The 138207-nt window shown below is 41.9% G+C and overlaps 3 protein-coding genes across 6 annotated transcripts in view; 1 reads left to right on the top strand and 2 right to left on the bottom strand.

Moving 5' to 3' along the window:
• The window catches only part of LOC145411314 (ionotropic receptor 93a-like), an 83105-nt gene extending 33565 nt beyond the window's left edge, over positions 1–49540 (bottom strand). The window contains exons 1-11 of the mRNA XM_080281338.1: positions 49377–49540; positions 25647–25954; positions 14995–15110; positions 13985–14117; positions 11997–12146; positions 11083–11188; positions 8831–8936; positions 8297–8464; positions 5956–6048; positions 3968–4042; positions 12–212 (exon numbers count right to left, since the gene is read on the bottom strand). Coding sequence (XP_080137464.1) covers positions 12–212; positions 3968–4042; positions 5956–6048; positions 8297–8464; positions 8831–8936; positions 11083–11188; positions 11997–12146; positions 13985–14117; positions 14995–15110; positions 25647–25761 — 1263 coding nt within the window. The 5' untranslated portion in view covers positions 25762–25954; positions 49377–49540. The remainder of the gene's footprint in view (positions 1–11; positions 213–3967; positions 4043–5955; positions 6049–8296; positions 8465–8830; positions 8937–11082; positions 11189–11996; positions 12147–13984; positions 14118–14994; positions 15111–25646; positions 25955–49376) is intronic.
• Positions 49541–63186: 13646 nt separating this feature from the next.
• On the bottom strand, positions 63187–96405 carry dgt1 (KAT8 regulatory NSL complex subunit dim gamma-tubulin 1). 4 transcript variants are annotated; one of them, XM_080281388.1, is made up of 11 exons: positions 96374–96396; positions 93291–93400; positions 90949–91071; positions 86621–86760; positions 80940–81082; positions 79767–79999; positions 77878–77974; positions 72862–72998; positions 68556–68687; positions 67116–67244; positions 63187–65731 (listed from the first exon to the last, which is right to left on the bottom strand). In XM_080281388.1, exons 3-11 carry the CDS (start codon positions 91045–91047, stop codon positions 65492–65494), a joined length of 1350 nt encoding a protein of 449 aa, XP_080137514.1. In that variant the 5' UTR covers positions 91048–91071; positions 93291–93400; positions 96374–96396; the 3' UTR covers positions 63187–65491. The 4 variants fall into 4 exon arrangements, with proteins under 4 accessions (XP_080137514.1, XP_080137512.1, XP_080137515.1 ...); XM_080281386.1 differs by lacking the exon at positions 93291–93400 and having other exon boundaries at positions 96374–96405; XM_080281389.1 differs by lacking the exon at positions 93291–93400 and having other exon boundaries at positions 80940–81079; positions 96374–96405.
• A 475-nt stretch (positions 96406–96880) lies between these two features.
• Positions 96881–122978, top strand: CycT (Cyclin T). Its single transcript, XM_080281485.1, has 8 exons — positions 96881–97042; positions 100895–101105; positions 101680–101803; positions 107050–107095; positions 109510–109600; positions 115103–115406; positions 118395–120544; positions 122786–122978. The coding sequence occupies exons 1-8, from the start codon at positions 96897–96899 to the stop codon at positions 122834–122836; spliced, it is 3123 nt and encodes a 1040-aa protein (XP_080137611.1). The 5' UTR covers positions 96881–96896; the 3' UTR covers positions 122837–122978.
• The last annotated feature ends 15229 nt before the right edge of the window (positions 122979–138207 follow it).

Below are 138207 nucleotides of genomic sequence, written 5' to 3'. Positions count from 1 at the left end.
CTACGACTCACATGGACGGAGGTAACGGCGATGGTACGACCCCTGAACCCTCCAGTGACGTGGGGGAAGAGGTCGTCCAAGAGAGTGAGGCCGGGCAAGGGCAGCCACTCCGCCACCTGTATGAGCTCGAAGCGGTTCACGTCTTTCGTTTCCACCGCCTGGACGCCCCACCTGGTGCACCGGTAGCAGGTCTCCTTGTTGGCTAGGGCTTCCTAGAGGAAGGAGGGACGGGGGAATGGTTAAAGACAGACAGAGCAGCGTGTGACAGTGGCCAGAATGAGAGGAAGAGAAGGGAAAGGGAAAATGAGGGACGAGTTGGTGGAAAAGGAAAGGAGTGACTGAAGTTTGAAAAAAAAAAATGCCTTCAAATCCCCACACAAGTCACCTCAAAAACATTATAATCCCCAAGTATGTCTCCTGTCCCCCCAAAAAAAAGTCTCTCTCTCAATCCCCACGAAGCCAAACAACCCCCCCAGGCGAATCAGGTACAAAGTAAAACACAAATCCCAACTAAATCACTCTACACCAAAATCTCCGTCTAATTTCTCACGAGGTCTGGCAAATTAATTAGACAGTTCAGAAAGTTTCTCCTCCCAAGTCGCTCGTAAGTCACAACGATTACCCTGGCCGTCCCCTCAGAGTCAGGCAGATCCCCAAGATGAGTCAGCCTGAGTCACAGAGAATTGCTATATGAGTCACCCCAACTAAGCTAACTCTCCACGGCTTAAGTAAATAAATCGATAAATAAATAGATAAATAAAATAGATAAATACGAAACACCCAAGTCACCTCAGAGTTATACCTTTAAATAAAAAAAAAAGTCGCTTAAATCCCACCCAACCCATCCTGAGTTACAAAATTAAAAAAAAAAAAAGTTTGAAACACCTAAATTCACAAAACAATCCCTATAAATCCTACAAAGTAAAAAAAATCCCCACGAAGTCACCACAGAGTCACCAAAAATCCCCAAGAAATCACCACAGAGTCACCCAAATCCTCTCGAAGTCACCCTGAGTCACAAACTAATCCCTCACTGACTCCCCACGAACGGAAACCCTCTCCTAAGCCACCCCTGAGTCAGGCACAAATATCCAGCTTAGGCGTCATTCCAGGTCGCGCCAAAACGCAATCGGGACGTCCATCAGAGGAGAAAGAGGACCTTGGAGGGGGTGAGGGGACGAATATTTTGGCAAGCAAGGGACTCCAGGGGTCCTCGAATGACAAAGGGGCGTGAATATTTAAGGCTAAGTCGATAATGGCACGCGTGAGGATTGGCTGGGCTGGTTGGCGCTCAAAAATATTATTAAGCGGAGTGATGGACAAAGTTGTACACACATTATACTTATTTCAGTCTGGGCTCCGAAAATATTAAGCATAAGTGATAGGTAGAGCTGCACGTGTATTATATTTAGCATAGTTTGCCCCTCGAAATTACCGTGCAAAATGAGAGACAAAGTTGCATTTTATTATTATCATTATTATCTGAGTTTTGGATATATGTACAGTGATGTATGAAGTTCCCGGCATATTATGTTTATTTTACGCACGGGTAAGGTCAATAGTTAATTTACAAAGGCTCGAAACTGTGTCAAAACCTAAGGAAATCTTGCTACAAATTAATATTCGAGTGGAAATTTTGAATCCATATTTCGAAACCCCAGATTTTTTTTTTTTTTTTCTTAATGATGGCAGCTGTACATACATATATTTACAGCGCACACACACACACACACACACACACACACACACACACACACACACACACACACACACACACACACACACACACACACACACACACATCCCACCGTTCACTTCATTTCACTTACTTCTCTTTCCTTCGCTCCTGTTCCTCTCTGCACTGGACATCACTCTGTCAGTCAGTCACTCAATTAGTCAAGCAGTTACTTAGTCGATAACTCACTCACTAATCTAATCTCTCTCTCTCTCTCTCTCTCTCTCTCTCTCTCTCTCTCTCACACACACACACACACACACACACACACACACAAACGAAAGAATGATAAAAACAATTATTTAATCCTCGGTCTTCCGCCTGGGTAGGAGCGCAAAATCATGGGACGGCGACCTCTTCTCATTACTCCCTTCAGGTCCTTCTTACGGCGAATAAAACCGTCTGAAGGTAGCAAGAAAAAAACAAAGTAAAAAATGTTGTACTGTGGGTTTTGTGATGCGATGAGATGTAATTGAATGTGATATGTAATTATGGTAGGTTCTTAGTTGTAGTGATATATATAGTGTAATATCATGTGTTGTAATGCGTATAGTGCAATGTACCGTAATACAATGTGAAGTGTGTGATGCAACCTGATGTTACCCTATGAACTATGCTGTGGTTTAATGTTATACGATATAGTGTGCGAAAGTGTAATGTGATGAGCCATAAAAGATTAGGATGGCTAGAAATGTGATGAGACGAGCAATTTAACACTATAGTATGATGTGGGTGATATGGTGTAGTATAGCTTGTTATAATGTGCTATGGTGTAATGTAGTATGCTTCCATGGTATACTAAAACCTCACATAATGCTTCATGGTATAATGTGCTAGACAAATGGGTTCTAGTAAGTGATAGCGTGAAGTATAATGTGTTTAGAGTGGATTTTATGCCCAAACATCATACGCCATTACATCATCTGCTAATATGGTGTGTTAAAGTGAAATGTGATGTCTGTTTGTGAATCTGTTACCTACCATTGTATATTATGAAGGGTGGCCTACACAGGAAGACCTTTAGGCATCTTCATCCCCACTCAGTAATGATCCTTCTTCCCACAACACATCACCCTCCCTCATATACTTTCCTACCCTCCTCCTTCCTTCCTTCCTTCCCTTCCTCCTCCTTTTCTTTCCTTCCACAACAGACCCCCCTCCCTCATATACTTTCTTGCCTTGCTCTTTCCTTCCCCCCACAGCACACCAAACTCCCTCATATTTTACTTTCCTGCCCTCTTCTTTCTTTCCTTCCTCCTACTCTTCCTCATAAACTGGTACTCTCCCATAGTGCGTTTATTCTAACTTGACAAAGATCCCTAACCCCTTTCAGCGTGGTTGATGGTCAGATATATTCAGACTGGAAGGTAGATTTGACTAGTAACCAAGGAGATTCATTCCTACTTCATAGCTAAGGTTCATCGAAGTTCATGCAACCGCGATATAGTATTCATGTTAAAGGATTGATCCAGTTCCGTCAGATGAAAAATTATCTCTGTAGCTTACCTCTCCACCTCGTTTCTGGTTTCTCTCCTCTTCCATCTATCCCATTCTCACACTTTCCTAGTCAGTCTCCTATACTTGTTTTTGGTTTCTCTGTTCTTCCAGCTATCCCTGTCTCAACACTGTCCTTGTCAGTCGCCTACCCCACTGGCTGTACTGTACTGTGCCACTGTATTATGCAGTGTACTGATATGGTGTGCTATTACAGTGATGTGGACTGGAATGTGCAATACTTCATTCACCTTGACTTGGACTAGGTTGTTCGTCCTATTGCTGCTTATTTCACGTACTCCAGTGACAGGTCAACGCTACGAATCTACATCTTTGATTCTTTTCCACAGCACTTCTTCGTGACCAGCATTGTAATATTGTAGTGATAATCTACTGCTACAAATCAGCATTCAAGATCTTTCTTCACAACACTCCTTCGTGATTAGCATTACTGTATATTCTAGTATTTTTCTGTTGCTACAACTCAGCATTCTGTCTTTTTTCCACAACGCTTCCTCGTGACTAGCGTTATATTCTAGCGTTAACTTATTGCTACAACCCAGCATTCCAGATGACCCAATGGCAATTTTAGGTCAAGTTAAAGTGAAAAGAAAATCACCACCGCACACGACTACACAACGTCACACACCACACCACACCACACCACACCACACCACACCACACCACACCACACCACACCACACCACACCACACCACACCACATCTCATAACACTCACCATTATCATATTGACAGCAGTGGAAGAGCGACCACCTCTGGAAGGTTTCATCTCCTCCCATTCTTCCTCTGATACCTGCGAGGGAGAGAGAGAGAGGAAGAGAGTGAAGGTGAGGTGGATCGATGAAGGAGGGAACGAGACGGAGAGGAGAATGTGATGAGAGGGAGAGAGAGAGAGAGAGAGAGGAGGGAAAGGGAAGACTTAGCGAGATGGAGGAGGGAGATGAAAAGGGAGAGAAGCGGAAGGGGAAGAAAGATGGAGAAGAAGGGAGAAGGAGAGGGGAAGTAGAGGGTGATGAGAGAGGGAGAAAGGGGGAATGGGAGACAGGAAGAGGAGGGGAACGGGACCATAAGAGGGAGAGGAAGGAGAGGGAGACGAAAGTTTGGATTAAAGGGAGAGGGAAGCATATAAAGAAAGGGAGTAGAAGGGGAAGTAAAAGGAAAGGTAAGAGAGAGAGAGAGAGAGAGAGAGAGAGAGACGGAAGGAATGAAGTAGGTGAATGTAAGATACAGGAGCAGAGCTGAGTAAAGAGAATGACTGATGAGCAGAAGTAAAGTGGAGGGTGATAGCTGAATTAAGTATGTGATATATGCGTGGGTATCTGGTAGGAAATGACGGTAGATGGATAGATAGAGAGATAAGTAGACTGGGTGGTCGATAGGTAGATAAGTGGATGGAAGGATGGATTGATGGATGGATGGATGGGTGGATAGAAGCATGAGTGGAGTGTGAGTGAGGTGAATACGTAATAAGATATATGCGTGAGTATTAGGAGGGGAATAAGGGTAGATAGGGAACAGATAGATACATGGATAAACAGCTGGATAGATAGGGAAGACCTCTAACCAGTTGATGGACAGATAGTTGGATAGATGGACACATGGATGAATGGAAGGAGGGATGGAAGCAGAGGTGAGATACAATCACGAGTATTAAGAAGCAAGTGAAAGCAATATGTAGGTAGGTGTGAATTATAAGTAAGGAGAATGTCAGAAACAGGTGAATTATAGGTAAGGAGAGTGTCAGAAGCCGGTGAATTATAGGTAAGGAGAGTGTCAGAAACCAGGGAATTATAGGTAAGGAGAGTGTCAGAAACCAGGGAATTATAGGTAAGGAGAGTGTCAGAAACCAGGGAATTATAGGTAAGGAGAATGTCGGAAGCCGGTGAATTATAAGTAAGAGGAGTGTCAGAAAATCAGGGAATTATAGGTAAGGAGAGTGTCAAAATCCAGGGAATTATAGGTAAGGAGAGTGTCAGAAACCAGGGAATTATAGGTAAGGGGAGTGTCAGAAACCCTTGAATTATTGACAAGGAGAGTGTCAGAACTGAATTATTGGTAAAGGAGAGTGTCAGAAACCAGGGAATTATAGGCAAGGAGAGTGTCAGAACTGAATAATTTTAAAGGAGAATGTCAGAAACCAGTGAATTACAGGCAAGGATAATTATAGAAATGGGTAAATGAAGAGTGAAACAAATATTGCGTAAGAAGTAAGCAAGGAGATTACCAAAAGAGATAATTAGAGAGCGTCAGTAAGTGAGTGGGTGAAAAAGAGCGGTAATAAAGAGTAATTAAGAAGAAAGAGAGGAGAATACCAAGAGGAGGTGATTAAAGAGTGCCAGTAAAGTGTAAATAAGGACAGCTGTTAGAGTGAGCATTGACTAAGTAGCTGTAGTTTGTTTATCTTAACTTGGCCCAGATTTTCGTCCTTTTGCAGCTTATTTCACGTAACTCAGTGGCGGAGAGAGAACACTATAGCTCTACTTCCTTTCTATAGCACTTATTCGTGACTAGCACCATATTCTGGTTTTAATCCCTTGTTACAGGTGAGCATTCAAGGTGGAAAGAAGGCAATTTTGGGCCAAGTTAAAGTGAAAAGAGCATCGTATTCAGGGTGAAGAGAAGGCAATTTTAGAGCAAATTAGGGTGAAAAGAGTAAAAAGAGAGTGAAAAGAGTAAAAAGGGAGTGAAAAGAGTACACAGACTGACCTGGTAGTACAATTCGAGTTCCTTTTCAAGTGCGGCTGACATTTCCGTAGCGTACTGACTGAGCAGCGTTGTAGCGTAGCACTCAAACCCACTCTGAAAAGGGAGAAGGAGATCGGGTGTGTGGGGGATTAAAATACTGGAGAGAGGGGAGGGGAGGGATACTGGTGAGAGAGAGAGAGAGAGAGAGAGAGAGACGAGTAGCTGATTGAAATATGGAGTGTTTCTTTTTTCAACCTTTCAGCACGCAGACGTCTTTTTAACATTTAATTTTCGTCCACACACACACACACACACACACACACACACACACACACACACACACACACACACACACACACACACACACACACACACACACACACACACACACACACACACACACACACACACACACACACACACACACACACACACACACACACACACACTATCACTCCCCGTCCACAGGTGTTAGTTGGCAGGGATGTGTTATTCAGAAGTGGTGTCATGTTTTACCGATCGGTGTCAAGACAAGGTCGGTTCAAGCCTGACTGAGACGGCTACTGATAAATGGTAAATGGAAGAGGTGGAGGCAGACACAATGAGGCGATTAACTACGGTGCACATCTCCGTAACTTCAAGCTTATATTTATCGGGGACTATCCACGAAACAGACATTTTCTCCGTTATAAACCCCGCCACAACCAGGGATGCCTTCAAAGATGTATAAAGATAGTCTGTTGGGTAGTGAGACTGTCCTAACACCATTCTCTCTCTCTCTCTCTCTCTCTCTCTCTCTCTCTCTCTCTCTCTCTCTCTCTCTCTCTCTCTCTTTCTCAGCCCATCTGTCTATCTATCTATCCCCCAGACCCCCACAAGCTTGGTAGTGAGAGGTGGGGTAGGATAGGGTAGGGTGGGGTGGGGGTGGGGTTGAGGGTGGTGAAATGTGGTGGGGTGGGGTGGGTGAGTTTGGGGTGTGGTATGGCCTAGTGTGGGGGGTTATGTGGGGACAGAGGTGGGTGTGGTGGGGGTGTGGGGGAGGGTGTGGTGGGGTGGTTCAATACAGGTGGTCAACGTGATCACTACAGGTCATTCGTATATCTGTCATTGCCGCATAGATTACACGGCCACTTTATTATTTAACCTCATTATTCTTTCTCTCTCTCTCTCTCTCTCTCTCTCTCTCTCTCTCTCTCTCTCTCTCTCTCTCTCTCTCTCTCTCTCTCTCTCTCATGCCTAATACAAAACGAACTACTGACCGCGATTTTATAATTTTCTCTTTTTTTGCTTTACCACATTTTCCTGCTAATTTTCCACATTTTTCTTCTCAACATTCACACATTTTTTTTTTCTTTTCATGTAGTCTCTCATGATTTTTTTATCACATTCATAAAAACTGTACCTCCTTTTTTTTTTTTACATTTTTATTTATTCATTTTCTCCACTCAGATTCGTAACACATATTTTTTTTTCTGTAGGAGGCTCTTTTTTTTTGTATTTTTCATGCATGGATTTATATTTTTGTTTATTTTTCTTCTCACAATCGTAAAAAAAAAATACATTACTTTATTTCCTCCTCTTTTGTTCTTCACCTGATTTTTTTCCACAAATTCGCGAAAACTTTGAAAATTAGTGGTTGATTTATGAGCCCACCAGTATATCAGAGTTAAAGGAGGTATAATGACGGCGGGGACAGGGTGATGAATAGGTGGAGGTAGTATAATGGTGTTGGTTGAGAGAGAGAGAGAGAGAGAGAGAGAATCAATTTCCGTCAGTCAAGGCTCAAAAAATTAATCATCATCCAGATTCGTAGAGGCCTTAAGTCCATGCATTTAAATCCAAAAAACTAGTCACTCTACCCTGAGCAGCATTATGTAAACAGAACACAGCACCCATCCCTTGGACATGAACCTTTTCGGGCCACATCTAGTAGGAAGGCCGTAACCCACTAAACCACCAGGTGTCCATTTGTTGACTATATGGTTACCACCCAGCTTAGTAAATGGTTTCAGTGAAAGGAAGAGTCACATTACAGTAGGGAAGAGTCACATTACAATAATTAATAATAATAATAATGAGTAATAATAACACAGTAATAATAATAATAATAATAATAATAATAATGATAATAAATAACACCAATAAAAGAAACAGTGACCTTAATACCCACATGCACGTAACTCCATTACTCACATATAAATAACTCCAATACCCCAACACAAAAAGAACAACCCGCATATTACAACACCACATGAACAACACTACTACATTTCTATCTGTCTATCTAACTAGGCTATCCATCCATCTGTCCATCTATCTATCTATCTAGACACAGGATATGGAAAACAGATAGCATACTCACATCACAAGGAGAGGATGGGTTCATTATGGACATGTTATAGGCGAAGGCAACGTTGTCCCCGTCCTGCATGTTAGCCAAGTGAGAGTACATGTCATATTTAAGGGAGTGAGTGTCAGGCGCTACGAACAGCCACTGGTTCTTGGGGCCCATTAGATGCATAGAACGAGCCTGTAGGGGAGAAAATGAGAGAGAGAAAGTGAGAGAGGGGGGAAGAGAGTGAGAAGGGAAAGAAAGTGAGGGAGAGGGGAAGGGTGTATGTAATAATGTCAGTGGTTCTTAGGCCCCATTAAATCCTTTGAGCGAGCCTGTAGGAAAGAGAAAGTGAGAAAATGAGAGAGAGAGAGAGAGAGAGAGAGGTGAGCTGTACAAGAGAAGGAAGATGGAGAGAGAGTAGGAGAGGGAGAAAGTGGGTACTTATCATAGTATACATAGATAGACTGATGATATAAATAGATTGATAGGTGGATATAGAGACAGAAGCAAATCGAGTATATTTTGCATTGAGAGAGAGAGAGAGAGAATCCCACCACTCACCAGGTCCTGAATGGCGTTAATCTCGTCCTTGAAGGTGATGACGACGAATTGACGAGTTTTAGGCTGACCGGGTTGAGGGCCCAGGGCAGAAAACAGCTTCTGGCGTCTGTGGGGGGGAGAGAGAGAATGAAAAGGAGGGTGGGTAGGATGTGTAGTGGGAGGGAGTAGCTGGAGTAGGAGGGAGTTTAAGAACAGAAGGGGAGTAGGAGAGTAGGTGGCTGGGAGAGGGTGGTAGGGGGAAGGAGGGAATTAAGGGGAGTACGAAGGGAAATAAAAGGAAGTGGAGGAAAGTAAGAGGAAGCAGGATAAAGTTAAGAGGCACTGGACGAAAGGCTCGCAAGTAGGAAGCCGATTCACAGAGGAGGATATTGAAACTCTACGACATTTACACGTAATATTTCACTACCACGTTTCGGGCGCATAATTATTACATGCTCTACAGGATTTGCACATCATATTTCAGTACCACGTCTCGGGGTCATAGTATAAATTCTACAGCATTTACACATAATATTTTACTACCACGATCCGGGCCCTGAATTTCGTCTTTTTTAGCTTATTTCTCGTAGTTTCGTGTTAGAAAAAGGAACAGTGAGACTCTACATCTTTCCACAGCACATCTTCGTGATTAGCATCGTATTTTAGGGTTAGTCTCTTTACAATTCAGAATCCAAGATAGATGGTAATTTTAGACCAAGTTAGAGTAAAAACAATAGATCACTATTTCAATTCTGTAAATCAATCGTAGTTGCATATGGGGGAATGAGGGGCGTCTCTCTCTCTCTCTCTCTCTCTCTCTCTCTCTCTCTCTCTCTCTCTCTGACGTACCGAGTTAGTCCTCTTTTTCGGCTGACATGTTGGGTGTTTGCTTGTAGGACTGTCAGGTTGGTTAGATCAGTAATGTATATATTCAATTCTGATTTTCTGTCTTCTTTCGAGTTCCGTGGATATGAATGTCTGAACATAGAATTGTGTATTCATTGCCGCCTACGATTGTTTATTTATTTATTTGCATTTTATTTTATTTAGTTATTTTTTAGCTTTCTGTGGGACAAGTTTGTACAGTAACTGGCATAACTTGTTCACGTACAGAAAACGGCGAGAAAAAAATTAGGTAGGATTATTTTAGTAACTTACCAATGAGTTTTTTTTTTTTTTTTTTTCAGCAGTTTATATAGACAAGCTACATGCCGTAATTGAAGGAAATCGGTTTATTGGTACCTGAGATCATAGACATTATATAATTGGTTATAATATCACAAGTTTTGAATAATTTGGCTGAAATTTTTTCGTAAACTTATAATAATACATTGTGTGCCTGTGTGTGTGTGTGTGTGTGTGTGTGTGTGTGTGTGTGTGTGAAGGTCTGGGTGTGTTTGTATCACACTCATTCATTGATTCCTTATGTGGCCATAGACACGAAGAAAAATCCTATAAATCCCCCAAATTTCATCACAGTAACTCCCGGCGAATCGTCCCTCAAGTCTCAGTCGAGCGGTCATGACGGAACACCGGGAACGATCCGCGAAACTACAGCGAAACCCCTCGTAACACTGCGCAACGGAGCCATGAAACGGCACCCGGGAACTTGTCCTGAGCAACCGCTGAATATTTTACAAGACTTCCGCTCACTGCCGACCATTCCAGCAATGTAGATTCTCTTTTATTTCATGCTGTACTTTGGAAGTCGCCTCGGCAATGACTGGGACCCGCTTGTTACTGGGAAATACACTGTATACTTGACTTAGTGGATAATGAGTGAGTAAAACAGTGACTACTTGTAATACGGTAGCAGGGGGACGCATTCACGTGGTACGGTAGCTCCGATACAACCAAGTGGCTTCGTTGCCCGTACATACCAACGTTCAACTCTCCGTTCCCCAAAAGGAGGATAGTGGACTGCAAGAGCAAAATAACTTTAGCCTGTAAATCACTGGGTTCACATTTCAGATCAGCCTGGGGCCACGGCAACAACAGTACGATAGCAGATAACAAACAGTTTCAGTGTTGTCCTCGTGGTAATGCAATCGTTATCTCGAACATGTAGCCCTGGTGCCATTATATTATCAAAAAGTCTCCAGCCTTTTCGTAAGGATTCGAATCGATGTGTACCCGGCACATGACCTTAACCTAGATTGTTGTCTCAGGCTATTAAACGACTGAGGGACGTCATTCCAAGAAAAAAAAAAATAGCATTCAAAGGAAGATTTCTTTTTTTTCATCAACTGGGACAAAAGAAGCGAATGGCCTACTTCTGTGAAGACTCCAGGGTGAGGTCGACGACAGTGATGGCGGTCTCGGGCGACTTTTTGGTGCCCTCTGCCAGCAGGGTCACGATGTCCTGCACGTCAAGGTTATCTGTGCACACCAACACGGGAAACTGGGGGTTAAAATTCGAGAAAAATAAGAGATATCCTAAGATTAAAAGGGAAAAAAGCTATCGTAATTTCCTGTCTTAACTACAAGCTAAAATTTGTTACAATTCCTAAGAAATAAGACAGAGACCCCTAAGAATCGTTTCCCAGTTTTCTCTTCCCCTCCATTCCTACCTAGCCATCTCTCCCTTCTCTTCCCAGCATTCCTCCCTCCCTTCTCTTCCTCTCCAGCCTTATCCAACCCATTCTTCCTGCCTTCCCCTACAGCCGAAACAATAAGCTCTCAAAAACGGCCATCATCCACCCTCCCCCACCAAGCAAAGTAGTTATGTTTGTCGTCGTGAATATGCGTGTTTTTTCTTACCTACAGCTCCTTAAGCACCTTGAGTTTCTACTATAAATATGGCGTGAATCCGATGCAGTTCTTCTTATATCTGTGTCCTACAAAACTTTCTAGAACAAGCATCACGAAGAGACCTGTCTATTCTGTTGTCGTGGATGAAGGTGATGTCGCTGCTAGTTCTTATCTACAGTTACAAGAAGCTCTCAAGAACGACTCCCTTACCTGCTGCTCTCACTTTGACCCAATACACTGACAAGAACGACCACCCTCAAGCGGTTTACTTTACGTTGTCGTCGTGGGTGAGGGTGATATTGCTAACTGCCAGAAAAATCTCTCAAACACGACTCTCTTTGCTATCAGTCATATCCACAGTCACAGTAACGACCTCTTTTGCTACAGCTCTTACCTACAGTCCCATAAGCCCACCATCACGACCATCACGACCCACCTACGCTGTCGTCGTGGATGAGGGTGATGTCGTTCCAGGTGAGGGTGTCCCTGGTCCTTAAATCCCTAAAGAGCTGCACCATGTCCCTTGAGCCGTCCGTGAGTGGCGCTGTTATGGCAGTGGACGCGGGGATCCGTTTGCACCCGGCCTCTGTAGGGGGTAGGGGGGGTTGAGGAAAGAGAGAGAGAGAGGGGAGGAAGGGGTGATAGGTAAGCAGCGAGAGAATGGAAGGAAAATATAGAAGGGTGAGGGGAAAGAAGAGGGATTAGAGAAAGGAAAGAGAGAGGGTGGGGGGTGATAGGTTAATAGAGAGAATGGAAGGAAGATACAAAAGGAGGGTGAGAGGAGGGAAGAGGGATTAGAGAAAGAAAGGAGGAGGAGGAATACAAAGGAAAGCAAACAGCAACAGACCTTATGGTCCTTTCGAGGCTGCTTGTTACAAAGTAGACTATGACTACAAGATCTAATTCTACATGCTGAGGGAGAAGTATTGTAAAACAAAAAGGCTCCCCCCACCTCCAAACCCTCCAGGAGGAAAGTAAGAAAGACCACCATGCAGCATGGAAATTTCATAGGAAAGACTGAAAAGGAAAAGTTACATTCCATAATACTTTATCTATAAGCTACCTGTAAGAGAAAGTAATTAAGTAAAATGAGTAATCAGATAAATAAATATATAAGGCATGACATAAAGCACGAGTACGGTGAGTTAACGGGGCGTCTGAAGACATAGCTTGGAAACTGCACAGTGCACAGTGTGGATGTTCAGGGGTGGTGCGGCAGCCTTGCCTGGCGCTTTTAAGGTAGGCAGCAGTCAATCAAGCCCCAGCTCCGTTCACTCCACTGTGACAAGAAACTTTCCCATGCGGAACAAGTACACATGTTACCTCCTGAAGCAATGACCCCTGGTACATCAAGAAAATCCCGATGGTGATCACTTGACTAACAGGGACCCTCAGTGATCCACGGCCCCTCTCAAAAGTAAAAGTAGTGACCATTAACTCAGGGCTATCTGTGTAGATCCTAGTCTGTGCTTATACTACTGTATTTGTATTTAATACATTGATTAAATATATAATGCCCTGACGCAAAGCTATGTACGGGTACGCTAAGTTTACCGAATGTCATGTAGACAGGAGGGGACTGAACTAATGCGTAGCTGGTAAAAGTAAGTTATTCGGACAGAAACAGTCAGCTGAGGATTCACAAGCAAGTGCTTGTCTATTTTGTTTTTAAATGTCTTAACGGAGATACTGTTCACGGTATCTGGGGGTAACCTGTTCCAGATATTTACTACCCTGTTGAAGAAATATTTTGCTTTATGGGATTGGAACGCTTTCCCATAATTTTGCAGCCATTACTCCTTGTTTGACTCGACCGGAGGAGGAGGAGGAGAAAGGAGAGAGAGAGAGAAAGAGACAGACAGACAGACAGAGAGAAGGGGGGAGTGATAGACAAGTAGAGAGAATGGAAGGAAGATATATAAGGAGGGTGAGGGTAGGGAAGAAAGTTTAGAGAGAGGTAGGAGGAGAATGAAGAGGGTTCAAAGGAGAGGGAGAGGAAGAGTGTTTAGAGAAGGGAAGGAGAAGAAGGAAGAGGGTCCTGGGGAGAGGGAAGAAAAGGGGTTTAGGGAAAGGAAGGAGAAGGAAGAGGGTCCAGAGGAGAGGGGAGGGAAAAGGCTTTGGAGGAGGGAGGGAGCAGGAAGGAGGTTCAGAGGAGGGAAGGGAAAAAAGTTAGGGAAGGAGGAAGAAATCAGAATAAAAACGAAGGAAGTGAAGTTATAAGATAAAGAGTGAGAGAGGAGCTAGGAGGGTTGAAGTGGGAGAAAGGAGAGAATAGGAAAGGGAAAGAGAACAAGATCCATTGCTCATAGCAGTAGGTAGATAAAGATAATAACAACAACAGCAACAATTATCATCACTGTCATCATCAACTCGAAACACAATCCAAATTTCCCGCCGCTCCCTCCACCTTTTCACAAGCCTCACCGGTAATGGCCATGTGCAGGACGCCCATCTCCTTCAGCCAATGGGCGTACTCGTGGGTGGCGCCGCAGGAGGCCAGGGTCAGAACCGCCGACATGTCCTCCGTCACGGTCTCGTTGTTCACCGTCTCGAGGAACTGGGGAAGGGATTATAAAAGATCCTAACTTATTTACAGGAAAAACAAGTCTTCATAACAGTTAACTGTATTCGCAGAACGTATTGTGTGTGTGTGTGTGTGTGTGTGTGTGTGTGTGTGTGTGTGTGTGTGTGTGTGTGTGTGTGTGTGTTTTATTCCCTTTCATATTTATTCTTATTTCATTAAGGTGTTAAGAGTGTTATATGTTTGGCAGCTGTATGAGTGACCATGGTGCTGGGGAGGGACGCCTTCATGTGGTGGCACCGAAATAACCAAGCTATTCCGCTGCCAGATTATACAAGTGTCCCTCAGCTCCCTACCTGTCCCTCAAAAGAGGATAGAGAACTGCAGGATAACATCTGCCTGAAGTCCACCGGGTTCACATTCAGATGAATTCATTGCATCAACTACTACTACTACTACTACTACTACTACTATTACTACATGTGAAGCTAAAATTATAAATATGTATAAAAATGGAATCTTATACGAAAATAATGGTCGTATGCTCAAACAGAATTGGAGGGTGTGATTTGTACGTTACTTCACACAAATTGCTATGCTTAAACAAATTGCGGAATCCATATTAGGAGGATACCACATTTGTGCTGTCTTTAAATGCCAAAATTACTGAAGAAAATGTGCAGTGTATGAGGGGTCTTCACAGTTGCTCTCAGATATAAACAATGTAAAGATATATTACAAACCCACTCCTCTTGTACCGCCACGCTTACCGATTTCACTTATGCCACAATTATGACTATGAGTGCGGATAGGTTGTGGAATCCGCTTACGGACCACCCCGAAAGTGCAGATGTGGATGCTAAAATTTTTGTTTAAGCATGCGACCACTAAGCTTGTGATATAAGTACGACACCTGGACCGTGAGGGAGCCGCGTTTCATATTGGAGGAGCCCTCGGCCACGGCGGTGCTGATGGCGTCCTGGGTCTCGATGCGGCGTTCCCTCACCATCCCTGACTCGAGAAACACACCTGGGAGAGAGAGAGAGGAGAGGGACAACTATTAGATCAGTGGTTCCCAAACTTTTTCTGGTCGTTACCCACTTTTCATACATGATCCTTGTCCATGGCCCCCCTTCCCCAGCCATAACCCATGACTACAGTGACTGTCTGCACTACAGTCCTACACTCATCATGTCCATATAAAAATCACTTTAACAAATCCTGTAATTTTATTGATTCCATTTGTTATTTTCTCTTTTGTTAAGTATTAATAAAGAAATGTGTATTTTGTCTTAGCTGAATCTTATATAATTATTGAAATGGTACTAAAGGAATAATAAAATGCACATTAAAAAAAACCATACTTAGAGTAATTAAAAATTGCATTATTGCGAAAAGCTGATTCAGCAATTAAAAAAAAATCACTGGATTGAAAAAGTGTATTAATCCCACGCAATTTGATCTGATCTTTGAATCTTACAAATCTGATAACTTTATAATTCTGAAATGATATGCTATCATAGTGAGTCATAATTATCAGCCACAACCATGGCCTTCAATTGCAACACACCCACCTCCTCCCAGACCATTTGCTTCTGAACATTCATACCAGGTTCATTTTTCCTTCATTTGAATCCCCATTCCACTCAGTGTGAAGGGTGTTGTTGCAGATTATCAACAAGCTTCTTGATTCTTGGTTTTGTTTCACTTAAAGCACACCGTAAGTCATGCTTCACTTCAAGTCTGTTACGATGTTTCGTTTTAATGTGGAGTAGTTGAGAGAATGCAGCCTCACATGAATAAGTTAATGAAAATGGTAGGAGGTGGCGAAAATCAAGTCACATAAGTTTGGGTATGAAGCTGCCATTGATGACCAAAATACTGTGAGAGATACAGTTTCAAACTTCATCTTGGCTCCTGAATCCTCCTGAAGTGTCAACAGCTCAGTTTGGGCATCATCATTGTCATCAGGCATGCCTGTCACTGGAGCAGTGAAGGGGAACCTCACTAGCCGGGAAGTTAGGCTTTGGATATCTGGGAAGTATCTTTTAAATTCCTCTCCACTGACTACCTACTCGCTAAACTCCTTCGGTTCAGGCTATGGCCCCCTACATTCTGATATATGGCCCCCAGTTTGGGAACCACTGTATTAGATACTTAAAGATAATAGATACTTAACCTTTTCATTCCGGTGACATGTCTTTCCCTTTATTCTTGTTACCTCCAGACGATTTTGTTCATGGGGATACTTTTCGCACAAGAGGTTCTTATATGAAGTCTTTAATGAACCCCTTCACTACCCTGGGACGCCTACTAAGCTGGTCGAAATCGTCTGAAGGTAACAAAAATAGAGTAGAAAATATACTATCGAACTGAAAGGGTTAAGTATGGTAGAGAGAATGGAGAATAAGTGACTGACTAGGAGTGTGTGTGTGAGTGGGAGGTTAAAGGAGGGGAGAGGTGGGTGAGGATCACGTCAGGTGATGTGTATGTATGTATAGCCTATAGATGAGAGAGAGAGAGAGAGAGAATATGCTGTCGAGTAGGAGAAACTGCAGACACTTGCCTGGCAATAAAAATTACCGCTCTTCCATCATTAAAGAAAAAGAGAAATTTGAGGTTCAGCTTATGCGTGGGCTGTTTTGTTACTATACATCATTCACCTTAACTTGGCCCAGATTTTCATTCTTTTGCAGCTTATTTCACATTTCACATACTTTAGTGGCGTAATACAACGGTGCTACGGCTCTACGTCCTTTTCATGGCACTTTTTTTGTGACTAGTATTTAATGTTAATCAAGATGGAGGGATGGTAATTATAGGCCAAGTTAGAGTAGAAGGGTATAATTTCGATTGCATTAGCGCAGAGGTGTCAGACTGGTAGCCCGCGGGCCATAAGTCGCCCTCGAAGAGAAAAAGAGTGGCCCGTGATGACTTAAGAAAAAAGTAAGAAATAAAAAATGGAAAATGCCATAAACTTTGTCGTATGATCAAGTGAATAAATATTACAGCACTGTTAGGAAATATTTGTTGATAACTTGATTGATAAAAATATTATTTGAATAAGCTACTGATGAACAGATATGTTACGAAACTTTTATTACCAATAACTTGAAGCAGAAGCCAATGCCACTGCAAGGGTTAGAATGCATACCGAACTTCTACGAACGTTTGAATAGGCTGCGGCTTTGCCGTATTACATATTATACAAATTTCCAATTTTATATTGCAGATTTAAAAGATGCGTGCACTGTAAAGTAATAATGTACAGTACAGTGTGCAAACATAATTCACTAATCCGATGGAAATCTGGAAACAGTATTTCCTATTTTGAATTCAGACGAGTGCAAACTGCAAAACGTAAACACGCTGATCTAGGATTCCAGAGACACACGTACCACAATTTGGGGTGAGTTGATGCTTGCTTAACCGGTATTATCCTATAGTTCCTACGTGTATTTGAGGTAAATGGTTAGTCTAGCTTATGGTGAATGGGAATAAAAGTTGTTAGAGAGGGTAGTCACCAGATGAAATTGATGATAAGGGGTGTTGATAGTCTCACAAAATTACATCTAACAAATTAACTGCACTTTTCATTACAAAACCTAAGCTATCCCAACCTAACCTAGCCCTGCCTAACCTAAATAATACTTATCTAACCTAATGTTTTCAGAGTAGCCTACGTACATTTTGTTTTCATGAAATTTATTATTTTTCCATGTTCTTTTATGCTAGTCTTGCAGTGTTAGCATTAATTTCTATCTCATGTTACTTAACTACCCTAACTTAATCTACTGACCCAAACCTAACCAAATCTATACAGCCTAACGGTCCTCACCAAACCTAGCATGGACTGTACAGTGTAGCAACCTAATCTACCCAAATTTAACCATACCTAACTGAACCAAGTCTTACCTGACCATAGCCTATTATGCTTTAGCCTACGCTGCTATTCGATAAGGTTAGGTAGACTTGGCCCTCAAACGATCAACAGAACCGAAGTGTGGCCCTTGGGAAGGATTGAGTTTGACACCACTGCATTAGCGGGTTAATTTTACGATGTTAGTACTTGGATGGGTGACCGCCTGGGAACACCAGATGCTGTTGGCATCCCTACGTGTCAAGTGGGGTTGGTGGAGGATTAGTGCCCCTCCCTGTAAAACAATTAACTCTAAGCCCTTGGCCACCCCGTTTGGGATACATGGCGTCTGGCAATGAATGAATGAATGAATTTATTTATTTATTTTTATTTATTTATTTTTTTTAGTTGCGATAGGTCTGGTTATCAAATTCACGAGATATGATAGTTTTCATGTTTAATTTTTTACCCAGGACGTCACACACACACACACACACACACACACACACACACACACACACACACACACACATTATAAGAGCTACGAGTGGGTTTCGTGGTGAGTTAAGTAATTTGAATCGGAAATGGTGGTTATGTTTTGTCTTAGTGTTTGTACTCGGAGTAAATGACAGCATAGGAGCCAGAATGGTTACTAATAGTTACTCAGGGTAACTGTAACATGGTGATGATCATCATCATCGTCATCATTATCTTTATTATCATTAACATCATCAACACTGTCATCAGACTAATAATGATAATAATAATAATAATAATAAAATGAAATGCCGAGAACTCAGGCCCCGAGCTGTCAACACAAAGCGTTGCCCGGTATGCGTCGGCCAAGTCTTTAGCACAGACTCACCAGACAACCCCCATGACCTTGCTGACCTACCCAGTTCACCATCTCTTCATACTGTATCATTGACAAAAATTCAGTCGAAATCCCTCGAGGGGCTCAGGAGATATTACACCTACAAGGATAAACTAAGTCGACCCCATATGACCTTGACCTTTGACCCCTTGACCTAGCTGACCTAATCAGTTCATCATTTCCTCATACTGCATCACTGACTAAAGAGTGGTGGAAATCCGTCGATGGGTTTGTATCCACGCACGCACGCACGCACGGACAGACCACCCACTTGATGCCTCCTCCACCATAGGTAGGCAGAGTCATAATCATAATAATGACGACGATGATGATGATGATGATGATGTCGATAGTGATAATGATGATAAAACCTACCATTTATTCTATTTTTACGAGTTTACTGAAGGTCTGCCAGGAAAAATGAAGATAAGAGTTTGTTGGTTACGAGTTAGCAAGGGAGTTATGGTAGGTATATTACGAGTTATTGCCCCACATAACTTCAGAGGGAAGGAACTGGGGTGGGGAAGGGAAGGACAAGGGGAAGGGAGACGAGGGAGGAGAAGGAATGGGATATTGGGGAGGAGGAAAGAGAGGCAAAGAGGGGATGAAAGGGAAGTGCAGAGGCAGTGAAGGGAGGATGGGAAGAGGATAGGGGAGTGAGAAGTGCTGGAAGGAAAGGGAGGTGAAGAGGGGATGAGGGAAGAATGGGAAGCAAATGAGGAAGTGAGAAAGGAAGTGAAGATGGGTGAAGGGAAAAAGGAAGAAGGGTAGGGGAGAAGAGAAGTGACGAGATAATGAGGAAAGAGTAATCAAGGGGTGAGGGGAGAGGGGAAAGAAGTGGCTGGGTAGGGAAAAGGGTAAGAGGGGACGAGAAGATGGAAAGGGGAGGAGGGGTGAATGGAGGAACGGGGGGGGAGGGGAAGAGGAGAAAGGGAAGGGTGGGGGAGAACATAGGGGTACGGGAGAAAAGTGTGATAAAGGATAACAAAGTAGCATATAATACTGTATATGCGTACAGTAAGATTGGGTTAATATGCGACGTGTGTTCGCTTGTATTCTCTGATGTATTCTTATGTTCTTTATTGTGTGCTCTTGGGTCTGTGTTTGTCTTAGTTTTGTGTGTGTGTGTGTCTTAGTTTTGTGTGTGTGTGTGTGTGTGTTGTCTGTCATGTGCTCGTCCTGTCTTCTCTCTGTCACATGGTCTCTGTCGTGTTTTTTTCGTGTGCTCTCCGTTCTCTATCTTGCATTCAGTCGTGTGTTTTCGTGTGTTTTCTGTGCTCAATGTATGTTCTCCGTCGTGTGTTCCATCACCTATTCCATCATAAATTCCTTGCCATGGTGTCTGCCGTTTGTTTCGTCGGGTTCTTTGTGACTCCGTGTTTCATTAAAAAACCATGGGGCGACAAGGTTTACAGTTCGCATAAAGTGTGAGATTTGCATTGCTTTGGGTGGCATGGAAATGTAATTGATTACTCTCTTCACTGCGATGACTTTTTTTTTTTAATCACCACCACAACCCGTAAGTCACTGTCATGCCTCCTTAGCGCATAATATTCAGAAACAGGGGACCAAAGTATTCGAGATGTCCTGGTCATGAGAGGGTTAATGATGACAACAAACAAATCAGCCTACATCTTAGAGTCATTTGCATAGCGTCGTACAGTAAGTTCCTCATGGTAGTCACTTCCCTTGTCTTGTATTCCAGCTATCATGACACTCGATGAGCTCTAGTATGACATATAAATAAGTTTCTTTGGTTACTGTACTCTCTTCACCTAAACTTGACCCATATACGGGTGGCAGAATATACTATGGCTCAATATCCGAATACTTCTTCGTGACTAGCATCATATTCAAGGGTTAATCTATTGCTCTAGCTCGGCATACAAGGAGGAGAGATGGCAATTTTAGACCAAGTTTGAGTGAAAAGAGTATAGCCAAATGCCCTCTTTGGTCCGATTACACATTGCCATTAGGCCAAACGGAGGTTAGGGGTCTGTGTCATGCTAAAACGAATGCGATCATATTCTAGTGTTATTCTTTTGTTACATCTCAGCATTCAAGGTGGAAGCCAAATTAAAGTAAAAGGAGTATAGCACCATATTTTAATGTCAGTCTTGTGTTACAGCTCAGCACTCAAGGCGGAGAGACGGCAATTTTAGGCCAAGTTAAAGTAAAAAGAGTATAGCATCTTATTTCAATGTTAATATCTTGTTACAGCCAAGCATTCAGGATGGAGAGATGGCAATTTTAGGCCATGTTAAGGTGGAAGGAGTACAGAAATCCCGCTACGCTTTCGAGACTAGGACACAATGAGTGGCTTGGGCTTGCGTGTAAAATAGGGATTGACTTGGAGTGACTGTAAATTATGGTGAAGGCTGACACGGCAGGTGGGTGTGTGCGAGTGCGTGATTGTGCTGGGGGTGTTCATTCATTCATACCCTCGTGTGTGTGTGTGTGTGTGTGTGTGTGTGTGTGTGTGTGTGTGTGTGTGTGTGTGTGTGTGTGTGTGTGTGTGCGTGTGTACAATACATGTACGTGTGTATGTACAGTAATTATGTGCTAGTGGGGGTTGAACAAGTGAACTTCCTTTCTCATCGCCTTTATTATATTCGTCGTTGTCATCCTTATCGTCATGATCATCCGTTTCATCTTCCGCATCATCATCATCATCATCATCATCATCATCATCATCATCATCATCATCATCATCATCATCATCATCATCATCATCAATCCTACGACTACTTCCACAATAAGCAAAGAAACGCCCCTCATAATTTTCTGCATGATTATTACCATCACACCATCACCACCACCACCACCATCACAATCACCACCACCACCACCACCACCATCACAATCACCATCCCCACCACCACTTCACCATCACCACCACCGCTACCATCCCCACCATCACCACCACCATCACAATCACCATCACCACCACCACCACCATCCCCACCACCCTGTCACCATCACCACCACCGTCACAATCACCATCACCACCACCACCATCACTACCATGACCACTCATCTTGTTCTTCCCCATCCCAGCAGATGTTGCAGTCGATGATGGTAAATAAATTCCTACGGGAGAAGTATCAGCCACCTCTCTCTCTCTCTCTCTCTCTCTCTCTCTCACAATACTCTGTAGTTTATTAGCTGGGAAGACTGCATCACTGAGTTCCTGAAGTCCAAACTCACCATCCCTTTATTAATCGTTATGAGGTGGATGACAATTTATGTCCACGGCTGCACTCTAAAGCTAGGCTATGCATGTTGGAGATGAGTTCAAGATTAGACGAGGCTACTTTGTGGAGAACTTTTAAATTGAGAGAGAGAGACGAATGGAAAGTAAGTGTGTGTGTGTGTGTGTGTGTGTGTGTGTGTGTGTGTGTGTGTGTGTGAGAGAGAGAGAGAGAGAGAGTTGCTGCATGTATTTTTGAGAGCATAGCTACTGGAGAGCTTTTTATGCCTACACACACACAACTCAGCAGAGGAGAATTGCAAGCTTCACCAACATCAGTAATCGCTTTTATAAACATTCCCAAGCTTCATTTATGAGTAAACTTACTATTCTCTCTTCACTGTATCCAGGCGAAAAATAACAATCTCTCATTTTTATTTCCTCTGTAACAATAGCAGTTGAATATGATGCTAGTCACGAAGAACTATGGAAGGATGTATCGCCTCATTATACCTTCATTCTGTTACTGAGCTATGAAAAAAATGATGCCATAGGTCGAAAATCTCCACCTACACCCTCTTTACTCTAACTTGGCCTAAAATTCCCATCTCCCCATCTTGAATGTTGAGTTGTAACAATAGATTAACACTGAAATATAATGCTAGTCACGCGGAAGTGCTGTGACCAGAGTGTTGAACAGTACCGTAGCTTTGTCTTATTCTGACACTGATCGACGTGAAATAAGCGGCAAAGGAACGAAAATCAGGGCCAGGTTAAGGTGAAAGGAGTATAGTTAAAGTGAATGAACCGTATTTTCATTTCACCCATACAGCCAACCCAATACGTCACGCTCAAATTGGAGTGAATAATAAGCTGGAAATAATACGAGAAGCAAAAATATCATAAATAATTAGATAACTTAGGGACATTTATTTAGGGTAAAAAATTCTAAAATTTTAACTCTAACTTGGCCTAAGATTGCCACCTCTTCGTCTTCAGTGCTGAGTTATGGTAATAGATTAACACTAGGAAACGATGCTAGTAAAGAAGTGCTGAGGAAGGGATACAGAGCCATAGCATTATCTCTTCCTCCACTGAGCTATGTGAAATAAACTGCAATAGGACGAAAATCTGAGCCAGGTTAAAGTAAAAGGACTGCAGTTACACGGCCTATTGCGTGGGATTCTGTTACGTTCGATTCCCTGTCATAACTCAGATTTATTTTTGCAGGAAGAACTAGATATATGGGGGGAAGATTCTACACTCTGCTCTTATTGCACTTCCTGCAGAAAAAAAAATAGTTATAACCTAAGCAATTTTTCCTCTTGCAACTTTTTTTTTTTTGTAAGAGGAACAGGAGACATTGTAAATCCGGGCACTCTCCCTTTTTTGTCCTTCCTACGTAAAATAAATCAGGAGGGAAGGACTTATGGACGCTTTCTGTCACATACTCTCCATCTTATAGAAAAGTGCTGTCCTTTTTTGGCTGGTGAGTGCTATACCTTCAGTGCATTTCCGAGATTGATTTCCTAGATTGGATTTATTGATGTGAGGATTGTCAGTAATATCATCATCATTATCATCATCACTACCACCATCACCATCATCGTCATCATCATCACCACCATCATCATCGTTATCATCATCACCACTGCCACTACCACCACCACCAACATCATCAAAATCCTTATCAGAATCAGAATCCAAATGAAGACAGAAATAATGCAGAATAACTGGAAAAAATCAGACATAAAAATCCAGCCAGGTGCAAACATCGCCACGGCTGTATCAACGACCACATTTATTTTACAATGGCCAGCAAACGTGTTCATTTATTCATTAGGTAAATTCCTTTGAGTTGGCAGAAAATAAGCACGCAGTCAGCAAACAAACAGTGTCCAGTCTTTGAGTTCATGCACACTTGAAGAAATACCAGCAAAAAAATAAATAAATCAACACACACACACACACACACACACACAATTTATATATCTTTATCTTTATATTATCTAGTTCTCTCTCTCTCTCTCTCTCTCTCTCTCTCTCTCTCTCTCTCTCTCTCCCCTGCGCACTGATAAGGTGAAAATTACTCCACCCCACAGTATTATCCACACCTCCCGTACCCATACCCACCTAACCTTCCCACCTATCCCATCTACCCACTAACCCCCCACCCCTCCCCCTCACCTAATTAACCCACCTGTAGTCACCTTCCCATCTAACCCACCTGGCCAACACATTCTACCTATCCTACCTATTATACAGCTGGCCAAAACACACACCTACCCACTTCCTCGATATATAAAAGTCACTTAGCCCACCTATACCCAAACCACCCAATATATATGCATCTACCCACCTAACCCATTTATCTACCTTATTAAATCCATCTACAGTGCCTTCATCTGCCCACCTAACCCACCTAATCAACCCATTCACTTAGCCCACCTAGTAGTCCACCTTGCCCGTGATTGCTTGCCTGAAAGAAAGTGGGCGGGAGGAGGCTGTGGGTGTTGTATTCAAAGTGGCTCTGGAGATTTCATAAAACCTCTTTCTTAGCGATTTATTCTGCATATTACACCTCAGCAACCTCCTTTGTGCTCGTGATACAAACTATGTCGATATTAAAACTCCTATAAATATCTTGCAAGAGAATATTGATGTGTAGCATGCAAAAAAAAATCGCTTATGAGGAAGTCTTGCGAAGCCTCCCACGTCACCCAGAATGAGACTCAAGAGCATGTCTCACAGCAAGGCAAAGAGAACAGGTAAATAGCGCTCATCTTTGTTGTAGGGGCGGCTCAGTCTGCCGGTGTGGGCATGGGTGTGACCGTGGGAGCAAGAAATGAAAAAGAAAACTATGCAGGAAAGATACTGATAACGCTGACTTCGCTGCGATAGATAGCGGGACAGTGAGCGATGACTTCTGAAACCTAGCGATGCAGTCTTCAGAATCCAGCAAACGTTTCCGGGATATTGATTTGGAGTTTCATAAGTATTCGACTAAAGAGTAGAGCGATATAACTGTCCCCGTCTGTCTTCTTAACTACTAATTCCCCTCCAAACGAGCCCAATTAAACCACTTAACTACCTTTCCGTAATCAGCGTCTCTGCGTAAATATCTCGGGCTTCTGTGATTCACTCTCAGCTGAATAAAATCGTCTGACGTTGGATGGAATAAAGTACTAGAGTTGTCCCGACCCGGAGAGAGAGAGAGAGAGAGAGAGAGAGTGAGAGAGAGAGAGAGAGAGAGTACATGTATAAAGTAAAGCCTTGTCGGTGTAAGAAAGGCTTTTTAATTGTCGAACGCGATATAATAATGAATAACAGTAAATGACTTCACTGACTTTAACCGAGACCAACAGACAGGCTGGCAGGTAGGCAGGCAAACAGACAGACACATAGGCAGACTAATAGACACACACACACAAACAGACAGACTGATGTATAGACAGGCAGGTATGCAGATAGATACACAGAGAGACAGGCAAGCGGGTAGACAGACACACCGTACATACATGCATGCATACACATACATACACAAACAGATAAACACACAGATTGACAGACAAGCAAAGAGACAGACAAAGAAGGCAAAAAGAGGTACCGAAAAAAAAAAATAATAATAATAAAGAAACTCACCTATCACCGAATTTTCGTTCTCCAGCTGTGCGGACGCTGATGCCACTAGGAGAGTGAGCCCCCACACACATCTCCACGCCCACACGCCACCCCAGCCCAGCCCCTGCCTCGCCATGGGTCTGGTGGGTCTTAGGGGTTACAGGGAGGGTGATGGTAGTGGTTGCTGGAAGGGGGAACCACGCTAGGTGAAGGGGCGACGGCGCTAAGAGAAAGGACGGCGCTGGGAGAGTGTGTGACGACCGGCGATAAAACGACCAAGGGTTCAGTTGCTGCCCCCTCTCTCACCATCACCCGCTGGCACGACCTGGCTGTAAGGAAGAAGGAGAACACGACGAGGTTAGTTTTTCATCATTATCATTATGAGATGGGATGAGCGGGCTCTAACACTGTCGTGGTGGAGCTGCTGCAGCCCACTCATCCAATCTCATCCAAGATTTTCTGGCCAAACACAACAGGTTCCCTACCTTCCTGACATGGCTTCCTGTGACTTTTGGCTATTTCCTAAACTGAAGATGCCGCTGAAGGGTTTCAGATTTTAGGACATAAATGAGATAAAGACAAATGCGACGAAGATATTGTTGGCGATCCCAAAAACTGACTTTACAAAATGTTTCCAGCAATGGAAGGATCGCTAGTTAAGTGTGTTGAGTCCCAGGGAGCATGCCTTGAAGGATATTAAGTCTGAACTCAGTACGTAAGCTCTTTTTTCACCAGCTAAAGATCGGATACTTTTCGATCAGACCTCCTACATCATAATTATTGTGTATCCATCTCGCTGCTGTGGTCTGTTTGTCACCCATCTCACTTTGTTTCCGTGGTGATGGATGATTTTACTCCGTCGCTGCGATTTTGTTGTCATCCTACCCGCTTTGTTGGCCGGACTGATGAATAAACTTACGAACCGTCAATACTGAGTCATATTTCAAGTGTGTCCTTATTCACAGCTGCCTCTTTTCGTGAATAATCATACTCATCGCCACGGTTTGTTCGTTATTCATATTACTCACGGCCTTCCCTTTTCGTGAGTAATGTTATGGTCGGTATTAGTTTGTTTTTTATCTTAGTTTCCTCTTTTCGTGAATAATCTTACCCATCGTCGGTGTTAGTTCGTTATTCATCTTACTCACGGCCTTTTTAAATAAATGAGGTGATCGCATTTACCATCCAATCATAAATCCAATATGTCCGTATTCCCAAACCCTTCTTCTCTTGTTAATGCTCCTCCATACTCATAATCATGTCTTTGTTTATTGTCATTCGTTCTCCTCAAAATTTATCGTCATTCGTACTCCGGCGCTGTTTATTTTGTTCAGTCACCGTGGCTAATAGTTACCCAGATCCATACCCTTTCCACAAATTAACCATCTCATCATCACTGCCATCTCTCATTGTTTATATCTATGTGTATCTCCAGTCTCCTCACTAAATTTATAAACAGGTCAAGTCCTTTTTAAATAGGTTCGTATTTTCTGTTCCTCGTGTGATTTTCTTTTTTTCTCCCTTTTTTCATTTTTTTTTCTTTAATTAGGAGAGACGTCCCATGCACTGAAGAAGTATAGTCTGTCAAACTCCTTCACTCTGAAAATTTTATCCCAGGCTGCATAAAAATCGTTAGGAGTTAGTAAGAAAACAAATAAATATGACTCTGTAGGTGGTAAAGAAGACACCGAAACGTCTCTTCCTTAACGACCTATATATTTGCCTATTGCACCTCAGCGCCCTCTTGTATGTAAGTTGTATCGTTTTTAATACCGACGTTGTTTTTATCAGTGGGATGTAAGATGGTCGTATTTTCTTGGGGTTATGGGGCTTTCTTGTGCACCTTTGTCAGTTATTAATCTTGCTTTTACACCTTTATAACCTCTTATGATAATTTTGACAATACTTCCTCATGAATTTGAGTGTAAAGTGGAGGGACTGTAAGAAAATGTTCTGGAAAGAGGTGAAAAGAGTAAGACAGGGTGGAAGTGAAGTTAGCAGGGGAGTGAAAGATAAAAATGGTAGATTACTAGTGGAGAAGGGAGAAAAAGTGAGCAGATGGCGAGAACACTTTAAAGAATTGTTGAACGTAGAGGATGGAAGTAATGCGAGTATAAGTGGTTGGGGAATGGCTGGGAGAAGGAGGGAGGTGAGAAGACAGGAAGAAATCAGTAGGATAGAAGTTGTGGAAGCAATGAAGAAAGTTAAATCGGGGAAAGCCCCAGGAATTGATGGAGTGTGTGGTGAAATGCTGAAGCATGGGGAAGAGATAGTAGTAGAATGGATGTGGAAGATGTGCAGATTGGCCTGGGAGGAAGGTAGAGTCCCGGAGGATTGGAAGTCAGGTATAATTATTCCCTTGTACAAAGGAAAAGGGGAAAAAGAAGTGTGTGGTAATCATAGGGGCATTTGTCTTCTTAGTATAATAGGAAAAGTGTATGGTAGGATACTTATTGACAGAGTTAGAGAAAGAACAGAGGAATTAGTTGGAGAAGAACAGGGAGGCTTTAGGAAGGGAAGAGGTTGTGAAGATCAGATATTCATTCTTAGATCTTTAGTGGAAAAGTTTCTAGAGAAGGGAAAGAAGTTGTATGCGGCTTTCATGGATTTGGAGAAAGCATATGACAGGGTGGATAGACAAGGATTGTGGAAAGTGTTAAGAATATATGGAGTAGATGGGAAGTTGTTGAATGCTGTGAAGAGTATGTACGATGGTGCGAAGGCTGCAGTGCGTGTGGATGGTGAACTAAGTGAATTTTTCTCTTTGAAAGTTGGGTTGAAACAGGGATGTGTCATGTCTCCTTGGTTGTTCAATCTGTACATGGATGGGGTAATAAAAGAGGTACAAGGTAGGGTAGTGGATGTTGGAGTGGCCCTGGTGAGAGAGGATAGTGTTTGGAAACTCCCTGTACTGTTGTTTGCAGATGATACTGTGTTGTTGAGTGAAGACGAAGGGGAACTGCAAGGCTTGGTGGATGAGTTTGGAAGAGTGTGTAAGAAACGGAATCTAAAGGTGAATGTAGGGAAGAGTAAAGTGATGGTCTTTGAGAGAGGTGAAGTCAGTGAATGTACAGCGTGGTTGAATGGTGAGGAATTGGAAAATGTGAGTACGTTTAAGTACTTGGGTAGTGTGATGAGTAAGGATGGAGGTTTGGAGGGTGAAGTGCTTGAAAGGGTACAGCAGGGAAGAAAGGTTGCTGGTTCTTTGAAAGCAGTGATAAGAAACAGGGAAGTGAGCATGGAAGTGAAAAGGTTACTACATGACAGTATTGTGATACCAACTCTAACGTACGGAAGTGAAGCTTGGACGTTGTTTGAAGGACACAAGTCAAGAGTGAGAGCATTGGAAATGAGTTATTTAAGAGGAGCCTGTGGAGTCACATGGAGAGACTGGCTGACGAATGAGGATATAAAAGAGCGTTGTGGTGTTGATGTGGATGTGATAGGAAACGTTATGAGGAACACACTGAGGTGGTTTGGCCATGTGGAGAGGATGGAGGGTGAAAGACTGACGAAGAGAATGTATGTGAGTGAGGTGGAGGGGGGAAGAGGGAGGGGGAGGCCGAGGATGCGATGGAGGGATGGGGTGGAGAGGTATATGAGAGAGGGGTGTGTGAGTTGGGAGCAGGGCAGTGAAATGGCGGGGGACTGGGCGACTTGGAGGCGATTTGTTTGTGGCCACCCCAAACGGGATTGAGGCGTCTGGCAATAGATAGATAGATAGATGTCATTATAATTTTGACATATTATGAATCAATACATCTTGCTTTTGCAGTTTAATAGGCTTGATAATTTTGACACAGTTTAAATCATTACACCTTGATATCCTCTCATGATAATTTTTAGTCTGAATAATTATGCTTTCTTATTACACCTTAATATCCTCCTATTATCATTTTTTTTTAAGTTTGAATAAATATAACTTACTTCTTATACCAGAATATTCTCCCATGCTAATTCTGACACAGCTTTAGAACATTCCATACGCAGGAACATACTAGTCACGAAGAAGTGCACGAAGCCTCCCAAAGAAACGAAACTAGGTCCCCAGAATGTGTCAGGATGCGTGTTGTCGCCTTGGCAGTAATTATTAAAGAACAACTCAGGACATGGAGTATTCATGGAGGGGGAGGGGGGAGAGTGCAAGGATTCGATGGGGCAGTGTTAGGTGGGGGGAAGGGAATCTACGACAACGGAATTATAAGTGAAATTAGGGGAAACAGGAGGACCTTTCGCCATCGTTATTATTATCGTCACCATCATTATCATTAGTATCATTATTATTAGTATCATCATTATTATCACAATCATCATCACTTTTATTATCATCATCATTTTTGACCCATCGTGAACATAAGGGGACAAGGCTAGGCTACTCAGTCCAGACATTTAAGTCATGAATGACCTGCCTCGCTCTTCCCTGGGTGGCATTATGAGAGCAGTAAACCCCAAATACCTCTCAGATGGAAACCCTTATGAGTACCCTTCCTTTTAGGGCATCTTAACCCACATGACCACCAGGCGTCACACCCACGGGAAGCCTTCAAGATATACCTGTACTTCCACTTCTCAAGCCCCTTCAGTACGTCATTATTATTTTGTTGATGCTGCTACCAGACGATTATATTCAGCTTCGGAGAATCTTGAAACTAGAGGGGTTAGATATAGCCTTCATTAACTCCTTCACAACTAGAGATATATCCAGTGGTATAAGGCATTTGTTCTATATATTAAAAAAAAAAAAAAAGTCCCAAGCCCATTTCAGTTGAGTTGATGGCCAAGTGTAGTCAGGCTGGAATGCTAGTTTGACAGTACTCATTTTACGGTAACTTGGCCTAGAATTGGCATCCCCCATCCTGAATGCTAAGTTATAACAATTCAGTAACACTAGAAACTGATGCTAGTCACGAAGATGTGGCAAGAAAAGAAGTAGAGCCTTAGCATTGACTTTTCCGTGCCCCTGAGCTACGAGAAAACAAGGTAAACTGTCGGAAATCAGGGCCAAGTTAAGGTGAAAGAGGTATAGAAACCATGGACTCTCATTCTATAACTAAAACTAGCCTAATCGAATTTCACCATTACAAAGCATTCAAGTTGTGGGAGCGGCCTAGTTCCGTTAGATGAAAACAAATCGACTATAGTTACAATAAGCGAAAAGCATAATCTTGAATAATAACATAGCTCCATTTTTTAGTCAAACAATAATGAAAATCTCACAGTATTTTGAAACGCTCGTTGGGCTGCGAAGATCGCATCAGTGAATTTCGAAACTCATCGCTCGTTATGATGTGTTATTCGTCTTTTACCTAAACTTGGCCCAGATTTTCATCCTTTTGCAGTTTATTTCACGTACAGTACCTCAGTGGCAGAAAAAGACAATGCCATGCCTCTACATCCTCTCCATAGCACTCCATCGAGACTAGGACCATATTCTAGTATTAATCTATCACCATAACCGAACGTTCAAAGTGGAGAAATGGCAATTTTAGGCCAAGTTAAAGAGACAAGAGTACAGTATTTATGTTCGCAACTGTACGTCAGCGAGGGGAAGCGGTTAACCTAAAACAAACAAACACATACACTAAAGGAGAGAGAGAGAGAGAGACGGGGGAGGCTTCTTCGTTACGGGGCAATTTGTCACTCTAGTAGGCCAAATATTGTCCGTCGTGAGAATAAAGACGTCGATATACGATGTGTTGTGTATGAGAGCCAATCAGCACTGACGAAGACCTTTAAGGGACAAGACGGTTCCTTATGAGCGGCGGGGATGAGTATGGCTAGTCTAGGAGGAATACATACTTCTCTCTCTCTCTCTCTCTCTCTCTCTCTCTCTCTCTCTCTTTGAGTTCATCCATGTGTGTGTGTTTTTTTTACGATATACCTCCAGTGGCAGATCCAGAACATTTATTTTATTTTATTTTATTTATTTTTTATTTTATTCTTATTTATTTTTGCTGGAGAAGGGAAGGGGGACTGTCCAACTGAGATCCTGTGACTATGTGGAGGAGGGTGTGAGTGGAGATGACTTCTGGCCAGAGATTTTTAACAATACCTTAGTCAGACGTAAATCCTGGGAGTACCGTGTTAAATATGTCCATAATCACTTGGCTGATGATATACATATTTATCATTTTCTAGTCTTGAACGAGAGCCGATGAAGGGGACGCTCCAGCCCACTTAACTCCCCCCTCCTCCCCTTTGGATCCGCCGAAGTATGTCCACGCATTTTTTTTTTTTTTCTAGGGAAGTGCCATGAAATCTCAGACGCCAACAAGAATGCGGCCGATAATAGGAACTTACTTTCTTGAGGGTAACACTATGAATACTAGATGGCCGTACCCCCTCAACCGCACTCATCACGCAATAATCCCTTCTTGTATGGCCAGGCTGCACGGAACGGTAATCAGGAAGCGTTAGGGTCTGGCCTATTATTGTCTGTCAGTCGTAATTTGTGCCTATTTGTCCCTTGAGTTATAGGCCCACTTTACCTGGTATGTCGCTCATGAGGCCCGTATTCTCGTCACCTAACCCATCTCACGGTCGGAACAACTCTGGTATTTTGTTCCAGCTAAAGTCAAGCGATTTTATTCAGCTGAGAGTAAGAGAGGTAGGGTGAGAATTCATATTGTCACCACTAACCCTCTTGCGGTCGAGACAACTCTGGTATTCTGTTCCAGCTAATGCCAGACGCTTCCATTAAGTTAGGAGTAAGTCTTGGGAGCCTGAGAGTAGACTTATTTTGATTTAGTACCTTATAATAAACGTACCCTATGCAGAGGTATATTATGGACGCGGAATCAAGGCGCCTCCTACACCGAGAATGCGACTCACCGTCATTTATTTTCGGCGTTTTTCCTGCAAGAAAATAACCTACTATTTTTCCCCATCGTACTCTACACCTGTATGCCCATCAAGACATAAATCTACCTTCGTTGGTGTACGGAAATTTAACCCTTAACTCCTTCACTATACCCGTTTTCCTCCAGCTTGGCCTAAAACTGACATCTCTCCACATTGAATACTGAGTTGTAAAAAGAATTTAAGAGAGAAGATGATGCAAGTCATGAAGAAGTGCTGTGGAAGGATGTAGACCCACAGTACTGTATTTTTTTTTTCCTGCCTCAGCTACGTGAAATAAGCTGCAAAGGGACAAAAGTGTTGGCCAAGTAAATATAAAACAACTATAGCAGAATTTTGGGATGGGCTTGTGGCGGACGTAAGCTTCGAGAATAGTTACACTTTTTTCTTTTTTCGTTTTCCCTCCAGAGTGTCCATTGCTCACTAACTATACTATTTGTACTCTAGCTTAGCCTAAAATTATACTCTCTCCCTCTTGAATGCTGAGTTGTAACGAGAGATCAACAGTAAGATTTGATGCTAGGGACGAAAAAAATGCTTTGAAGATTACATAGAGCTGTAGTATTCTTTTTCTCCCACTGAACTACGAGAAATAAGCCGCTAAAGGACGAAAATTTAGGCTAAGTTTGAGCAACAAGGGTTTAGTACAATACACTGTGAAATTAACTTAGTACATATCGTTAAGTGTAAAAAGAAAAAGTCAGTCCTAAAGATGATCTAAATATATAACTGTGTATACAAGAGAAAGCTAAGTGGATGATAACGCAATGAATATAAAGTAATGAGAAAATTTACGCCCTCGGCTCAGTGGTAATTTTCGCCACTAGGAGCGAATGAAAGGATTAAGAAGCTTTTTGATTACTTCCCCTGCTTTCCGATGTAATGTGCAAAATAAATCGCTAAGGAAGGGGTATCCGAAAGCCTCCAGCCTCTGCCATATACTGTAGTCTACTGTGGATTAAAATTACAACTCATCCACGACTCGCATCCTCACACAGCTGCCCATACTCCACCAGTCCACCTATAACTCCACCCACACCCTTCCACACCTGCCCATACTCCACCACTCCACCTGTAACTCCACCCACACCCTTTCACACCTGCCCATACTCCACCACTCCACCTGTACCTCTATCCACACCCTTCCTCACCTGCCCATACTCCACCACTCCACCTGTACCTCCACCCAAACCCTTCCACACCAGCCCATACTCCACCACTCCACCTGTAACTCCACCCACATCTTTCCACACCTGCCCATACTCCACCACTTCAGTTCCACCACCTGTAACTTTAGCCCATTCAAAATTAGAGTGGTTTTGGATATTTCATAACACCTCTTCCCTAGCGATTTAATTTGCACATTACACTTCAATATCCTCCTGTGTGTTACTGAGGCAAGTTACACTAAACCGATAAAAATAACGCAAGGGAATATCAAGCTGTAATACGCAAAATAAGTCGCTGAGGAAGAGGCGCTGCGAATCCTCCTGTGTCACTTAGAATACAACCCATACTTTGGAAAAACTAACCCTTCCGTCTTTCGTGTCAGCGCCATCTTGAGGGTAACAGATGAGGCTAGTTTTACCTGTGCCCTGTTATCGCCATCCTCCCTTACAAACCAGGCCAAATCTACTATGGTCTGTTTGCTTTCACCTGTGCCACTCCCCAAACACTACGTCGTGCCACGTCGTGGTGACGGGAATTTGATGAGTCTTAGTTATGAGGCAGGGATGAGTCGTCGTGGTTGCTGTTCTCTTTTCACCTGAACTTGACTCAGATTTTCGTCATTTTGCTGATTATTTCACGTAGCTTAGTGGCATAAAAAGACACTGCTACGGGTTTACATCCTCTCCATAGCACTTCTTTGTGACTAGCATTATATTCTAGTAATAACCTATTACTGCAACTCAGCATTCGAGATGGAGAAATAACAGTTTTTGGCCAAGTTAGAGTAAAAAGAATATATATTTATCTTGCTTTAAGCTGCCCCAGATTTCCTTCCTTTTTTAAACTTCTTTCACGTAGCTCAGTGGAAAAAGAAGACAGTGTTGCGGCTCTACACTTCCTCTCTACAGCACTTCCTCTTGACTATCACCATATGTTAGCGTAAATGTATTGCTACAACCCAACATTTAAGATGGAGAGATGGCAGTTCTAGGTCATGTTAGAGTCAAATCAATATAATCAAAACGACCCTTCAGTCTCACTACACCTGGCCATAAATTGAACTGAAAGGTGTTGCGGATATTTGTCTGGTTAGAAGAGACGCGCTGTAGTGTGTTATTCTTATCGGTCCAGCATTCCTAGAGATAATCCAAGCTTCGGTATCATTTTCGTGCCTGCTTTGCTACCTACCACAGATAACAGTGCGAATCCTTAAGTTTTCTTCCCAGTGGTTTTACATTATCACTTGTTGTCTGACTCTTCATTATCTTGGTTTACTACCATCTCACCAGGAACAGATTAAATTACACGTTGTCCTTACGACCGAGTGTTTTTTTTTTTTTATCTTCATCCTCCCATAGAGATAAAAGGAGCAATTCTTCTACCCATACCAGTCCTTTCTCTTATTATCTCTCTTGTCACTACCATTATGCTGTACTAAGGAGAGATAAAATACGCTAAGCTTATCTTTACCAGTTTATATTGTTGTCTCTCATCCCATTAGATATACCAGAGGCTGTTCCTAATCCTGTGTCAGATCTCTCTCTCTCTCTCTCTCTCTCTCTCTCTCTCTCTCTCTCTCTCTCTCTCTCTCTCTCTCTCTCTCTCTCTCTCTCTCTCTCTCTCTCAACTTGCATCCGTTACATACAAGAAGATATAAAGGTGAAATAGGCAAAATAAACCACTAAAGAGGAGGAGCCTGACATCTTAACCAGGAAGACCACGGCCGCCTATGACAGGTCAATCCCATAACACATCCAGTCATTCTTAACCCCCAGCTTGCTAAGATTTCCTTCGACTGGAGAAAATCGTCTGGAGTTACCTTAAATATAATTCCGAAGCTCATCAATAACAGAAAAAGTTAGGCGTGATCATTTTTTTATGAAGAAGATGACTATACTCATTTTAAACAAACTTGGCCTAAAATTGACATCTCCCCATCATAAATGCTGGGTTTAAGAAATGGATTAACACTAGAAATTTACGCTAGTCACGAAGAAGCGCAATGGAAAGGACGCAGGGCCATCGTGTTATCTTATCCTTCCAAGATGTGAAATAAGCTACCAAGGGTGCAAATGTAGGCCAGGTTAGAGTAAAAACAGTATACCAGAATTTCTCAGTAAAAAAAATAATCATAATAAATCAGGTGTTTGCCCGTATATAATATCCAGATTCATTAACTTCAGCGACAATCAACCTTCCCTTCACCGCTTACCACACACAGACAAATGTGCGCAAATTTCGCCGCCAAATCTCTGCCAGCATTTTGCCCCGTCCTCCATATTTCTCAGTCCTCCTCAGGCGAAAGAGAGTTAACTTTTCTTCTCAAACTCTTTTCTTGTGTGCTTCATATAACTGCTTCATAAGATAATGATAATAATAATAATAATAATAATAATAATAATAATAAAAATAATAATAATAAAAATAATAATAATAACAAAGCTAAATAAACATGCCTGGATTTGGCAAGACTAAGACAAAATACGTCATCCGATGAAGTCCCATTTTAAATGCTTATGGATATTTCGTAACACCTCTTGTTTTGCGATTAATTCTGCATTACTACACTTCTGCATCCTCTTGTACTCTTTTTCTGCAAAATATGTCTTTTCAAAAAAAAATATAAATAATACACGAGAGAATAAGTCGTTAAGTAAGAGGTGCTACGAAGCCTCCCAAAAGGTGTTAAAAGCAGTCAGGAAATATCCCATCAGATTTGTACCTGGTGGTGATGGAGGCGCCATGATAGCAGCGAAGATAGCGTCACATGAGCGAGGGCCGAGCGTCACATGTCCTTTCACACACCTAGGCACTCACACACTCACTCTGGCACTCTCCGCCACACTCTCACAGGTAGGGGTACCGTAGTGCGCGCCGCCGCTAACAGATGGCACCGCTACTCTGCCTCATTGTTTAGGCTCATCTTGTCATAAATTAAACATCTTCACGATAAACGGACAGTACAGCTAAAGTGTCATGTTTCTTATGTCATTTCCACACAAAAAAGGACTCATCATGTCATAATTAAACGAACAGCACAACAACGTCAAACTTCTGATATTATTACTCCACTGCAATGCTTAGGGTCCTCATGACAAATTAAACATCTCACGACAAACGGACAATCCAGCAATAGTGTCAAGCTTATACTGACATTACTCCATCGTAAAACTTAGATTCATCATTTCAATAACAAAAAAATAAATAAATAAAAAAGGACATTGCAATAGATTATGGCATATACTTTAGCTGGCACTCCCAGGGGAAAAATTAGTATCCCTTTTTGTTCGATGATGTCTTTTAAGCTTCGTGCTATCTCTTGGCAGACTGTTTTCTTCAGCTTTTCTAGCAAACAGGTTAATATTATGTTTCATCTAGTATCGTTTATCTTCTGTATATGATTCATTTCATGTACACTAAACTGAAATAACAATCTTACTGATGCATCTGTTTCTTATAATTATGTCATTCAATATTTTTCGTCTCCTCCATATGACCTTTTCCATTTATGGTGGCCTCACAATAACACTGGAAATGGTGCATAGAGAACACAGCGCCCAAACTTTGACCTTGACCCTTGGCCTTTCATCTTGACCCGTGACCTTTAACCTTGGCCCGTGACCTTTGACCTCTACCTATGATCAATGTGCGTCAAAATGGAAGCACCTCTTCCCATCCCCACACATAATGTCCTTGCCAAGTTTTATTCGAATACCCGGTAAGATTAGGTCTGAAGATAACGTCGAATCCTTAGATTTGACCTTTGACCCGTAACCTTGGCCCTCGATCTATCTGCATCAAAATCGAAACACTTAATCCCACATCTACGCATAATGTACAGGTATGTGCCAGTTTTTTAATGCAAATCGGATTGGGCATTCATGAGACATTTTATTGCATACATTATACATACATAGAATCGACTTGATGACAGTTGCTATGCCTTCGATAAATAAAATAGAAAGAAAGAAAAAAAGAAAAGATAAGTTAAAGAATATCTCAGTGAAGCCTCCTTACATACACCCACGCAGGATATCACCAACAACAGCCACGACAACATCACATCGACCGAGGGAGGTAAGGCCCGGGTAGAGAGATATTCGTGACAATAGGAGGACTGCCACAATCAAATCATCTTCTCCGGGCTTATTACAGAACACCCGCGACGAAGACTACACTTTTGCTTGAGTCATGGGGTGTAGCATCGATCTCCCTGCCGGCGGTGATGGTGCGAGGGTGTGAGGACGAGGTGGAGAAGACAACCCGCGCCATTCAGTGAGAAGGCGCAAGATGTAAATTTGTCCTGGATGGAGGGTATGTCACACTCCGCGCAGCTGTAACTTCCCCGCGTTTGATTTGTTGGGGGAAAAAGCTGTGGTGGGAAAACAGTGTTCGTGCATCGTTTTCCAACTGACTTGATATAGGAAAGAAGTTTGATATAGAAAAGATGTTTGATATAAAAAACATGTTTGATACGGAAACAATGTCTGAGTAGGGATGCTGCAAGAGGACTACATACTGCCGACAGTAAAATGTAGGTGCGATCATTATAAATCAAGAGGTAGAACACTCAAACTATGACTGTAATGGAATGTATGGTGGGTTGCGTAAGGTGGATAAGAAAAGAAATGTAGGAGTACGTGCTGGATATGGAGTAAGGAAAACTGTTGATCAAAGGTCAGAAACGTGCATATAGGCTATGGCGTGGTCATACATAATGGATGCCAATAGGGTGAAGTTAGAGAGAGAGAGAGAGAATCTGTTGATATACAAATGGGCTCATACTCCAAGGTGTAAATATGCAGCAAGTCTTGTCTTTCATATCCAGTGGTTAGATATGGTGGTAAATGACGGGAAACCGAGATTCGTGGAGATTTACGCGTCGTAAAAAAAAAAAAAAAAAAAAAAAAGTCTAATGGCTTATACGATTCACTCATAATAAAAACTGGCAAACAAAACAAAAGCCAATAAGGTAAATTAATACAATGTGTTCCTTATTTAACTGGAGGCGGGACGAACTCCTTCGATCGGATTACGCATTCTTCCTTCTAATTCTTGCTTCCACCAGACGATTTTACTCATCTCGTAATGAAAAGGCTAATGAAAGCTATACTGAATCCCTCTAGTTCGGAGAAAGTGTCTCCTGTGTCACATAACATCGTTTGGAAACACCAAAAAAAAAATGAATAAATAAATAAATAAAAAACAACACGATTTCGGATTCAAGGGGCTTAACAGAATACAAGCCAGTACATAGCTGCATTAGAGACTGCTCTGTTATATTTCATTCATGTGGTAACCAAAATATGCCCATTATATTTGTATCTCGATATACAGTACGTAATAAATTTTCAGTGAGGTATAATGAATGGTGTAAGATTATAAGTACAAAGTGAAAAAAAAAAAAAAGAGGTATAATTTCCCCGTTACCTGTAAATGAAGGGAATTATGAGGGTGAGGTATGTAATGTGATAGCGCCACACATTTAGGCTACTGTGAGTCATGGATCTGGACTAGGATTCACAAATACGAGTAGACTTACAATTAGTTGCGTTTCGTTACTAAGACAAGATTTGGCGGGGAATAAAGACTTTTAAAAAGACATACAGTATAATGAAAGCTTGTTCACTTTCCTTTCCCTAACCATTTTAGTTACTATATGAAATTTATCGCGATTTTTTTTCCTGGAATCCTTCCGTTCCTCCCCATCAATGGAGGTAACATACAGTATTTATCTTTTCACGGCTAATACTCATAATCATTGTATATTTATTTATTTATTTTATTTATTTATTTATCCAACCCTGTAATCCCAGATATTCCATGTCCAGGATGTTTGCCTTGTGATACCCCTCCTCCAGCAATCCTGGAAACACCCTTCAGTACATTTTTTTTTTTTTTTGGTGTGTGTATGCTTATATGTTTGTTAATTCCAACTATAAGCTTGGAATACTACAACCTTGAATAATACTTCAAATCTTCAGTCTTTTCACGAAATAAAGAAGGGCAGAGTCTATAAAATATTCAAGAATCAAAAATAGGATCGAGATTATATATACATATTAAAAAGGCAAATAATGGAGCCAAACTTTACATTTGTACAAAGCAAATAAAGGACGGAGATTGTATGTTTTCACGAAGCAAATTTAGAGACGAGCTTCTACATTTTCCACGGTGTGTGCGTCCGTGCGTGCTTGAATGTGTAAGCGTGTCTAAACCCCTGAAGGAATAAAAATGAAAAAAAGAAAATCAGCAGCAGTCATATGTATGGACCAATCGACGTCAGGGGAGACCATGAAGAAAACGTAATAGGCTGGTGTATTTTGCAGGGTGTGTGCGTGAGTGAATGCCTCAGCGTATTCAGACTTCCGATAGCGTATTCAAACTCCCCCACCACCACCACCACCACCACCAAAAAAAAAAAAAAAAAAAGAGTTAGGTCAGCGTTTGGCCTTGTCCTGTAATCTTAAAAACAATACCTGGTACCACGTAGTTTACCTCATGAGATATAGCTAATCCCTTCCACCATGTGTGTATGTGTGTAGCCTATGCCTTTATGTATGTACGGTATGTATTTATGTATGTATATGTGTATGTATAAAGTGACATCTTGAGACTAAAAATTGAAATATATGTGAAAAGTGACATACAGCCTATTATGAAGGTTGTGTCTTGGGAGTCTTCACCAGGCTTGAGAGGGATCCATACCACTGAATATATTACACTCTCTTGCCCACTGTCTCCCACCATACTGATTATATTGATGGAGGAGGGGAGAGGTATGCCACGTGAAAGGGAGAGAGAGAGAGGGAGAGAGGGGGGTGAGGCAGAGGGAGGGAAGGAGAGAGGAGGGGAGAGATATAGACTGAACAGTACGTGGGGAGGAGAAAGGACTACGACTGTGTGTGTGTGTGTGTGTGTGTAAGACAGACAAACAGACACAGACACAGAAAGACAAACAGACGGACTGACAGACAGCTACTGAATAAATTATTATGATACGGCGAAGGTTTGCAGGAGTAAAATGTGCAGAGGAATGAAGGAAGATTTGAGAGAGAAGTCGAATGTCAGCCGGTGGAATACATGTCGGAAGCAAGAGAGAAGAAAGTGGAAGACAAGACAGTGACAGGAGAGGAGAAGAAAGTGGAAGACAACACAGAGGCAGAAAATGGGAAAGTGGAAGACAAGACAGAAGCAGACAGTGGGAATGTGGAAGACAAGACAAAAGCAAGAGAGGAGAAGAAAGAGGAAGAAAAGACAGAAGCATGAGAGTAGAAGAAACTGGAAGACAAAAGCGGTGAAGAAGTGGAAAACAAGACAAGCAAGAGAAGAGAAGAAAGTGGAAGACAAGAGAGGAGAAAATAGTGGAAGACAACAGGAATGAACAGAGTAGAAGGCAAACGAGGAGCAGGAGAGAGAAGAAAAAAAAATGAAAGACAAGAAGGAGGCAGGACAGGGGAAGAAATATCTTGTACGCAGATAGACAGACAGACACGGGCGAATAAACTCCGATAGACTTCTTTGGCAATAGTAATGAACTCCTCCAGTAACAGGATTTTTTATTTAACATTTTACTGCCACACGATTTTATTCAGCTTTGGTGAGTCGTCTGGTAAACAAGATCAATAACAAGAACAACAGTAGCATCAACAATAACAATTACAAAACCACCATCACAACCACCACAACCAACAACAACAACAGCAACAATAACAATCATCTATCTCGTAAATAATTCCCGCGCAGTTTCACCTACCTCATTGACCTTTTCATTACGAGTTTTAAGTTGTCATTAGTTTCGTCTATATATAGCAAAAGCACATAACTAAATCGACCACAGTGTCTTCACCTTAACTTGGCCCAGATTTTCGTCCTTTTGTAGCTTATTTCACGTAGGCAGAATGCGAGGTTACTCTGGCTCTTACGTCATTTCCATAACACTTCTTCGTGGCTAGCAATATGTTCTAGTTTTTATCTATTTTTACAACTCAGCCTTTACGAAATCGGGCTACGGCAATTTTAGGCCAAGTTACAGTGAAAAGCACGGGAAAAAAAAAAAAAGGGGGGGGTGGGGGATGAGAGTGGTGTGGGCGGAGACGAAGAGGTAGTCTAAGAACGAGGTGGAAGAACGTGCGTGTGTATGTGTATGTATGTATGATGTATGTGTGTGTACATAAGTGTGTGTGTGTGTGTGTGTGTGTGTGTGTGAAGGGCGGTCCTTTATTCACCTTTTCCCACGCTTACTCGCAACTACCCATTGTTATTACCAAAAAATCTTTCACTTAGCTCTGTATAAGCTCCCACCGCCATTTTTTCCGAAATATTAAGAAACTGATGACCTTTAGAACTGGTACTGCTCAAGCGTTATTTGAATTAGGAGTTGATATTGGAGATGCATTTGGACGAACTTGCGATTTTTTCTTATTTTCCCTTGTTTTGTTCGTCTGTAAAAAAAAGAAAAAAAAGAAAAAGTAAATCCCAGCCATATTCTTAATTGTTTTGGAGACGTAACACCTCTTCCTTGGCGACTTATTCCTCAAATTTTGCTTCAATATCCTCTTCTATCCTCGTCTTCATTTTTCCCACTCAGGTTTCAGTCTCCTTCTGTGGTGCAGGTTAACGCAATTTTGATGTGCTTGTTATTTTTTTTTTTTTCATTTTCATTTTATTCTATTCTATTTTACTGTCAGCTGACTTTATCCAGCTTAGGACAGGCCTCTCGTGATGAAGGATTTCTTTCTTTTTCAGACCAAAGATAAAAAATAAAGGTGAACTTATTTTAAGCAAGCACACATGTACGCAGATCTACTCTTTGTATTAAACAGTCGTATGCTTTATAGAAATTTAGCCATAGTAATAATAATAATGATGATAATTTTGTCGCCTTTTTTCAACATATCCAGCAAAGTCGAGTTTGAATAAAGCAGTGATATGACTCGGATGACTGGAGTGACCGGAGAGGCAGCGGGCGTGAAGGAAAATGACGCGGAACAAAGGAAAAAGTCAATGTGCACGAACATAGCGCAAGAAAGATTTTAAATGTTTGGCATTAGTTTGAAACTTTGGCGCCACATCTCAAGAATTAGTAGAGAAAAGAGGCATAAATACAGAGCAAGGGATGAGCTCTGACCTCGTAAAATAAATTCAGGCCGAGACATGAAAGCGTCGACATCTCCGTCAGCGCTACTCAACAAACGATTTACAAAACGTCTGTTCATGAAGCCAAGCCAAATAATTGAAGCAAGCCATTCTTTTTTTTTTTTCGTTGTCGTCTTTCGTGATTGGATTATGTAATATCAATAGACCGACCACCTACTTTCATCCGTTCACAGCATTGACCCTTTTTCATATTCTGTTCTTGCTGTTTCCAGATGGTTTTATTCAGCTCAGACTGGATGGACTGTTGATGCAGTGGCCCCAGGTTTATCTGAACGTGAACCCAGTAGACTGCAGGCTGAATTTGCCCTCGCACAGTCTTTGGGGGGATAGAGAGAGATTACAGCCTTCATGGCTACCAGGGGGACTAATTCTGAACCTTTACAAAAATCGTCTGGTAGCATATCAACACGAAAATTTAAACAGCGTCATCGGTCTGGAGAAACTTAAACATTCTGAAGCCTTGAGTCTGATCCCAATACTCTACACGTCAAGGAGGGTAATCTGTGAGGAGCTGTTGTCGTTCTACAATACGTGTAAAGAAAATTGACGGAGAGTAAACAACACCTTAAACCCGAAGCAAAAGGCAGGCACGAAAACGACATTGACCGAACAAAACCCGACAGTTACTGGGGCCGAATCCATAAAAGGGTCTTGGTCAGTTTTTGCGGTTATATGTTAGTCTATACTTTTTTCACTTTAACTCGACCTAAAATGCAATCTCATAATCTTGAATGTTGAGCTGTAACAAAAAATTAACACTACAGTGTTACTAGTCACGAAAAAAGGGTATGGAAAAGGTGGACAGACGTAGCACTTTTTCCGTCATTGAGCCGCGTGAAATAAACTGCAAGAGCTAATATCTGCACCAAGATAAGGTGAAGCAACTATAGTCTCCATATCAGGAATCTCTCTCTCTCTCTCTCTCTCTCTCTCTGTCGTATATTTTAGTTTGGCATTCACAATAGTTTTAATTTTGAAGTGTTTGATAGAGGAATGAATGAAGACGAAAGTAAAAACAGGCAATATTTCATACAACTTAGTCCCGTCACCCCCAGTACTTTTTTTTTTTTTTTTTTTTTTTTTGCTGTATCCTGACGATTTTATTCAACTTAGCGTAGTTTTTCGAAAGGGCCAGGTTACATGTAGTCTTCATTAACCCCTTCAGTACTTCAGGACTTCCCAAGATTTAAAAGAAATATGGAGATACGAGAATAAACAAAACTAATACACCATTGCAGTGAAAAATATATTCTCGGGAAAAAAAAAATAATAGATACGACTTTTGGTGGCGCTCAAAGGCCGAAAATGGCGGGAAAGTGAGGCCAATGCATTTGTGGGTTGGCGCTGCATAAAGCAACGTGTGATTTGACGCCATTAAGACTCTGGAGCAGTTATCCATTCACTCGCGATGTTTGCCCAGTGCCGATACTACCTGCAACCGATACTACCTACAACCGATATTACCTGCAACCGATACTACCTGCAACCGATATTACCTGCAGTCGTCATTACAAGCAACCGATATTACATGCAACCGATATTACCCGCATCTGATATTGACCAGATCTGATATTACCCTCATCCGATATTACCCGCATCTGATATTATCCCCATCCGATATTACCCACGTCTTATATTACCCGTATCCGGTATTACCCTGATTTGATACTATCCTGATCCAATATTACCCTCATCCGATATTACCTGCTGTATAATATCCTTTTGTACGTTCATTTATGCTGAGTATGGCGATATTGGAAGGATTTGGGTAACACGGATGAGGATGGTAAGCTGCAATAATCAAAATAAATCGCTTAGGAGAAGGTGTTCGGAGTTATGAGGGGGGAATGGATCTGCACAGGCACAAGCTACGGTAATCATTTTTTTTTTGTTTTTTCGCCCGACGGAACTGTCACTCCTAATTTTGATATGCTAGGTCGCGGTTGCATAAAATTTTTTCGATGATCCGTAATGATGAGGCAGAAATGAGTCTCCTTGGTTACTAGTCAAAAATCGGCCGTCTAATATGATTACGTTTGGCCATCAACGAGCTAGAAAGGGTTAGAGATTTTCATTAGGCAAGAGTAAACGCGCCGCAGTACCGTTTCCTCTCTCTCTCTCTCTCTCTCTCTCTCTCTCTCTCTCTCTTATCTACCATGGTCGGGATATCTCAAGCATTCAAATCAAGCTAACGCCAAACTATTTCAGGCGCCTTGAGAGGAAAATAAATCAGTTTCTTAAGTTTTCCCCGAGGCAGTGCAGAAGGAGGGAGATGCTGGCGTTGAAAGGGCGGGAATCCTCTCAAAATGTCATCATTCATTTTACTTCTCGGAATGGGTCGATTTTGTTGTGAAGGCTGTGAAAGAATTATGTTTTCTGTGTTAAACTACGCAGTATTCCTCTCTCTCTCTCTCTCTCTCTCTCTCTCTCTCTCTCTCTCTCTCTCTCTCTCTATCACCCGACCAGTGTAATGTCACATCCACCGCTAGGCATTTGTCTCATAACTTTATTTCTCATTCAGTGTCCATTTCATATTTTGCATCTTTTACGTCAGTATTTAGTTGTTTAGTTTATTTCTGTGTACTATCCAATTTTTCTTATTTCTTTTTCTAGAAGGTTTCAGATTTACAGATCCAGATTCATTCGTCATTATAAGTTTATTAATCACAATTCCCTGCCAGCATTGCGTCCAGCCATCCATATTTCTCCCGCATTGTGTCCTGCCATCCGTATTTCTCCTCCTTCAGCATCAGAGAGCATCCTTCCTTCTCATATTCCTCTGTTGTGTGCTTCATATTGCCTTCACATAAAATAATATTCGTGTGCCGCCCCCATCGCCACAGCCGCCAGGGATACGTCGGCGAGCTTATGATGGTAAATAGGTTTGTATTCTAAGTGGCTTTGGGGATTTCGTAACATCTCTCTTTTAGCGATTTTATTCAACACATTATACCTCAGTATCGTCTGGTATGCTACTGATGCAAACCACGTCGATGTTAAAACAATATATATAAATAATGTGCAAGACAATGCTAAGGTGTGATACGTAAAACAACCCGCTAAGGAAGATGTTTTATGAAGTCTTGAAATTGGCTCTCTTTTGTATTGTTTTTTGTTTTTCTTGGAAGGAACGGTTTGCGGTCTCCTGGCCTTTGGTTCCTTCTTCCTTGAATTAAAAAAAAATAGTAAATCACATCCATGGAGGGACATTCATCTGGGTTCTCATAATATAACTACAAATTTGCTCTATAAAAATTGGGAGATTGGTATATCGCTAAAACCTCTGTCATTTCGCTCCTAGATCCCAACCTGGCGATGCTGTGTTTCTAAGGGGAACCATGAGGTAATCCTAAGTGTGTTTCTAATGAGGGCCTCTTCGTAATTTGAAGTATCTGGAGCCACAGTAGCCGGGAATTCTTCAGCATTTTCATGAGTCAGTATTTGTGAGAACTTCTTTACCAATTAAACTCCACATGAATTAATATTCCTGGTGCCAATGCCAGATGAATTCGTTCTGATCTGAAACGACAACTTTGAGAAGGATACATTTGGAGAAAGGACCTTGACGAATTCTGGGTGAGAGGGGGTTGCTACTCTGTTATCCGGAAATTGGTTATCCGCTTGCTTTTGCTATTCTTATGTGTCTGTGCGAATATTTTTCCTTTGAGCAACAAATGGAGTCAGGGTAATCGGGTTTCGGTTCCACGTGGAAGATGACTTCTGCTGTGCCTTTACTATGGCTCAACCACGTATACCCACATTAGATGTACGGTAACAAGAAGCGGTACCAAGGCACAGCAACCCCGTCCCTGGCAGTCATTTTAGTGCTGACGTATAAACACAACAGCATATCTAGTCAAAGATGTTACATCAAATTTGGAGAAAATCTGGTGCAAATTTACGATTTTATGCCCATTTGAAATTTTAGGTCCGACCCACCTGACACTGACCCCCCAACCGCTAACTGGGGAGTGATCCCTCTGATGTCATGAGGCATGTTATAGGATGCATATTTGAAAGACGCATCTTTAAGTTTTGGCTTTATGTCGATATGACGAATTTGAAAGGAGTTATGGCGAAAAAATATTATATATATATATATATATATATTTTTTTTTTACGTGTTCTGGGCCTACAGCCTGAGCCTTGGCCCAATTTGGCCCAAAATTTAATCAGGTGATCAGAAGGTTGTAATTTTAATCAAAATCTCTGACAGAGACAAACAAACAGACAAACCGAGTGAAAACAATACCGGTCCCCGAGCCCCTCCGGGACGGGGACGGGTAAAAATACAATATCAGCCTTACCACAAAACTTTCATTTAAAAACTGTAGTCGTTATCTAGCGCATGCTGTGTGTTCTTTGCTTAAACTGCTTGAGTGGATTCAATGCCATATCCACCGTGATCATCAGAATAGCGATACGTTGTTTATTTCTTTGGAAGGAAAATGTGGACGGGGCCACTGAGATTGTCTTATCTTACCTTGGGGACACAAAATGGAGAAGGTTGGGGATCACTGTTCTAGGTAATCCAACACGAACTTAAGTACGGTATTCTATTCTGTCTAACACCGGACGATTTTAATTGCCTGAGAGAAGCCTTTGACCTTCAGGGGGTTAAGGTGAAGCCGGGCGAAGCACCACACGTTTGCATACCACACTTACAATACATGTACACACATCAAACACACACACGCACAACACACATTCACACCACACCACACACCCACACTTCCTCACACAGCCATTCACTGAACCTAAATAAACTTGCCACAAACGTTTTCACAACCAGTGCAAACTACATCAGTCTGTAGAAAGTGAACTGAACTAACCCAGCGACAACAGCATTCGTGATTGTCTGATATCCATACCTTCTGGGGGTAAGAAAGCGCTAATAATCACAATATTTATTCGAATATCTGGATTTCACACGATACCGCGCAGACGAGAAGAATGTTTTTTTTTTTTCTTACTTTTTCACCAGGTAATATTATTCTTAGTTGATTATATTAGATTTTTGTCTGTCAGCCCCACGAGGGTCGCTTAAACAAGATAATCACTCCCGTCATGGGCTGAAGAAATGGAGGTGACAGCTTCCTCGAACCCCTCTTCCCCTCCCCATAGTACATTATTGCTTGGAAGAAAGATTTGCACACTGTCTCGCACAGCACTGGAGTTAATACATATTATGGAACTGAAAAAGGAAAATAAAGTGATGCTCTTCATTGCGTCTAAGGGACTCAAATCCCCAATCTCCCACCCCCCCTTCGGATTTCAAACAATTGTGTAAAGTATTTATAAAAAAAAAAAAAGAAAAAAAAAGCAACATTCAATTCAACAAGATGGTTTAATATGGAAAATTTATCCCTGAAGAAGAGGTGCTACGAACTAGAGGCCATGTAGGTAGGGTATATAGAGTCTCTGCAACGAAGAATCCAACGGCACACACGACTCCCTAACATCGCAATGTATACACGTTATCTAACAAAAGAAAAAAAGAAAAAGCTAGCAGAATGGTAACTGATTTCGCAAGAAACGAAATAGTTCTTCATATCCTAGCAATATACTTTATCTACCTATCAGTCTATCTTTATACCTATACCTATCATCTCTATCAGTCTGTCTTCATTTATCTATCTGTCCATCTCTGTTAGTCTGTATACCTATAGTCAGACACTTAATTCTGGAGACGGCCACAAACACCTCGCCTCCATGTCACCCTGTCCTTCGCCATCAGGCTTCCCTTTCTCCAGCCCAAACCGCCCTCATTCAACATTCATAATAACTCTCCTTCCCATCCCTTCACTTCTCCCTCGTCCCCCCCCCCCCCAGCCAAAAGCTACTCTTAACAGCAGCGATATTTGTATGAAATTTTTTAGCATTATGTAAAGCACCTTGAAGTACGGTAATGTATATAACTGTGCATGGCTCATTCAGTTCAACTATATAAGCAGAGATTTTCTCCCCTTTGCAGCCCATTTCCCTCAGTGCAGTGTCAGAATAAGACATTAGTACAGCCCTGGTGTCCTTTCCATGGCACCCGCTCGTGACGAGGGCCACATTGCAGTTATATATATATATATATATATATATATATATATATATATATATACACACACACACGAGTATATATAGTTCCGCATTCAAGATGGAGTAATATCGCCTTTACGCCTTATTTAAGTAAGCATAATATGGTTCTTTGGTTTTCAAAATGGTGTAGAAATTAATTTTTAGGTTAGTATATATCGCAGTTGTTCTTTTAAGTCTGTTCACCGAAAGTAAAATGACAGTCTCCGAAGTAGCCCAATTGCTGACAAGACATAGAATTACGAGAAATTCTTCGACTAAACAAATTCATTCACTTTTCTAGGTTTAGACATTCTATATTAAATTTAGTTGAGATTATATATTAAAAGTACAGTAGATATTGACACTCATCAGTAATTATGCATATTATCGAATATTCATGAACCTGAAAATCTATATGTATAACTATTCATCTGTCGCCTTTGGTTTCAAATTATACGTCTCCGCCGAAAACGAAAACATTCAGTAATATCTTACCTAGCTGGCGTCGAGTTACTCTTCAAGGAGCTCCCAGTAGATTGATAATTAGCCAGAAATCGACGAAAAGACGAAGAAACGTTGAGTGATGGAGAGAGAGGGAGAGACAGAGAGGGAGGGAGGGAGGAGAAAACAGTGCCGCGCTTGAGACGTCGCTGGTACAGTCTCGCGGGACGCACTGACCGCCCCACCCACCCGGCATCCTCCTCCGTCTAAAGTTCACCTGCACATTGCCAATTACATCCATCTCCCCTTTGGATGCTTTAGGTAACAGGGACAACAATATGGCTTTCAGATTCAATAAACATCATACTATCCACTTGCTAATGAGATTCATCTGTCACAGACCTGAAAATATAGTTTTGCTCTAAAGGGAGGCTGCCATAGTGATCACTCTTAAAGATTAAGTGACGCTGTCTGGTCTCATCAACTCTCAGTAGATTAAATGAACTCCCAGACACCCTCTACTTCCTAACATACATTATGAACTAAAAGGGTTATCTGTTCCATTCATATAACAATCAACCTTTATCAGTTTATCAGATTCTTGATGTCACTAAAATGAAGAGTGGTCACAGTTCGGCAGTTTCGAGCATGCGCGTAACAGACTGAAGTGGTCATCAGCGATGGAATAACAGTATGAGAGAACGTAGACAAGGATTACACAATCTTTAAAAATCTTCACATGGAAAATATTGCCTTCAAGAGATGCTATATATTATTACACTGCAGTGCACAGTGAAGAATATTTGAATGGTCTCCCTAAGCTGGCAAAGAAAAAGTCTGTGGTAGAAGTAATAAAAAGTACGGTATCGTACAGAAAGACTGAAGCAACTTTTTTTTTTTTTTTTCACTCCACCATTACAACAAATCTTCTTTAGTGTGATGACATGAATTTCTCTTTAATAAACTTGACAGATCATCCACAAGACCCACCGACATAATCTAATGCCCCTGCAGTCACATCACACAAGTCCTGAGTGAAACAACCTTAACGTGTATTCAGTATGGACAGAATATTATCCACCCATCCATCATCCAATCCTATGTTGCCCCATGAGGAGCCTAGGAGCCCGGAGCTAGGCAAGTTGATCCTGACATTTAAGATGAGAGTGACTAGCCTCACTCATCCCTGAGTGGCATTACGTGAGCAGTAAACCCCGACCACCCCTTGGATATAAACTTACACAGGCTTAATCTCGAGGTAATGCTATGTGAAGGTGTATACGTACGAGGATGGCTGGACTTCAGGGAATGGGTTGTCAAGCTAGTGCCCAAAGTCAGTCACATTATAAAATAAATATATGAATAAAAGAGTGAATTGCTTGGCGGTAGCAGTAAACAATAAGATGAAGATGTCATCGTACTGTAAAATGGTATTAATAAAAAAAAATCGGATTACAAAGCTGGGTGAATTACAACACATGAGACGTTTATATGAAACTGAAAGAAAAGTACACACACACACACACACACACACACACACACACACACACACACACACACACACACACACACACACACACACAGCTATTTCGCAAAGCGTTTAAAGTCATAATACAAGTAGGCATAATTACGTGTTAAACTGTGGAACATATGGAGTGATGGATGGAAGAGAAACTAAGAACAGATAATAAGACTTCTCTCTCTCTCTCTCTCTCTCTCTCTCTCTCTCTCTCTCTCTCTCTCTCTCTCTCTCTCTCTCTCTCTCTCTCTCTCTCTCTCTCTCTCTCTCTCTCTCTCTCTCTCTCTCTCTCTCTCTCTCTCTCTCTCTCTTTGCCCACAAATAGCCTAAACATCGAATTACAATAATGATAAATATGTAAACTTGCAAGATAGTCCTTTTAGCCTTTGCAGCACAATGATTTTTTTTTCCACTAAAGCAACCAGCAGATATTTAGGAGGACGTCTATAAATAAGCAGATAGATAGAAAGATAGACTGGTGGATTGATTGATTCAGTGAGTGAGTGACTAACTGATTGAGGTGTTTTAATTTTAAGACCATATACACTCAGTAATCTTGCCTACATTTAGAGTTAACGGCAAGAACTTTATTAATTACAACCAAGCAAAAAAAACGCTGAAGGAGTTGGTAGAGATTTTCCTGGTGCCTTTGGTTTCTTCGACCAGTTAAGAATTCTTCCGCTCAGAGTGCATTTCCTGTGGTTTCCCCTTCCTGTGTGCCATAAATCAGCCCTGAATTTCCGCGTTTATTCTTTGCTTTCTCCGTCTCGCATTAGGGTAAACATTTCCTAGTTGATTCTGTGTGTTTCGGTCCTGAAATGAAAATATAACGTGAGAGCAGTTTCTACATCCTTCTTTCTGTTAAATAGTAAGAATAACAGTAGGCTGGTAGTAGTAATAGTAGTAGTAGTAGTAGTAGTAGTTGTTGTTGTTGTTGTAATAATAGTCATCCTCATCATCATCATCATCATTATCATCATCATCATCATAATCATCATCCGGACCTCCCTTCCCACCCCAGGGCAGGGTGAGGAGTAGCAATGTCCAGACAGCCCAACTTTGCCCAGTCCAATGGGCCATGCTTCCATTCACTCATCTTTCAAGCTTCCGGAATCCTGGCTGTATCGTATACGCCAAAAACATTCACCACGTTCTGTAGCTTCACATGAACGTATCCGATAGAGTCAGTCCGGACGCTGCCACGTTAAAAGGGAGTGCCAAATCCCTGATCATGCACTTCTTCTCACAAGATTCATCCAGCCAGCTCGATCTCTTGCCAGTTCCATAGCTTCACCGACTTCCAAACCTCTCTTCCTCACACATTCATCCACCATATCTCTCAACCTTCTTCTTGGTCTACCTCGCCTCCTCCCTCCTTCAGATTCGCTCAGATATGCCTTTTTCACCGCCCTATTGTTATCCATTCTCTCCATATGACCATACCACCTCAGTACACTTTCTTCGATTCCGGTGTCCACAGACTTCCTCATTCCACATCTTTCACGAATCACATTATTTCGTATCCTATCCACCCTCTGTACTCCACATACATTCCTCAGCAGTCCCATCTCCACTGTTCATACTCCTTACTTTTCCTTTTCATGCCACACCATAGTCACACATCCATATATTAAAGTTGGCACTAACACTCCTTCATGTAAGCCTCGTGCAGCTGCAACACTCAAGCCTCTGTTTCTTATCAAGGCCTTCATTGCACCAGCTAATTTTCTTCCTTGTGTCACTCTGCTTTCCACTTCTTTTGTACATTTTCCTCTCTTTTCTGTCACTGTACCCAGGTATTTGAACTCTCTCACCAATTCCAGTCTCTCTCCATAATAATAATAATAATAATAATAGTAATAAATACTGACCGCGGGTGTACAGGTGCGGACAAAAATGATACACTTCATTGAGAAAGTAAGCAGTGATTTTCGAAAACAAGTACTGCGATCTTCGAAGTCCAATAAACTCTTCAGAATATTATATACGAGTTTCTTAATGAGCGAAGCGATATTTTTGTCGAAACTGTATTTATCTGAAGTACTGTACGTAATCTGAGCCATGTACAGTATGTATTGACAGACTTCGCGTCCAGTAAGGGGTGGCAACAGCAAAATTAATATTTATCCACACATTTCCCTCCCCACTCAGAAACGACCCCTCCTTCCTGGGCATGTCACCCTCCCTCTTGATTCCTCCACCTAGCCTCGTTCTGAGCCTCTTTCCTTCTTCTTCGCAACCCTTCTCTCCTTTTCCCTCCTCATTCCATTTCCATCTTCAACTTCCTCTTCTTTTCCCTTTCCCTCTTGCTTCTGCCTCTTCTTCCTCCTACTCTCCTTTCCCCCCTCCTTCTGCCATTTTCTCTTCCTTTTCCTCCTTCTTTCCCTTTCTCTCTCTTCCATCACCCTTATTCTGTTTTTCCATTTCCCTCTCCCCTTTCTTCGCCCTCCTTTCTCACTCCCTCTCCTTCCCCTTTCCTTCTCTCCTTTTCCCTTTCCCTCTCTCACCCAGTCTCTCCCATTCCTCTCTCCCTCTGCATCCTTTTCTCTATTTCCATCTACATCCTTTCCCTCCTTCTCTAGCTTTTTCCCTCCTTCTCCCTATCCCTCCCTCCCCTTCTCCCTACTAACGCTTTAATGCGAGTAACACGACAAACCACGTTACACTCTCTATTGATCCAAGTAGGCGTCACTATTGGTATTTAAAGATCAGAAAGGATGGAGCTCTGTGATACATAACGCTGCCTAACCAAGTCATGTTACCTTTTCACTTCAATAGGTCTTTTTCATGAGCTGAATTTAATCGACTGGTGTTAGCAAGAAAAATGTAAACGAGAGATCAGTAGCCTAAGCAGTTAATGAAGATTAATGGAGACGCCTTCACTATGAAAAATCCTCCCCAGTTGAATAATATAGTCTGGTGACAGGAAACATCATTATACAGCCATATTTAACATATTTAACAATTTACTAACGTCATACCTCTCGCATTATATGTATACTGTGCGTAGTTTTCATAAAGGTGCTGAGTAGGATCCTTTCGCAGTCTGCAAAAATGACAAGAAGAATATCCAGAATAATCATTACTTGTCTTTTATTTCTTCAAAATATACTTTTAGCCCTAGAAAAAAAAATGGGGAGGGGGATAAGAAAAGACGAAAACAGAAACTTCACTTGTCTTATTCTCCCTGTAAACCAAAATCTGAGAGAAAACTTATTTATTTATTTTTATCCTGGCCACTCTCGTTGCCGTGATAAAGATGTGGCTATCTCAGCTCCTTCATTGGTCATATTCTAAGTAGCACAGGCTTCATAGCATCTCTTCTTTACCCATTTATTTTCCACATTACACCTTGATATCCTCTGCAGTGTTATTCATATGATTTTAATACCGGCATAGTTTACATCAATGACATACGTGAGACTGAAGTGTAGTGTGCAGAAAGAATCGCCGAAGAGGCATTACTGAATATGCAAGCCACTTAGCATACGTGTCCATATGCTACAAATTATGGCTTTATAACTGTCTTCACCACTCCATTCAGCATAGTAACTTTTATCGTTTTCATTTCTTTCTTTTTAGCTTATTCTTCCAATTATTTCTCTCCATCTATCCACCCAAGTTTTACCCTCTGGAAAGAAAGTCGTCAAGATGAATAATGAATAATTCCCCCTGCCCTCAAAATGCCACCTGGCCCTCATACTCCCTGCCTCCCACTAATAAGAACATAAGAAGAGAGGATAACTGCAGTAGGCCGGTTGGCCCATGCTAGGCAGCTCCTAAAAGAGTAACTGAACTGCTAGAATGAGATAAGGATAGCAAAGAAGAAGGCTCTCCCCCGCCCTCCAAACCCTCCAGCGGAAGCTGGAAGGAAAAAGTCAGAAAGAACACCACGCAGTATAGAAAAACTGGCGTGGACTTTTTACAGGAAAGTGTGAAAGGAGTATAGAGACTATCATAGTGTAACCTGAAAAGGAAAAATTATGAATTAGTATTGGTTATAAGATTTTCTTTTTTTTATATCCACCCCTTATTTGTCATATGCTTATCTAGCCTATGCTTGAAACTCTCTATGGAAGAGGCAGCAACTGCTTTACTTGGTAGCTTATTCCATTCGTCTACTACTCTATTACCAAACCAATTTCTACCTTGTTCCTTATTGAAACGGAATTTTTCTAGTTTGAAACCATTATTTCTAGTTCTATCCTGTATGTTCACTTTAAGTACCTTGCTAATATCTCCCATATTTATACCCTTCATCCACTTAAACACCTCAATTAAGTCTCCCCTTACTCTACGCCTCTCTAGCGAGTGTTCCGGAGGTCATGTATCATTTTTGTCATTCTTCACTGTACATTTTCTAACGATTTAATATCTATTCTATAGTAAGGACACCAAAATTGTACTGCGTAGTCTAAATGTGGCCTTACTAATGCTAGATAAAATTTCAGTATTACTTTTGATGATCTATTGCTCACGCTTCTCGAAATAAATCCTAGGACCCTATTTGCTTTATTTCTCGCATTAATACACTGTTGCCTTGGTTTAAGGTCGTTACTAACCATAACTCCTAGATCCCTCTCGCATTCCGATTTGCTAATTTCTTTGTTATCTAAGCTGTATTTAGTGTCTCCAATGGTCTTGCCTACGTTTAGTACATTACATTTTTCAACGTTAAATTCCATTATTTTGCCAAGTTTTAGACCATTTGGACAATGTATCGAGGTCTTTTTGTAAGTTATGGCAATCGTCAGTCGAGTTAATGATACGCCCTATTTTTGTATCGTCGGCAAATTTGCTGATGCTGCTATTGACTCCTAAGTCTAGATCATTTATATATATATATATGTTATGCTGAGTGTTTTTAGGCCGACTCCTCGTACTAAAGACACTAGCTACTGAACGGGGTCCTTTTTCCGGACCGGAAGTAATGCACTAACAAGGGAACAGGACATAAAAACTAGGCAGTCCACCTTTAACACATCTATTACCTTAATTACAACACCTTAACAATATCACATAGGATGGTATTATAAACAGAGGATACAGACATACAGAGTTACGTTAATGTAATATGGGATATTCACACACTCCTTAATTATGCTTTATAATAGGTTAAGAGTCCGTAAGTGGATGGGATTCACTTGTATCAAAGTCCAAAAGGTCTTAGCGTGTCGGGGCAATGGAGATGTCTGGGCTTGATGAGCCGAGGAGGGATTATTACTATAAGTTAGCAAGGGAGGTAGAGCACTAGAGTTCACTGTTTAGGCTCGGCGCGGCAACTCTCGCCCGTGCGTACACTGACAATGGGGGGGGGACTACTCTAGATTGGACTTTGGGATAGCACTGTTCGGGTGAACCCAGAACTTACAGTCTTTGTTAGGGGAAGGTATTTACGGACACTTTTTGGTGTATTCCCGCTGGTTTACTCTGTCACTGGATCAGTACAGGGAAGGGGAAGTCACTATTCTTGCCCGAGTTTCTGGGGCGATATCACTTTGTCACTGTAAGGTGTAGGTCCCCACTCTGGTCACGGTGCAGGGAGACCCTCTTGCCTGGGGTCTCGACCTGTTGTAGGTCCTCCTCTGGTCACGGTGCAGGGAGACCCTCTTGCCTGGGGTCTCGACCTGTTGTAGGCCCTCCTCTGGTCACTGTGAAGGGAGGCCTGTCTGTGTTGGCCCTAGGGACTGGGGCCAAACAGGTGTAGCAGACGGGCCTGACGTCGTAGGGTCTGCGGCAGGGGGAGGTCGGCGTTGACGGGTTGCCGGGCTCGCCTAGGGGTCCGAGGACTGCGGAAGTCTACCGGGGAACGCGCCGTCAGGTGTGGGCTGCGGCCTCGTCTCCCGCTGGTACCTGGGGAAGACAAGAATTTCCCGGGGGTAGGAGGTAGGTCCCGACTGGGACCAGGCCTCTGTTCAGGTGACACTTTAGGGGTAACTCCCCCGGGTGGTGTCCGGCTACTCCTGCAGGAGTTAGCTGGCTCTAGAGGACACACGGAGGCCGTGGTCTGTCTTACACTTATGGAGGGTAGCACAGAGGCGACTCTCTCTCTTGTCTTTATAATTGACGTGGCACCAGGTTGATCGGTACTGGGACCCACTTGTGGCGGTGTGTGAGGGTCTCTTACCCTTAGAGTGGCTAGGGGCGTGAGCCCCGTACAATCCACTATTGGGCCTCCTGCCCTATTTGTTATAGAGGGCTCTCTTCCCTCGTCAAAGGACCTCCTGTCCTGATAGTGGCAGAGGGTATTACGCCCTCGTGGCTCACTGTGGCAGAGGAGACAAGCCCCTCGTGGCTCACGTGGGTTACTGCGGCAGAGGAAGGGACTCCCTCGTGGCTCGCGGTGGCAGTAGGTGGAAACACCCCGTGGCTCACCTAGGGACCTCCTGTCCCGTTGGGGTGAAGTTGTGGTCGTCACCACACGACTACGAGGGACTGACGTATCAGTCCCACCCCACTGCTGTCGAGGGTTAACCCGCCGTATAACTTGTTGCGGGTCTGGGCTCACCTGGTGTTGAGGTAGTTGCGGGGAGAAGGGGCCCAGGTCAGAGGTGGTCGGATGACCCTCTTGTCCCGGGTCACTAATCTGACCGTTATCTCCTCCTCGGGTGGTGGGGTGGTGGTGGCCCGGTGGTGGTGTGGGGGGTGGCGGGGCGGAAGGTCCGGTCGCGGGCATTTTAATATATATATATATATATATATATATATATATATATATATATATATATATATATATATATATATATATATATATTATATAAATAATAATAAGGGACCGAGTACTGAACCCTGTGGTACTCCAGTCCTCAATCCGACTTAGTTCCATTTATTAATACTCTCTGCTTTCGTCCTTTCAGCCAGGATTCTATCCATTTTAAGATATCGCCGTCTATACCGTGTGCTCGAACCTTTCTAACTAACCTTTCTTGTGGGACCCTGTCAAAACCTTTACTAAAGTCCAGATAAATAACATCGTAAGCTTTATCGCTAGCTTCTGCCTCATAGACCTCCGAGTAGAATGACAATAAGTTTGTGAGGCCTGAATCCGTGCTGACTTTCGTTTATAAGATTAAATCTTTCTAAGTGTTCTCTAATCTTATTTGCCAAAATTGAATCTAACATTCTCCCTTTCGCCCAACGCGTTCATCCTACTACATTTTATTTACTTTTTTCGACCTTTCCTTGTCTTCCATCCAACGTTTTCCCTCTCCACAAATCTCCCCCCACTTCCTCCAGTGGCATGCACAGACAATTTGGGGGGCACCGGTTCTAGCTGTTAAAAAAAGGTGGGGGGAGGGGGGGCCTTGCCGGGCGCCAATGGGAATACTTGGCGGTCACAAAAAGTACAGTACAATATCTGTTCGAACACTACACTCCTGAAACGCACAAGCACATTCTCTTCATCTACTGAAGAAAACATTGATATGACACAGTAAATGTAGAAAAAAGTAAAGTGATGATTATTGAGAGAGAAGATGACTGTCAGTGGGATGTTTCAGTGATTGGAGAGACTGGAATTGGTGAGACAGTTCAAATACCTGGTGAATACTGCACTACCAGCTTGTCTTGATGTTGCATCTTTATTAACAGTATGTTGGAGTGTTAAATCTATGGCAGTGCGACAAAAACTCGAGTGTGTGACGAAGAGAGCCCCACCTTCAAATGTAACCTGCATACAGGTTAGGTGAAACTTCAAAGCAATACATAAGTCTTTAGCCGTTTAAGGTTGTCCCAATAACATTACGTGGTTGCTTGTTGCCAGAAAAGAAAAAAGTACGAAATAGAAATGTAGAGAGAGAGATCAGGGCACTTTGAAGCCTAGGGAAAAGGAACTGGGGCTGTAGACCCTTTGAGCCTCACCTGGGCATACCCCTGCCGTCCTCCTGTCTCTCCTACATCCTGCCATCCTCTACTGTACATCTCCCCCACCATATTCTTCCCTTCAGCCAGTCAACCTTGATTAACTTTCTTGACTCCTTCTCCTCCTCCAGTCAGCCCTCTTACTAGATCTTTCTGACCTCCCTTCTTCCCCTCCTCCTCCCCACTCTCTTCGTTCCCAACCATACTAACCTTCCCTTCCATCCTGCCTATCTCTTTTATGCTTTCATAGATTCCTCCTCCCCATCCATTCTGCCTTTTCTCTCTCTGCTTATCTTTTGTCCATCTGCTTACTTCCCCTTCCCACCCTTTGTAAAAAATTTTTTTATACCAACTACCATTGAATTGGGAACAGACTGACAGAAAACTATGATGCTTACAGGGAATCTCTGGTTGTTGTAGGTAGTTTTGAAAATAATGAGGACTATTTTCATAACAGTACAGTACTTCCCATTTCCCATGGCAATGGCAGCCATCCTTTTACTAGCTATGGAAGTGAAAATCATATTCATCATCATTATCCAGACCTCTTTTTCCACCAAAGGATGGGGTGAGGTAGGGTTGAAAGAGAAGAAAACTAACTACAGTAGTTCATCCATCCATGCATCATCCAATCCTATGTTGCTCCATGAGGAGCGTAGGAGCCCGGGGCTAGGCAGTTGGTCCCGACATTTAAGATGAGAGTGACCAGCCTCACTCATCCCCGAGTGGCATTACATGAGCAATAAACCCCAACCATCCCTTGGATATAGACCTTCATCCGCTGAAATCGATTGGAGCACAATAATTACCCACTTAATCACCAGGCGCCAAAATTTGGTTATATGGTTACCACCCAGCATAGTAAATGGTTTCCTAGTGTACAGGAAACCATTTGGCTTGTCACTCAGTGTAGAGTTTCCCACAGGTAGAAGGAAGAGGAAAGAATGAAGGAACGTAAGACAGAAGAGGGAGTGTAAAGTCACCTGTAGGCAGGATGAGGAAAGACTGAAGGAAAGAAAGAAGAGGATGGAAGGAAAGAAGGATGGAGGAGAGGAAAGGGCAGACACCCAAGAGCAGTTCTACATCAAGTGAGTGGATGGTGGGTGCCCCCACCTACCACAGACTACAGTAGTTTATCCAGTTAAACAGGCTAGATTCTTATTCACTCACCTCTCAAGCCCAAGGAATACTGGTTCCATCCCACAGCCACACCTTCCACACATATTCACTTAACTGTCTCTAAGAGTCAGTGTGATTGCTATCACCTAATCATTCATTAACCACTTGGAGGAGTGGAGGACCTTCGAGACTAGGTAACTGTTGTCCACATCAGTAAGACACCCTGTGTCTCTGGCAGCAGCATTTTATATTGTAGAAAATCTCTAGCCATCTCTTGTATTTAACCTATGGCAGATCAGGGCAAGGGGAAAAATATGAATGAAACTTTACTCTTTAAGCCACACTAAAACATACTTTGCTGCTGCTTCTTCTCTCTCGCCATATCTAAGTTATTATCTATCTTCCATAGTACTGCTTGGTGCCGTATTCAGGAAACCTGAGGACGCACCTGGGCTGGCAGATTATATTCATTATAAATAAATGCCACCAGGCCACACTAGAACATTCCCACATCAAAGGTCATCACACCAATGGCACTGGCACGAGACCCTACATCCTGCTCTATGGTGCAGGGGTATCAGTGACATGCAGGAATATAGATCAGTAATTCATACACCAAGTGACTACCACCAGTAATTTGGTAACCAGGTTAGAAATCTGGTAATTATCCTAGGAACTTGATGGGGTCAGCACTTGGGAGATAGTATCTATCCATCCACCCATCATCCAATCCTACGTTGCCCCATGAGGAGCACAGGAGCCCGGGGCTAGGCAGTTGGTTCTGACATTTAAGATGAGAGTGACCAACCTCACTCATCCCTGAGTGGCATTACATGAGCAGTAAACCCCAACCACCCCTTGGATATAAACCTTCACCGGCTCAGTCCGATCAGAGCACAATAATTACCCATTAAAAACCACCAGGTGCCAAAATTTGGTTATATGGTTACCACCCAGCATAGTAAATATTTTCCTGGTGTACAGGAAACCATTTGGCTTGTCACTCAGTGTAGAGTCACCCATAGGCAGAAGAAAGAGGAAAGAATGAAGGACTGAAAAACAGAAGAGGGAGTGTAAAGTCACCCGTAGGCAGAAGAACGAGGAAAGAATGAAGGAAAGAAAGATAGAAGAAGATGGAAAGAAAGAAGGATGGAGGAGAGGACAGGGCAGACACCCGAGACCAGCACTACATTGAGTGAGTCGATGATGAGCGCCCCCACCTACCACTATGGGAGATAGTACCAGAGATTAAATTAGGATTGAGATCATTATCATCATCATCCATCCATACGTCTTTCATCATCATTCATCTATACATCTTTCACCATCATTAATCTATACCTCTTCTTTCACCTTAGGATGGTGTGAGGTAGTGTCCAGAGAGCTAGAAAAAAAAGAGGTACTAGGTAGGGGTGCTCACCATCCACTCACTTGAGGTAATGTTATTTACTAGTAAATCTACACTGAGTGACAAGGCAAAGGGTTTCCTGGTATCCAGGAAACCATTTACTGCACTGGGTGGTGACAACAAAACCCTGTATTCCCTGTGAACCTACGTAAAAGGAAGCAGGTTTGGCAGGGGTTAGTGTTGCTCAAAACTCAATTTTTTCTTGCTGGCAAAACTTCGGAAAGGTCACCAATCAGTTTCAGTGAAAATTTAATAAATGAACAAATGAATGTATTGCAGTGGCAAGCTTAGAACCTCCTGATATAAGCAGGCAGCTCAACTAGGCTACACATGTTCAGTCTGTGTTTTAAGGGCCCGAAAGGGGCAGGTCTGTCACTGAACAAGCAACCTGCCCCATCAAATACTTCATGTATTACTACATGCATGAGTAAAGGTGTTAAAGAATTTGAACTGTAAGTTAAGATGTGCATCTGGATATATGTGTGTTGGAATGGCAGTGTTTCTGGGATGAGAGTTTCTCTTTTTATAAAAGACTCTGACAGGGTATATATATAAGGACCTACTGCTGTAACATGAACATCCACCACTTGAGAGGGTTAAACCAATTAGGAAAATCACAAACACAATTTGTATGTAACCAATAGAGGCTCCTTATGGCGTGAGAAGGAGAGCATTGTTTTACCCACAGGCTGGATGAATTTTGTGAGGGTGTGTATGACCAGGGTTTGGCACCCATTTTTAACTTAACAGTTGTTGGGTTGACTGTCAGTGTAGAACCACCTGAAGTGGCAAGAGAAGTTATAAAAATGGCAAAAAAAAGATGAAAGAAATACGAAGAGAGGGAAGTAGATGCAGAAAAAGAACAATAAAGATGAAGAAAGGAGTAGGCAGCACTACATCAAGTGGATGATGATCACCACCAACTTCTACTGTCTGGTTATCCAAACATCCCTAAGCTCACTCTCTATCTCCTAAAAGAAGGATGATGGTCTGCAGGAGGAAGGTAAGAAATATTGTTGAGGAATATTATTTGAAAGTTTTAAGAGTCTCAGGTTCCATATCAGGAAGTACTGAACATTATGAAGCACGCTGTTGAAGCTGTATTAATTCCAGGCTCATCTGAACTTCATCCTGCAGTCCACCACACTGAAGTTCAGCCTGGGGTTACTACAGCTACAACAGCTTGCTTCATAGTGTTCAGTACTTCCTGATATGGAACCTGAGACTCTAAAACTTTCAAATACTCCTTAACAATATTAGAAGATATTATGTTCTTAATCTCATACTCGGTGACAGCTTGCATATGAACATTAACTCTTTTAATCCAACAATGAATGTATTACAGTACTGTTTCTAGTTTTGCTAGTCAGACATTGATTTTAGGGGATACTTGTACTAAATAAGTTAATTAATGCTCTATTTAATGTTTCATTGCCAAAAAATCACTCCTGTACTAAATAAAATAATCTGAAGGTATCAAGAACAAAATGAAAAACATCACTGGAGTGAACAGGTTATCTATACCATGTTAGCGACATAGATCTATGTCCCCATCTAAAATGCCAGTGACGTAGATCTACGTCCTCCAGCATTGAGAAGTCACTGCAAGCAACGGAAGTTTAATGGAAGGTAATAACGTATCTCGCTAGCATCAGACATTTCTCTGCTACGCTTGCAACACTGATTTAGGAGCACGGGAGGAGAGTGACAGTCTTCACAGGCTCAACCGCTCTGCTGTCTCAGTTACCTTGAAGATTTCAGAGGTTCAGCGGCAGCAACCCGACTCGGTTCAGCCAACTTTCTGGCTTTGGTGGTTACGTTTTTTAGTGGTAGGGATCTTATTTTTATGTATTAAGCCCATTTAGGACTTAAAAAAAAAAAAAAAAAAAGCTCTCAGTATCCTTGAAGATTTCAGAATTTCAAAGGTGACTCAATTCAACCAACTTTCTGGCTTGGTGATTACTTTTATTAGTGCCAGGGATCTTATATTGATGTATTAAGCCCATTTAGCCAGAAAAAACTATCAAAAATTGGTTCACAAGCTTACAGCCACTCTGCTCTCTCAGTAACCTCTGAAATTTCAGAGGTAGAGTGGCATCAACCCGACTTGATGTAACGTACTTTTTGGCTTTTGTGCTTACTTTTATTAGTGACAGGGATGTTATATTGATGTATTAATCCCATTTAGCCAGGAAAAAAATAGTCCAAAATCAGCCAGTGTCGATCCCCCCCCCCCCCAACACGGTATGGGTTAAAGCAATCATGATTATTATATTAACACCAATTAATTCAGTCATTCATCATCTAATCCTGTGTTGCCCCACGAGAAGTGTAGGTGCCTGGGGCTAGGCAAGTTGGTCCTAACGTTTAAGGTGAAAGAGTGGCCAGCCTCACTCATCCCCGAGTGGCATTACATGAGCAGTAAACCCCAACCATCCCTTGGATATAAACCTGCACTGGCACAATCCAGCTGATGACTTGGCACCTAAGTCATCAGAATTTATTCAGTATTGCCAGGCCATTCACAAACACGTAAACCCTGTAGTGTTAGTACATTTTTGTCCATGACTGTAATTTCTAAAGAAAATGGGCATCAGCATACAGTATGGTCATGGCACGCTTTTTCTTGCAACAAAGTACTCAAGCGGAACAATCTTACATGAATAGAAGCAAATCCAATGAACAGTACAGTTCTGTATACAAGAGTGTAACTTCATCACAGCAAATATCGTAAGCAGCAAGAACACTTCATATTACAATAACAGCCAATCAAGGGACATGAAACATGGCACTTACGACTCCTGAAAATATATTATACATAAATATTTATATACAACATAATTCTTCAATGTGACTTTACACCAAAATTTGAAAAATGGTGGACTAGATAATGAATCCAATAAAATTTCCCAAACTCATACTTATCTGCCACTTTCTCCTCCTCACTGGAATGAACATGCACTTACAGCCATTGTTCTTAAGCTCTTCATAAAATAAAGGCTTTATTATTACAAACTACGCATTTGAAGATGTAGGCAAACCCCTGTATCATGACAGTAAACCCTCTAAATAACAAACTAACTGTGGGAACAGTGGGATGTTAAATGTGATATTCGACAGTCAACTTAATCTATGAACCAGGTACATTACTATATATAAATACCCTAACTTGTTAGTTACATTACAGTACCAAGTTTACTTATGTACTGTGTTATTCATCACTATTTTTTTTTTTTTTTTAACAACATAAAATTACAGTACAGTAAGAAAACAAACTTTACTTTTGTCATGTGATTAGATGATCAGTTGACCGCACCACCATTATACAGTATACCTATCTTAGTACGGTTTATGTGGCGACTGTTTGGTTGGCTCAAAGAGTTCATCAAAGCTGAAATTTGGTAAGCAGAAATTTGTTACAAAGGGGGTTTACAGCTTTTAAAATGCATTATTCTTTATGGACAAAAATTTGTAATGAGGTAGAAAAGTCAAATATTTTTGTTCTCATCATGATTTTTGATAATGATGTCAAAACCTAGGAGCTTGTCTTCCCTTTCACACTCTTGGGTCTGATGATCACAGTATTCTATAATTATATTTTTCTATGTTCAAGAATTAATTTCAAATACTGCAACAACTACAGAGGGAAATTTATTAACATTATTATTGCAATTTAATGATAAGCAAAGTGTGCACATCAAAAACCAAAGCACTGGTGTAGAACATGTAAGACCCATCATCGTAGGCACTGATTTCTTGGACTCAGACACACAAACAGACTTAGAATCAACTGCCTCACATAACTAAGATGTGAAGGGAAGGACACTTTAGAAACTCCCAAAGCCTTTAATTTGCTCTGCAAAAAACAAACGAGGCACTCAGACAGAAAAGGGATGTAAGTGCCACATTTAAAATCATCACCATCTTGACTCCTTTTCCCACTTACAGATGGGGTGAGATTGGGTACAGAATGCCTTTCCCTGGCTTTCTGTACCAACTTCACCCAACCTGCAGGTGAGAATAACAACCAGGATGATGATCAATGAATACAGCACTGTTTAAATCTGGCACTTATAACCCTTCTCTGACTGTCATAGAAAAATTATCATGAGCTAGTTTTTGTCTTTGCAGGAAGGACAAAAATTGTGCAGAAATTTCCTATGACTCTTGCTCTTCCTACAAAAATAAATTGAAGTTATGAAAGGAAACAGATCACAAGTCTGTCAGTGAATCCAACCACTGGTGTCCTGAGAAGGCTCTGTCCTACGTGTTTAGTTTCTGGTCTTCCGAAAGGGCATCATCCGTTTCCTCGCCTTCACCCTCCATTACATTCTCTGGAGGCACCTCAGTCACAATGAAACTGTGAGATTCGGGGAGGTCAATAATCTCCCTTGGCGTAGCCAAGGGACCACTGGGACACTCTCCTCCATATATTTGCTCCTCCCCTCCAACACCCCCGCTGCTACTGCTCTCTATGTCCTCCTGGGGAGCCGAGCTGACAGGCTGCAAGAGATGGGCAAGATGTAGCATATATCATAATCCTCCAGACCTCTTTTTCCAACTGATGATGGGGTGAGATATAACAAAGTAAATCGAAATACATCTGTAGCACTTCTACAGAGATAGAAAAAAAAAAAGGGCTGATAATTAGGTCCAAGAGGTGCTGCCAGGATTCCAGGGGACTGAATAGTGTGAAAATGAGTGTGGCAACCATTTTACTGGGCATGGTGCTGATAGCTCTCCATCTAACATGATTTCTCTTTCTTTGTCTTCTAGAACCCACCTAACTCCACAAAACAAGGACAGTGAACTGCAGATGAAAAAGAGCAACTTCAGCCTGCAGCCCACTAGTTCATGTCCATATGAGCCTACAGTAGTGCACCAACTTTCGCTACAGCAGGATTCGCGGAATCCACTTTCGCGGCATGCACCAAATATTCCCTAACTTCCACTTTCGCTTGAAAAAAATCGATTTTCGCGCACAAATTTTGGGTTTGGGACAATATTTTGAACTTTGAATTTCCTGCACCGCCCGCCCGCAACCCACTGCCATCTTGAATGACGTCATGTCAACACTCTGTCCACCCATTCCCGCCATTGTGTACGAGCGTGCTAGCTCCATTGTGTTGGATTCTCACGGTTCAATGGCCTCTACTATACCCGGTAGTGTGGGGAAAGGGCCTGGTGGTGTGGGGGGAGAGCCTGGTGGTGTGGGGGGAGGGCCGGGAGGCAGTGGTGGTGATAAAAAGAGGCTATCCCTACTGACAGTGCCATAGAGGAGCTTAACCTGGATGAAGATTTCGATGGATTTGTTCAAGAGAACCTAGCACAAAGGGAAATTCAGCACAGAGTGGAAGTGTTGCATCAAGTTGCATCTGAGGAGGCAGAGAGAGAGCGTGGTAGCGAGGCAGCAAGAGGTGGCGCCAATACGTATGGCGTGGCTAAATAAGCCCGCCACACGCCTCGGATACTTACCCCCAACATCCATTAAACACCTCAACCTGGTCTCTGTGGTATGTTTCTCCTCATATAATGTGTACTGTACAGTTTTTATTGTTTGTATCTCACAATGCGATGTACAATAGTGATTTGATGTACTGTATTGCAAGTGAAAATGAAAATCTGATGTTACTTTAGGATAACCGGGAACCAATTAGCCTTTTTGCCATAAAGACAATGCCCCAACTTTCGCGCATTATTTTTGGACCCAATTAGGCGCGAAAATTGGTGCCCCACTGTAGGTCACAACAACAACATTGAGGCTATATCTAACCTGTCTAGATCATTCTCTCCTATGCTAAGTAAAACTACAGTACTGGAAGGTGGTAAATTTGAGGGGGGGGGGGGAATTACTTCCTTGGGCTCAACGGGCTAAATAGTAACTCACCAGCAGGTCAGGTATGGGGGTGTGATAGACACAAGTAGTGGCGTAAGGGAGACATACTACTGGCATGGAACACTGGTCATCCCCACAACGGCTCACTCCACATGCACCAAACAGCACCTGATTTGGGTCCTGACCAAAACAAGAATAAATTTACTCAAGATGTAGTTCAAAGTGCACATCCACCAATAAATACATCTTTTCATCATCTACAGCCTACCAAAACTTTTCTAATGCTTCACATTTCAGGAAATGCAATATGACTGCCAGTAGAAATATGATAATATGGTTAAGATTACTGGTAAGGTAATTCCCACATGGAATATATTTCTAAATTAGCCAAAATCCAACTAAGTAATCCCTACTTCTAGATGGGTCTCAGTTGCATACAGATTTACTTATGCAATAAGACAATAGTAAAACAGCCATTATAAAAGGTCAACCATACAATGGCCATATATAACAAGTCAACTGTAAAACAGCCATATATAACAAGTCAACTGTAAATTGGTTATACAGTATATAACATGGTCAAAATTTTTCAGTGCAGTAGTGAATGATGCACAGAGCATAATAATGGCTTTTGAGAGAAATGAAGTCACAGAATGTAGTGAGACTGAAAGGTCAGGAAATAGGGAATGTAAATATTTCAAATACATGAATACTGTATGCATTTTAATGGCATTTGGTTAACTGAATAATTCAGAAAACCTGCTATTTTGACAGAGATTGACCTGCAAGCATGAGACAAACAAATGACATATGACTATTATCAGCATTGCTGGTGTACAGTACTTATGTGGTATTTATTGCATTATTATTGTTGTGGTTGGTGGGGGTGCTCACAATCCACTCGCTCAATGTAGTGCCACTCTCGGGTGCCTGCCCTTTCTTCTCTTCCTTCCTTCTTTCCATCCTTCCTTTTCGGTCTTTCTTTCCTTCATTCTTTCCTCTTCCTTCTGTATACGGGTGACTCTACACTTAGTGACATGCCAAATGGTTTCCTGTACACCAGGACACCGTTTACTACACTGGGTGGTAACCATATAACCAGATTATAGCGCCTGGTGATTTAGTGGGCAATTAAGGTGCTCCAATCGGATTGAGCCTGTGCATGTTTATATCCAAGGGGTGATTGGGGTTTACTGCTCACATAATGACACTCAGGGATGAGTGAGGCTGGTCACTCTCATCTTAGAGGTCAGGACCACCTTGCCTAGCCCCGGGCCCCTACGCTCCTCATGGGGCAACACAGGATTAAATAATGGATGGATGGATGGATTAACCTGAGGAAAACACACCCTTCATCTAGCATCAGTGGCTGAAGTATTCAGATCAATTAAAATCAGCAGCTGAGAAATTAAAAGGCACAGGTGTATATTAAAAAATATATCTGAAAGAAAGGTTTACCAGTCAAGATCAATTACAATTACTGGCACTTACATGTAATATGTGTTTTGAGCAGTATTTGGAGAGAGGAATAGATTTTTCCCCACACTTCCAAGAACCTTCACTGTATACACACTTGACACAGCCTATACTCTGCCCTGGTTTGTAGTTCACACCCTCTGTTACCTGGAAAAAAAAAATAAAATAAAAAAATAAAAAAAATAATAAATGATTTCTGGCAAAGCTGACAATTCATTTGCATTTTTATATTTTACTGAAACAGCATACATCATATACCACATCAGTATTTTTCTGAAATCACATACATCAGTGACTGAAAAAGACAGCTAGACTAATTATATGCTACTACCCACTTCAGCGCACTGGAACTTGAGGAGATGCCATCTATATTTATAAAAGAGCCACGTCGTTTGTTTGTTTGTCCTTCAGTCATGCCCAATCTAAGGGCCAGAGACCCCTAAACCTATATATATATATATATATTCTGAATCAGGGTGACTAAGGATAATTTTAGGGTGGTCAAAATTTATATCTGGGTCATATGAGGTCACCGGCAGTGTTCACCTTTTTTGGCCTGGGCAATGCTGGGTACCCCTGCAACCCAATTTTTGGCATGGAGACTCACATGACCTCCAGTTCAGACACAGGCTACGCGAAGTTGACCTACGAAGTCACCAGTAATCTATCTATCTATAGCCCGACGCCCTAATCCCGCAAAGGGTGGCCGCAGACAAAACGCCTCCAAGTCACTCTGTCACCCACCATTTGACTCCCCTCCCCCCACCTCACCCCCCCCTCCCTCATATACCTCTCAACTCCATCCCTCCACCTCATCCTCGGTCTACCCCTCCCTCTCCCTCCCTCCACCTCACCCACATACACCCTCTTAGTCAGTCTTTCACTCTCCATCCTCTCCACATGTCCAAACCACCTCAGTGTATTTCTCCTAATCTTTTCAACCACATCCACATCTACCCCACAACGTTCCTTCACTTCTTCATTCGTCAACCTGTCCCTCCATGTCACTCCACATGCTCCTCTCAAGTAACTCATTTCCACTGCTCTCACTCTTGACTTGTTCCCCTCTTGCAAGGTCCACGCCTCGCTTCCATACGTCAGGGTAGGGATCACAATACCATCATGCAGAGACTTCTTAACTTCCATACTCACCTCCCTATTTCTCATCACTGCTTTCAGTGTGCCAACAACCTTCCTTCCCTGCTGTACCCTTTCACGTACTTCATCCCCCAAAGTTCCATCCTTACTCATCACACTACCCAAGTACTTGAATGCACTCACATTCTCCATATCCTCACCATCCAACCTCACTGCACACTCTGTGGCTTCATTCCTCTCAAACACCATAACTTTACTTTTGTTTACATTAACTTTCAGCTTCCTCCTCCTACACACTGTCCCAAATTCATTCACCAAACCTTGCAACTCCCATTCATCTTCACTCAACAATACTGTATCATCAGCAAACAGCAACACCGGAAGCTTCCAAATCTCACCCTCATTCATTAGGGCCACCCCCACATCCACTGCCCTACCTTGTACCTCCTTTACGACCCCATCCATATATATATTAAACAGCCATGGAGACATTACACACCCCTGTTTCAGTCCCACATTGAGATCAAAGAACTCACTCAGCTCACCATCCACTCGCACCGTAGCCCTAGCTCCCTCGTACATACTCTTCACAGCACTCAACAATTTCCCCTCCACTCCATATATTCTTAATACCTTCCACATACCTTTCCTATCTATTCTGTCATAAGCTTTCTCCAAGTCCATGAAGGCAGCGTACACTTTCCTTCCCTTCTCTAGATACTTCTCCACTAAACATCTTAGAACAAATATCTGATCTACACACCCTTTGCCCTTCCTAAATCCCCCTTGTTCTTCTCCAACTAGCTCGTCTGTCATATGCCTAACCCTATCAATGAGTATTCTACCATATATTTTACCAGTCACACTAAGAAGGCAAATACCCCTATGGTTACCACATACTTCTCTCTCCCCTTTTCCTTTGTACAGAGAAACAATTATACCTGATTTCCAGTCCTCTGGAACCCTTCCCTCTTCCCAAGCCAATCTACACAACTTACATATCCACTCCACAACAATCTCACCCCCATACCTAAGCATTTCACCACACACTCCATCAATTCCTGGGGCCTTTCCCAGCTTAATCTTCTTCATCGCTTCCACTACTTCCGACCTACTGATCTCTTCCTCCCTCCTCTCATCTCTTCTTCTCCCAGCCATTCCCCAACCACTTATACTCACACTGCTCTCACTCTCTACATTCAACAAATCCTCAAAGTGCTCCTTCCATCTCCTCAATTTCTCTCTCTTCTCCACCAACAATCTATTATTCCTATCTTTCACTCCCCTACTATTTCCCCTTTCACACTGCCTTACTTTCTTTACCTCCTTCCAAAACAATTTCTTACTCTCCCTCCATTTCACACTCAGATTCCTCCCAAACTCTTCATCCACTTTCTTCTTACTCTCCTTCACCAGTCTCTTAACCTCCCTTCTCCTGCTCACATATACCTCTCTCTTCTCTCTCTCATCTTCTCCCCTACCTCTACTCGCCAACCATTCACCATATGCCTTCTTCTTTTGTTCCACAGCTCGTTTCACCTCATCATTCCACCATGCTGTCCCTTGCACACCCTTGCATCTCCTCCTCACTCCACAAACCACCTCACACGCTGCGCTTATCTCTTCCGTGAATATCTTACATACGTCTTCCACCCCTTCCATCTGCTCTAGCTCATACCTTCCCAATCTTTCTTCCACTATGCTCTTATACTCTGTCCTCTTCTCACTGTCTTGCAATTTCTCCACTCTTCTCACAGGAGCTGTTTCCTCCTGTCTTCCCCTTCGCCTCCTCAACCACTTTCTTTGCAGCTCTACCTTGGCCATCACTAAGTGATGGTCCGAGACTCCATTCCCCCACCCTCTCCACACCCTTGCATCCAACACTTGTCTTCTCATTCGCTCATCCACACACACGTAGTCTATCATTGCCTTTCGTTCAACAAGTTCACCATCCATCCTCCTCATTACTCTCCATGTATACCGGTGGATCATCTTATGACGAAAGCAGGTGTTGGCTATTGCCAACCCCTTACCAGCACAGATGTCCACCAAAGCACTACCATTCCCATCTACTTCTGCTGGCACACCCCACTGACCAACCACTCCATCCACTCGTACATTCCCAACTTTGCCATTCATGTCTCCAATCAACAGCACTCTCTCGCTCCTCTCAAACTTGTCCATACATGCTTCTACTCTCACCCAAAACTCATCTTTCACTCTTGCCACTCGATCCTCTGTTGGAGCATACACACATACAATCGCCCATGCTTGTATACCTACTTTCATCCTCACCCATACAATCCTTGCACCCACTGTTCCATACTCTCTTATATTCTCCTTCCACTTCTTGCTTATCATCAGACATACTCCTTCTCTTGCCCTCTCATTCTCACTGACTCCCGCACATATACCTACACCGTATTCCCATTCTCTCATCCTTTCACCTTTCCATTTAGTTTCAGTCAATCCACTTATATCCACTTTTGCATCCTCAAGCACCTGGACAATCTCTCTCTCTTTCACTTAATCATTCACTCCTCTCACATTCCATGTTCCTACTCTCAGAATGGACCCAGCAGCCCAGTTTTTGGCATGGACTCTCACATGACCTCCAGTTTGAGCACAGGCTAAGTGAGGCTGACCTCGGAGGTCATTAGAGGTCACTGGTAATAGTAAACAAGTGCACACAAATACTATGTGTTAGTCTGCAAAAGGTGAAATAGAAAGTTCCTGGACCTTATATAATCCCCCTTCAAAAGAACATGAGGTACATGGTCTTTCTGGAGTAGAAAGAAAGATTGAACAAGAACAAAAAATGATTAAAGTGTTCACTTTTTTTCCCATCTAGTAATCCATATAGGAAACATTTTAAGATAGGAAACCATCATAAAACATCCCGGGCAACATTTTTAAGACAGAAAAACTTCCAGTCACCTCTAGGATGTAAGGACCATTGCACGTAAGTCACAGTCATCACTTAGATTCATGTGCAGTATGGTACTCTATTACTAGACTACCAGGCATCTACTGTATAACAGTGATGCAGAAACCATGAGATTTAACAACTAACAGTAAGTGATGCAGTAAGCAAGGTATGATCACAGTTCTCTGGCATATGATGGAATATCAGATATGTGGCAGGATATAGGACTGTGACATGAGGGAACAGCAAGTAAAGCAGAGTGAGGTGAAGACAAAAAGTGAAGGTATAAAGACAAACCTGGAGGCGACGGTGGGTTTGGTTGTGGTGGAGGAGAGCATGGGAGCCCAAGTGACGGTGATACCTAACCATGGCTTTTAGTTCCTCATACACTGTGCGCTCCTCAGCTGTTTCCTTGGGTTGTCCATGGATGCTTACTAATAAAAAAAAAAGGGGGAGGGGGGGAATAGGCTTTTAAGCATGCATATATGGACAAACTTTGGGAAAGCTCCTTCTCACAGATGCTGAAAAGTTCTCTGACAAAGACGTTTCATTACTGTGCAATTCATTTATGAAATTCTAATTCTGTGGAAGTAACTGATAGGTGCTGATGAACTGTATTTAGGAAAGACCAAGTACTTCTAGTTACAGGAATAGAATATTTGGAGCTAAGAAAATCTACTGAGATGGTTCAAGTGATTCCATGCAGAGAGGGGTCTTTAAGAAATGTAAGACTTATCTCAAGCCTAAGTTACATAGACTAATCCACTCCAAGTTTTCATTAAGAATTCAGATGCAAACGGAGTACATGGATGGAAGTAACTCTTCCAAATGAGAAACTCAGAAGCATAGTCAGACAAGCCAGAAGGGGATAAAATGAGATTCAAAAGTTAACCTCTTGCATTTGGTTCTTGCTCCTACACAATCCTTCACAGCTAAGGAAAAACATTTCAGACTCAATAGATCAGTCACAGCCTGCATTAACCTTCAGTATGAGAAGATCTGAGAAGATCTCCACAGCAATATAATCTACAGTAGCTAAATGGAAAAGTAAAAAAACTTTCAGGTTACAAGGGCTAAGATACCATATATTAACTGAGCCTCTCTGTCCATTTATATACCTTCAGCTTTATACTGTATGCTTTGGAAGTAAGAGTGAAAATGATCCTTATTTTCAAGGATCACCCACCAACTTCTTTCACTTTTTTCTCTTTTACACACTGGGTGGCAACAATACAACCAGTACTGGAGTGTACTGAGATGCCTGGTGGTCCAGTGAGCTAAGGCACTCCAACTGGATTTGGTCCACAAGAATTAAAATACAAGAGGTGGTTCCTGTGTACTGCTCAAAAAATACTGCTAAGGAGTTTGGTACTGGTCACCCTTGCCTGAAATGGCCGAACAGAACTCCATAGTCCTTGGGCACTATGCCCGAGGGGGTAATACACATTATCTGTCATAACAGAGCCAAAGGCATGACCAGATACGGGCAATGTCTGGATACAGAGCAATATCCTCTACTGCACCCATACCCTACCTCTACCCATACCCAACCTATATGTACAGTACCCCTCCTAATTTTGGCAGTGGTCTGCAGTCTTTCAGCTGTTTTTAGACATCAAAACACACACTGCAATATGCAATATAATTCAAAACACTAAGAAAACAATGCTTAACCAACAAAAAAAATCCATCCATCATCCAATCCTACATTGCCCCATGAGGAGCACAGGAGCCCAGGGCTAGGCAGTTGGTCCCGACATTTAAGATGAGAGTGACCACCCTCACTCATCCCCGAGTGGCATTACATAAGCACTCAACCCCAACCATCCCTTGGAAATAAGCCTTCACCAGCTCAATCCGATTGGAGCGCGATAATTACCCACTAAACCACCAGATGCCAAAATTTGGTTACCGTATATGGTTACCAGCCAGCATAGTAAGTGGTTTCCTGGTGTACAGGTAACCATTTGGCTTGTCATTCAGTGTAGAGTTACCCACAGGCAGAAGGAAGAGGAAAGAATGAAGGAAAGAAAGACAGAAGAGGGAGTGTAAAGTCACCCGTAGGCAGAAGGACAAGGAAAGAAAGACAGAAGAGGATGGAAGGAAAGAAGGATGGAGGAGAGGAAAGGGCAGACATCCGACAGCAGCACTACATCGAGTACGTGGATGTTGAGTGCCCCACCCACCTACCATATAACAAAAACAAAAATACCAATATGCAAAACTCTACCAGTACAATATCTACAGTATCTCTCCTAATTCTGGCAGTGTTCTGAGGTCTTTTGGCTGTTTTTGGACATCAAAGCACACATTGCAATATGCAATATAATCCAAAACACAGTGTGGTATGAAAATGAAAAGCCAAGAATAAGAGCAGTGAAGATGGGACTGCTGAGGAATGTATGAGGAGTGCAGAGAGTGGATAGGATACAGAGTAATGTGATATGTGAAAGATGAGGAGTAAGGAAGTCTGTGGACACCAGAATCAAAGAGAGTGTGCTGAAATGGTTTGGTCATGTGGAGAGAATGGAAGACAATAGTCTGATGAAAAAGGTATATCTGAGCGAATTTGAAGGGGGGAGGAGGTGAGGTAGGCCAAGAAGAAAGTGGAGGGATATAGTGGATGAGTGTGAGAGGGAGAGAGGTCTGGAAGTTGGTGAGGCTAAGAGACTATGACAAGAGACCAAGTTAGATGGATGAATTTTGTGTGGAGAAGCACATAACCAGGGATTTGGCACCCTTTTAAACGTGACAGCATTCAGATTGGCTCTATCAGATAGATATATGTGAAGCTACAGAATGTGGTGAAATTCCTTGCATCTTGATGAGCCAGGAGCCATTCACCAGTCATCTTTCTCTGATCGTTCTTTTGCATATAGAGCCCCTAGATTATACAGTACAATCCCAGCTATCCGGTATCCAGACAAACGGAATACTCAGAACAACGGGAAAATTCAAGGGCTGGTAAAAATGTCAGTAAGTTATAACAGTGCACCAATTTGAATGGACCGCCAAACCGCTGTTTGATCGTGTCACGCGAGGCTGGGTGAAGTCAGACAAAGCGAGGTGAAAGCAGTTCCGGCTAATGTAAATTCCTAGCAAATCCTCTTAACCACCCCTCCTCTCCTCCTCTTTCCCCTACTTGAATTCAGTCATCCTCCACACCCTCCAAAAATCACCAGTCTGCATTTTGCCACCAGACAGTAAACAAGCTCTCTTGCTATTGTGTTCCACTGATAGACGGTAATTTGTACACTCCAAAATGCCTAAAGTGCAAACTAAACGTAAGCGTATCGTGCTTACCTTGAAACAGAAGCTGGACATATGCAACAGACTTGAAAAAGGCAAACATTATAAAACACTAATGGCTGAATATAAATGTTAATAAGAGTGAAAGTTTACTTTGTTGGAAGAAAAATAAATAAATAATATGCCTGCATTTCATACATACATCATTTATTTTATTTTCTGCAAAACAGCTGAGTGGCGGGTGAGGGGTGGAGTGATGGAGGTCAAGTGGGGAAGAAGAACAGTCGGAAACGTAAACAAACTCACGTGGGGGCACAGGTGTCGTGATAATTCTACAATGCAGTCTTAACACATCATCAGTTCACTAATAAATGTTCAAGCTTTTATTTCTTTATTTTATTTTTCAATTTTTATGAGTACAGTACATATAATGAATACAGTAATTCGGTAAACAATGGACTGGTGCAATTCATGAACGTGCGTTATGACCATGGTGTGTGTTTACAAGGCAGTTTTTCAGGCGGAATCTCTTAGTGTAACCCCTAATGTGACTGGTGAGTATCTGAACTGTATTTACTGCTGTGATAGCCTTTGTATAGATTTGACTTGAAAATCAGAAATATGGGAAAAATCTGTAACCGGGAAGGTAAATTCCCCAAGCCACCCGGTTAACTGGGATTGTACTGTATAACAGATTGCCATTGTCCATAAGACAACTCTCTACTGTTGAATCCTTTAAGAGACAGCTGAAAGCCTTTCTTTTTTCAAAATGCTATGACCTGGAGAGAGGTACTATGACGGATGATTATAGGGTTTAAATATTGCCACTTTCATGTATATATGCTGTAGCTTGTATTATATACAAGAAATGTCACAATTCTTGTAATTGTAAAAATAATGTATGTGTGTCGAGCGCTAGTGAATTCCGAAAAGGAAGAACTGGCGCTTTTGAGAAACAAAAGGCCAGATTATTATTGATTGTTATTATTATCTGAGGGAGCCAGGATTTCAGGGACTTGAATGAGTGAATGGAAGCATGGCCCATTGAATTGGGCAAACTTTGGCTGTCTGGATATTGCTGTTCCTCACTCTGCCCTAGGGTGGGAAAGGAGGTCCAGATGATGATGATGATGTCAGTCTCTGAAGTTACAATGATGTTCATCTGTATTCATCATCATTATCATCATCCAGACCTCCTTTCCCACCCAAGCACAGGGTGAGGCGTAGCAATGTCCAGACAGCCCAAATTTGCCTAGTCCAATAGGCAGCACTTCCATTCACTCATCATTCAAGCCCGGAATCCTGGTTATATCGGATACACCAAAAACATTCACCATGCACTGTAGCTTCACATAAACATATCCAATAGAGTCAGTCTGGACGCTGTCATGTTAAAAGGGGTGCCAAATCCCTGATCAAGCACTTCTCCTCACAATATTCATCTAGCCAGCTCGATCTCTTGTCTGTCCCCTAGCCTCACCGACTTCCAAATCTCTCTTCTTCATACACTCATCCACCATATCCCTCCACCTTCTCCTTGGCCTACCTTGCCTCCCTCCTCCTTCAAACTTGCTCAGAAATATCTTTTTCACCATTCTATTGTTATCCATTCTCTCCACATGACCATATCATCTCGGTGCACTCTCTTCAATTCTGGTGTCCACAGACTTCCTCACTCCACATCTTTCATGGATCACATTATTTTGCATCCTATCCACTCTCTGTACTCCACATACATTCCTCAGCAGTCCCATCTCCACTGCTCTCACTCTTGACTTTTTCATTTTCATGCCACACCGTAGTTCCACATCCATGTGTTAAAGTCGGAACGAACACTCATTCGTGTAAGGCTCATGCAGCTGCAACACTCAAGCCTCTGTTTCTTATCTTTCTGTATTCACTGACAAAAGAAAAGTTATCTCTACAATATGAGCAACCACGAATATGATCTACAATGTAATTTACATCTGGCACCATGTTTAAAATACGTGTGTGGTCTCATAATTTAAATGTACGTAGTTACTGTACTATACAAAGAAAATAACATGCCCTCTTTCTACTCACCCATGGTCTCTTTCTCTACCCGCACTGCCTGGATGTACTTCCTGCGGCTCTCCCTCAGGATGTGTGCCAGCCTCTTGTACTCACCCATATACATTGACTGAGGAGGTGAGAACATGTAAAAAGGCAGCACATGCATACATTTGGAAAGGCAGTGATACATGTTTGCATGGATCAGTCTTTTTCACCTAACAGCTGACTTCCAGGTTTCACACAACCCTGCAACATTCTGGGTTCCCCTAAGGTTCCTCCTCAGGATTTCATTCCAGGTTTTCCTCATTCTTTACACAGAGGCTCACTCTTCTACATTCATAGGCTATCTATATTCACCCAGTTACTTTCACACACATTCCTCATGTCCAGGCTATCTCAGCCTAAGAATATGCATCACCACATACCTAAAAGATATCAACCTCCTCAAGGACCTAACCCCCATCTACAGTATTCTCTGCAGTTCATCCAGTTTTTCTCTTGATCCTAGTCTCCTCTTTCAAACATTATTGTGCTTTAATAATTACTGAAGTACCTCTTATGCAAAGGGTGGTCTCCTATATTTTAAACTACCTGAAACTTCCAACACCCTGGGCACTTGAGGGTCAAAAGGGGTTATAAAGATTGACTTTCTTTTTATACACTCCTAACTCACCCACCATCTTTGGAAAACAACTCCCTTCCTGCCAGTAAAACTATCATTACCAAACAAATAAGTGAACCATTCCTATATGTCATCATCTACTTCTGGTTCAGATCTAATACCTGCTGTCTTCGCTTTCAGGTTCATCACTCCATCCATGTACCGAGTAAACAGTCAAAGTGATATGATACATCCCTATCTTCCACCTACATGTACAATAAAGGTGTCATTAAACTATTCTTTAATGATATACCATCCCCAAAGAAGGACTGTACAGATCCAAACAACCTTTCACCAACACCAAACATGCTTGGCATCCTTCATAATCCTTCCAAAAATCCTTCATACAACAATCGCATTCCGGATCAACAAATACAGTACTCTTATTCTCAGATACATGCAGCAGTTAATATTCCTAATGATATCGTCACAAAAACTGGTAAACCTATACAACCATGTCTAAACTTCCTATATTCAAAATAAACTGCCTGACAATTGGTGGCATCACAGCCTGGAGTTACCACAAACTGGCAAGTGTAAACTAAAAGGCTGAGGCTACAGTTATCATTATTCAGTTATTCTAGCGGGAGACATGGGTGTTCATCATCCACTCATTCAATGCTGTGTTGCCTATATGTGACTACTCTTAAGTAACAGTCAACCAGCTTACCCCTCCTGCAGGTGGGAAAAAGAGGCAGGATGATAATATCAGGATGCTGTTCACTGAACTTGGCTGGTTAACTACAGAACCAACCTCCCACATTAAACTTGCAACAGCAAAGTTATGTGGCTGTAAAAATTATTTCTCTGCACCCTAATGGTGGACAAGGTGTGATGACACTGATAGTGAAAGTTACAGCATCACACCACCCATTATGCCTGTGCACGCAGGTACAGGGCTTTGCAGATGTCCAAGCAACAGCTTTCACCAACAGGAGGACAAGTGTGCAACTGTATACAAAGGCTTTCAAAACACACCAACCAACACTGTTTTAGCTTTGTCTACTAAGGGTATTCCAAACAAAGCACTGATAAATTTATGACATTCATCCTTAGATACCCATCGCAGACAGTTTCATGACATACAAAGATCTGGTCTGTACCACACACCACACTGACCATAACTGGGTTTCTAGCTGGCAGGTGTTCAGGTAATGAAGGACAGGTCAAAAAAAAAAAAAAAAAAAAAAAAAAAAAAGCTACATGACATTCATAATGGTCACACCTACATCTTGCACCCTGGAGAGCACCAACAAACCTTTAGCTTTTGTAACTTCTCTAAGTATATCCTGGTGATTTCTTCCGTGGTGAACACTTGAGCATGTTCAAGGGGGTCTGTATCTGAATCAGCAGAATCCAGCTCACTGTCTGCATCCCGTCTTGGCAGAGAGTCATTGGGCACACTGGACATTTCTTCCTCACTGTCTGTATCACTAGCATACTCCAGGGCTGCAGATGCCAGTCCAACTACACTTGCTGGATCTGGTATGGCTGCAACACCAAGTAACCAGTCAATAATATAAAGGACTGAAGACAGCCATGTACAGTAGTATCTTTAACTGCTTGTGTCAGAAACTATTCTCAACAATTCTATTTCCACTGTTCTTGCTTGTGAATTTTAACACTCATACCATATCAGTCTCATACACATCTGTTAATGTGAGTGCTACCATATCTTCATGCAATACCCTTGCAACCTCTATACCTGGTCATGTATCAACTTCACAGTCCCTGCCACCTTTCTTCCTCCTTCTCCACATTTACCTCATTTTTCTGTGTGCATGCATCCTTTCCCTCCCCCCACAAAGAAGCTTAAACCCATTTACAATTCAGGTTTATCTATATTAACTAGCATGTCACACAGAGTTACATTTTCTCCCAACCAACACTTTTTTCCACTATATTTTATCATCTACTGTACAGTATTCACATACCTCATCAACACCTACTGCCTTTCCATTCTTCACTTACAGCTAACTACATTTCCTACTGCCCTGTTGTCATCATTACTACTCAATGATATCCAAAATACTTTTCCCATCTACTTTTTACTTACATATACAGTATATATATAAATAAAAAGCACAGAATAAAACAACCAGATCATAAGTAACTGTACCTATCAATTCATTATCATTCAATCATTATTACTCATAACAAATGAGGTGTCAGTCAGCAATTCTTAACAACCTTACTGTACAGTCATATGCTAAAGTCCCTTCACCACTTCTGCCTCTATTTCATCCCTGGACTGATGGTCACTTGAATGCGATGCAGTGACCAAGACATAAATATGGTCATCATTCATCTGTGGGTAATCATATGCGTCTTTGTCCACTACGGTACATCTCATTCAAGCATCCACAAATCCAGTCATCAGGAAGGGGCTGAGGAAGCAAACTTTCACAACTGTCCAAGTGTGAGGTCTAACCATTTTGTCCAGCAGTGTGTGCATCCATCTGGTGGTGAGCCAGCTGAGCCAAGAGAGTTTCTGGCGTCTCACGGGGACGAGTTTTGCGCGCGGCACGTTGACGCAACACCAGCGACTGGCGCGAGTGGTCACCACAATACCTGCTGAAGTCCTCTCATCACCACACCAGTATATACAGTCCTTGCTATGAGTCAGAGATGTTTTTTAAAATATCACATTTTTCACATAACTCTCCATCTATCTATCTATTCCCAGACGCCTCAATCCCATTTGGGGTGCCCACAAACAAATCGCCTCCAAGTCGCCCTGTCCCCCGCCATTTCACTGCCCTGCTCCCAACTCACACCCCCCTCTCTCATATACCTCTCCACCCCATCCCTCCATCTCATCCTTGGCCTCCCCCTCCCTCTTCCCCCCTCCATCTCACTCACATACACTCTCTTCGTCAGTCTTTCACCCTCCATCCTCTCCACAGGGCCAAACCACCTGTGTGTTCCTCATAATGCTTCCTATCACATCCACATCAACACCACAACGCTCCTTTATATCCTCATTCGTCAGCCTGTCTCTCCATGTGACTCCACAGGCTCCTCTTAAATAACTCATTTCCACTGCTCTCACTCTTGACTTGTGTCCTTCCAACAACGTCCAAGCTTCACTTCCGTACGTTAGAGTTGGTATCACAATACTGTCATGTAGTAACTTTTTCACTTCCATGCTCACTTCCCTGTTTCTTATCACTGCTTTCAAAGAACCAGCAACCTTTCTTCCCTGCTGTACCCTTTCAAGCACTTCACCCTCCAAACCTCCATCCTTACTCATCACACTACCCAAGTACTTAAACGTACTCAAATTTTCCAATTCCACACCATCCAACCTCGCTGTACATTCACTGACTTCACCTCTCTCAAAGACCATCACTTTACTCTTCCCTACATTCACCTTTAGATTCCGTTTCTTACACACTCTCAAACTCATCCACCAAGCCTTGCAGCTCCCCTTCGTCTTCACTCAACAACACAGTATCATCTGCAACCAACAGTACAAGGAGTTTCCAAACACTATCCTCTCTCACCAGGGCCACTCCAACATTCACTACCCTACCTTGTACCTCTTTTATTACCCCATCCATGTACAGATTGAACAACCATGGAGACATGACAAATCCCTGTTTCAAACCAACTTTCAAAGAGAAAAATTCACTTAGTTCACCATCCACATGCACTGAAGCCTTCGCACCATCGTACATACTCTTCAAAGCATTCAACAACATCCCATCTACTCCATATATTCTTAACACTTTCCACAATCCTTGTCTATCCACCCTGTCATATGCTTTCTCCAAATCCATGAAAGCCGCATACAACTTCTTTCCCTTCTCTAGAAACTTTTCCACTAAAGATCTAAGAATGAATATCTGATCTACACAACCTCTTCCCTTCCTAAAGCCTCCCTGTTCTTCTCCAACTAATTTCTCTGTTCTTTCTCTAACTCTGTCAATAAGTATCCTACCATACACTTTTCCTATTATACTAAGAAGACAAATGCCCCTATGATTACCACACACTTCTTTTTCCCCTTTTCCTTTGTACAAGGGAATAATTATACCTGACTTCCAATCCTCCGGGACTCTACCTTCCTCCCAGGCCAATCTGCACATCTTCCACATCCATTCTACTACTATCTCTCCCTCATGCTTCAGCATTTCACCACACACTCCATCAATTCCTGGGGCTTTCCCCGATTTAACTTTCTTCATTGCTTCCACAACTTCTATCCTACTGATTTCTTCCTGTCTTCTCACCTCCCTCCTTCTCCCAGCCATTCCCCAGCCACTTATACCAGCATTACTTCCATCCTCTACGTTCAACAATTCCTTAAAGTGTTCTCTCCGTCTGCTCACTTATTCTCCCTTCTCCACTAGTAATCTACCATTTTTATCTTTCACTCCCCCGCTAACTCACTTCCACCCTGTCTTACTCTTTTCACGTCTCTCCAGAACATTTTCTTACAGTCCCTCCACTTTACACTCAAATTCCTTCCAAATTCCTCATCCACTCTCTTCTTACTCTCTCTTACTAATCTTTTCACCTCTCTCTTTCTTTCTACATATAACTCTCTCTCCCGCCTCTCAACTTCTTCCACGCCCCTATTTCTCATCCATTCATTGTATGCTTTCTTCTTTTGTGCCACAGCCTGTTTCACCTCTTCAGTCCACCACACTGTTCCTTGCGCCCCCCTCCGTCTTCTCTTCCTTCCACATACCACATCACATGCTGCACATATTTCTTCTGTAAATATGCTACATACACCTTCCACGTCTCCCATCTGCTCCAATTCATATTTGCCCAATCGTTCCTCCACTTCTCTCTTATACTCTGCCTTTTTCTCATACTCTTGTAACCTTTCCACTCTCCTTGCAACTACTCCTTCCTCTCGTCTTTCCCTTCTTCTATTCCTCCATCTTACTTGAATTTTAATTCTGGCCACCACCAAGTAGTGGTCAGAAAGTCCACTCCCCCAACCTCTATACACTCTTGCATCCTTTACACATCTTCGCATCCTTTCATCCACACACACATAATCAATCATTGCCTTCCTTTCATTCAGTTCACCACCCACCCTTCTCATCACTCGCCATGTATACCTGTGGATCATTTTATGCCTGAAGAGGGTATTGGCTATCACCAACCCTTTCCCAGCACAAATGTCCACTAACGCACTCCCATTCTCATCTATCTCAGCAGGCACACCCCACTCACCAACTATTCCATCCACCTTCACATTCCCAACTTTACCATTCATATCACCAATCAAAAACATTCTCTCATTCCTTCCAAACTTTTCCATGCACATTTCTACATTTGTCCAGAACTCTTCTCTCACTCTTCTAGCACGATCTTGTGTTGGTGCATACACACACACAATCGCCCACATTTGTATTCCAACTTTCAACTTTACCCACACAATCCTTGACCCAACTGATCCATACTGTCTTATGCTCCTCTTCCATCTTTTACTCACAACTATACATACTCCTTCCTTTGCCCTCTCATTCTCACCTACTCCTGCACATATACCCCATCCATACTCCCATTCTCTCACACTTTCTCCTCTCCATTTTGTTTCAGTTATTCCTCATACATCCACTTTCGCACCCTCAAGCACCTGGACAATCTCTCTCTCTTTCACCTCATCATTCGCTCCCCTTACATTCCAAGTTCCAATTACCATGTCCTTTGTCCGGTCCTTGATCGTCATCGTTTGGTCAGTCCTTGTCCGAGGCTTATTGTTTGTTTTTTTAGTTAGTTGTTTTCCGGGGAGGGGCACTAACCCTCCGCCAACCCTTTTAGTCGCCTTTTACGACAAGCAGGGATACTGGGGGAGTATTCTTGAAAAAAAAAACCCTATCCCCAGGGGTAAGAGACCAACAGGCAATTTTAGGGAAAGGTGGACTTGTAAATGAAAACAATGTAATAAAGAAAGGTTACTTATCCTGCAGACTCATTGAATTCAGGTTCTGAAGATTGGCTTGCAAATGTTATTAATGCATGCAGAAATCCTGTACAGAATTTATACACTAAACAAAACTACAGCATATAAAAATTTTCAGTATCAGTAAATACAGTATTTACAAGTAAGTACCGACAGCTATCAGAACTGATTTTACATTCACAAGAAACAATCTGTTCAAATAGCCAATTTCACTTTATACCTTACTCCTGCCTAGCATTCAACACAATACAGTAGTTCAATCTAGGACCCCATTCTTCTATCTATCTATCTATTGCCAGACACCTCAATCCCGTTTGGGGTGGCCACAAACAAATCGCCTCCAAGTTGCCCTGTCCCCCGCCACTTCACTGCCCTGCTCCCAACTCACACCCCCCTCTCTCATATACCTCTCCACCCCATCCCTCCATCTCATCCTCGGCCTCCCCCTCCCTCTTCCCCCCTCCACCTCACTCACATACACTCTCTTCGTCAGTCTTTCACCCTCCATCCTCTCCACATGGCCAAACCACCTCAGTGTGTTCCTCATAACGCTTCCTATCACATCAACATCCACACCACAACGCTCCTTTATATCCGCATTCGTCAGCCTGTCTCTCCATGTGACTCCACAGGCTCCTCTTAAATAACTCATTTCCACTGCTCTCACTCTTGACTTGTGTCCTTCCAACAACGTCCAAGCTTCACTTCCATACGTTAAGAGTTGGTATCACAATACTGTCATGTAGTAACTTTTTCACTTCCATGCTCACTTCCCTGTTTCTTATCACTGCTTTTAAAGGACCAGCAACCTTTCTTCCCTGCTGTACCCTTTCCAGCACTTCACCCTCCAAACCTCCATCCTTACTCATCACACTACCCAAGTACTTAAACGTACTCACATTTTCCAACTCCTCACCATCCAACCTCGCTGTACATTCACTGACTTCACCTCTCTCAAAGACCATCACTTTACTCTTCCCTTCATTCACCTTTAGATTCCGTTTCTTACACACTCTCTCAAACTCATCCACCAAGCCTTACAGCTCCTTTTTGTCTTCACTCAACAACACAGTATCATCTGCAAACAACAGTATAGGGAGTTTCCAAACACTATCCTCTCACCAGGGCCACTCCAACATCCACTACCCTACCTTGTACCTCTTTTATTACCCCATCCATGTACAGATTGAACAACCATGGAGACATGACACATCCCTGCTTCAACCCAACTTTCAAAGAGAAAAATTCACATAGTTCACCATCCACACACACTGCAGCTTTCGCACCATCGTACATACTCTTCACAGCATTCAACAACTTCCCATCTACTCCATATATTCTTAACACTTTCCACAATCCTTGTCTATCCACCCTGTCATATGCTTTCTCCAAATCCATGAAAGCCGCATACAACTTCTTTCCCTTCTCTAGAAACTTTTCCACTAAAGATCTAAGAATGAATATCTGATCTACACAACCTCTTCCCTTCCTAAAGCCTCCCTGTTCTTCTCCAACTAATTTCTCTGTTCTTTCTCTAACTCTGTCAATAAGTATCCTACCATACACTTTTCCTATTATACTAAGAAGACAAATGCCCCTATGATTACCACACGCTTCTTTTTCCCCTTTTCCTTTGTACAAGGGAATAATTATACCTGACTTCCAATCCTCCGGGACTCTACCTTCCTCCCAGGCCAATCTGCACATCTTCCACATCCATTCTACTACTATCTCTCCCCTATGCTTCAGCATTTCACCACATACTCCATCAATTCCTGGGGCTTTCCCCGATTTAACTTTCTTCATTGCTTCCACAACTTCTATCCTACTGATTTCTTCCTGTCTTCTCACCTCCCTCCTTCTCCCAGCCATTCCCTAACCACTTCTACTCGCATTACTTCCATCCCATTCTTCAGGTAAAGTATTCTGTTCCTCACGTCATACAATTCAAGCTGTATGCAAGTACGGTAAACCCTAGTTCATATGTCAGGGATGTGTTCCACAATACCACAACTTTTTCTAAATGTAAACTGATTGAACTAGCAAATTAGCTCAATGAGAAACAAAGGAACTTTAATGGGTAATTTTTCTTTGATTATTATGCACTTAAAAACAGAAATGAAGGTCAAAAAGGGCAACATATAATAAGGACTTGCTGTACCATACTCCACCCCACTCCAGCTTACCCCTCTTTCCTGTCAGTAGTTGGGGCCGGGCGTAGGCATCTCTTGCCAGTACTAGGATAAATGTAGTTGCATTGTCGGAAGGGAGCTGTCTTGTCCTCCAATATATGCCGGCTGCAGTACTCAAATCCATGTAGTCTGGCCTGAAGAAATATTAACTTGTCATAATCATTATTATCAATGCCCTAAATCCTACTGGGAAACCCCAACAGGGGATGGCAATGACAGAACCACTTCCAGGCTACTTTGTTCTCAAATACCTCTCACCTGTATTTGGTCCTCCTCCTCTCACCAATGTACTGTCCCACCATTGTCTTCCAAACCTCACATGGGCTTCCTTTTCCAACATTACCGTATCTTCAGTCTCGTCTTCAAAAACTTTCTTTGACACCCTTTCTCTTTGAATTTACCCGTATGGCGCATCCACGAGATAACAAACCCTCTTTTTAAAAATTTCAGTTTTAACGACCACCTTGAGCTGGCCAAATGTTATGTTCATTTAATGAATTTTGTTCGGTAAAAGAAGGGACGTGCAGGAAACACCGACCAATGTGGCTTGATGAACAAATGTAGATTTACCCAAGGCCTACTTGCAGTCTTTATTTGAAGTGCAATTACTTCCTGAAAGGTGAGAATAAACGCAGACATTGGTAAATTGAGCGTTTTGAGAGAAAATGTGCCATTCTGACCTAGGTGCATGTTAATCTGTACAAGTGTACAGCCAGACGACACTCTATATTTAACGATCTTTGTTCAGTAAGAGCCACGACACTTGGAAAGTTACCAAACAGCGTGGTGTTTGGCTTTAATGAACTATGTAATCTCAAGGATCTGGTACCCATTAGTTCATTGTATCAAGGGTGTACAGTACTTGGTAACTCTGAAAATGATATGCAGACAAAAAATTGTGGACAGACTAAGTGCTGTGGACAACTACTTGCACAAACAGAACTTTCCTGTATTTCAGTAACAATCAAGATGGCAAAAAAGGGAAGACAGTTTTAATATCAAACTTCACTTTAAGAAAACAGGCTACAGCACTCAGTAAAATCATCAAAGCTTATCTTTGGCATGAAGTAAAACTGTATAAAGCTGAAGAGTACCAGTACTAGTATCTGGTGTATCACAAAAGATGGTTTTGGATGGAATGAAGATCTGCAGGTGATCCAGACTACCAATAGGCCAATGAGCTTTAACTATCAATGGGAGAGGTCTCTCTTGGCTGAATAAAACTGCAATGTTTGCTAAACACGGATGATTATAGGGTTTAATTATTGCCACTTTCATGTATATATGATGTAGCTTGTATTATATACAAGAAATGTCACAATTCTTGTAATTGTGAAAATAATGTATGTGTGTCGAGCGCTAGTGAATTCCCAAAAGGAAGAACTGGCGCTTTTGAGAGACAAAAGGCCAGATTATTATTATTATTATTATTAAACTAATATTCCAAGACATACCTAAACCAACAAACTGGTTAGCTAGTCTACTATATGTACCATAACTCACAAAATGGCACAAGTAGCAACAGGCAGACAGGCTCATGTAACCTATCCTTATACCAAACTGTACTACACTATAGCAATACGTACGACTACTGTACTGTACAACCATAGCTACATCCTTTTTTGTAGCATATAACTGAATGAGGCAAAATAAAACAAAAGTACTGTAATACAGTACAAGTCCCATTATTCGGCATCTATGGGACCAGGATGATGCCAAGAAATTAGATTTGCCGAATAATCAAAAACCTATCCACTCAGTACCTTAAATATATTGGTGAGCACTCATCACCACTTATGGTACGGTATTACAACTGTGTTTGGAGAGAGTACTGTATACTGTACAATACTGCAATCAATACAGTACTATACCTGAATCTGAAATATATGTATATATATAAATTAGTGAACATATACAAGGGTAATGACACAGTAGGCCTACAAGTCATATAACACTTCCTGGATGGCCGAAATGATACGGAATATTACCTACCAGCTCAGTACATCACTTGTATTGGTGAACTCATCACTACTTATATTATTACAAATATGTTTGGAGTGAGTACTGTATACAGTACTTTTTCCAAACAAAATAAAATAGTCGGAAAATTGCATAAAATAAAGTAAAGGGATCTGAATTGTTAAGGTCTTTCTGATGAAAGTTATAACTTACATTTAGCTCTCATTCTTTTGTTCGTTTTTTTGTTTACATGTGAAAGGAGAGTACTGATGGAAACAGTAATGTATTCCATGAACCCCTTAATAACCCCCAACATTGAACAACCCTTTACAGTACCGATGTCGAGTTAGTGAGCTATGGAAAAACTGTGAACAATTACTGGAATGGAACGAAGGTCACTGGTATGTTTACACGACTACGCTACGATTCCAAGCAGTCAGGGGGTCAGTTAATCTCAGATGTTTTCGCCCATTTGGTGAATGCACCGTAACTTTATCATTTCTCCAGTCAATCATATCAAATCATAGCATGGGTTCAGGAAACTAAATAACACATTTCTAGGTGCGCCAGACAATTACCTTCACATCTTATAAGAAAATGGAAAAAATTAAATCCCTCTCTGAGTACGTAAAGTTCTTCCATTCTTCTGAAATCAATTTATTTTTCTTAACGATGGGAAGATAATCGTCTGGCTCACCTAGCAATGTGTTATCCGGCTTCCTAAACCCAAGCTATGATTCGCTATGAGTCACGGAAAGATTGATAATGTTACGGCGTATTTACCAAATGGGCGAAAAAATCTGAGATTAACCGACCGCCTAACTGCTTGGAATCGTAGCGTAGTCTTGTAAACATACCAGTGACCTTCGTTCCCTTCCCATAATTGTTCAGTTTTCTTTATAGCTCACACTAACTTAACATCACTGACATCGGTACTGTAAAAGGTTGTTCAGTGCCGGAGGTTATTAAGGGGTTAATGGGATATATTACTGTTTGCATCAATGCTCTCTCTTTCACGTTAAGCACAAAAACAAACAAAAGAATGATCACTAAATGTACGTTTAACTATCATCAGAGAGACCTTAGCCATTCATATTCCTCCAGTTTATTTTTAAGTATTTTTCTGACTTTAGGTTAGGTTTGGTTAAATTATTAGGTACAGTTAAACTCGGTTAGGTTAGGTTCAGTTAAACAGGACAGTCCTACCATTATGCTGAGGAATAAAAATACTAGAGCTGTCACAGCCGTACAGCTAAAAACAACGGGGAAACTGATTTAACAAGCAACATTTATTTATGGGTAATGCATTACAGTGTCAGTGGTTCATGGGCTACTCAATTATCGGTAAGTGTCATTTTCAGGAAGGCATCAAGAATGAAAGAATTTCAATAATTAGCGTGGGGGCTTGTAAAGTAACCCTCGCTAATTTGGTGGGGGTGGTTACTGTAGTGTATGATACTGTGCAATACTTTAATCAATACAGTACTATACCTGAATCTGAATAAAAATATAGAAATTAGTGAACATACAGAAGTGTAATGAAACATTAGGCCTACAAGCCACAGATAACACTTCCTTGACTACCGAGATGATTCCAGACATCTGCCGAACAATCAATGATTTTTGTAAATGGGACTATTTCTCAAAACTGCCGAAATGTCGGATCTACCGAACAATCAGCTGCTGAATAAGAGGACTTTTACTGTACCTAGATATACGATACCCATACATGTGATACCCCAGCTTAACAATGGCAGTAGAAATACCACCATACCCTGCCTGTCGATGACTAAAACCGGTTTAACAGAGGGTTTTTATTTTTATTTTTTACCTATTTTGATGATATTTTAGACTAAAATTGTGTATTTAGGTTGATTTACAAACTGTTTTTAGACTGAGATTAATGTGTTTTAGCCATATGTGGGGTGAACATTGTCATTCTGAGGTACAGTTTACTAAACTGATTTTTTTCCAGACTACCGTTTATTTGATGATTTTCAGATTTATTTGTTGATCTCTGTGAGTTATTTGCAGGTGTTAGGCTTAGGTTAGCTTCTTTTACAGCTGTTAGGCCATTTAGATTGACTTTAAATTTGTATTTGGGTTCATTTGGATGGGTTTTGGACTTGGTTGGGGGGGGGGGAACCCAAGGCTGGTAAATGCTCCCCATTACTTTACATGTTAAAGTACCCCGATATACGATACGTTGCCTAATGATGGGGTTTTACCTAACCAATTGGGCTACACTGTTAAACAAGGGTATGCTTGTATACTGTACACTGTACAATACAGTACTAGGCTATTAATTTCAAATTCTGGCTTATAAGCTACAGTATATTGGCACAGTACTGTACCATACATACCAGGGTGCAGTTATATGTGGAAAAAGCACAGGGAGCCTCTTGAGATGGCCTGGTCAATGTCCTTACGGTTTTCACCACACGGCCACTGCGGACTGACATTTTGTCATACAGTAGGCTATGTACCTGCAGAAAAAAGTGAAGAATTTAATAATCTCTGTATTCTCATAATAGAATTTACAATACTGACTGCCTCAAACACCAGGGTATGAAAGAAAATGAATCAATGAATGCTCGGAATTATACCCTGCCAAAGCAAAAGTCTAAAGTCTTTTATGCTTAAGCCACTTTGAAATCACAGACCACCCGCACGAAATATCTGAATGTTGGTGCCTTATCTTTTAATGTCCTGTTAGTAATAATGCCCCTGCCTTTAGTGGGGAATCATGTGTACAGGCATTAGCCTACTTGCACAGCTACCATAATTATGAAGCTACAGAACCTGATAAATAAGGGATCTCAGTGGGAAAAACTGTGTTAACCACAACAATGCCAATCCCTGAGTGTGGGCACAACTTAGGGTGGAAGCAAGAGGATGGGGTCTGGGTAGAATTATGAAGGAATGAGCTGGTCTGTCTGTGTTGGGAGGGAATGTCATTTGTATGTAGGGGCAAGAGGAAAAGGGGCAAAAGGAAAAGGAGAAGGAATTAGGATGGGGGAAAGAGAATGGAAAGCTTATGGAAAGCAGACGAGGAAAGCTTGTTAAGGGACAAGGAGAGAGGGAGTTTGTAGGGAGGTACAAGGGATGCAGTAGGTGTGGGGACATATGGGGTGATTATGAGGGTGTGGTGGGGGAAACAGGTTGAAAAGTACAGCAATAGGAATGAACTAGAAGAGTTTGTGGGTGGGCAAAATGGAGAAGTGGAGACAAAGCATGAAAGAGAAAAAGGGTGGAGGGAGAGCAAGAAAGCTGGGGGGAGAGGGACACTGGAAGGGAAAGGAGGATGAGATGTGTGCAAGGAAGGCAAGCTAGAAGGGGGAGGAGGGAAGGCATGGAGGTGGGAGTAATTGGAGAACAATATATACCAAAACTACACTACATCATAAATGTAGCTAGTGTGATGTCAGGGAGGGAGGGACTCTAAAGAGGGAAGGGGGTACCAAATTATAGAAAGAAGAGGTGAAAGGGAAGCAGGAAGCAAAAGTGTACAGCCACACTGCATGTGATTTCCTGGGAGGATAGCAGGTGGCAGGCTGCCTGGTGGGTGGGAGCCAAGACCAACCCATTGTATCTTACATGAGCGGCCATACCCGGTACTGTCAGCAGGTGGCGGGTCACCCTCTGACTCACCCAGCTTCCCGCTACGTGAACCAACATCGTTAAAATTCCTTAGTGCCTTGCAGGACGACTGGCTGGAAACACACACACACACACATACACACACACACACACACACATACATGGTGTAATATGTAGGTATATATACAGTGGAATTTCATATTCAACTATTCAAATTTCGATGCGTTTTGGAGTGCTCCATCTACCTCACTTTTCGATCTAAAATCGCATTTTTCGATGCTCTCAGGGCCAGACTCCAACCAAAACAAGCAAAGATAATATTTTTTATGCAAACCAAAATGCTATAAGTGAAGGAAAATTATAAGAAAAAGTATGAGCCTAACCTAATATGTGGCATGTGTCAAGAAGAGAATGAAAATCAATATCATTTATTCTTATCTGACGCATACAAAGATATGGTTCCGAGACAATTCACCGTCAGATAATTCCCCATCAAAACATGGACGATTCCCCATCAGGACAATTTGCACCCTGAATGATTCCCCGTCTTTCTATAAATATGCTGTACTTATTGTTAATTAATCAGTACAGTAGGCACGCCCCGAACACGTTCTAGCCGAACGCGCTTGCAATTATACGCGGTAGCCAAGTGCTGGGATACATATAAGACAACATAAGATTAAAGAACCATTATAAAAACTATAAATTTACGCGAGAGGCCTTTGAAAGACCAAATCCTCAAACATCAGCACAGAACGCACGGTTTGTTTTGATCATGTTATCATGTGATTCTCTGTACTGCTTTTCCAGAGTACTGTATTTGTAAATTAAATATTTACATTACTGTTCTGGTAAGTTTATGTGCAAGTTAAAGTACTATTAAATAACGTTAGAGCAAAAAATAGTCTTATAGCCAGTTTACCTGATGGGCATCGCAATATTGCCTTTTTTATTTGTTCGTTAAAGATTTGCTGTACTGCTTTTCCACAATACTGTATTTGTAAGTTAAATATTTACTGTTCTGGTATGTACTTGTAAGTTAAAGGACTAAAGTTAAAGCATTAAATAAAGCCTTGTAACCAGTTAACCTGATTTATATGATTACCGGTATCCATGATCGGTGGGTTCTGAGACAATTCCTCGTCAGACAATTCCCCGTCAAAACATGGATGATTCCATCAGGACAACTCCCAACCTGGATGATTCCAGGTCATTCTGTAAATATACTTATTATTAATTAATCAGTACTTTTATAAATATACTTATTAATTAATCAATACTTTCATAACTACAGTATATTTCAGGAAGATCCATGAAAGTCTATGTTCAATAGCACAGACTTCGGATAATATTTATTACTTGCACCTTTAGTCAATAAGTAACTTGTTTCTTCCTCGCTGTAGTCGCCTTTGAATTATATTCTTTATTTCACCCATAGCTGTCTTCATTAATGATGGCGAATTGTCGTTATTGTTGTGACAGTGAACTGACGATGGCGAATTGTCTCGAAACCAATTGGCATTGGAATGTTGCCTTGTGTTTACGTATTTGTATGCTGAAGTTTTGCTGTGCAGTACTGTATTTGTAAGTTATAATTAAATAAACCTTCTAACCACTTAAAGTGCTTCATATTGATTGCCAATGGGAGATAACAGCAAAACACCACATTCAGGGGGTCTAAGGAGCAAAATAAGAAGTAGTTAAAACTTATGCTGTTTCGCGCTGAACGCACCACGTTTGGAATGAAACCCACGTGTTCGGGGCTAGCTTGCTGTACTTTTATACCTATATTTCAGGAGGATCCATCAAAGTCTGTGTTCAACAGCATAGGCTTTGGATATTATTAGTTGCACCTATAACAAGAGAAATTAAAGGAAAAGAATCAATAACAGAAATACTAAAACAAGATGAATTATACGTGGTAGCAAATACAGTAGGCAGAATCCTGAAATAAAGAGAAGCAATTCATAGAAATGAACAATAGAAACTGAGAAAAAAAAAAAGTCATCTTGTTTAAAGAGCTCCCGGATGGGAGCAGGTGCCAACAACAACAAGCCATGTGCAAGGCAATGTTCTGTTATTGATGGCCGTCTTGTGACTGTCCTGCCAGCTCTACAGCCAAGTACCGCACATGCAGCCTGTACTTTCCACGTGTGGACATACATTTCACTGCAATTTAGTTGTACCGGTATGTATTTTCTTTGTATTTTCATCACAACTTACCTGTTTCAAGATGGCAAGCAAGAGCGGTTCTTTGGGTAGCAGTGGTAATGGACAAGCGCAGCCTGGCACCTCTATAAACCTTCTCAGCCAAAGGAGAAATGGTAATACAGGAAAGGGCAGAAATACCCCAAGTAAACACTTGCTGGCAAGGTGATACACACTTGCTGACAGTATGGCTATACAATGTAGAAGTACAGTTACTTAACCACAATTATAGTTCATAAAGTTTACAGGGAGTGAGGACAAAAAAAATCATGATTTTACGTACGGTAGTTAAGTTCAGAGGCCCTGGACCCAAACTATGTTTTCCATAAGAAGTTCAGTTTAAATTTCGATTATTTGAATTTCGCAGTGATTTTTAGGCACCCATGCCCATTGAAATTCAAAATTCCACTGTCTCTCTCCCTATACAGTCAACCCTCGATAAAATGAACCCTGGGAGAGCGAATTTCAGATATAGCGTATGACCAAATCGCAACCGAACTTTCCCCAGATTTTGTGAACATTCATTCATTTTTTTCATTCACTGCCAGACGCCATGTATCCCAAACGGGGTGAATCAGCCCACAATGACAACAGCATCCCTTCAGGTCACAGTCAGTGTACTTCAACAGCATCTCTTCCTGACATAATAAGTGTACTGTAACAGTACTACATTATACTGTACTCTTATTGTAGGTTCCTTATTTGTATGTAAAACTTCATAGAGGATGGTATTTACAGTACATACCGTACCATTAAGTATGGCTCTCATGCTTATTTACACTGAATGACCCCTCCAAAACTAAACAAACTACTGGTAACTAATCAACACACTCTCCTGTAAATGTAAATTTGGGGGGCAAAGAATATCTTTACATGACAAAATCATACATCCCTGGTCATTAATAGTAAGATTCAATTTATGTAACCATACAATGTTTATGTTCCAATTGACCAATATTTTAAAAGCACTCATTATACAGCACTATTCTTTGCACATATGAAGGCAAAAAACAGAAGTGAAAGCAGACATTGGAGGCATTTAGCCTCGTGCTCACCTACGGGTACGTCATTTCAGCTGGTAGCGGGCTATTGACCCATTACTCTGGGATAAGCCAATGCATAGCCTAAACAAAGTTATCAGTTACCAATCTCTACCGAGTGCTTTACTCACCAGTACCCACAGAGGGTGGATGAACATAGCCAGAGACGTACCTAGAGATTTGGGGGCCCGGGGGGGCCCCCCCTCCTGGAGGGGGGCCCCGCAAAGAACCCAGCCCCCCTCATCCTCAAAACTTAATATCTCAGCCGGGATTGTCGGGATGATAAATATATATATTTTTAAATCTTAATAAAAAAGCTTACAAATTTTATGGCTTTGGGGGGTCCCCCCTCAATTGGGGACCCGTGGGGCAGTTTCAAACAGCCCCGCCTCCTCAAGTACGCCACTGAACACAGCCAAGCGGCGCCAGCAGCATGCACTTGCTGGATTCGAAACCTTGCGCTTGCTCCCAGCGGGCTGACCGCAGAATAAAAAGCTTAGCTCGCCTACAATTCGGCTGGGTTTGGCAATATCATTCTATCTGTTAACTTCAATATGAAACTTGGAACAAAATTTGTCAAGATCAAAAGTTGCCTTCATGGCTCCGCCAAAAAAAAAAAAAAAAAAAAATGTACATGGATTTCATGTAGAAGTCCAAAGTGAAGTCATTTCATGTATGCATTCTGGGATGCGATTCTTGTTACGAAGTATGATTCTGGCTAAGAAAAAAAAAAAAATGCTTTTTCTTATTAGCCATTATCGTAATTTATGATTTTCCAATCAATGACCACTGCATTTCACTCACACCACAGAGTAACACGTAACTCATACTATAACATTCTAGATGCATCATTCTCAATATATTTTCAGCTTTCATATATTACGGCACAGTATTTTATGAACAACTGAGTGACCCTAGTAACGCTGGTGAATCAACTCACTCTCCCAGTGTGACGTACTTCCCTTACCCACAGTTTCCTGTAAACTATCGTCATCTCTTTCCAAGAACGTGAAGTTCTTCTATTCACACTTCTACTTTGTAACATTATAAAAATTGCAAAACAAGCAATAAATAGAAAAATAAGGTAAAATTTTCTTACCTTGGTATAAAAACACAACTGCACATTGAGATAAATTTCTTTTGCTTTGAATTTCTTTAAGATATGAGCAAAAATATATATTCTGTTTCATGAAGTATAGGAATATCCTTAAACAGATATAACAAAGCAAACTCTTCTTAAAGTTTCGCAGGTAATCAACGAACCTCTGGATTGCTTTATTTTTCACACTGTATAAGAACAATTGAATGTAATTTAATAACAGCAATAAATAAAGTCTAAAATATTAGCTATATGAAATGAAAAATTGCAATTCTTTCATTCGGTTTAAATTGAATTCTTATGTGAAATGTTTTTGGAACGATAGTTTCCGGCGTGACGTCACAGCAGTCCGGTGTTGTTTCTCATGGCGGCGGAGGAGAGATGGTATTTCACCAAGGAGGAATTAAACAACTCGCCCAGCAGAAGATGTGGAATCGACGCAGAAAAAGAATTATCCTATCGGCAGCAAGGCGCAAATCTTATCCAGGATATGGGCCAGCGACTTCAAGTGTATCCTTTTTATTGTGTATGACGCTCGGCCTTGGCCCACAACCCACCTCATGTTAAGTGCTGTATAATTTATCTTCATTTATTTGCCCCGATGTTGTGCATTTCCTTGGAATCTCTAAGACAAGGAGAACGTTACTTATTGGTGAAAGAGCGTCTGTGCCGCGATTGTGAACATAACATTTGATGAGTGTGTTGTCCGCTGTTGATGTCATGGTCGTGTGGCAGCCATGTTTGCTCACATGACCTGTTAAACGTGTTTTTCTGTATTTACATTCTCTCTTGAAACAGAAGTGGAGGTGTTATTGTCAGAGATTTTTATAGTGTGACAGTGTGAATAAAGAAATGGCGTTTTGAGTGTGGTTGCATGTATATTAGGCCATATACGATGGAACATGGGTGGCACTGCAACATGGTGCAACGTGAGACCCCAATAGAGTATTTGTTTCAGTTGCTTTAGTGATCTCCCTAGGATTAACGTCTTGCTATTACTTTCTATGAATACTTTGTGATGTTTGGTTTTTATGAATTGCAAGCATACTCTTGGTCATGCAGTATTAACTAGAGGAAAATTATTAAGTTCTGGCATTAAAATAAGTGATAAATTACCACATGCAGTCAGGTACAGTATTAGTATTATTTGTTCAGAAAGCTACAGTTGTTGATAAGCTTAGGAGAAAAAAAATCTTTTAATATGGGACTAAAACTTAGTCAAGCACCACACACATCCAGTTTTCATTACGGTACTGTAATTTTAAAAGCATTCATAGTGTTCAGCAGCAATGAAAGGAAGGTTGGTAAATCAGGAATTGATATGATTCTGCAAATGAAATCTTCCACCCACCCCTCACCCTTGTATGCCGTATATATCAATTTGACTTTGAAACTCGCAGATCACTACGTGAGTTTTCAAGTATTAGACCCACCAACCCCACCCTAGAAGCTAGTGTTTTTGCAGGGATTTTCAGGTGAAAATTGGGCAGATTACATTTTTTTAAACAATATCATTGGAAATGAATTACAAGAATCACAAGAATGTGACCAGGTTTTTTAACTTTTTTTTAATAGTGAAAATACTGTATACAGAGTTAATTACAGTAAGCCATTTCAGGCATTAACCTACCTTGACCCCACTTTACCAACCTAGACCCATGTATTTTTAGTCTAACTGTAATTTCCAACCTTACATTTCTCAGTGATCAACACAGGGAGTCCGTCCTGAGACTGGATAAAAATCTGAATACGTGAAACATCAGCTTTTGATCTGATTGGCTGAAATTGGAACCATAATGCACTAGTGACAGTAAAAGCGTACCACTTTTGACCACAGTGCACCAAGAAATAAAAGCATATTCCCTCAAATGTATAAAATGAACAGGGAGGCTTTAGGAAGGGAAGAGGTTGTGTAGATCAGATATTCATTCTTAGATCTTTAGTGGAAAAGTTTCTAGAGAAGGGAAAGAAGTTGTATGCGGCTTTCATGGATTTGGAGAAAGTATATGACAGGGTGGATAGACAAGGATTGTGGAAAGTGTTAAGAATATATGGAGTAGATGGGAAGTTGTTGAATGCTGTGAAGAGTATGTACGATGGTGCGAAGGCTGCAGTGCGTGTGGATGGTGAACTAAGTGAATTTTTCTCTTTGAAAGTTGGTTTGAAACGGATGTGTCATGTCTCCATGGTTGTTCAATCTGTACATGGATGGGGTAATAAAAGAGGTACAAGGTAGGGTAGTGGAGGTTGGAGTGGCCATGGTGAGAGAGGATAGTGTTTGGAAACTCCCTGTACTGTTGTTTGCAGATGATTCTGTGTTGTTGAGTGAAGACGAAGGGGAGCTGCAAGGCTTGGTGGATGAGTTTGAGAGAGTGTGTAAGAAACGGAACCTAAAGGTGAATGTAGGGAAGAGTAAAGTGATGGTCTTTGAGAGAGGTGAAGTCAGTGAATGTACAGCGAGGTTGGATGGTGAGGAATTGGAAAATGTGAGTACGTTTAAGTATTTGGGTAGTGTGATGAGTAAGGATGGAGGTTTGGAGGGTGAAGTGCTTGAAAGGGTACAGCAGGGAAGAAAGGTTGCTGGTTCCTTGAAAGCAGTGATAAGAAACAGGGAAGTGAGCATGGAAGTGAAAAAGTTACTACATGACAGTATTGTGATACCAACTCTAACGTACGGAAGTGAAGCTTGGACATTGTTGGAAGGACACAAGTCAAGAGTGAGAGCAGTGGAAATGAGTTACCGGTATTTAAGAGGAGCCTGTGGAGTCGTGGAGAGACAGGCTGACGAATGAGGATATAAAGGAGCGTTGTGGTGTGGATGTGGATGTGATAGGAAGCGTTATGAGGAACACACTGAGGTGGTTTGGCCATGTGGAGAGGATGGAGGGTGAAAGACTGACGAAGAGAGTGTATGTGAGTGAGGTGGAGGGGGGAAGAGGGAGGGGGAGGCCGAGGATGAGATGGAGGGATGGGGTGGAGAGGTATATGAGAGAGGGGGGTGTGAGTTGGGAGCAGGGCAGTAAAATGGCGGGGGACAGGGCGACTTGGAGGCAATTTGTTTGTGGCCACCCCAAACGGGATTGAGGCGTCTGGCAATAGATAGATAGTATAAAATGAAAGCAAACCACCACCACAGACACAGATTGACCCCACAGTATGTAATTCCCGAGAGAATTTTCATAGAAGAATGTTGACTTAACTATGCAGTGTAATGATTCTAGATGTTATTTTTGGAGAAATTTGGCATTATGGATATATAAAATCACAAGATTTTGTGACCATGCATGGTACCCTACTAAGGGCAGTGGTTATTAATTTTGAATGTCTGCCTCACTACTGTATTTGTATGCCATTACAGAATTCTGCCTTATAGGGTTTTTATTGTATTTCTGTTATTTTGCACACACACACACACACACACACACACACACACACACACACACACAGCACTTGCTGGCTCAGTGGTAACGCTCTCGCCTACCATCTGGTAGACGGGAGTTCACACCTCGCTTAGGTTGCGAAGTTTCACTAACGAAGCAGGAGGTTACTGTCACCCTCGAGCAAGGGGATGGGTGTGTGCGTGTGTGAAGGTCACAAGCCTTGCCCTTAGATCGGACTATGTGAGCTCTCAGCTCTGTTCCGAGAGGGTAGAAGCTGACGATCACGCCCCCATCGCGTGATCCTGACCGACCCGGTGAATTACACACACACAATACAATCTTGGACTTCTCTAGATTTTTTTTTTTCCCCCCACATGATAACTTTATTTTTAGAGCAAATAGTAGAGGCAGTTGAAAATAAGCAGGATGGACAGTATTTGTTTGCACACAGCTTCCCTTCTTTATTAAGCTTAGTACCGGTATTCTCCTGGGTCCAGCTGGGAGCAGCTTGGGTAACAACTAAAAAGAATTAGATATGGGAACTTTGGACCCTTTGGTTAATGCCCTTGGTGTGGTGGTGTCAGAAGTTGGTATGGTATGTGGTAAGGCATAGCATTAGAATGGTATGGTGTGTGGTGTGAGAGGGTGGTATGGTGTGTGATGTGAGAGGGTGGTATGGTGTTTGGCGTGGTGGCGTATTGCTTTTAGACAGGGATGAAGCCCTTTACTTCCAAAAATATATACTGACAGAGAAATGGCCAGAGCTATTCCTAGATGCAGCCACATCTTTAAAAAAAATTCGTAAATTATAATGGCCTGGTGGCCAAAACAAATTGCCTTTGTACAGTACAGTATAAAGAATTTGTTTTCCTTTTTATGCCCATCATCCTTTGTTTTATTGTACTATTCGTTTATTTATTTAATTATTTATTTCTAATTGCTTGTATCTGTGGTATGCATCTTCCTTAACATGTACTCACAGTAATCAGCTTGCTATCAACACCGCCATCGTGTACATGCACCGTTTCTACATGTTTCATCCATTCACCCGCTTCCATCGCAATGCCATTGCACCAGCTGCCCTCTTCTTGGCAGCCAAGGTGGAGGAACAGCCCAGAAAGCTGGAGCATGTCATCAGGGTGGCATACCACTGCCTTTTCCGGGACCAGCCTGCCCTTGACACACAGTCAGAGGTCAGACCGCAGTTTGTATATCTCAAGCGTTGTCATTTATGCAGTTTAAGCTTAGTACAGTAATGCTATTTTGATTATATCAGGTTGAAGGTTCCAGTGTAAACTTGATACTCAAGTGACTGAATCCTGAACTGTTTTCTTTTTCCCCTGCCAAATTATTGTATTCAGTGCTTGAAAGACCAAGCTGAAGGGATTAAATCAAATACCCAACAGATCCTAGCTTTACCGTTATTAAGCATAATATGAATATACCAGTAGCAGTTACAGCAACTCTCTGTGTTTAATTGCATTATGATTTGCATGATGTTGTGCAAAATATTTCAATCAGTACAGAATGATTTTAATTACTGTTTCAAAGTATGCTGGAGTTTTTGTTTGATTTTAAATTAAGTTCATTGTCATGTAGAACTGATGGTATCTCAAGGATGAATACAGTATTTTTCATGCTTTATGCTGATATTACAGTGAAAATCTTATGAAGGCATCCTGTTTGTGTCATTGTTTGTAATTTTCTTTTCTGTTGAAATCATTGATGTTACCGTATTTTGTTAATGTATCTGTATTTTCTTGTCAGGGCTATTTAGAGCGTGCACAGGAGCTGGTAGTCAATGAAAACATCCTGCTACAAACACTTGGCTTTGATGTTGCCATTGACCACCCACACACACATGTGGTGAAGTGCTGCCAGCTGGTACGCGGTAAGTACATGCTTCCTCACCTGATTTCACATCCCCACATCCTCAAATCCAGGTGCCAAATTGTTCAAGTCTGGAGATCTCTCGCTTCGTTGTTGACTGAATGATTAAGTAAATACTAAGTGAAGCAGAACAGACCACAGTTTCCATGCTGTGTATTCCATAATAATGTTACTGGGATGATCACATTTTGACTTATATGTTATAGATTATAGTATACAGTATGTTCATAAACTTGGGTGAAGGAATTGGAAAACCCAAGTTGCCAGAACAGTTATTTGAATATGCGCTAAATAATGAAAAGATTAAGCTGGAAGATGTACAGTTTATGTTGATAATAAACACTTGATTTTTCTGCACTCTGATTTACCTCATGACTATGGGGGTTTGAAAGGCACTGGAATGTCTTGTAGGAATACTGTATTTCAGTTGCCATATGTTTTATGAGATTGTATACGCCACCTGTAATCACCTGGAGAGAGTGCTTGAGAGAATCATTGCTCCACCCATAATGTTAAAGCAAACATTTACCAGTAATTTACGGTATAAAGAAAAATCAGCTCTTAGCGTTGTCCAAGTAGATACAGTACCGTGCGGTATAGTTACCAGAACTATTTGACATATCCTATTCAAGATGATCTCTTACCTGTTGAAATATAGATTTAGATGCAATACTTTATCTGTCACCTAGATACTGTATTTGTTTCAAGTTTCAAGTGCAGGTATGTGAACTGTACTACTTTTCATATGCCAGCTGGTCACTATTTTTATATTTCTGCTAGTGAACCATGTATACTGTACTTGTCAGGCAACTGGATTAAAAGTGTAGTAGAGAAGGGTATCTCATATACTGTATTATGGTCAAAATAACTGCCAGTTAAGGGCAGGAGTGAGAACTACAGGAATGTGTTGAGTATACAGCATTTTCTCAAGCGTGATACACTGCAATAATAAAGATACTATTTTATTGTTCGTAAGGATGGTGTGGGTGTTTTGAGTAACCATTTGTATGTGTGATTTAGGAAGAGTTGATGCAGAATATACCTTTGGTCCAGTTGAATGTTAGTGCGTTGTATAACAGTCAAATCTGTGTTGTGACTGATAAGTGTTAAGGTGGCGTCACACTGGGACAAAAGTGGCTAATGTGTGAGCAGCTTTTGTGAGGCGAAACGGCTAGCAAAATCGAGTTGCCGTCAAACACGTGTTTTTGCAACATGAAATGATTATCAATGTCATCTCCCTTGGCCCCTCACGGTCATTTGTAAAGAAACCACCATGGCGTACCCACTTCCTTTTCCTCAGTTTCTATAACCACCTCACAGTACTTCAGTAACTCCAGAGCCACAAGGCAGTCTACTAGACTTTTCCTTGATGCGGGATCCATATCAAATATTGATCACAATCTGATTTCCACTTGTTGTTTGGAAACAAAACAAAACAGCCTCTGCAGGTGGTCACACGAGTGTCTGAATATTTATTTCATGTCACAAGAAAAAATAGAAATGAATTAAAACCACAAGAATTAAATAATATTTACTTAATTTTTGTTAAAGTTTCCTTCAGTGAAAAACAGAATACAGTATTTTCTCACCAGTTACAAAATTAATATAGGCTCATTTGAGTTCTAATCCCAACAACAAGCTCTGAGCAAAAATTGTTATCCATTTCATCTCATAAGCTAAATCTCTCTCACTGTGGGTCAGTTTGGCTAGCGGCCCACCCCGCATGTTGGCCACTTTTGTCCCAGCGTGATGTTGCCATTAGGCAACTTGAAGGGTGGAAGACATTGTAATAATGTAGTGCAGTACTGTATTGTAGGTTTTTTAATTATTGAATTAAATTGTTTGATAGCATCTACAATAAGATCTCGAGGTACAATATCAATTTTCGGAAGGAACAAAAGAGGAGGCTGACTGGAGAGAGAAGAATCGTGCATGGAAATAGTAACCAGAAAACTTTACTCCTGTGTCTTTTCCATTTAGGATTTATCAAGAAAAAAATCTTTAATTGGCTCAGTATAGTTAAAGAAGCCTGATTGGCGGCCCAAGTTTAAAGGAAAAAATGCATATCGACACCCTTTACTTGGCTTTGGCAAAATAGCACTGAAATGTCTCGGTGGAAACCATTTAGGCTAACATTAAGGGTATCAAACATACGCATTAACATGACAGTTTTTGCCAGTGTTAGCGTAAACAGCACGACTGACATTGATAAAATACCACATTGTACAGTGCTGCAATTGCTGCTCACTGTTAGGTTTGCCTGGAGCAATCACATTGCAGGCAGGATAGTGTTACATGCTTGGGTGAGTCCCTGTTATGTATGCAGTACAGTAGTATTCGTTCAGAGTGGTGGTACTGTATGGCACTGCTTATGCAGATATGAATACTGTACAGTACTTCAGAAACATTCAACATACTTTGGACTGACCGTGTCCTACAAATCTTTAAGTGGTATGTGAGAATTCTCTCCACTGCACCAATTGGTTTACTGTAGCAAACACCCGTCTCATATGATTTCTTGTAGATCCCATCGAGGTTTTATGACAGTACAGGCAGGCCTCATCAGTCAGGGAGCTGGTTTAAACAAAAAAAAAAAGAAAGAAAAAAAAAATCCATGCAGTAGACACTGAATTGACTAATCAGCATTATTAGTAACCATGGATCTTAGAAAGGACAATTTTCTCTAATTACTGTTACTTATTAACCAAAATTACTTATTAACCAAAAAGCAAATGAATAAAAAAGAAAAGAAAAGTGTGACCTATAGCTAAGGCAGCAAGGACATATTAGCTATGCTATTTCAAGTTGCTTAAGTGCATGTGCTGGAAGGAAAAAAAAATAGGAATCACAATGTCCTGCTGTCAGTGCTCTTTTATATTGCCTGTAGTTAGGACTCCCACCACCTTTTATGTGGAAATATGTCTTTGGCTAATTTTTTTTATTTGTATATACATTTATGATGTGGATGTGATGGGAAGCGTTAGGAGGAATACACTGAGGTGGTTTGGCCGTGTGGAGAGGATGGAGGGTGAAAGACTGATGAAGAGAGTGTATGTGAGTGAGGTGGAGGGGGGGAGAGGGAAGGGGAGGCCAAGGATGAGATGTAGGGATGGGGTAAAGAGGTATATGAGAGAGAGGGGTGTGAGTTGGGAGCAGGGCAGTGAAATAGTGGGGGACAGGGCAATGTGGAGGCCATTTGCTTGTGGCCACCCCGAACAGGATTGAGGCGTCGGGCAGTAGATAGATAGACATTTATTAACCTAATATGGTTTAATTTGACTCATGTAATATGTCATTTTTGTATTGGTAGCAATTTTGTGGGTAGGTGTATCATTGTAATTATAGTACATACATACAGTACATCATCTAATCCTGTGTTTCCCCTGAGTGGCATTACATGAGCAGTAAACCCCCAGCCATCCCATGGATATAAACTGACAGGCTCTCCAGTTGGAGCACCTTAATTACCCACTAAACCACCAGGTGCCATAGTTTGGTTATATGGTTACCACCCAGCATAGTAAATGGTTTCCTGGTGTACAGGAAACCATTTGGCTAGTCACTCAGTGTAGAGTTGCCTGTAGACAGAAGGAAGAGGAAAGAAGGAAGGATAGAAAGACGTAAGAAGAAGGAAGGAAAAGAGGAAAGGGCAGCCACCTGAGAGTAGCACTACATCAAGTGTGTGGATAGTGAGTGCTCCCACCCTATAGTAGTTGCATAAAAAAGAAACCATGGTAAATTTAATAAATGAGATACAGTCTGAGTTGATTTTGGAAAGTTTGCACTATAAAACTGCTGTTCTTTATACAAGACCAGAAGAAAATCTTGAGCATTTTATGAGATTGATAGAACTGTTGGCTTTTTTGGTTGAATAATTTTAGACATAAAGCAAATGCAGTTACATAAATAATACAGTAAAGAGGTACAGTAGATGCCCGATATAACGAATTAATTTAGCCAACCCTTATTCCGTTATCTCGAATTTTCCACTACATTGAGTTCTGTAACCAAGGTTCAGTATAAAGGATACTTTTCCGGTATTTTGAGGTACTTTCCATTAAGTCCTTGAAGCCAGTGGTCAAGCTGAGTTCCTGACAATGCGCACCCAAACCTAGCAAACTATGCTAATTCTCAGTGCTACACACAGCAGTCTGAACCCATAATTAATACCCCCATTTAAATGCATTGTTGTGAACATGTTAATAGTGAAATGTACAAGACTGGCTTAGTAAAAAAAAATATGCACACATAAAGAATAAGGTGAGGATAGTACTGTACTGGATACTGTAGTGTAGTAAATAGGAATAGTAAACTACAATAAGGCTTACCTCCAAAAGTTGGGGTTTTGTACTTGTTGCAGCCATACTGGTCCCCCTAAACCTGTGTCAGGCCTGGTTGTAGTTTCATCATTGTCAGACTCACCCTCCATCAGCACTTGGGTGGTACGGGGGTGACAGGGGGCCTAGGGAGCATTAAGGATTGCTCTCCATCTTCTCAATTACTTGCAATTTCAGACCAGGAGATAGCCCTCCTCTCTCATTTTCCTGAACTTAAGCATGGTACGTAAAAGGTTTGGTTCAATGAAGAAAAAACAAATAAGGCCGCAGTACCAAGGCAAAGCCATTCATACGCAGTTTACAGTTGGAGGATTACATGAAAACTGTATGCTTGGTGGGGACATGTGGCAACACCGCTGGTCAGGGGAGTGTTTCCAGTAATCAGGTGGTTTTTGGAACAGAATTTCCTTAATGGAATCATACTCATTTTAACAAATTTTCCTCAAAATTGGGCAGAAAAAATTATTCTATTATCTCGGGCGTCCACTAAATCGGTGTTCGTTAAATCAAGTGTCTATTGTAATAAGAAATATACAGTACTTTGCAGTCTGGCATACCAGCTCTTCTGATTCTAAAGACCATGACACTGAGCTCTTTTTTTTTTTTTTTTTTTTTTTTTTTTTTTTTTTTTTTTCAAACCAAGGCCATCATGTCCTGTCATTATACCTTGCTGATTGATACTGTCATGTGAGATGGGAGGTAATAATTATGACCGGTATTGTACAGTACTCTGCTTTATTGTAAGAGAAGTCCCAGATACTATGAGGTATGGCCTTGTGGGAGGTGAGACATTTTTCTAAAAATGTTTGTCTCTTCTTTTCCCGGTGGTTGGCTGCCCTGGTCGGGCGGTCGGCTGTGGCTCACCCACTTCCTGTACTGATGCAACTGCTGACTGCTGCCCCAACAACAGCTACAAAAGATATTGCCCAAACTTCGTATTTCATGGCTACCAGCAGGTTATTATCAGAGGCTGACTGTTTGTCACTCCTGCTAGTAGCAATTTTTCAGTGGGCATTTTCCTGTTTCGGGTATTGCTGTCTAGTATTGAAGACAGATTGTGCTCCTCATGGTCATCTTTCTTTTGTCTCTCCTTATGCAGATACCATCATCATTTCTGGCTGATGCACCCACAAACATCTTCATCATGCTCTCTTCTGTCTCCATGCTGCTCTTGTGTATACCAACAGTTAATGTTTTAATTTTTGATCATGACATATCTTCTTTACTTTTCTTATGCCTTCAATTTAATATTAGAACAGGGAATGCATAGGGTATTTACAGGTATAAAACTAGTACCGTAGTGACTGATTTTGTATGAGTAAATGAAAAAGTTATAATTTTAAGTTGTGGTGGAATAAGTTTGGTAAAGGAGTAGGGATTGTTAGGCAGGTGGAAGAACCATCTTCCTGATGTCAGTGCTTGGGTCCTGCTGTCTCACTTCACAGTAGATCACCCTTAACCCCATTCTTGCCATAACTAGACTGTTTTATCCAGCTTTGGAAGAACTTGTCAAAAGAGTGGTTAGATAAACCCTCATATACCCACTCACAGTTAGAATTGGCCAGAAGCTGGATAAATTTGTCTGGAGGTAGCAGGAAGAAATTATTAAAACACATCACCAGATTTGAGTTTATTGTTAGCTGAATCTCATCAGCCAGCTGTAAGTGATGGGCTTTTGCAAATTAATGTGTGTTCTCACAGCAGCATGCTTGTTTTTAAGATGGGATTAATAACAAAATAGAACAAAGTTATACATGGCATTTTACTGTAGATTGTATCCTACTTCGTTGGTACAGTATATATATTTTCATTCAAATTACTAACATGTGCATGCAGGAGTTCACGTAGGATCTAGTATTACACCATTACCAGTGTATAATGGCCTCCTTCTCTGTAATGTGCAAATATGATTTTTTTTTTTTTTTTTTTTTTTTTTTTTTTAAAGGATCATAGCCGTCAATATCAGAAGTAAAGTCAGTTAATTATGGTAAATATGGTGTTTATTCATATTGTCAGTAAATTATTCTGATAATAGAAAGTTTGAACAATTCTTCAGACTGCTAGACCTTTTGTGTTACTTCTACTCAATGCTTTAAGCACTGGAACAGCATGTCATAGATGAGATTTTTTATTATTGTGAATGGGGTTAAAGGTATGGAATTAGGTAACTAACATCACACTTGCGTTAGAGATTTAGTTTATAATAAAGACTGTGAAAATGATTTTGGTAGCATTCTGTCAAACTGTACTTTACACTTCATCATCTGAATAGGCCATCAGTCATGCAAGATTTAAATTTAATGTTGCATGTTTCTTTTATTAGTTTGCTTTTAGGAACCCTGTATATTAAGATGCTTAATGATGAATTAGAATTGTATAAAGAGTTAGCTTCAGTTGCTCTTAAGTTACTGCCAGATGATGCATATATTGATAGCCCTTACATGTGAATACATTTCAGACCAAATATTAAAGTAACAGCTAAACCATGAAAATAAAATATACACCTCATCATAGCTTTCTTTAATTTATGAGCCCTCTTACAAATTTGTTTCCTCAATAATGTGAAAAATTCACATACTACTAGGAGCCATTATTGGGTCTTGCATGATCATGCAGCAGAATGTAATTTCATAATGCCTGCATAATCATACTGTTATTTACCATTATATACTGGTAATTCTCATACTCCCAGCCCTGTCTTTGATTAATGATAATTCATGTTTTCGTAGTTCTTAGTTACCCCCACCTCCCACCCCCATTTTGTAGGACTAGGACTACAACCAAACTTGGAACCTAAGAGGTTATAGAGATGTAGAATTATATAATTTCACACCCCTTCAGGCTGTTCTCAAAGGCATTCCAAAGAAGTGCAACTGAAGTAAGGGTCCACTTTGATAATATGCATCACTTGGCTTTAGAAGGGAGAATCAGTTTTTCGTTATAAGGCACTATTGGTCGGTGCACTTATTTGATCATTTAGTAATTATAATTTAGCTAGGCTATGCAGAATATACTTTTCTAATTGTTTTAAGCTTGAAGTCAGTAATGCTATTACCTTTAATTATAGTGGGAAGCAAGTCTTTAATGTTGAGATTTAATACTTGACCTTGAAGAGGTCATTTTCAAAGTAAAGCAACCTAATGCCTGTGGTTTTGTTCTCTTCTAGGTGTACAGTAATGTCGAGGCCAGATGGTGTTCTTGTCAAGGACCATACTCAGCCCTTCTGATTCATTGATTTTTGTGTATATGAGGGGAAGGCAAAATTTAAATTTTGTGCTCATAACTTTCCCAAGGTATTGGGTATGTCAGTAATGAATCAAACAGCATATGTTAATGTGAGCAACTGATATTTTTCTTTCTTGCCCCACAGTTTGCACATGACCACAATGTGTCTGCAATACAAGCCCACCGTTGTAGCATGCGTTTGCATATACATTGTATGTGCATGGAGCCATAATGAGGTGAGTTTTTAATGGATACAGCATGAGTATGATAGGTAGTAGTAGTAATAGTAGTTCCATAGGTAATCTGACCAAACAGCCCTGAGTCCCTAAGGAAGGCCATGGCTGAGACCAGGCTTTCCCACAGAGCTCTCAAGGAGTGTATGTTGTGTTGTTTATGCAGGTTATTGTGTGCAGCGTAGTCTTCCATAATGTGCTTAATAGTACGGAGTGCTGTGTTGCATTCTGAACAGGCATCAATAACGAGTTATCCAGCCTCTTTTGATAACTCAAGAGGGTTGGATGATGCCCACTTCTCAGCCTGGCCAGGTGGACCCCATCCTCATTAGGGAAGTAGGATTCATAAGGGTGGACATCAGGAGGCCATGCACGTAGCTGTGTGTTGTCTTTAAGTGACTGAATGGAGTGGCAAGTGATTTGGGTATGGCTATGCTTTTGGAAGCTGGTTTGAGGGGGGAGAGAGAACAGTATTTGTGTATGATATTGTGTGCTGGGTGTTTTGATGTTCCTTGGTGTATGTGGATGTTCTGCCATGTAGTGTAGTGGATGGTGTGGGTTTGTGGAAGCTGCAGCATGAATTTGGGTGCCTCTCTTGCCTAGATGATCGTTGACTTTAAGGACTTTGGTTTCTTGGTGTAGGTGGTCTGTGGGTGTGGTAGCTGTGCAGCCTATGATTATTTTTAGGGCATTGTTCTGTATGGTCTGTAGAGTGTTGTGTGTTTTAGTGAGGTTAGAGGTCCAAGCAGGGCTTACGTAACTCATCACTGAGCTTATATATTGTTTGTATACTGTGGTGGTGGTTTCTTTGTTGTGTCCAAGTGTTGTGTGGGCAAGTGACTTTCAGGCTTTGAGTCTTGGTGTTAATTTATCTTTAATGTTTGTGATGTGTATTTTAAATGACATTGATGTATTTTACACCAAGGATTTGTGTGTGTGTGTGTGTGTGTGGTAGGGGAGTGTTGTTTATGGTGAGATGTGGAATGTGACTGTGTTCTGCTGTCCAGTTTGTGAGAAGGGTCACAGTATATTTGGCTGGGGCTATTTTGTGTCGGTTTTGGTGAACCATTTATGTTGTGTGTTGAGGTAAGGTTTGAAGATGTGTGTGGCTGTGCTTGTGTTTTGGTGTGTACATGGAAGTGTTATGTCATCAGCATAGGACGTTATGTGTATTTGTGGGGTGTGGGTATGTCGTGCATGTATAGGTTAAAGAGAGTAGGGGACGAAACAGCTCGTTGGGGGACGCTGTTTGTGAAGTTTCTGATGTTCGATGACTGACCGGCAAATGCTACCTTTGCACATTTGCCTGCTAAATAGTTTGCCAGCCATCATTTTGCATTATTGTGCATGTTTATGTTCAATATTTTGTTTGTCAAGTTGTGGCATTTAAAGCTTTGCAAATGTCTAGTGTGACTAGGAGTGTTGTGTGTGTTTGCCTAGCTGAATTGATGCCATCAAAAACTCTGTGTAAGGTCTGTAAGAAGGGTGTTTGTGGAGTGTAGTGGCCTAAAACCATGTTCTGATGGGGCTACAGGGATATGAGGTGTAACTAGTTGTAATACCAGTCGTTCAGTGACTTTGGAGGGGGTGCAGAGGAGTGTGATGGGGTGGTGTGAGGAAGGTAATGTGAGGTCTTTGTTGGGTTTGGGGATAGTGATGATAGTGCCGTGCATCCAGATGTTGGGTATTATGTTGGATGAGTTGCTGTATTTTGGTAAGTTGGTGAGTGCTTGTATGCCTTATGGTTCAAGGTGTTTAAGGTGTATGTTGCCTATGTTGTCTGGTCCATGGGCAGATGAATGCTTAAGGTTGCTAATGATGTGCTTCGACTGGTTGTAAGTGAATATTGCGAAGTCAGGGTCTCTGGGGATCTGTCTCTTGTGTCAGATGACATGTATGGTAGGTTAATGTGACTGGTATTATTGATACCATCAAACAGTGTCCTTAGTATGGTATAGGTGAGGCATATGAGTAAAAAAGTGTCTTCCATAAGGTCATCCATCATCAGCAAATGAAGATTCTGTTCACGTACGGTAAGTGTTACTGGATGCTGTTTCTTATCATCTTGTCTCAGTGACATCATCACCTGGACCTTGCCCACCTTAGGGCAGGGTGAGGAGTAGCAGTGTCCAGGCAGCCAAAGGTTGCCCAGTTCAGTGGGCCACGCTTCCATTCACTCATTCAAGCCCACAGAATCCTGGCTTCATCATATAGACCAAAGAACTTACCACATTCTGCAGCTTCACATAAACCTATCTGATAGTCAGTCCGATTGCTGTCATGTTAAAAGGGGTGCCAAATTCCTGGTAATGCGCTTCTCCGCACAAAATTCATCGATCCAGCTCGGTCTCTTGTCAGTCCTTAGCCTCACCAACTTCCATACCTCTCTTCCTCACACTCTCGTCTGCCATATCCCTCCACCTTCTTCTTGGCCTACCTCACCTCCTACCTCCTTCAAGTTCGCTTAGATGTACCTTCTTCACCATTCTATTGTCATCCATTCCATTCTCTCCACATGACCATGCCATCTCAGTACACTTTCTTTGATTCTAGTGTCCACAGACTTCCTCACTCTGCATCTTTCACGTATCACATTATTCCATATCTTATTCATTCTCTGTGCTCCACATACGTTCCCCAACAGTCCCATCTTCACTGTTCTTACTCTTGACTTTTTATTTCCATGCCACACCATGGTCTCTCATCCATATTATGTTAAAGTCAGCACTAACACTCCTTCATGTAAGCCTCGCACAGCTGCAACACTCAAGCCTGTTTTTTTAATCAAGGCCTTCATAGCACCAGCTACTTTTCTTCCTTGTGTCACTCTAGTTTCCACTTCTTTTGCACATTTTCCTCTCTTTTCTATCACTGTAGGGGAGGCGGTGGCTCAATTGGTAGAGAGGTGGCCTGTAGTCCTAACGGACCCAGGTTCGAATCCCGGCTGGGGCAGGGAACAGTTTAAGGATTTGAATTTCATTAAATCAGGCTTTACTGATCTACCAGAAGACCCGCCGACATGTAAAAATACCCTCGCTAATACCAATACACCAATCCTGTATGAGACAGCCCTAGCATGTATTCAATATGGACGGTGGGTATTAGCGCCAAAGTGGTGACATGTAGAGGTGTATGGTATGTAGGAGAACTGCTCAGCCTTGATAGCAGGCTGTGAAGCCTATGCCCATAGTCGGACACACACACAAAAAAAATAATAATAAAAATGTAGTAATTTGAGCTCTCACCAATTCCAGTTTCTCCATTCACTGTAATATCACACTGGGAGTCATCTTTCTCAGTAACCTTCACTTTACTCTTTTCTGCATTTACTCTTAAAGCACAACGGCCACAGACATCTACAAAACTCTATACTTGTCTACCGAGCTCTTGTCCGGTATTTGCAAGTAGCACTGCATCATCAGCAAACAACAAATTTGAGATATTCCATCCATCACCATTCATTACTGATGCCATCCCTCTCTCCGTTACTCATGTTTTTATTTCTCTCATCACCCCGTCCATATATTTACATTGAACAGGCATGGGGACATCACACAAACTTGTCACATGCCAACATTGATCATGAACCAATCACTTAGATGCCCATTCACCCTTACACATGCCTCACTACCATCATACTCTTGATGGCACCTAGTGGCTGACCATCTACACCATACATGTGCAAAACTTTCCATAATCCTTCTCTCTCTGCTTTGTCATATGCTTTTTCCAGATCCATGAATGCAAAAAAAAAAAAAAAAATGTTTTACAAAATTTAGTGGTCCCCCCCCCCCCCATGCATATTGTTACTGTTCTTGAGAAATGAAAATATTTCTTACAATGCTTGTTCAGGTATTTTTTTGTGGAGGTATTAATAAGAGCCCCAGTCACAGTGTTAGGCAGAAACTTCAATATCTTCATCCATTAATGTTGATTGGTGCTTCATTCATTCATTCATTGCCAGACGCCATGTATCCCAAACAGGGTGGCCAAGGGCTTAGAGTTAATTGTTTTACAGGGAGGGGCACTAATCCTCCACCAACCCCACTTGACACGTAGGGATGCCAACAGCATCTGGTGTTCCCAGGCGGTCACCCATCCAAGTACTAACCAGACCCAACGTTGCTTCCTAATCAAAATGTGTGATCTGTATTTTGTTTAGAAGTCTATGTTTTTTTTAGTAATGATGGGAAAGCATGTTTAGGATATTTTTGTTGCATCCTTCTCTTATTTGTGTATGAAATCATAATTGATCGGTTGTAAATTCAAAGCTAGAGTGGATACCCTGTAGCTTTTTAATCTATTACCCTAGCTTTGGAGCTAAGCTTTGAATTGGTGGGGGAATATGGCTGTCATGGTGCAGGCGACAAAGGGAAATGGAGAGTAGAGTTGCCCAAGGAAATAAACTGGCTGATGTTAAAGCCATGAAGCCAAATTAATGAATAAGTATGGAGGCTGCAAGAGGACTGGCTGAAAGTATGTTTGTGCCATGTTAATGTATGGATATGAAATCTTGGAATGGAATGCTTGTGAAAAACTGGGGTGAGGGCAGGCAGTAGATGTGGGTGTTAAAGAATACATACCATTAGCAAAGGGCAGAAAAGGTAAGAAATACAGAGATTAATGAAAGATGAGAGTAAGGACATCTCTTATCAAAGGGTAGATGGGTGTGCTGAGATGGTGAAGACACATTGAATGGATCGATGCAGACACTATTGTGAAAGAATATGGGGTATATAAGTGAAGTTACAGTAAAAGTGATGTGGATGACAAAGATGATGAGGGATGGATAGTTGTGTTAAGTGATTATGTGAATGAACAGTTACTGTATGAACTCCTAGAAAGCAAAAGCCATGACAATTTTTTTTTTTTTTTTTTTTTTTTTTTTTTTTTTTTTATATAAATACACAAAGCCTGTGGGGTTAAAACTTCAACAGTAAGTGAAGGAAGTAATAATTAAGAGCTAGCAAATTAGCACCAAGCCATAACGTGGCTGTATGGTACTGGAGGAGTAGAAGGAAAATAAAAGTTGGAAGAAACATGGAAATATCAAAAAGAAAAGTTGGATAGAAGTGCAAAAGAAGATAGTAAGGAGAGAAAATTTGGAGACAAAAAGGCCCCTTTTAGTCATCTCATACGACAAACAGGAATACTGGGGGCAGTATCCCTCCTTCCTAGGGGTTAACAATGAGTTAATGGATATAAGTTGTATTGTTGGTAGTTGTACTTTTGATTTCCTGTTTGTGGATCCCTCTCACCTTATGTGTTTGAGAAAAACAGCTATGGATGGAGTTTATGTATCATAGATTTTCTCCGTTGTAATTATGTCTTGTAGAAATGGAGTTTACTACTTATTTATTTTGTAGGTTGACAAATCTAAGATTTAAAAATTGGATAATTGAAAACAACTTGTTTACAGCTATTTCATATGAAACTAATTTACCACACTTGAAATGTTAACATATCAAGCTGCTTGGTGTGCATGCTTACATGTCATTCATACAGATCCAGAGAGTGTCGGAGGGGAAGGACTGGTTTTGGTATGTGGACAAGACTGTAACACCTGAGTTGCTAGAAACGCTGACTAATGAGTTTCTAGCCATCCTGGATAAGTGTCCTAACCGAATGAAAAAGATCATCAGTTCCCAACATAGTGAGGACCGAGGCAAGGGAGGAAGTCAGTCAGGGTCGTCCTCTCTATCTTCCTCTGTGGTGCCTTCCTCCCGTCCTACTTCCCTGGCTCTGACCGGGACATCCTCGTCATCGGCAACTTCTCGCACCCATGACCACAACTCCCACAGCAAGTCCAGTAAGTCTAGGAATAGTTTGATGAAGTTGATTATTTTTCATAGATAACCCAGTTTACTGGATAAGCAGTTCTGTTAATGGTTGGTGTTAAAGTAAATTATCTAATGTTTTGATGCACAGAAATAGATTTGTCTCAACATAAAAAATTTAATTTGATATCTACAATACTGTATAGGTGCTTTTTCTCAGTAAATTTAAGTGTCCTTGATATACCCGGTATGCATGCATATATAGAAATTTTAATTTATATTTACCATATAGTTGCTTTTCTCCAACAGATATAGGTGAAATAAATGTACACTAATGGCAGATATAACTAAAGATGTATTGACTCTTCCCCCATCCCCAGTAGTTAGCAGCTTGGCTTTTATTTTTTTATGCTGTTTGCATCAGTTTAAGATAAGAACCCTGAACCTTTTAAATCACTACAAAAAGTAGACAATAATGTAGTCCTTCCTTGATTGGGGGTTTTGAAGTAAAAAATATCTGGATACACGCATACAAGCGGAAAGCCAAATGAAGTAGCTTACACATCCATTCACTCAAATTTCAGCTTTTTATCATTCTCAACCCTGCCTGACAGGCACATATCTTCCACACTGGTTGCTTCATATCACTAACATTACTCACCATTTGTGAGGTAGAAACCATTTAGTCATTTGCTTAGCTAAAAAGAGATGAAGTTTTTTATTGTGTGTTTATATCCAAGGGGTGGTTGAGGTTTATTGATCACTTAATGCCACTCAGGGATGAATGAGGCTGGTCACTCTCATCGTAAATGTCAGGACCAACCTGCGTAGCTCTGGGCTCCTATGCTGCTTGTGGGGTAAAACAGGATTAGACGATAATGATGATATACTCTCCACGTATATTCAATCTGTCTACTTTTATCTTGTGTTTACAGAGGACCCATACACTTGAGACTAAAATGTCATTGCAGACACTCTTTACAGACAGTGGAGTTATTAACTTCAACACTTCAATTGACAGTCTACAGTATTCTTAAGACTGCTGTGACTGACTGCATAAGTAAGGTTAAGTTTTGAATATATCATGTTTAAGGACGAGTTGTCACTATGTCATATAGTGACATTCATCCCATAAATAAGCCTCACTCACCTCTCTCATAATGCCTTACTCTTCTCAGCTGGTTCTTAATACCATCCTTCCTGCATTTGCTTATCACTACCATCATTTGCACAGAGGGAAAGGGCTCATGTAGCACTGTACTGTGCACTTCCACTTTCCAGTTGCCTCCCCTCCTCCATTCGTGCACCTCTGCTTGTTAATATAAAATAGATTTGCTACTTCTGTAGGACCTTTATTTACACACACACACACACACACATACACACACACACACACACACACACACACAGAAAGGAATAAAACTTTTTAAATAGTTCACCAACTCTACACACACACACACACACACACACACACACACACACACACACACCGCTCGCTGGTGCAGTGGTAACGTTCTCGCTTGCCAACTGGTGGACGGGAGTTCGCGCCTCGCTCGGGTTGCGAAAAGTTTCACTGATGAAGTGGGTGGTTACTGTCCCCCTTGAGCAAGGGGACGGGTGTGTGTGTGTGTGTGTGTGTGTGTGTGTGTGTGTGAAGGTCACAGCCTTGCCCTTAGATCGGACTATATGAGCTCCCAGCTCCCTTCCGGGAGGGTAAAAGCTGACGATCACGACCATCAAGTGATCCTGACCGACCCGGTGAATTACACAGGAATAAAACTCTTTAAATAGTTCACCAACTAGCCAGCACAGCATGATTGCAATGGGAATGCTGTGTAACGGCAACTTGAAGCTTTATTCTAACACTAGCCACAACATGCCACATCACTAAGTCATCAAGGTTCACACTCTTAGTGCACTTGGTGAATTTTCATTCTGCCATCTGGAATCAGTGACCATTCGCAGTGGATATCAGGGGGGGGGGGGATCCACAGGGGCGAGATCCAGAGGGTAGGGTGGCTGGGGAACAATAGTCATCTTGTGCTTCACCAAAAAGTCGCGGATCAGGAGCAACAGGGAAGCAGGGACATTGTTATGGTGCTTCATTCAGATTTTGTTTGATCACTCCTCAGGCCTTTTCCTTCATGTTGCCTCCTCAAACGTTTCAGGATGTCCAAGTAAAACTCGTCACTGACTGTGACCACATGGAGCAAACCCACAATGAATGATGCCCTTCCAGTATGAAAAGACAATCAACGTCACATTCACATTTGAGCAACTCTGGCATGCTCTTTTCATCACTTGTTATGACATTTTTCAGAAAGTAAAAGATTTTCCCAGTTTGAAACAGAATTTCATGTAAACTCATTCTTCTTCAAGATCCTTCATTGTTTAGCTTGCAAGAAATCACCAACCACTCAAGCACATGTACCTTGATGACTAATTGACATGGTATGATACGGCTAGTGTTAGACTAAATCTCAGAGTTGTCACTACACAGCGCTCCTGTCATAATCATGCTATGCCAGCTAGTTGGTGTGCTATTTAAAAAATTAGGTTTCTTCTTTTTCCTCATGCATGTATACAATATATATATATATATATATATTCCTGTACACCAGGAAACCATTCACTGCCCTGGGTGGTAACCATATAACCAAATTTTGGCGCCTGGTGGTTTAGTGGGTAATTAATGCGCTCCAATCGGATTGAGCTGGTGAAGGTTTATATCCAAGGGCTGGTTGGGGTTGATTGCTCATGTAATGCCACTCAGGGATGAGTGAGGCTGGTCACTCTCATCATAAATGTCGGGACCAACTGCTTAGCCTTGGGCTCCTATGCTCCTCATAGGGCAATGTAGGATTGGATGGTGGATGGATATGTGTGTGTGTATATATATATATATATATATATATATTTATAGTTTTTATAATAGCTGTAGTTGGTAGCCAGAGATTTCCACATGATGGATAATTATTATTACTATTATTATTTTTTTTTATTTTTTTTATTTTTTCCAGGCCTTAAAGTTCCCCCATCTCAGCCTCACCCACACCAGCAACCACCCAAACTAAACCTTAAGGAATACAATGAGAAGCGTGAGAAAGAGAGACGGGAGCGTGAGAAGATGAGGGATCGAGATTTGATTGACCCCCGTGAGAGTAAACAGTTCACAATGGTGACCACATCTCATGTATCCCAAGCTGCATCTGCTTCCACTACTGCTGCTGCCATCACCTCCTCCCACCCAGGCCTTCATGCTTCACTGCCCATGAGGTCCAAGAGCGGAAAGAGCAGTAGCAGTGGGCGGAATAGTCATCCTGAGCATCCTAAGGCCTCGGCCTCTCACAGTAGCAACCATAAAACTCATGGACATGGAACTACACAGGTGTCAAGGGACTCTCAGCCCTCCCTAGAGTCTCTCAGGATTTCAAGTGAAGCCACACGGCAGGAGCAGCAGCAACAGAGGAGGGATGTTAATGTGCGTAGTGATAGTGAACGTGAACGCTACGATAAGAGTAGGACTAGTGGTAGTGTTGTGGATGGAAGGTTGCCTGGAGTGGATGTAAAGCCAAGTGTGTCAGACATTAGACAGCAGCAATTAGTAGATGTGAAACCCTCTAGACAGTCTTTAGATTCTGCATTAATCGATAGGAAAAAAGATGTAAAACTTGACCAGAAAACTTCAGAACGTAAACCTCCTGAACCAAAGCAAGAGCAGTTTAAAGTGAAGTCTGAAATTAAAACTGAAATAAAGAGTGAGCCAAAGGAAGAGGCAAAGTCCCAGTACAATACAATATTTAATAATAGTGATATGCCTGAGTTTGCATTAAGTGACTTTCTGAATGAAAACTCTTTCCTTAATCTGAGTGATGGGCCACCTGATGAACTTTTTGACAATTCTGACTCTGAGACTACTAAGCCAGATATCTCTGCTATCATTGAAGATAATAGCTTATTAGCACCATCTTCAAATCAGAGAAGCAAATCTCCAGTGGTCTGTCAACAGCCTCCTACCCAGCAAATTCAGCATCAGCACATGAGCAGTGGCCACTCTGCTTCCAGTGTCAGTGGTACCAGTGTAAGCAGTGAGCATCGAGGGAGTGAGAGTGGCAGCACAGCTACAGGGGCCAACCACCATAGTGCCCGCCACCATCACTCCGCCACCAATGGTGCTGTACCTGCTACTCATGCTCCACATGTCACACCTCCATCATCAAAATCTTCAAGTGGCAGGAGGTCTCGAGACAGTGAGAGGCGTAATAGTGAGAAGGGAGAAGCTGAGTTAGTACCTATGGTTACCAAGTTGGAAGACACAAGATATCGCACTGCCCTTAATGACCCAGGCACCCCAATCAAAGTACGTGCAGCAGAAGCTGCCGCAAATGCTGCAGGGGGAAATACAGCTGCCAAGCCAGCAGCTCCATCATTGAACACTTCTTCAAGTGGTGTTGGAGAGACACCACAGAAGACCCCTAGTGAACCAGTTCTGAGAGTGAAGTTACCTCAGCCTGAGCAAGAAAAGGAAACTCAAGCTGACCCCACACCTGCAGCTGTTGGTGGAACTCTGATCACTGAACACAAGAAACACAAGCATGACCATCCTCACCATAAGCACAAGGAGAAAAAGAAACATAAACACAAAGAAAAAGATAAGCACAAGGATAGGGAACATAAGGAGAAAAAGAAGCACAAAAAGCACAAAGATAAAGAGAAAGAAAAGGGAAAGGAAAAACCTCGTAGCACTGGTAATGCTGATGGTGGCAGTGGGCCAATCAAGATCACAATTCCTAAAGATAAGATTCTATACACACCTGAACCTACGTCAGCACCCCTGCGACCTCATGCCACAACAGCACCTAGCTCTGCTCCAGCTGGTACAACTAATGCCAACACCACCCCGAGTATCCCCAAGATTAAGATCCATAAGTCAAAGCTGAGCAAGAAAGAGCTATTTGGTACCTCCTCTACATCTCCTGAGAGCAGCCCTGCTGGTGACCTAACACGTGACACCCCCACTACCTCTTTGAAGATCAAGATTAGCCGGGATAGAATTCGTCCAGACAAGGAATCAAAGAAACGAGAGAGAGATCACAGTCCCGGCGAGGCTCACCTGGCGAAGATTCCACGCAATGGGAGCGAGGCCCGGTCCAGCCACACAGCCCCTCAGGTGGGTGGTCACCACAGATCCCAGACTGGGGATTCTGGATCTTACCAGCAGCGGAAACATTTACCACCCCAGCATAGGGGTCCTCCCCCACCAGAATTCCCTCCACATGTCCCACCTCCAGTTGGAATGATACCCATGGTACAGCCTGCCCCATATCACTATCCCCAGTATTATCAGTACAGCATTCCTCCTCCAAATTTTAACTTCCCTCCTCCCCCATATCCTCCTCCACATCCACCCCCAGCACCCATTCCATACATGCAAGGAATGCCACCTGTGTACATTCCTTCCCAGCCCCCTCCTCCAACAACTGCAGCTACTTCCAACCCACCCCTGCCTTCAGAGCCTCCCCCTCCAACACCACCCCCACCTCCCCCTGAGTAGATTTTGTCTTTTTTATTTAAAACTAAGCTCATCCTTGATAAACCTTTATTTAGTAGTGTGTTTTATTATGCATCTTCATACAATGATTACTGTTGTCTAAGCCATTGTAAGTCTTCTCCTAATTCTATGATAGCCTATATGTAATTCCAAATACTGCTTAATGTGTCATAACTCAGAAAACAAAGCATAAATTAATGCATACTGACCTCAGATGTACTGGACAGGATATTCACAGTTAACACTACTAACCAAGTTTATTATTGGTGAGTCTAATTAGGTAGATTAGATTGCTGTGATGCTGTAACAGTACTGCCTTATGCAGCATTGATCTTGCATTCCTGACTTCCATGTCATGATACTTGAAATGTTACATTTAACGTCCTTGTGCCATGGAATTATGTGTTGGTGGGGGCCCTCACCACCTACTCACTCAATGTAGTGCTGCACTCAGGTGCCTGCCCTTTCCTTTTCCTTCTGTCCATACTTCCTCTTCTGTCTTTCTTTCCTTCATTCTTTCCTCTTCCTTCTGTCTATGGGTGACTACACTGAGTGGGAAGCCAAATGGCTTCCTGTACACCAGGAAACCATTTACCATGCCGGGTGGTAACCATACAACCAAATTATGGCGCCTAGTGGTTTAGTGGGCAATTAAGGCACTCCAATCACATTGAGCCAGTGCAGGTTTATATCCAAGTGGTGGTTGGGGTTTATTGCTCACTTAGTGCCACTCAGGGATGACTGAGGCTGGTCACTCTGATCGTAAATGTTAGGACCAACTTGCCTAGTCCCGGGCTCCTACTCTCCTCATGGGGCAACGCTGAATTAGATGATGAATGAAAAATGAATAATGGAATCAGTAAAAAATAATAATATACCTCTATTTACAGTGTAGATAAAGAATATTTATTTTTTTAAGAGATTCGAATAGAAGTTATTTTTAAAATTTAGAATGTACCATGTAGTGCAGGTACCGCATAATCGCCACTAACTGTTTCTGTAGTACAGTAATACAGTAGTTCTTTGCAGTTTCACATTATATGTGCTGTTAGCAATAGTACCAGTGTACAGTGGATTCATATTTTGCGAGTGTCTTGTATTGCACCACATGCATGTCACAGGGACTGCTCGGATTTCATTCTGTATTACTAAATCTACTTTTCACACTACAGTACTAACATCCTTGACATCAGGGAATAGTTTCTATAGCGCAGTTACTATTCAGCTTAATATCGTATTGGTTTTTCGTTGAAACTGATGAATATTGCCTTAGGTATGGTAGTATATGAGTGTACTTGTGATAAAAGGAGCTTCAGACTTGGACAGACCAAGGTCCTTTTGTCTTGGTCATTCATTCTGTCATGGGACACAACTAAAATTCTTTCTGCTTTCTCCCTGTACATATCTTCCTCTCTAGATAACATGGTGTATGGTACCAATACTGGTACACAAATAGATTTATGTATGTATATACATATATACTTGTGATGTCTTAGTTTATTCATGATCAACATATTTGTGATTAACCAAACAAAGTTAACGTTATTAGTTGATGTTGGGAGATATTATTTTTATATATATTTATCCTGTTTTTTGTTATCCTTGTGTGCAGTGAACAGTATTTTTTCATTACTTTGCATGTGTACTTGCTCCTTTATTGTTGAGACTGTTTTCTTTTCCTTGCTTTGGTTGTGCCTTTATTCTTGAACTACTGTACACAGTAGAGTAACTTAGCACATATGTACAGATGATTCTTTGTACTGTAATTCAGTATGTGTTCCCTTCTTTGATCTTGAATGTGGTGTACTAATTTAAGCTGTTTCCCTGCTGGTTTCTGAGTGGTGTTTGGATGCTTTGCAGGTACCCATAAAGGACTTGGATCCCAGTAGGTGGAGCTCTCAGAGGCAGTAGTACTAGCACACAGTTCTAGGCAACTGACCTGACATGACATAGCCTCCCTGACCCAACAAGAGCTGGTGTTGTATCCCCATACCTGACCTTGGCCACAAGTCATTTATATATATATATATATATATATATATATATGTATATATATATATATATGTATATATATATATATATATATATATATATATATATATATGTATATATATATATATATGTATATATATATATGTATATATATATATATATTACATACAGATATATATAATGTATATAGACATATTTAATTACCTACAGAAGTGGAAGTAATTTTACTTGTGCCCTTAATATATCATGAGTTGCAAAATGCATTTTGTTAAGAGATAAAGGAATATTGATTTATGCCATTTTTCAATTGTGTGTGGTTGGCAATATTCAAGATGTAAGTAACTTGGCTAACTGTGAACCAAGAGGGTTGCAAGGGAGGCGCGAACCAGCTCTAGGGTCGGGAGTGTGGGGCTGTGCTGGTGGTGGGTGCAGGTGGTTGGATATGACCTCACAACACGTGTAGTGTATTTTGCTACTGTCTGCTTATTTGGGTTTGGCTTTTGCCAGCCTGCACTGGGAAGTCCTTTGTTGCAACTCTGTGTTTACACAATCTTGTATTCTTTGGCACACTTACGGGTCAATTGGCAGGCAGTTGTGAGTTTATGAGCAAAGCATTCCCCATGACTAGTCGAGTCTTGTTAACACACCTTTGAGCTAAGGCACACGCCCCTTGTTGCGACCGTCCTCCACCCTGCACGTGCCACCACCTGCAACAACAACCAGCCGGGTCACAGTATGTCAGTGTGGCTGTGTCAGGCTCAGTATGCCTGGACTGCTTAGTACACCAAGTTGCCTGAGAGCCACTAACTGCTGTGGGACGCTCTGCTGCGGCCGCGTGGGATTCTCCTCACCCCCGGAGAACGGACCACTGCACAGGTCTTCTGGTCATCGGCTGTGATGAGTTGCCACCACCGCCCCTCACTGTGGCTGCGGCTGTGGTTGTGACGATAACCTCAACAATTTCACTTCATACCAACTGATTTCCCTTACCCACAACAGTCATTTACATTTAGAAATATTTAATCTTGAGCTGTTCGTTTTTGTATTGTACTTACTACTTACGCATCATAATCATACTGCGCAGAGCTTGTATCATCAGCATGTATGTTTTATGTTGTAAGGGTTTTAAAGTCCAAAAAATTAATTTCCTTCTCTGTGAGAAGATTTGCTGAAACTCGTGTATTTTAGATAGAGTTTCCCATGGCCTCCATCTTTACCTGTGACTGGAGGCCAACCTTGGTTCATACACCTCAGGTACTCTCATGGTAACACCAGCAGTCATATTTACCTTGCATAACATTGTAATAACCCATTCTGTTTATATATATATATATTTATTATTTACTATTAATGTTGTTCTTTTGTTGTTTGTGAACTGAAAATGCATACATCTGGCAAAAGAAACTGTTCAAGTTTTGCTCAATGCTTTTTGTGATGAATCATGGACAAACCACATGCATTAGTTTTTTGTATAGCAGTTGTTGTACAAAGTGAAACAATGTTTTTGTAAATTGAGAAGTCTTTTTCTCTCCATATTTACATACCTGTACATAGATTTGTAAGAGGACTCCAGGAAAGATACGGCTATAGGGAGAAAATAATTCGTTAGTCATTTCACCATCTTTATTATTATTATTATTATTATTATTAATACTTATTTTTTATATTTATTATTTGACCACTTTCACCTTTTTGGGGTAAGTGTTTAGAGAGCCATGGGATTCCTGGCCCTTGCCACCCCTGCATTCTAGTTGGTTCCTGTAACACAGAGGGAATATGAGGGTAAATTGTCCTCCATCCCCTGTTGGGCCTGAGAGTTCTCAGGGGAGACCTTTCTGCTCCAGCTGTTGAATACCTTTCCATATTTCTTTATCTGAGCCACCCCATTTATGAATAGGGTCTAAAGAGAGAGAGCTTCATGTGTTGGCACCAGTATTGCCCAGTTACACAAGTATCCTCCAACTACCTTCTATCCCCCAAAAGGAGAAACTGTACGCTGCTGAAGGGTAGCTTCAATATGCAGTCCACCGGGTTCAGATTCAGATGAGCCTGGAGGTGCAGCAATAACAACAGGGTTAGGGTGATGGGTATAAAACTATGCAGGCAAGCACAGTAGATGCTGACAAACATTACAGACAGTGAATTCCCTGTACGTTGAAACACACACATTAAATGCTGACCATACCCTGTGCCTGATTTATCTCAAAATCATGCCCATGAACCGTTGGTTTACCCTGACCCCTACCATAAAGTTTTATTTAAATCATATAAAAATTTCTTAAGTTGACCCTACCAAGTGATTTGATCATAAGGACATAAAGAGGATAACAGCAGTAACTTGGATGGCTAGCTGTGTGTTACTAGCCTACTAAAGGATAGCAAAGAAGGGTCTTCCCTGCTAATCAAACTTTTCTTAAGCTGCAGATTCAGCATCAACATTATAAGCCATGTTAACAGACAGCATTAAAGAAATATATTACTGTATTGTAAAAGGAGAACATATGACTCATAGCTGCAGCTATCATGGCATGATAATAGTTGATGACTAGGCCATAGTAAAACAAGATATTTCTGGGAAGAGTAGCAAGACAACATGGGAAGGACAAAAATAATAAATACAATAACAGTCATAGTAGTCTTAATGTACATGCAGTGTTGGCATCCTGTTCTCAAAAACTAGGTCAGCCCTGAACCCTTCCATTAAGTTAGATCCAGATCAGATAAAAACTTACTTTGCTTACACAGTGATATTAAACTCGGACCTCGACCTTTGACTTCTCAAAATCGGCGTCCCTTTTTCTTGCCTTACTGTAAACCCTCCCACTGAGTTTGGTTTGTATTGGATCAAATTTTTGTTTACCTTGCCTTGTGACCATGACCTTTGATCTGATGTTTTCAAAACAATAAGGCAATCCCTTGCTTGACCATCAGTCCATTCACCAAGTTTAGTTGATATCAAATGAAAACTGGTTGAGAAAAATTGTACATCACAACTAAGTACATAACTTATAGTCTGTGAATGACAGTAAGATGTGGAAATGTTTGTCAGCATCTAAAAAAACTAACAGTCAGACCCATATTAGCACCCTTTAATGTGGAGCTTGTTATGGGGAATGGGAAGAGTGGACAGGATAAGGAATAATGTGATCCATGAAATTCGTAGACTGTGGAAGACAGTGCACACAAGAGTTGAAGAGAATGCCCTTAGCTGGTATGATGATGTGGAGAGAATGGGTGTAATAAGATGGTGAAAAGGTGCAATGGAATGAGTTTGAAAGTGGGAGGTGTGGTAAGCCAAGAAGGTTGAAAGACGTAAGTAAGTATGAGAAAGTGAGGTATGGAAGCCAATATGGCTAGGGAACTGACAGTAGATGTTCTGGTCAGAAGAATCTTGTGTAAGTGTGGAAAGTTTTTTTTTGTGTGTGTGAGAGAGAGAGAGGCATTGAACTTACTCTAGCTGATGGGTAGGTGTGTAAATGTAAGTGTGGATGTTTGTGGTAGGTGGGGACACTCACCATCCATTCACTCGATGTAGTGCTGCTCTCAGGTTTCTGCCCTTTCCTCTCCTCCATCTTTCTTTCCTTCCATCCTCTTCTGTCTTTCTTTCCTTCACTCTTTCCTCATCCTTCTGCCAATGGGTGACTTTACACTCCCTCTTCCGTCTTTCTTTCTTTCATTCTTTCCTCTGCCTGTGGGTGACTGTACACTGAGTGACAAGCCAAATGGTTTCCTGTACACCAGGAAACAATTTATTACACTGGGTGGTAACCATATAACCAAATTTTGGCTCCTGGTGGCTTAGTAGGTAATTATTCCGCTCCCATTGGAATGAACTGGTGAATGTTTATATCCAAGGGGTGGTTGGGGTTTATTGCTCACGTAATGCCATTCATGGACGAGTGAGGCTGGTCGCTCTAATCTTAAATGTCAGGACCAACTTGCCTAGGCCCGGGCTCCTATGCTCCTCATGGGGCAATGTAGGATTGGATGATGGACAGATGGATGGATATTTATGCCTGAGAGGTGGTGCCAAAATTCCAAGATGTGAAAGAGTGTGGTACATTCATTCGGGTAGGCTTTTAATAGTTCTAAGACTGTAGATTACTGGTATTTTCTTGCTCTCTAGACTCTGTGTTACCACACCTTAAAGTGGGAAAGGGGGTTGAGAGTTGAGATGATAAATTTGTTTTATGATACATCATGCTCGTTAACCCAGTAGTGTAAAATACTGGATTTATAAGATGGTACTCCAGTTTTTGTGGAAAGGTTCATGATAACTGAAAGTATCTGTTTCAGGAATTTCATTTTTTTTCTACAGGGTGTGAAGGATGGTGTGTAGATGGTGTACAGAGTGGGATATTACACCATTAGCATGGGCCTTCATAAGATTTTTTTCTATGATGATGATAAGTGACTATTAAGATGTACAATATATCAGAAGCACCTTATTCTATCTAGATAAAATTCAAGGTAATCAGTGTATTGTTATTTTTTTTATCTTCAATGTGTTTAATAATATTTTTTGTATTTAAACGTTTGTTACATTGTGATTGCATTTTGAAGGGTACTGAAACTTATGACATATGAAAGAACAAGTTTTTCAGGTGTATAGCACTACTAGATGTCTTGCTGCTATGAAGTATTAGACTGGATTCTTGCCTTCTTTTAGTTTCCGAATCTTGTTTTACTCTGTTTTTGTGGAAAGTAGAATTGGGATTTTTATTTATTATTGTATATTCACTGTCACCAATATAAATGTATAGTATTATAACATAATAGAAACTAAGCAAGTTCTATCAGACAGTCCTTCATTGCTCCACCAGGAGCATAGGCCCTTGGGCTAGATGTCTCATTCACGACATTTAAGGCAAAAGTGACCAGTATAACCCAAACCATACGTGCTCCCTACATGTCAAGTGGGTTGGTGGAGGGTTAGTGCCCCTCCCTGTAAAACAAATAACTCAGAGTCAAATGGCCACCCCGTACGGGATTATGGCGTCTGGCAATAGATAGATAGATAGACCAGTGCCTTGTGCCTGTGTGTCATTATATGAGCAGTAAACCCCAACCACCCCTCAAATATGAATCCTAAAGCACCTTAACCCACCTGACCACAAGGCCTCCATGTGGTTATATGGTTACCACCCAAAGTGGCAAGTGATTTCTGGGTTACAAGAAGTCATGGTACCACTACATCACTTTCTTGGTACATATAAGAAGTGTTTGAAGGTGCTGTATTTGGATCATTTTGCTAAGGAAAACCAACTCCATTTTCAGCTATTTGTAGTGGTTGGATGATGAGGAATTTGAAAATGTGAGTGCATTTAAGTACTTGGGTAGTGTGCTGAGTAAGGATGGAAGTTGGGAGAATGGAGTGTTTGAAAGGGTACAACAGAGAAGAAAGGTTGCTGGTTCTTTGAAAGTAGTGATAAGAAGCAGGGAAGTGAGCATGGAAGTAAAAAGTCACTGCATGACAGTATTGTGATACCAGCTTTAATATATGGAAGTGAAGATTGGACTTTGTTGGAAGGACACAAGTCGAGTGAGAGCAATGGAAATGTTACTTGAGAGTAGCATGTGAAGTTACATGGAGAGACAGACTGACAAAAGAGGAAGTGAATGAGTGTTGTGGTGTGGATGTGGATGTGATAGAAAGCATTAGGAGAAATACATTGAGGTGGTTTGGCCATGTGGAGAGGATGGAGAACAAGAGACTAACAAGGAGAGTGTACAGTATGTGAATGAGGTGGAGGGAGGGGGAGAGGGAGGCCAAGGATGAGATGGAGGGATGGAGTGGAGAGGTATATGAGAGATGGGGGTGTGAGCTGGGAACAGGGCAGTGAAATGGCAGGGGATCAGGTGACATGGAGGCGGTTTGTTTGTGATCACCCCTTACGGGATTAAGGCATCTGGCAATAGATAGGTAGATAGATAGATTCATACAGGGTATATTTTTCTGCTTGTTGGTTAAACAAACCTTCAAAGTCACTGTAGCAAAGCATTTCAGCGTTTCTAGCTGCATTCGTTCACGTGGTTATTATGTCATAGCTCCATCCTCCTCTTGAGAGAAAAGATAGTGAAGAATGCAGTAAGAATTCTTTAAATCCCGATCATTCATTCACAACATTTACTGCATTAAGATGGATACAGTAATCAGTTTTGAGCTGAAAGGGGAGGGTTAAGGTGTGCATTGTTAGGAAAAAAAAATTACAAGCTTGATTATTCTATAGCCAAATGCCATAATCCCATAAGGGGTGGCCATTTGATTCTGAGCTAGTTGTATTATGGAGAGGGGCACTGACCCTCCACCAACCCACTTGCTGACACATAGAGAACACGAATGGGTTGGCTTTATGGTTACCACTCAGCATTGTAAATGGTTTTCTACATGAAACCATTAATCTTGTCACTCATTGTACAGCCAGCTGAAAAGGAGAGAATAATAATAAAAAGTGACATGCAAGATGGGAGATATAGGAAGACAGGAAGGCAGTTACATAAAAAGAATGATAAAGATGAAAAAAGAAGCAGGCAGTACCACATCTTGAGTGGATGATGGTCACCACCACCTACCAAAATATGAAAGTATGCATGAAGTTGCTCTTTGAGCTGTGCCTAATAACACTATGAGCACTGCTGGTCATTGCATCCTGTTACCAGAAAATCTTGATACCAGAATAATATCTTCAGTTGCTTTTTGTAACTAATGATAGGTGCTGGAGGGGGATCTTTTATGTAATGAATCCAATATAGCCAGCTGCCTGGTTCTACAAATGCCTCTCAATTCACTCCCTATCCCATGGAAGGAGGATAGTGGACTATAGAAGAGCAACTTCAGTCTGCATTCCATTGGGTTCACATGCAGATGAGCCTGGTGCCACAACAGCTGATGGAAAATCAATTGTACTTTGTAGATACAGCATTACAAATTGGAGCTGAAATGAGGGAGTAACTTATGGAGAAGTATACTGTGGAAGGTATAATACTGAACAGTACATGTACTATACCATGTATGATGCTGAAGAAGACTTGATTATGATCATGGCAATATTGAAGGGGGTACAAACTACAGTGTATGATTTCATTAGTGTTTGGGTACCCAGTAGCCCAAATAACCTCTGTGCTAATATAGTTTCACATAGCTTGTTAATTTCAGTTGTGGTATTATTTAATAACTGAAAAAATGCCTAGTGCAATTACTGTCATTAAATTAATATTACTGTGTTGCATCACATTTAGAAACTGGAGGTCTCCAAGAAAACATGCATAGACTAAGATGTGCAGTTACTGGTTGCAGTTTTATGCACTTGCCCAGAAATGTATTTATGTCATTAGCTAAGTCATCTTAAACGTCAGGACCAACTTGCCTAGCCCCGGGTTCCTACGCTTCTCTTGGAGCAATGTAGGATTGGATGATAGATGGATGGATGGCTAAGTGATTCATTTCTAAAAAGCAGTTCACTCGATGTAGGAGAGGGGCCCACTTTTTTTCTTTTTTTTTTCTGCATTTTTAACAGTCCCTTGGGAGTATGAAAGGTTGTGATGGAAAGGTACAGTAGTTTTCAAGATCAGAGGCTTTAGAAATTGCCTCCTCTCAGAACAGTTTCAGGTATAAACATAGGTACTGAAACTAATGGTTTTGTAGGATAACTCTGTAGCAGAGGAAATAATTGTAGGAATGTGATATGGTGTAGTGGAAGAGATATGTCTACCACATTGAGCTGGTATGGACCACATGAAAATACACGTTGTTGTTGTTGTTGTTGTTGTGACCCCAGGCTCATCTAGACCTGAACTTGGTGGACTGTAGACTGAAGCTGCCCTTCTGCAGTCCACTTTCCTCCTTTGGGGAGACAGGGAGGGAGTTAAGGGACATTTGTACAGTATATCTAATCAGTGAAGCCTTCTTTATTATCAGTGCCACCACATGAAGGCTTCCCTGTCCAGTATTAAAATACACTGAATATGTTACCAAGTAAAGCATTTGCAAATTGTACCACCCCTAATGCCATGCTGTCTCATGGGAACCACTTGCTGGTGGATGATTGGGTCAGAAGTGCTGGTATGATACCAGTACGTTAGTCTGATCATTGTCACCTTAACCGTTCTTCTTCTTTTTCTTCCATGTACTGTTCTGCCCACTTCTCTACCTTTGTCTTTATGTGTGGAGATCCTTTTTAGAGCTGCACATTCTCCTCAAAGGGAGAGTGACAGCCACAATTAATCTTTCTCCATGCTGGCTAAGTATGTGTCAGTGATGGATGCTATGGTAAAAGAAGTCTATATGAAAGTGGAAGTGTTTAATTTGTTTGTGCCTTGGTTCAGTTGTCATTGGTGTTAACAAGGGTTCAGATATATGCATTCATATGGAAGGACACAATAGCAGCACCCAATTTCAGAGTCTGCCATGGCATGGGATTTCAAACCAAAGACTCGTGTCAAATGTTGTTCACGAACCAAACACATTACAACTGAACCACTACGGTTTCTCTTCCAAAGTTACTTTCATCATCACTTTCAGCACACTATATAGAAGCATAATTATACCCAACTAAGACACTGAACATAATGTGCAGATTTCAAGGGTCGTTTGTTTACTGGTTTTGACAATGAGATCTTGTGTACATCTAGGCTAAGATATGTACAGTAGTAGTAAGAATGTACATAAAAAATTGGGTGATTGTTGCAAGGATCTTAGTGTGAAAATGAGAGTTTGTGGGCAGACTGAGGAAAACCTGGAATGTGATCCTGAGAAGGAACCCGGGGGTTAGAGAACATACATGTATGCTAAACTATACAAACTGTTGGACTGACTATCCACATGCTCATTGTGACCTGTTCAGTTTGACCAACATTTAAAACTGAGCAAGTGTATGTGGTCTTCCTTAACTGTATTGGTCAGTCTTTGTCACACACTGACTTGCATTATATACCTAACTTACTTGGGTTGCTATTCTATGGTTCAAAACCCTCACCAATGGATGACTACACATCTTGAGGCAGCAATTTTACACAGGTCCCTTAAGAAGAGCATGCATTGTTTTTACACTTGTGCAGGGTCCTCTTCATAGTACTGTTACTACAGTACCTTTGTTCTGTCCTCAGAAGTGATCAATGCTAAATCTTCTAGTTTATTTTAGTAGGGCTCCCTGATACTTATATGTACTTCAAGTAGTTTAACAGCAGCAAACCAGTATATGAGGAGGAAAAAGTTAAGTAAGCAATACATTGGCATGGTAAAGTACTGAATGACTGGACAAGTGGAAGCTTATAAGAACAACAATGTAGCCAAGAGATGTTTCTGCCAGTGGGATAATCCCAGAAGTGTGCAAGTTGATAACAGATGATGGAAATCATTCTTTTGTATAATATGGTAGATTTTGGATCACCCTGGTGTAGTCCTGTGAGAAGTAGTTGGATAATGAAGATAAGTAAGTTATTACTTACTGGTATATGTTTGATGAAAGCAAGGGGTATTGTGTTATGCAGATAATCCAGCTAATAAGTACCCTGCAGTATGTTTTGTCTTCACCAGATTATTGAAAATTAATACGGCACTTAAAATTTCTTTCATCTCACAGTTGCCATTTAAGAGGGAATTCCATATTGTGATGAACTGCTGCATAGTGATCCATTTGATAAGCTATTTCATTCAGTAGAGCTGTCCACCTATGTTACGTGTATGCAAGCCAGCTGATACAATACACATGTACATAGTATCAACTAAAGCCTATTTCACATGTTGAAACCAAGGATTAGGAATATGAATTCATATTACAGAAGTGTTACTTGACTGAGCACCAGTACAGTGCTGTACTATGTACTGTAAACTGGCCTGTACATACGAATATATTACTGTATACACTCAAACTGGGGCTATACAATATTCTGTACAGTGTAATGGTGTGTACATTACAGAGCAGAGGTACTCCAACATGATGTATATCATTTGTCTATTCAGCTCAATGTAAGTGCATTTCTTTTGTATTCTTAATAAAAGTCTTTTGAAAGGTCTAATTTCAGTTCACCCAGGGAGATTCAGCAAACTATGTAATGCTATATACAGTATGGTCAAAACATCAGCATGCACTAGCTTGTGTTAGTCAAGCCACTCAGGAGAAAACCTCACCAGTTTCTCTTCTCAGGCCAATCTGATGTTTGTAGTTCTGTCCCAGCCCCACCTGCTATAAAAGTGAGGGGAGAAGAGGGAGGATTATCTCAGGACCCATAGCTGAGGGACCGCACATGTCAAATGAAAATACTTTTTGGTGTTCTTTTAAATCCATACAGTGAACTGCAAAATTTTTAATGTTCCTAAACTACTAGTACAGTACTGACACTGTGGACCTTATTTGTTATGTACTGAATAAGAAAGAACTCAAGGCTAAGAGCCTGCAAGACATGTCCCTGCTCAGACATTTTTTTTTCTCCAAAATCACTTCAAACACCCTAGAAGTAATGGAACCTTGAAAAATTTTAGTTCAACTGAGACTAGGCTATTGGGATTTAACTCTGCACACACTGGGAGAATTCCCAACCTTCTGTAGCAACTTGGGGGAGGAGGGGTTAGGGGATAAGGAGTGTGAGTGAATGAACAGGCAAGATGGTAAAGAAGGGACTGGAGCATAGCAAGAATTTTTAAAATGGGCTTGCCAGGCCCACTTATGGGATGGCCCAAAGAAAACTGTTCAGGGAGCACCTGGAGGTATTCTCCCAAAATCTGCAGTGGCCAGGCATATTTTTGGGGTGGCCACGGTCATCCTGGCCAGCTCATTGGCTATGCCACTGAGAGGTGAGTGCATGGCTCTGAATGTTATATGTGGTGAGAGTTGAAGGGTAGAGATGAGGAAGAGAGGGGTAGGAATCCAGGAAGAGGAGCTGGTAAGGAGTACTGGGATAACCTGGTGGAAGTGTGTCTGAAGAGGTGGAGATAGAACTACAGTCGTTTTACCTTAACTTGGCACATATATTTTCTTTTGCAACTCATTTCACATAACTCAGTGGAAAAATAAGATCAAAATATGGCTCTCCATAATAATTCTTTGTGATAAGCATCATGTTCTGGTGTTAATCTCTTGATTAAACTATGTGTTCAGATTGGAGAGGTGGTAGTTTTAGGCCAAGTTAATATACTATAGTAATCCCCCAAAGGTTTTATAAGTGGCATTTGAAATTTCACAGCACTTCTTCCTTAACAATTCATTTCTAGGAGCTGAGGAGGGGTTTCGAGCACAATGTGACAGACCTCATTACGTCAGTGTCTTCTGGGCATCGCCCCTGATTTGTGCCCAGACATGGTGAAATGGTTACAAAGCATGGGAGGCCTCTCTCTCTCTCTAATATATATATATATATATATATATAAATATATATATAGCACCTGATGGTTTAGTGGGTAATTTTTGTGCTCCAATCGGATTGAGCCGGTGAAGGTTTATATCCAAGGGGTGATTGGGGTTTATTGCTCACGTAATGCCACTCAGGGATGAGTGAGGTTGGTCACTGTCATCTTAAATGTCAGGACCAACTGCCTAGCCCCGGGTTCCTACGCTCCTCTTGGGGCAACGTAGGATTGGATGATGGATGGATGGATATATATATATATATATATATATATATATATATATATATATATATATATATATATATATATATATGTATATATACAGTATAGACAGTAAAAGCTCGATTAACCAGAATGCATGGGGATTCTTCCTTTCCGGATGTGGAATTTTCTGGATAGCTGAATGTTACTCTTAGAAATTTTCTGGGAGGTCAAACAAATGAAATAGGGCCAAACTTGGGACTTTGCTTTATTTCATAAAGTACATTATTCAGTATTAGATACAGTACAGGTAAGATACAGTACAGGTACACTACAATACACACAAAAAACAGCAAGAGAACTGTACAGGACTGAGCACAAACCACCAAACGTTACTAAAATTATTTAAAGAAAAATTTAGCATATGTTACAAGGCAAAATAATTTTGAAAAATTAGCTGCATACACTACTTTACCCTGTACTGTACAGAACTAATAAACAATTGTAGGGGGATGACCGGTATCTGGAATATTTTTGACCCCATGCTGGATCGAATTTTCATCCCGGTTATACGGATGTGCCGATGCACTGGATGCCAGTTAATCGAGCTTTTACTGTATATATGTATATATATATATATATATATATATATATATATATATGTATTATATATACGGCTGTTTATCTAGTTATTCATGGGGGGGGGGGATCAGGGAAGTTGCATGGACAAAACTGTTGATGGTGTACAGTACATAAACTCATTTCCCACAAAGGAGTGTGTTATGCTGTGTACTCAGAGTTCAACTTCTTGCCCTCTGAATACGAGTAACTGACTTGGGTTCTTTTCAGGACCAGGTCTAGAGCATGCAACCAAAGGAACAGGGCTCAAACGCAAGCTAGTTAATCTTAAACTTATATTACTACAAAAGATACAAGTGCTGGACACAGTACAAATGACAAAGAACAAACACAATATCAATACATAAGAAAAGAAGTTGGACTACAGGAGACCAGGTAGTTGCAGGTGTCGCCCAGGTGTGGGAAGCGTCCCATCAGGTGTGCGCTCTCGAGAGAGGCGTAGGTCCCTGGTCATGTGATGGATTGTCCAATGTGGGCTGCGGGGCAGTGTCAAGGGGGCCCTTCTCTGGTGAGGCCTGGGTGCTTGTGGCGGCCCTCGGGACTGGGGCCGAATAGGGCAAGCAGGCGTGCTGCTTTGCGCCTGCCCTTGCAGGAGGAGGACGGCTCACCAGTGGGTCTGGGTAGGTCCCGGCCTGGAGTCCTGGGTGCGTCCTTTGGCGGCTGGGGGCTGCAGTCTCGCCGGTGTCAAGAGGCCATCAGGGGCTGCCTGCAGCGCCTCGTCCTTGGGGAGTCCAGCAGTGGCTAGTGACGTCGAGGCACCGGCCGTAGTGAGCACACTCCTAGGCTCACGATGGGACCACTCCAGACACTCTCCAACGGGGACTCTGCTGGGGAGCAAGCTCTGTCCCTGGGGGTGTCGGATGAGTGAGAGGGGCAACCCACTCGGCCTCTGGAGGACTGAGGTGAGCTAGGGAGGCTGCCCTTGAAGGGAGCTGCAGGGGTAGCAGACGAGGGAAGTATGGTGGACGTTCCCTCCCTGACGGGCATGGTGGGTGCCGCCACAGTTCTACTAGTCCCTGGGACAGCAGGTGAGGGAAGTACGGTGGACGTTCCCTCCCCGGCAAGCATGGTGGTCATTGTCGTCATCCTGCTCCTGGTGGTGGGCTGCAGATGAAGGAAGTATGGTGGACATCCCCTCCCCAACGGGCACAGTGGACACTGCCACAGCTCTGCTTTGCCGTGGGATGGCAGGTGAGGGCAGTATGGTGGACATTCCCCCTCCGGCAAGTATAGTGGGCATTGCCGCGGTCCTGCTCCCAGCGAGGCCTGCAGGTGAGGGAAGTACGGTGGATGTTCCCTTCCCGACAAGCACGATGGGCGTCATCATTGTCCTGCTTGGGTCTGTCGGTGAGGGAAGTATGGCGGATGTTCCCTCTCCGGCATGCACAGTGGACCTTGCCGGGGTCCTGCTGGGGACTGTGAGAGCACAAGTCCCACCCCGATCCTGGCGAGTGCTGGTCCGGCTGGAGAGTAGTGTTGCCGGGTATCGGCACGAGACCCCCATGGCTGGGTCTTCTGGTGTGGGCTGCTGGGCAATGCGGAGGAAGGCCTTTCCCTGGTGCGGCTTTGGTGGGTGTGTTGGCCTGAGTCCTGAGCAGGCACGCTTCCTTGCACCTGCTCTTGGAGGAGGACTGCTCGTCGGCTGGGCTGGGAAGGTCTTGGCCAGGAGTCCTGGGGATGCCCCTGGATGGCTTGGGGCTGCAGCCTCACCTTGATCAAGAGGCCATCAGGGGCTTCCTGCAGAGTCTCTTCCTCTGGGAGCCCGGCAGCAAGGGGCGACGTAGGGGCACTGGCTGCAGTGAGTGTATCCCCAGGCTCACTATGGGGCCGCTCCAGATCCTCTCCAGCTGCAGCTCCACTAGGGAGCTAGCTCTGTCCCCTGGGGTGTGGGGAGAGCGAGAGGGATGTTCCACTCGGCCTCTGGAGAAGTGAGGTGAGCAAGGGGCATTACCCTTGAGGAGCGCCGCAAGGGTAGTGGATGAGGGAAGAACAGTGGTCATTCCCTCCCCGACAGGCACAGTGTGCGCTGCCACAGTGCTGCTGGACCCTGGGACTACAGGTGAGAGGAGGACAGTGGCCGTCCTCTCCACGGCGAGCACAGTGGGCGTCGCTGCGGTCCTGCACCCAGTGGGGGACAGCAGACAAGGGAAGGACAGTGGCTGTTCCCTCCCCGACGGGCACAGTGGGCGCCGCCGCAGTTCTGCTTGGCCCTGGGAAGACAGATGAGAGGAGGACAGTGGCTGTCCTCTCCCCAGCGAGCACATTGGGCATCGCCATGGTACTACTCTCTGTGGGGGTGGCAGATAAGGGTAGGACAGTGGCCGTTCCCTCCCCAGCGGGTACAGTGAATGCCGCCGCGGTTTTGCCTTGCCCTGGGACTGCAGGTGAGAGGAGTACAGTGGCTGTCCTCTCCCTGGCAACCACAGTGGACATAGCCGCAGTCCTGCTCCCAGCGGAGGCTGCAGGTGTGGGAAGGACTGTGCCTGTTCCCTCCCTGGCAGGTACAGTGAACGACGACGCGGTCCTGCGAGGGGTAGTAGGTGAGAGGAGTACAGTGGACGTTGTCGTGGTCCTACTTGGGACTGTTGTTAAACAAGTCCCACCTCGATCCTGGTGAGTGCTGGTCTGGCTCGAGAGTAGTATGGCTTGAGTGTGGCGGGGTGGCGTACTCCTGCGGGCTCCGTTGAGGGGAAGAGGGGCGCACGGTGGCAGGGGACGTATGCCCGTCTCGCTCGGGCCCTTTTCGCGCCTCCATCACTCCATGTGGTCTCCCCTTGGTGCTGGTATTTCACATTGCATACAGTTAGTGATTGGACGTTCGTAGGTGTGGCCACACCGTGGATTCTGGGTGTAGCCACATGCCCTTTGATGAAAATAAGTTACACTCTATGTTATAAAGTACTTGATATAAAAAGTAGGCCTATGAAAGATTCACTAAGATGTGACAACACTAAGCATTTCAAGAAATTTTTGGCTAATTATTCAACATCTGATTACTGAAAAAAAAAAAAAAAGTGTGCTATACATCATCAAATAAAACGTAGGTTTGGCAAAATGTGACAAAAGTCACCGACCTAGAAGCTTTTCTGTGGAGGAATAAATGTTA

Source organism: Coenobita brevimanus, chromosome 89, assembly GCF_032717465.1.
Source record: "Coenobita brevimanus isolate Jiangsu-jjx chromosome 89, ASM3271746v2, whole genome shotgun sequence".
In the NCBI taxonomy this organism is placed as follows: Eukaryota; Metazoa; Arthropoda; class Malacostraca; order Decapoda; family Coenobitidae; genus Coenobita; species Coenobita brevimanus.
This window is presented reverse-complemented; position numbering and strand designations above follow the sequence as displayed.

Bases quoted from the DNA above. Each gene is read 5' to 3' on its own strand.
- dgt1 (XM_080281386.1), bottom strand. From the start codon at position 91,047: ATGTCAGTCCGCAGTGGCCGTGTGGTGAAAACCGTAAGGACATTGACC. The intron at 81,083-86,620 runs GTAAGCTGGAGT...AGAGGACTTCAG, and splicing joins ACTACTGACAGGAAAGAGGG to CAGGTATTGTGGTGACCACT. The intron at 72,999-77,877 runs GTGAGTAGAAAG...TTTTTTTATTAG, and splicing joins GGTAGAGAAAGAGACCATGG to TAAGCATCCATGGACAACCC.
- CycT (XM_080281485.1), top strand. From the start codon at position 96,897: ATGGCGGCGGAGGAGAGATGGTATTTCACCAAGGAGGAATTAAACAAC. The intron at 101,804-107,049 runs GTAAGTACATGC...CCCCAACAACAG, and splicing joins GTGCTGCCAGCTGGTACGCG to CTACAAAAGATATTGCCCAA. The intron at 115,407-118,394 runs GTAAGTCTAGGA...TATTTTTTCCAG, and splicing joins CAACTCCCACAGCAAGTCCA to GCCTTAAAGTTCCCCCATCT.